Source organism: Microtus oregoni, unplaced genomic scaffold, assembly GCF_018167655.1.
Source record: "Microtus oregoni isolate MIOR12 unplaced genomic scaffold, Mior012 000005F_ref0000423, whole genome shotgun sequence".
Lineage (NCBI taxonomy): Eukaryota > Metazoa > Chordata > Mammalia > Rodentia > Cricetidae > Microtus > Microtus oregoni.
In genome coordinates, this window is record NW_024543064.1 from 37,390,791 (window position 1) to 37,531,664 (window position 140,874).

General features: G+C 39.9%; 1 protein-coding gene across 4 annotated transcripts; it reads right to left on the reverse strand.

The window, feature by feature from the left end:
- Positions 1-13,650: 13,650 nt before the first annotated feature.
- On the reverse strand, positions 13,651-98,196 carry Spata6 (spermatogenesis associated 6). 4 transcript variants are annotated; one of them, XM_041652151.1, is made up of 13 exons: positions 97,989-98,196; positions 81,561-81,698; positions 80,375-80,423; positions 66,024-66,065; positions 64,680-64,804; positions 58,808-58,888; positions 54,242-54,535; positions 50,148-50,235; positions 44,822-44,862; positions 33,528-33,712; positions 29,007-29,106; positions 19,587-19,678; positions 13,651-14,541 (listed from the first exon to the last, which is right to left on the reverse strand). In XM_041652151.1, the coding sequence occupies exons 1-13, from the start codon at positions 98,037-98,039 to the stop codon at positions 14,361-14,363; spliced, it is 1,467 nt and encodes a 488-aa protein (XP_041508085.1). In that variant the 5' UTR covers positions 98,040-98,196; the 3' UTR covers positions 13,651-14,360. The 4 variants fall into 4 exon arrangements, with proteins under 4 accessions (XP_041508085.1, XP_041508087.1, XP_041508088.1 ...); XM_041652152.1 differs by lacking the exon at positions 13,651-14,541 and adding an exon at positions 19,328-19,479; XM_041652153.1 differs by lacking the exons at positions 81,561-81,698; positions 97,989-98,196 and having other exon boundaries at positions 64,680-64,820; positions 80,375-80,401.
- Positions 98,197-140,874: the final 42,678 nt, after the last annotated feature.

Here is a 140,874-nt window from a genome sequence, read left to right on the forward strand (position 1 = left end):
TAGATCAAAATAAAGAACTGAATATCTGTGATTTCTTCATTCATTAAGGAAGTGGCAACATCCATGGTCCTGGCCTAAAGTATCCACCTAAGCATCTTCAACATACATTTCTTATGTTGTAAAGATCCATAGTGCATTTAACCTTTATAAAATCATCTATTCAAAACAAAAACAAAAAAAAATCATCTATTCCTTGAAAATTTCATACATTTACATAATACATTATGGTCATACTCAGTTCCATTCATTATCCCTCTCCCTAATGCACCAACCTCCCTACCTCTCTCCCCAAGTGTCCGTCCCACTACTTTATCTTTGTTTTTGTTTTGTGACCTGCTAAATTTAATCAGTGACTCCATTGTGGGCATGGGTGTGGAACAACCGCTGGAGCATGGACAAACTGCCTTGCTACATCACTGGTGATATGGGGAAAGTGGGGTCTTTGAGAGTGATTGAAGCTTTGTCTCTCACTCAGATGTGCTAGAGTTGGGGCAGATGAGCTGATCAGTGTAGCTGGTCCATTCACGAGCTGTCCAGTGTTTCCCGGTCATGCTTCCATTCCTTCCTTTTGAATAAGAATGTCTACTAAGTCACTGTGTATTGGAACTTATTACTTCATATTTTTTATTTGTATTTATTTTACAGGTACTCGTAGTTAAAGAATGCATTGAGCTTCAAGAGAGATTGTAAATGGTACTGAGACTATTGGAGACTTGAGGACCTTTGAAAAAGAATGAATGCATTGCACATTATTAGATGGCCATCAACCTATGAGGGACAGGAACAGAAGGCCCTGTTCTAAACGTGAAATGTCCCCCATAGGCTTGGTCTTCAGATGGGAGTAGAATTTGATGTGAGCTCAAGAAGTGGGTACCTGGGGTTGAACCATGAAATTTGCTACTCCAGCCCTACCTCCTGTCCACTCTCTGCTTCCTGATTGCAGGTGCAATGTGGCCAGCAACCTCAAGCTTCTGCCACCATGCTTCCCCCATGATGAACTGTGTCCCTTAGAAGTGTCACCCAATAAAAACTTTATCTTTCCCATTAAGTTGTGTCAGGTATTCAGTCACAATTATGAGTAATGAATGCACAGACTATATAAAATCTAAGTTGTTACATATTATAAACTTTAAGTGGAAATAGAACTTCCAAGGCTTTCAGTGTTTGGTGGGCAAGAATCCAATAGAGTCGGTTGTTCTCTTTGTTTCCATATTCCCATCATGAACATGTGAAAATACTTCCTAACTCGAAAATTGGTATCTTTCATCTTTTTTTAGCAGGAAAAAAGATTATCAACAAAACCTCTCCAAATTTTGAAGCCACCGTGCCAACATACATTCTTTATGCAGTACAACTGTAGGAATTAGTAATATGTGAGCCACTGCTAGGGCATAGAAGAGGAAATCATAGTTTCTACTTTAGGAGAAATTTTTAAATATTGTCAACATGCCCGTGTTATGTGGAGTGGCAGATTCCTTTACAAAATAACTTTCTTTTTAACAATCTAATTTACTTATGAGTGGTGGAAGGAGTTATAGAAAGTGATTGTTTTAAAAATAAGCATTTTGAATTAATCCAATAAATTTCCAGTTAGATGATGATCATTTTTTGTACAGCTTTTAGTATTGCACAGCATTGTTTATGCACTTGGTAATTAATGAGCAATCTTAAAAATTAAGATCTAGTGGTGGTGTCTTCATTTTGCAAATAAAAGTGTTAATCAAAGACATTTGTCTGAGGACTTGCAGCTGAACAATTAAGGAAGATTTGAATTCATCAATATGATTCAAGAAGCCACATGCATGACAACTGTGCTGCTTCTTTTGGCCAGTGGTAATTCATAAGTAGTAAGATATGATAGCTAAGTATAATACATGTACACTCATATACATAACACACATATGGACACACAGTAATCTTCCAAAACTGAGGACTGTCCAGTCACACTCACTGAAATAATTTAGAAACCTCAGTCTGAACCACAGTGAATGGCTCTGTCCTTCTGCTCTCTTCAGCATCCTCCACATCAGGGCTCTATGGTAAATCTTACAAAACTTAATTGTGTTGAATCCCTGTGATATTTACTCTTGGTTGTCAAGTTGACTATATCTGGAATTAACTAAAATGCAAGCTGCTGAGGACACCTGTGAGGGAGTTTTCTCATTTGAGGTGAGAAGACCCACACTAAATCTGGGCCACAGCTTCTGGTGGCAGCCTATATAAAGGACATGGAAGGAGGAAGTGCTTGCTCTTTGCCTAATTGCCTTCATTCTCACTGGCAAGTTCATTCCTTCATCTGTATTAGAAACTACTTCTTTGAGATTCCAATGTATATTGAACATTAGCTGAGACATTCAGCCTCATAAATCAAACAACTATTAGATTTTTGGACTTTTCATTGCTGGACCTAGTCAAACCACAGCCTGAAGGATTCTCTAATAAATAAATTATATGTGTGTGTGTGTGTGTGTGTGCGTGCGTGTGCGTGTGTATACATATACACACACATACATGTGCACACACATACATCTTCCCTATTATTGGAACATGCATGACTTAGGCTAAAAAACACAGCCATGACACATTCATGGGAAAACCTGAGTCTTCTCAGTCTTAAAAGCCACAGTAGTCCTATTAAGACAGATGGAATCCATTCAGACTGTAGTTTCTTTTTCCACCCATTCATACAACAAAGTATTAATCCCTAACATGTCATAAAAAAGTCTACAAATATTTCACCACTTAATTCTAACACCTGTATGAAAAATTAAGGATGGAGTTTATTCACATCCTAGTTCATAAATAGATGAAAATTGGGTTCAGAAATGCTGTAAGTGGTTGCCTTGCTATTGGTGAGAAATTAGTTTCCTTGATGTATTTGGCAGCCTCAGCAGATTCACCTGTTTTTAATTCTCTTAACCTATGTTCTAAGATACTGTCTTTCATTAAAATTTTTCTCTGAACTATATCAAAGCCAGGAAAATTAAACTTGTATGAATTCTTATATTAACAGAAACATAGCAATGCTTGATGTATTGTCACTCGGTTGATGAGTATGGCTGAGTGTCCTAGGAAGTGGCCCCTGTCCGTGCCTCTGTCCGTTATCATTGCAGCTTTCTGTGAACTCTCGGGTCAGTTAAAGTGTGTCTCTGCTCACATTCCTTACAGATATTTTTCCTTCTCTGGCTGGTGATATGATCTCTTCTGAGCATTTAAATGTTAGAAATTTGTCCAAGATTTTAACATATTTGCTTCCAAATTCTGGATCTACTGAAGAATTACTGGATCTACTTACTATTCGAAGAACAGGAAGGGGAACAAGCTGAGGCTAGAGTCTAAGGTTTGCTGTATAGTGGATGGACTGACACTGAGGAGCTGCAGGACTTGTATCCTTAATTTCTAATCTATAAGGCTGAGGTAACACATCTCCCTTAGCTCACAGACATGGACAAATGTCGTTGTGTATGCAAATACCAAGTATAGAGAGGGACCCTTATTATAAGCTTGATATTCTTGGTTTCAGAACTTTCAATAATATGCGAGGATGGACAGGGAGTAAAAGAAATATGCACACACTCACACTTCTTCCTTTCCCCGAGGCCTTCAAAGGGATCAGATGTGGATGGGGAGTAAAGAGGGATGACGAAGGGAGAAGAGGGAGAGACCGCTAAAACTCAGAGCCATTTGAGAGGTATTATGAAAACCTAATACAGTAGAAACTTCCCAAAATATACAAATATATGAAAGCAATCCAATCACCAAATAATGGAGAAAACAGGTCTCCAACAGGAAATCTCTTGTCACCAAATGAAGCATTCAGTACCGGGATTGGGTTACATATAATTGGTCAAAGGGGTCCCTCTCATGGGGACACCCAAACAACTCAGACTATTGCCAAGGTTACTGGTTGATCTTCACAAAGTGACTGCAAGGCCCTATTGCTGAAGACAATACCTACACAATTCATTGAACACAGGGAAGTTGAACTGTTGCCTATCTAGAGCCTTCACCATTATGCCCCCATCCCTAGCCCAGAAGCTATCTCCAATTGATAGCTGTTTACAAATGAAAACCTAGTTTTTTTCCCAAGGGAGTCTCACTGGGGAAGCAAACCACTCTTACGTGTAGGCCCAATGCCCAGCAGTCCATGGCCAACAGAAATCAAACTAAATGGTATCTTTGGAGCTTCTTTCTCTCATAATGTTGATCAGGTCTTCTGATATCTTCTTCATTTTTTTTTCTTTGATGTCTTAAAGTTTCGTCATACAAGTTCTTCACTTACTTGTTTAGAGTTACCCAGGATGTTTTATATTATTTGTGGCTATTGTGAATGGTGTTATTTCCCCGATTTCTTTCTCAGTTTGTTTGTCAATTGTATATGGAAGGCTACTGATTTTTGTGACTTAATTTTGTATTTAGCTATTTTGCTGAAAGTGTTTATCAGCTGTAGGAATTTCCTGATTAAATTTTAGGTCACTTCTATATAGAATTATATTATCTGAATGTATACGTTGACTTCTTTTCAATTTGTATTGCCTTGATTTCATTAAATTGTTTTATTACTCTAGCAAAGAGCTCAAGAACTAATTATATAAATAGAATTGAAAATCTTGTCTTGCTCCTAATTTTAATGAAATTGCTTTGCGTTTCTCTTCATTTGAGTTGATGTTAGCTGTGGGCTTGCTACAAACTGCCTTTGTTATGTTTAGGTTATATCCTTAATCTTTTCAGGACTTAAAACATGAAGGGGAGTTGGATTTTGTTAAAGTCCCTATCTTTGTTTTCTGTCTTTCAATTTGTTTATATAGTGAATTACATATGTTGACCAATTGCTGTATCTCTGGGATAAAGCCTACTTGATCATGGTAGATAACATTTTTGATGAGTTCTTGGATTCAGTTTGCAAGTATTTTATTGAGAATTATACATCTATATTCACAAGGGAAATTGGTCTATAATTTTCTGTTGGGTCTTTATGTGATTTGGGTATTAGCATAATTGTGACCTCATAAAATGAATTGGACAATGTTCCTTCTGTTTCTATTTTGTTCTATTTTGTGGAATAATTTGAAGAATATTGCCATTAATTCTTTGAAAGTGGTGGAAAACTGTCTGGTCTTGGGATTTTTATTATTTTTTAATTACTTTAAATTACTGCTTCTATTTCGCTAGGGATTTTAGATATGTTTAAATTGCTTATCTGATCTTGGTTTAGCTTTGATAAATGGTTTATAGCAATAAAATAATCTATTATTTTTAGATATTTTCCAATTTGGTGGAGTGCAGGTTTTTAAAGTATGTCCTTAGGATTCTCTGGAATTCCTCAGTGTCTGTTATGTCCCCTCTTTCATCTTGAATTTTGTTAAGTTGAATCTTCTCTCTCTCCGTTTTATTTGATTTGGAAAATGGTTTTTCTATTTTCATTAATTTTCTTAAAGAACCAATTATATATTTCACTGATTCTTTGTATTTTTTGTTTGTTTGAATTCTTTAATTTCAACCCTGAGTTTATTTATTACTATTTACTCCTTTTGGACACAATTTCTTCTTTTTGTTCTACAGCTTTGCTGTTTGCTGTTAAGTTGCTAATATAAGATCTCTAATTTTTTGGTTTTTTAAACACTTGTGATGAACTTTTCTTGCCCACCTACCAGTTCCCAAATAACTGACATGGAGACTTAATATAAATTATAAATGCTTGGCCAATAGCTCAAGTTTATTACTAGTTAGCTCTTACAATTTGAATTAACCCATTTCTTCTCTTCTTCTTCTTCTTTCTTCTTCTTCTTCTTCCTCTTCTCTCTCTCCTTTCTCTCTTTCATTTTTTGTTTTGTTTTGTTCTTTTGAGACAGGGTTTCTCTGTAGCTTTGGAACCTGTTCTGGAACTGGAACTAGCTCTTGTAGACTAGGATGGCCTCAGACTCACAGAGATCTGCCTGCCTCTGCCTCCCTAGTGTTGGGATTAAAGGCATGTACCACCACTGCCCAGTGAATTAACCCATTTTTCTATTAATCTACATTCTGCCAAGTGGTATCACCTATCCTTCATTTTGTACCTCTTGCTTCCTCTCCTTGTCTCTCTGGAGTTCCCATTGTCCTTAGTCTGGTTTTCCTGCCTAACCTTATGATAGCCAGCTATTAGCCAGTCATCTTCTTTATTAAGCCAATCACAGTATAATTTACAGTGTAAAGAAGGATTATTTCAAAGCATTCCACCCTTTTTAGTAAGAAAGGTTTTAACTTTAATATAGTAAAATTATAGACAGCAACACAGTTATCAAATAAGAATTACAGTTAAAATAACCAGTCCATTTGTATTTAGCAAATTTAGAGAAAATATTTTATTATTTGTCTTATCTTGGTGAGTCTAAAATTTTATACATAATTTACTTTTTTATCACAAATAAGGAAAACTTTAAGTCTAATTATTTAGTCTTCAACTTCATCAAAGACCCCAGAATATGTAATGTTATCTAATGTCAGGGACATTTGACTGCCTGGACAGTTACCCAAAGTTTTTCTTCTATGTTGGGGCATCCACTTTGGCCTATAGGCCTAGTATACCTGACAGACTTTCTTGAGAAGCAGGGAATTTTGAAGGACTGGCCTACCTTGTCTTGGCAAAATTTGACCAACACTTGTTTTTTGCATCCTGCTGATCCAGTTTAGAGCATATATAGCAATTGAAGCAAGGACAGTTTTGCCCAAATGACCATACATAGTTTCTTTGATGCCCATCATCTTCTCTGAAGTAGATTGGTTGGTGCAACCAGAAGTAGATGTGCCTCACTGTCATGAAAAGCCTTAGGCTATTAAAATATTTTAAATGCCATATTCTGTAGGTCTTTAAAGTGTTTAAAGACCATCTACCTATCTAAATATATCTGCTTAAACTTGAAAACATATCTAATATTACAAATTTAACTATTATAGATGACCATTAATCTGTATTTCTTAATTATACATTACCTTTTAAAATGAGTTGCATAAGCATAATACCCCACACAAGAGTAGAAACAGACATATAGTAAAGTAAAAATAACTTTAAATTTGTAACAATAAATTAAAATCCATAATAATATAAAATATTTTAAGATTAGTACTTGTTTTTGCATTTAAAAAGATTAATAATATACCTTTTTATCCTATAATTTTTATATCCCCCTTTTTCTTTTCAGAACAAGATTCCTAAATCTAATCTTTTTTGTTCAGCTTTTTTCCTGATCATTACTAATAGCAACTTAAAATCAACTCCCCTTGAATGATAGCAACCATCCATAATCAATATTTTGGAAATGTGGGCATCATTCTGTAGACTATTTCCTGTTGCCTGGGGGCATTGGTGTCTTTGGGGGGAACCTGAGAAAACTGGGATAATAATGACATCCTGACTGGAGTAGTCTGTGAGGTTGGACCATCTCAACCAACAACCATGACGTTGTTTTGGATGTAGAATTTTGAGAAGATGTAACAGAGGTATTCTGAGATTCTATATCACCTGAGCCAATCATTTTCATTGATGTTTAGTTCCCTTATTATGAAAATACATAAACTTTTAGAGATAATATGCATTATAAGTATGGAATTTGTGGTATACAAGCTAGTTAAAGATATTTTTTTTGTTTTATGTTTGAGCAGGTAAAATATATATTACAAGTCTTATAGTGTTTCTAGGTTTCTATTTTTTTATGTTTGTAGTTAGGATTTTAGGGAGTCTTTCCCAATCAAACCTGATCATCTTTAACCTAGAATGAATCCATAGCTTCTCTATTCCTGTGAAAATAAAAGCATAATCTCTTTCTTACAGTTACATATCTTTTGGCATCCATTTTGAATTTAAACATTTTTTAAATGTATAGGTTGGTTTACCTCTTTCTCAAAGTAACATATCTTTTGACTTCCATTTTGAAGTTAAGATATTTTTCAAATAAATAGGTTGGTTTATTTAGCAGTTTTCATAATCTAGTGTGTCTTAGCAGCTCTTGTTTCTTCACTAGCAATCAGAAAATCTAAAGACAACACAAAAACATGCAGAATCCATATTCTGTGTATTTCCCATCTTTACTATATTTTTATTATTCTATTTTTAAAAATTTTCCCAAGCCTATGTGTATTTTTACACATTTAGAGGTGTTTTTTTTTGGTCGGAATCTGTTTTTAATGCATATTTGTAATATTTTACTTACTATATGAGCCTTTAAACTGTTAACTGACATGGCTAGGACTACTGTCCCTGTTTAGGCAGCCACCTCTGCCCCACTTGGTTTCTTGAGAGCCTAGCTTCATGGTCAAAGCACCTAGTGAGTGAGTGATTCATATTAATCATTGTGCTAACTTTTCATCCTGACTGTTTTCTTTGCTATTGGAGTGTCATAGTTTGGTGCAATCCCTACTATTTATTTTTGTTCCTTTATCCCTTTTGGATTCTTGACATCTTTGCTGAAGGTTAGCCAAATCTGTATGGTTTACTTCTGAGCTCGCCATTCTGTTCTGTTTGCCCATGTGTTTGATTCTGTGCCAGTGCTGTGGTGTTATACTACAGCTTTGAAATGTAATTTGAAATCAGAAAGTGTAAGTACTTCCAGCTTTCTCCTTACTCAGTTGCTTTGGCTATTTGAAGAGTGTAATGGTTCCATATGAAAATTATATTTATACATTGCCATTGAAATTCTGAGTAAGCTTCCTTTGACTATGGAATGTTAATTCATATGTCTTTGGATTCAAGTCTTCAAATTTATCAATATTTTATAATTTTCATGTCATTTTTCATCTCTTTAGTTTCTGCATACTTTATTCTTGTTTCAAATATAAGTCGTTTTGCTTTTTAAAGTTTCCTATTTATTTAGGTTATTGTGGTGTCTAAAATGACACAGATTTTTGTATTTTGATTTTGCAACTCTGTTGAACTAATTATTAGTTCCATCTACCAGTTTCTGAATGGATCTTTATAATTCCCTATTTATGTTATCACATCATTTTAGACATAATCTACATCTCACTCTCACATTGGATACCTTTAATTTTTGACTAAGACTTACAGGAACATGCTGATCATAACAGAGCAGATATTTTACCTCATTCCAGATCTTACAGAATATGTTCTCAGTTTTATCCTCTGGTTACAACATTCTTACACTTTGTGTCTTAAGTGTCTCCAAAAGCGCTACAGTTTTAAAGGGCTGTTTCCCAGAACTGAACTCTTGGGAACAAGAACTCAGATCTAATGAGATGTGTTAGCTCCTTAGAGGGACTGTGGGATACTTGTCTCTTGCCTTGTCTTTCGAAATCCATCCTGGGCTGTCATCACAAGTTGTCCCACACAAGTGAGCTGCCTTATCACCGGGTCAAAAGCAAAAAATCAGTCTCCCGTAGCCTAGGACCTCTAAAGCACTAGGCTAAAGTGAACCTTTCTTCTTTTTTGAAGTTATTGCCTATACTTTGTTTTAGAAATAGGAGACGGCTTCTCATGGACACATGTTCCTTGTATCTCTATTTTATTATGAAAGTCTGCTGAATTTTGACAAACACCGTGCATCTATTGAGTGATCATGTACTTTTGCATTCCTTTCTGATTCTGTGGTCTATCGTGGTGGCTGATTTTTTCCCATACAGAATTAGCATTGTATCCAAGGGATGTATATTATTTGGTCCTAATGTGTGATTCTTTTAAAATCCTCATGCACAAAGTTTGCCACAAGCATAAGAATGCTAGACAATTAGGACAGTAGTGGGGCACTTTCCAGTGGCAGGCATACACTCAGTACACTGGAAAACAGGTTTGAAGTAGTTCCAGTGAGGGGGTACAGGAGCCCAGGCATCTGGAGTCCATAAAGATTAATACCCAGGACCACAAATAAGTCCATGGGGACTCAACAATTAGGGGAAATTTTGAGGGTCTCTGTGGCAAAGACTAACGGACTCCTCTTAAGACTGTACCATATGGTGTCTGTAGCTGTATGGCAGCAATTCAAACCCTAACTGTCTACAAAAATAAGTAAACCATATATCTACAAAAACATGTACATATTCAAAGTATATCAAAAGCTGGAAAACAGGTGTCAACAGAAGGGATAAACAAAAATTTGGTGGTCACTGGTAATAAAAGGAATACATACTGAAACATGTTACACACAGAGAAAGATCTTGAAAACATCATGCTACTTGAAAGAATCCAGACAAGGCAAATATATTTCAAAGGTTCTATATCAATAAAGCTATTATTAATAATTAAGTACATTATCAGATCTCAGGATTTACTCCTGATTTTTAATCTCTGAAGTCAGACTACAACTCTCCTGGGACTTCCTGATCATTCATGTTAATCCATTTAACAAGTACAGAGAGCTGAAGAGCATTTTATATTAATCCCTTTATCACCATAAATGGCCAAAAATCAAATTCAAGGGAGCCACTCTAGGTTCAAGTCTCTTGCCAACCCTAAGGTGGCTCCCTTAACTAAGAACCGTGCTTCCGTGCTCCCCCATCCAACCTTCCTTCATCCCAATCCTCCCCCTTCCCCAAGCTCCCCCCATTCTCCCCCTCTCACCCCTCTCTCCCCATCTCCCCTTACCCCCATCCCACCCCACCCCCAAGATCTCAATTTTCTCCCCGGCAATTTTGTCTACTTCCCATAGCCAAGAGGACAACTATATGCTTTTCCTTTGGTTCACCTTCTTACTTAGCTTCTTTGGGATCACCAAGTGTAGACTCCGTGACCCTTGTTTATGGCTAGAAACCAATTATGAGTGAGTACATCCCATGTTCATCTTTTTGGCTCTGGGATACCTCACTCAGGATAGTGTTTTCTATTTCCATCCATTTGCATGCAAAATTTGAGAAGTCATTGTTTTTTAACGCAGCATAGTACTCTAATGTGTAGATATTCCACACTTTCTTCATCCATTCTTCCATTGAAGGGCATCTAGGACCCAAGCCGAGGTCCCCAGTTAGTTCCTTGGGCAGCTGAGGATGGGGAACCTGAAATGACCCTATCCTAGAGCAATACTGACGAATATCTTGCATATCATCATAGAACCTTCATCTGGTGATGGATGGAGACAGAGACAGAGACCCACACTGGAGCACTGGACTGAGCTCCCAAGGTCCCAATGAGGAGCAGAAGGAGGGAGAACATGAGCAAAGAAGTCGGGACCACGAGGGGAGCACCCACCCACTGAGACAGTGGAGCTGATCTATTGGAAGCTCACCAAGGCCAGGTGAACTGTGACTGAAAAAGCATGGGATAAACCTGGACTCTCTGAGCATGGCGAACAATGAGGGCTGATGAGAACCCAAGGACAATGGCACGGGGTTTTGAACCTACGTAATGTGCTGGCTTTGTGGGATGTTTGGATGTTCACCTTCCTAGAAATGCACGGAGGGGGGAGGACCTGGGACTTACCACAGGGCAGGGAAATCTGACTGCTCTTTGGGCTGGAGAGGGAGGGGGAGAGGAGTGGGGGGAGGGGGAGAAGGGTGGGAGGAGGGGGAGGGAAATGGGAGGCTGGGAGGAGGAGGAAATTTTTTTTTCTTTTCTCAATAAAAAAAAAAAGTTAAAAAAAAATAAATAAAAAATAAAAAAAAATCAAATTCAACAAGAAAAACATGACTGGAAATTATAACAAGTTTTTCTTTCAGATTAAGTCTAATGATTAATTTAGAGAAACACAGTAAAATGAGAGGAGAATAAACCATTTTAACTTGTTTCTATAAATGATAAAGTACTCTAAGTTCTTCAGGCATTCCTCTGTAAACATGATACAGCACAAGGACCCATAGCAATGGAGCAATGGAAAACTGTCCTTCCCCCAGGGAACAAGCAACAGACAGACGGATCACCTATGCTACATATCTAGCTATTTGCTCTCATCTTTCATAGAAGCCAAATCTGACCCTCAGCAAATGCATTCCAGAATACCAGTTTCTGAAACTGTGTTTGGAACATTACCTTTGGCGGTCTTCATATCCAATGGTAGTCACAAGGACAGCAGGTTTTTCTGTGAGAAAACTTTTTAATGGAATATATATATATATATATATATATATATATATATATATATTCTGTTCATCAAACCTTTTTCTGCTGTTTCCCCCTTTTTAAGACAGTCTCACCATGTAGTCCGGATGGTCTGGCCCTTACAATATAGACCAGGCCGTCCTTAAGCTTACAGCCTCTGTCTAAACTCGGTGATTATGGGTGTGCATCACAATGTTGGCCAAGGGGCAATTTTAAAAGGATTTAATTTTAGCTTTTCTTTTTTTTAAAGTAAAATACAGCAATTTCCATTCAGAATATGGAGTGTATGTGTACATGTTTGTGTGGTTTTGTGCGTGTGTGTCAAGGTCAGAGGTCACCATTGACTAAATATGTTCTCTAGTTGCTATCTCTAGTTATTAGCTTTTGAATGTTTCACTGAACCTAGAGCTCGCTGATTCTGCTGTGTTACTGTTGCTCCTGGGCTCTTTCTTTTCCTTCAGGAAGGGAGGGAGAGCCACCTCCCCAGCACTGGGATGATAGAGGAGTGCTGCTGTACCCAGATTTCACCTGGGGAAATTGGTCTCAGTCCTGCTCACCTGACAAACACTCTACCAACTGATTTCTTCAGTTACCAGACATGGATCTAAAAAAAGAGCAATAGTCACATCAACCTTTGAAAACACATTGTGCAAACCATTATAATATAGAGCCTGCATTAGGGAACTCAGTGCTCACAAATTGCAACATTTTGTTAGCCTGTATCCAAACGCATCTCAGGAAGTCATTTGGGAGTGTGGTATAGAACAGCAGAGCTGGAGAAATAGAGTGGTGGCTACAATGACAAATGTGCTTAAGTTAGAAGACTATGGGAACATATGCCAACGGCCAGTTTACCAGGGCTGTTCCCACATCTGCAGCACTGTCTGTTCCTAGCATCAACCAATGGCTCTCCGAGCTGTGTGTGTGTGTGTGTGTGTGTGTGTGTGTGTGTGTGTGTGTGTGTGTGTTCCTACACGCATTTCATAGAATACTATTTCTCATCCACAGGACATGGTTTGGAGGATACTCCACACTCTTTCTGTGGCAGCTGAGGAAACAGAACTGAAGAGACTCAGAAAATATCAGAGATGAGATGGAATCTCAGACCTGTGCTCTTAGCCATGATGCTCATTTTGATATAGCACAGGTTGGCAACCTGAGATGCTTTGTCATGTTTAAAAGTTCAGTTATGACATAACATAAAGGTATGTCATCTAATGTCATAATTTAGTGTCAAATTTAAATGGAGTATGAGTTAAAGTTTTTTCTTTTAAGATAAGAAATGTGGAATTAGTAAATGGGGGAGCAGACGAAAAGCATTCCCCTGTAGTCAACCCCTCAAGCTGCCAGCAGCTTCACCTCTCAGTGCCACTTTACCACCCACACCCCTTCATGCTGGTAGATGGCAATCAATTTTTTTACACTTTCAAAGCATCACTGGCCGCATGGGTATGTGGGGTGGGAGGAGACACACATTTTATCAGTGCACCGCTAGGTTTATGAGTGTCTACTGAAAGACACTTGCTGAGTTATTTTAATCCCACCATAATCCCTCTCACGTGTGAATGCTAGTTGCCTGGGTGATGTGATGCCTATGACAATACCAGAGGTAAAATCACAATATAGTTCTTTTATTTTGTTTATTTGGAGGTTCTACATGCTTACCAACACAGGATGCTTTATTTATTCTGCAAATAATTCAACACTAAAATATTAACTACATTGGAACCATCCATGGTCTCTTCTAGTAAACTAATCTAGCTGTAGACATTCGGATAACTCAGCTGGTCCGCCAGTGAATGCATGTGGACGTTTTACAAAGAAAGCTAGTTTTTAGGACCTAAGAAATACAATAGCCTCTTATAAAGGGGAAAAATAGATAATATTGATTAAAACAGGTTCAAATGTATGAAATTCATTTTTGCAGAGAACATCTTTTTGCTCATTACGGATAACAGGGAGCTGATATTAATTAAATCTTACCCAGATAAGATAACCAGCCAAGTAGGTGAAAAGAAAGTTAAAAGGCAATAAAAATGGAAGAACATTCTAGAGAGAATCTACTCTTCAGTTTGTTAGCAATGACAGGAGCACAAGTGACAAGACAGCCTTGTCACAAACTGGAACTGGAACTTTGTTCCAGGGTTTTGACACTGGAAACAGCACATTCTTCTTTAATAAAGGCGAGACTGATAATTTACCATTTGAAGGAATACGCTGGGGTCAAGTCTACCTGCTACTCAGTGGACACCTGTTTTAAAGAAAGGCATACAAATCCAGATCACATTAAACGCTTTCATTGAGAGGTTGACACGGAAACTCATACAGTTTATGGTGGATGGTCTCAGAAGCTTTCCTGTGTGTGAGAAGCAGAACTACAGGCCTTTTTGTATAAGTTCCTGTACATCTTGTCCATGCTGTTCTCAAAGGCGGGTCGGTGAGATTTCCCCTTAAAAGAGGCTGCTCTGTTGGGCCAGTATTCACCATCATCCAAATGGAGAGAACCATGTGGCCGCTGATAGCAGCTATGAGAAAAGATTGTTTTTGAAAAAAGGTTAAAACAACGGTGGAAGTAAGTTCCAGGTACTATGGTGAGTTCAAATATTTACTGAGTACTTTATGGATGTGTGATACTCTTAGGACTGTGAGAACTAAAATAGCAAGCCTTTGAGTACTGACCCTCTACAGGGGAAAGCTAACCTGTTCATGACAAACTATGAAGAAGAAAAATACCTATGTTAGAGTTTAAAAGGAGCTTGGAGATGAGAGAGGGCTACAGCAAGTAAACATAGCACAAAACCCGGACATGGTGGAACATACGGTTAGTCCTAGAACCTGGGAGGCAGAGGCAGGCAGATCTCTGTGTGTCTGAGGTTCGTCTGGGTTAGCAATGTCTAACATAAGAGATCTTGTCGCAAAAACAAAATCAAAACAGCACAGATACCGTGGTATGGTCAGTGTATGAACAAGAGCCTCTAAAGTCAGAATCCTTTGTAAGCTCTTGGGTAATTAACTTTTAGTTTAATCTTCCTTAATTATATTTTCATATAATTGTGTAATTCAAGAGAATATAAATAAAGTACATGCATGGTACAGTATTTACCAGGGACAAAGAAGTGATTACAAAAATATGTATTTATATATAAGTATTATATTATTTGTATATATATATACATATATATATATGAGTTTAAAGAGAAGTGGATTGCATGAATTATTAAATGAAAATTTCAGTGCCAAGCATCTCCCCACAAGTTATTGGCTACAAAGGCTCCGGAGGTACCCAGAAGAACCTAGGCCTTTGCTCTTGGATGCCCACGTAACAAGATAGTAAGACTTAGGATATCAGCAAATCTATGTCAGCTGACTAGAGAAACCCGTTCTTTGATGGTTCATTTATTGCAGGAGATGGAGATGAATACAGACCTCCGTAACTGGTCAACACCCAGAAAATAAGAGACTGCGGCGTGCTTAGCTCTAAATAGGACATCTAACTCACACTTCTTCCTCAGGTTCAGGGATCACTGAAGAAGCAGCAGATTATAAGATCCAGAGGTAATAAGCGAAAATCTACAGTGAAACAGAATTTGCCACACACGACAAGGCCATCACATGCAGGAACTCACAGCAGTTATAACTGCCTGTGAGAGTCTTGTACCAGATCAGGACAGCCAAAATTCCAGCATGGATGAGGGTCCTCATGGAGTCCCGCCCATAGCTGAAGAGCTACTGGCAGTTTGTGAGTGCTGGAGAGGGGAGTAGGTTGTCTTCAGGGTATGCCCCTAGAGGCTAAAAATGCTGCAGTAGACGCCCCACACCCCTGAACACACAAATCAATCACTTGGTGGATTTATAAAACAGAGTATATGATGTTAAGAAGGAAAAGTGGTGATGGAGATAGGGACTGGGAGGGAAGAGAGGGAAATGAGAGTGGATTTGTTCAAAATACATTATATATATGTATGAATTTCCAAAAATTTACAACAGAGGAACAGTAAAAAGTCTGAATTGTAAAATACAGATCTGAGCACAATGAGTCCTAATATAAAGTCTATAGAGAGGTACAAATACAAACATTAGAATCCTAAACACAGTATTGTTTACTTCCAGGCATTCTGGAATCTCTAATAAATTGTGAAGAGCTGGATTATTTTTTTAATTGCTGTGTATTACTAAGTTTCAAATGTAGGTATAGCATTGAAAATTCATAAAATAAAAATGAGCTTTCTAAACCAATTTCACTTCTCATTTTAACAATATTTTCAGCACTTGTTCACAAATCATTTAATAAATTCCTGTTACATGTTACAAAATATTTTATCAGCTAGCTTTAAAGCAGGAATAATGTTGTAGTTTTAAATATAGCAATATTTCCAAAAACTTATGACTATTTACTTGGATAGAAAGCTCTTTATTGAACTGTAACATTGCTATGCAGAAAAAAGACAAAATTAGAACAGAGGTAATCTAAGAGAACCAATCAGCTTCAAATTCTATTAATGTATAAAGTATAAATTTATATACATGTTTTATTAAAGTCTATAATATACACACAAAGGAGGAATATTTTAGGTAAGTTAGAATGGATTAGGAAACAAAAAGAAATTAATGGTGATTAATTTAGAAAAAGGATGCAAACCATTTGAGGCCTGGAAGGTAGTGTGTGTGTGTGTGTGTGTGTGTGTGTGTGTGTTGGCAGTTCAAATGAAGGTCAGGCGAGTAGCTAATGACTGGGTTCTCATGAACAGCCTTCAGATAAAATAAACATAATTATATACACACATACACATATAATACATTTATATAAAATGGAGCTCTGAAGATGGATACATTAAGCAAACGATAGTAATTTTAAGGAGCATATGGTTTGAATGAGAAGTGTGCACCATACAACACTGAATACTTGGTCTCCAGCTGGTGTGCTGTTTGGGGAGATTTGGATGGTGAAGGCTGACTGGAGGAAGTATGCCAGCCAGGGTGAGCTTTGAGAGCGCTGTCTGGCTACATCCAGTCTGCCCTCTCTACAGGAAGCACGTGAATTGGAAATAAAATTAAAACAACACCCTGATCATTTGACGAGAAGCTTCCCGGGCAAAATGTTCAAAACCATCCTTTAACTAATTCTGAAGGCCTGCCCTTCATCCTGCTGGTCCAAAGATGTCCACAAATGCTGAGTACTGTAAAGGGACACCAAAAATGAGAACAGAGCTTTTTCAGTAGCTGCTCAACTCTCTTATTTAAAGCTTCCAAAGGTTAGCACAACAGTGGATTAACACAAGCAGTGTTAATCATTAACACTGATGAACAAGAAAAAGAATCACAGTGGTGAACCTCAAGTCAAGTCAAGAGCAGTGTTTGTCAAAGTGTTGTCTTCGCACTCCCTGCATTAGAACCATCCAGGGCATTTACTAATGCACATTTTGGGTTTCATCTCTATTTAGAAACCACAACCTTTGGAGTTATCAGGTGGAAATCTGTAGAAACAGAATTCAGGTGGAAATTTTGAAGAAACAACACAGGCAATGATTATTTATTTAAAAACTTCAAAGATCAGACCCTTTCTACTGTCAAACTGATCTCTTATATTGATTTATCCCCCTAAACTGTTAGGGTTTCTATTGCTGTGATAATGACCATAACTGAAACACACTGCAGAGGAAAGGATTTATTTCATTTTACACTTCCAGTAACAGTCCATCAGTGATGGAAGTCAGGGCAGAAACTCAACAGGGAAGGAACCTGGGGGCAGGAGCTGAATGAAGCAGAGGCTATGGAGGAGTGCTGCTTACTGGCTTGCTCAGACTTTTTTTTTTTTCATACACACCAGGACCATCAGCCCAGGAGCAGCACCTCTCACAAAGAGTATGCTGGGTGCTCCCCCATCGATCACTAATTAAGAAAACATTCCACAGGCTTGCCTACAGGCTAATCTTACAGAGGCATCTTCTCAATTGAGGTTCCCTCCTCTTGTGTGACTCTAGTTTGTAACAAGTTTGCAAAACGTTAGTTGGTACAGCAATCTAGGGAAGAGACTTTTTAAGAAAGAATAACAAAGAAGAGAAAAGAACTTTGCATAAAATGTGTGCTCTCTGAACCTTTTTCTTTTTTCACTGTTTCCCTTTCAAATTCATCTGTAATAGTCAACCCACTTTCATAAGAGGCCCAAGCTGCCTCCTGATTGGGAGGCAGAGACTCATACTCATGCTAGACTCTCACATGGCCATAAAGGTTCCAGCCAAGGTGACCATTTTTGTGCAAACTCTGCTAGAAAAAAAATAAATTCCACTTCATGGAGCATCTATATAAGTCTCTAAGAAATTTCTTGGTGAAAAACTAATACAGTACTCCATGGTATAGCAGAACGGCTGTAATTACCCATGATTCACAGTCTTTAATTCTACATCTCATGGCCATTAGAATAGAATTTTCAAATGAAATCTGCTAGCATAAGCTTTCAAAAATATTTTTATTAATATCCCTGAAATTTTAGAAGAACGGATTTTTTTTTCTTACATTATTTGAAAAAACTTACTTATCTAATTATGGAAAGTACTTTTAGTTTAGGATAAATGTATCATAAAACATATGGGTTTGCTGGGTAGTCAAATAAATTCTAAACAGGAGGAAACACATCATTGTGAGCTGGCTGTTTATGTGGGGGCGCGCACACACATGTGCATCACGTGCATGTGTACATAGAGGAGGAAGTCAATGTTTGCTGTCTTTCTCAGTTATTCAACACCTTATTTTTTGAGACAGGGTCCCACACAATCTGGAGTTCACCAATTCAGTCACACTCACTGGTCAACAAGCCCCAGGGATCCTCTGTCTCTGCTTCCACAGTGCTGGATAAACAAACACAACTGCACCAATGTTTCTGTTTTCCACCCCGAGCATGGGTGCTGGGATGTGGAAGCTCAGGTCCTCACGCTTGCTCTACAAGCGCTTTACTAAGCATCTCCCAGTCTTATATATGTGTGTGTGTGTGTGTGTGTGCACGCTGTTTTTTTGGTTTTTTTTTTGTTTTTTTTTTGTTTTTTTTGTTTTTTTTTTTTGAGATGGAATTTCTCTGTGTCACAGTCCTAGCTGTCCTGGGTCCTGGAACTACCTCTGGTAGACCAGGTTGGCCTTGAACTCACAAAGATCCACCAGGCTCTGCCTCTGCCTCTGCCTCCCGAGAGCTGGGGTTAAAGGCATGTGCCACCACTGCCTGGCTTATGTTTGTTTTTTTGTTTTTGTTTTATTATCAAAAAGCTTCATTAACAAAAAAACATTTAACTGGGCTGGAAAGATGACTCAGTGGTTAAGAGTGCTACTCTTCTCTCAGAGGACTCCAGTTGAATCAGTTCTCAGCACCAACAGTGGCTCACAGCCTCTGTAACTCCAGCTCCAGGGAGATCCCTTGTCTCCAAGCTCCATAGGCATCTGCACTCACATCCACATATCCATACAGACACACATACCTATAGTTAGAAGAATGAAATTAAGATTAAAATCTAGAAAAAAGATAAATGTCTCATTTTTATGCTGTCTATGAGAAAGGTCTCTGCATACAGAAGCAAGTCCATACCTATATTCAGGGTCACTGTCATAAGCAGAGTCTCTATATAAAAGGCTTCTTTTCAGTTCCAGTTCTTCTTCTTTCTCTGGGTCTCTCTCATCCTGAAAAATGAAAAGATTTCCAGTAACTAATTTTCTCATTGCTTCCAATACGGTAGTTAGGATGCTGTGGGAAAGGTGTCTTTCCGTCCTCACTGTAAGAGACTGAATCAAGAGTCGAGTGCTTAGATTCTGAGGACAGAAGCAAACTGTCGAGGATGCATTAGCTCGCAATAACATTTTAAAAACTATTTCTCCTATTTGGGAATTATATCATTTCCCTTTCCCCTCTCCCAGGTCCTCCCACATACTCCACCATGCTCTCTTTCAAATTCATGCCCTTTTTTCATTAATTATTGCTACATGCATATATGTATAGGCATAAATATTCCTAAATATAACCTGCTCAATCTGCATAATATTATTTTCATGAATATTTTCAAAAGAGCACATTATTTTTATTATAATTTGGTTAGTACTGGTTAGCAAAGACTAGACATTCAGTAAATATTTTATGAAAAAGGAATAAGTAGTAGTGGATGTGTCAAGATATTTAAACTAATAAAGGCATATATATTTTATGTGGAATTCAAAAAGATTATTCTTGCCTTCTGAGAAATAAGCACCAATGCCATCAAAAATTACACAGATGCAAGCATGCACTCATGACTTACAAAGAAAATGATTTACTGAGAATGATAAGCCAAAAAAACCCACAATAAAACCAGGAATGTGAGTCAATTGATATAAACATACATAGCCAAAGTTCCCATTCTTAACTTCTACTAGATACACACAGGGGAATTGGAAACGGGGTCATCTGAGCTAGTTTTTCAAGCTGCATTGTCTTAGTAAGTTGGCATGTGTTTTCTGTAATGTCATCCTAAGTATTGTCCATCACTGCTCACTCCTTAATCAGTACAAACACAGGTGAAAAGAGTAGGTAATAGAAACACACAGGGAATAGCATTAATAGAATACGGGCCCATCTACTTCAGGTAAGAAAACATATCAACACAGACTGTGAAGAAAATATACTTTTTTTAATTTGCTGATGGTGTGATACTGCAAAGGACACATTCATTGTCAAAGTGTCTGTGAATAATAAACGAGTTAAAACATTTTGGAAGATGTACATACAATGTTAGCTGTCAAGACTGTTAGGCCTTACCATTATGAATAATTCCATGTATTTCTTTTGGTCCTTTCTCTTCTCTTTAAGATTTTTGTTGGTTATTAAAATAGTTTTCTTTTAGTTAATACAAAATTATAAGTATTTAATCATTTATTTTTAAATTTTCCATTGGGTTTTTTCTTGATGGACATTCAACCAAGTGAGAAAGACTAACAAGTGAAGAAATAAGTGGGAGGGTTGTCTTAGGGAGTGTAACAACACATCACTGGCACCACTAACATAGAACACTGCCCATCTGGATCAAGGATGGCACAATGGGAAATTCTGACCCAAGAAACCAAACAGACCCCATTACCACACAGTTCTCATCTGGAATAATCATGCATGTATATACACACAGCCAGATGGATCTAAAGAAAGAGTGTTCAGAAAGATCATTTACAGATAGAGCGCCTATGACTGAGATGGGGAAGGGAGATGAGCATAGAAGAGTTAAGTTACTTAGAATTTAGCTGAGTATGGCCCTTTGCCAGACCTCTAATCCACAAAAATCTAAGATGGCCAATTTGAGCCAATGAAGTTATGATACTATGTGGTAGCAAGAGAAAGCAAACACAGCAACACAAACTCCCTCATAAAAACAAACAGAAATTACTTTGAGGCTGGATGGGATAATTTATTGCAAACTAGGAAAGCTGACAAAATAAATACTTTTTAGGATATTAAGAGCAAACCTAATAAAGACTACAGATGTTCAGCCATCAGAGAGGCAATTCTTTCAAAAATAGACTCCGAGTATGCCTCTATTTTTCATTGAGCAGGGAGACTGGTGCGCGGACTACAGGCTGCAAACCACAGCTAATGACTGAAGGAAGGCCAGGGCTAGGCACAGAGAAACCACAGAGGCTTTTCATGACTGTTCAAGAGTGCAAGATAAATTTAAATTCTGTAACATCTTATAAATCCACCCATTTCCCAAACCACGGCATGTATTGACTCACAAAGTTTCCTGGGACATCAGGGATTAATCTTAGCCGAAACATCTGGAATCCAGAGGGCAATTTCCCACAGTCTAAAAGTGTTTAGAGACAGGGATCATCTACCAGGTCAAGGGCACCACAGACACCAGAAACACGTCCCTGGAAGTACTGCTGACACTCAGTGTCCCCACTGAAGCTGTTTATAGACTGCAGACACTGTTTAGCTAAGATAAAAATCCAGCCCTGGCTATGGAAGCAGAGACTAATTTCTACAGATGGGGATAATAAGCAGAATGTTTTTTACATCCCACAAGCATCAAGAATTAAAATGGAAGCCTACAAAGTCCTCACACATACAATGTGAATGTATTTGCTGACGTCTGAAGCTGGGCAGGCTGGTGACAAATGGGCTAACCCTAACATGTCTGAAGAGCAAAGAGACCCTGCCCTACAATCATGGTACCTAAAAAGAAACATTCACCAGAGAGATTGATAGAAAACAGATGGTCACTGGAGTCCTGAAAAGGATGGTGATTATGTGCCCACGGACACCTGAATTCTGAGAGCAGCCAGAAGGGCCTCAGTCAGAGTAGCTTCAGAATAGAGAAGATGGAAAGTATTAAAGTAGCCATGCAAACGGTGTCACAAAAAAACAGAGACAGGGGGACTCAAATATAGTCATGTGTCACTTAGCATTATCTTGAGAAATGCATCGATATAGTGTGTATACTTAAACTAAAATAGTTATGACATCAACAGATGAAATACTCTCTGTGGCCCACCGTCACATCTGCAGGGCGACCCTGGCAGAAACAATGCCATGTAAATCGTGTCCTGATGTGGAAATGCACAGAACGAAGCCTTCTGTTCTCTGAAGTCAAGGATCCTCTGGGTATGTATTTCTCTCAAATAGTCAAAGGTCACTTCACCACGTCTGACAAACAGGAAAGAAATGCCTCCCTCATTTATTGGTAAAGGCCTGAAGGCTGTACTTGAAGTGGGGCCAATGCCGTAAGTGAGAGCTGAACTGGGGTTGATCAGGACTCCGAGGAAAGATGAACTAGGATTATTAAACTCAGGGTAGCCAGTAACAGATCTCTCCCTTTTGGATCAGAGTTATTAGCCCTGAATGTCACGTGCCTGGGAGAGGAAAACAAAACATGTTCTTTATGTAGAAAGTCAAAAGCATTTTAAACATACAGAACTTAACAATAATAAAAGTCCCTAGAGCTGGGACACATTCACCACTAAAAAAAAAATGTCAAAAAGACAAAGATGCAGCCGGGCGGTGGTGGCACACGCCTTTAATCCCAGCACTCAGGAGGCAGAGGCAGGCGGATCTCTGTGAGTTCGAGGCCAGCCTGGTCTACAAGAGCTAGTTCCAGGACAGGAACCAAAAGAGCTACGGAGAAACCCTGTCTCGAAAAATCCACACACACACACACAAAGACAAAGATGCAAATACAAACACATTCAAAATACTGAATTTTAGGAAATAAGCATTTTATATTATTGTGATTGATATGATATGATCAAGAAAATTGATGGAAAGTTGAACAACTGGACATATATTTAAACAATTTCAGAAATGAGCCCATGAAAATGAATAGAAGATTTAAAACTAACAATATAGTCACTGAAATAAGCAACTTGATAGGCAGGGCTAATAGTAGCACATTAGAATTAGAAATAAACAAAATTAAGTTTCAAAATAAATAGTCATAATAAGAACAAGCAGAATGATAAATACAGACAAAGAATCCAGGACAAAGAATCTGCTGCAGTCAGATTGATTGACAATCTTAAACGGCATCATAGAACCTACATCCATCAACTGATAGAAGCAGGTACAGAGATCCACAGTGGAGCACGGGGCTGAGCTCCCAAAGTCCAGTCCAAGAGTGGGAGGAGCAAGAATACGAAAAAAGAGGTCAAGACCATGATGGGGTCACCTGAGCTAATGGGAGTCCACCACCTCTGGCCTAACAGTGAAGGAACCAGCTTAGGACCAAACTAGGCCCTCTGAATGTAGGTGTCAGGTGTATGGCTGGGGAAAATTATGGGGCACTGGCAGTGAGACCAGGATTTATTCCTACTGCTTCTACTGGCTTTTTAGAATCCATTCTCTTAGGAGGGATACCTTTCTCAGCCTACATATAGTGGGCAGGGCCTTGGCCCTGCATCAAAGCAATGTGCTGGACTTTGCTGACTCCCCATGGGAAGCCTTACCCTGAGGAGGAAGGGATGGGATGGGGAAGGAAGCAAGAGGAGTGAAGGAGTGGGAACTGGATTTGGCATTTAAAATGAGAAGAGAAAGCTTTTTAAAAAAATAAATTAAAAAATAAAATAAAATGAATCATAAAAATAAAAGAATTCAGATGGAGAGATGCCTCAGCCGTTAAGTGCACTGACTGCTCTTCCAGAGGACCCAGGTTTAGTTCTCGACACACACACAATGGTTCAGAAATATTGGAAACTCCAGTTCCAGGGCATCAGCACACAATGGTACACAGACATTCATGCAGGCAAAACATTCATATAAAAAACATATTAATATTGAAACTTAAAAAATTTTCAAGATACTTGTAAGGCAGACTCAAAACATCTAAAAGTATAGCTCAACATTCAAACAGTAAAAAATGTAGAAATACTTCTAAGGCATACTTGAATAGACAGTGGGCTAGGACTCCTAATATGTCCTGAATGAGCATGCTGAGTTGGTTTAACACCTATCCTCATACCTTTTAAAAAATGGATAAGAAAATCTTAGGAATTCAGAATCAAAAAGCATTGTAAATTAAGTATCCCTAATCCAAATTCAATATGTTTCAATATTCAAATTATTTGAGTGTCAACAAAGACATCAAAAATGGAAAATTCCAGAGTGACCTCATAAAATGGATCAAATTAAAACAGGGGTCAAGATTTTAAAGTACTTAAATTCTTTTATATAATAACCTTTAGGTGTTAGGTATATTAAGTGTATGTGGAACAAAAATGAAGTTCATGTCAAGTGTATCTCGTCCCCAAGATCCCTCCCGTCCCCTCTCCTCTCCCGTTTTCTCATTTTTCTCTCCCTTTCTTCATATTAAATACATGTTCATTGTACCTTTATACATATGAATGTACATGGAATACTGTATCCAACACATGAATACCCGAATTTCTTGTCCCCCTCAGTCCTTAGTTACATTTCAAATTAGTGTGTGTGCACGGAAGGACACACACAACACTGTGTATGTGTACATCAGCCTCAAATTAGAGATACTGATGCGGTATCTTTTTTAAAATGTCAATTCTCACTTCTATTATTGCGGCCATAGATAACATACAATCAAGATTCCAAGAATTTGTTTGTGGAACACAATTTGCTGAATCTATCTACACAGAAAAAGTTGAAGCAGGCATGTTACACACACACACACACACACACACACACACACACACACACAATGATCCACTAAAGAAACCAGACATGAAATCATAATACTATGTAATTTTGAATGTTTAAAACCTCATCAAACTAATCTACATATCATCATATATTAAAATACTGTTGCATCTGTGGAAAGAAGGCCCATAAGGCCTTACCCAGGATAATTGTGGGTACCAATAATGTTGCAACTGACCTGGATGCTGTTTTATACATGTATACTTTGCTTGTATTCATTCTATTGCACAAAGGATTGAACTACTTAAATAATGAGATAAAAATGCAAAACTACCCAAATAGCAGTACCCAAAATCCTCAGAAAACACGTGCAATGAAATGAAGTGACAGACAGCTCGTTAGTGTGGACCTAATTAACAAAGTAGGCTGGTCTACAATCTATGGAAGAACACGCAGGGGCAAACCACAGGGCGTCCCCCTGGTAACTCCACCAGTCTCAGTAGCTCAGTGCATCCGCTTAAGGACAGTCACTAAGCAGATGCTTTCAACTTCCCCTGTGGTGAACACAAATAGTTTACAGGAAATTCCTTAGGAGCTAGAACCACCTGGGGTCTATTAACTCCAAACAACCAGTCAAAATTGCTTTTCTCCATAAACCACACAGTAAAATAACACCTGAGAACAGAATCCAAATTAAACAGAGAAATACAAGGAAAGAAAAAAAAAAGTCTATGCAAATGGGAAGAGAAAGAAAGCCAGGAGATTCTAGAGACCATTCTGTGCATATTTGAAGAAAAAAATAATTTTAAAAAAGGTATTCTCAAAAAAATATTCTTAAAAAAGATATGGTTTACAAATTACACTGAATTGTATTTTGCTTCTAAAGATATAGAGAAGTATTGGTAAAAATGTAGGTGGTAGAGTGCTTACCAAGCATTCGTGAGGTCCACAAAGTTTAGGAAAAAATAATTTCACAAAGCAAGATCATGAGTTAATTAAAGAGAAAAAGACACAAAACAAAAAGCTAGACAGCATCCTTTCAAACCTGGGTCTGCAGTGCAACTAAGGCCGCACCATCCCTACTGGCCTCCTGGCCTCTGGAAGAGACATTGATGCCAGTGTGTCAAGCTGCTCTCCGAGACCCTTCATGCCTTCCTTCAAAACCAGTAGCAGGTGGGAGACTCAAGTTCAGCTGTTGGCTTGATATGTAGCCTTGATCCCCTCGGGACCACAGGTTCTGTGCACTGACTCTGAGGAAAGATTCCTAGATGATTTGACATCAGTGATGCTAGGCTCTTTCTAAAATCACAGCTGGTTATAATCTTTTAAGCCCAGCTCACTAGCATCAATTGTCCCATTAAAACAAAGATTTTACTTCCTCAATATCTTATTCAAAATATCACACAATCAGCCCAATATATTTCCTCTGAAAGATCACAAGCCAGGCCTCATTTCTCTCAGGATAATCTTCTAAGTTACCACACCAGTTCATTAAGTTTGGACCACTCAATTGTTTTCAGAATCTAGCTCTTCAAAATCCTCTACCTCCTCCCACAAAATAGACCAAAGCAAAAGCACCACATGATCACGTCCATTACAGCAAAATCCCCTTCTCCGCTATCATTTTGTGTCCCATGTTGCTTCTCTTTTGCTGGGTAAAAACACTGACCAAAAACAACTTGGAGAGGAAAGAGTTTATTTGCTGTACAGGTTGCAGTCTGTCCTTGATGGAAGCCAAGACAGGAATTCGCAGCCCGCAGTAGGCTGGGTGCTCCCACATCAATTAGCACCCCCAAAATGCCCTTACGGACATGTTCAGGCCAATCTGATGAGAAATGCTTCAGCTGAGATTCCTCCTTCCCAGAGAAGCCTTGATTTTGTGTTAAGTCAGTGAAAGCTAAGCAGCATATGTGCAAACTAGACCCAATATACATATAACAGAAGTTCCTGGAGAAGTCAAAAGACCAGACAACAGAACTAATACTTAAGAAATAAAACATATTCACAACAATTTAAGATATACTTAAAAACCATCAAATCATTCACAGTAAGCAAAGCCACGATGTATTTGAGTATGATTAATAAACTTCAAAGAAACACACATGTGCACACACACACTGAATTTTTTCAAAAAAATACAAGGGGTAAAACTCTTCTCAGCAAATTTAATAGGATTCTCTGTGGAGATAATCATGTTTTAAAAGTAACCAAAGCATTTTACACCTAAACAAATCAGTGGCATAAAGGCTGAAGATAAAAGTATTAGAACTGACACCGACCCAGTGAATCTGTCTGTAGGCATCTCTTAAAGCACGTTAGACAACTAAAATGACTGGAAAAGACACCAAAATAAAACCAAGTTGTGAAACCTAATATTTACACTTGGCACTCAAAATGAGGATAACAAAGGAGAGTGTTTAGCATTTTCTGGAACATACCTGAAGAACACACCACACCCAGACCACATATATTTTGGTAGGATTAAACGTTCAATCTGATACTGCCAGGAATACTATAGATTCCAATTTAAAGTCTGTTTCTCACTGCTCGTAGATGAAGAACAGGATAGATATGAACCTCAAGCAGATAATTGCTACCTTATAGACAGCAATGAATTCTTGTGTTTTAGCAATGTAGAAATGTACATTTTTAGATAGTACTACATTTTAGGGTATAGCAAATTATTAGGGAATGTAGAAATAACATGTGTTATAATAAACATACAAAAAGTTAAACATTTCCCGTCGCAATACTATTAGAGAAGTCAGCAAACAAATAATTCGTCCTGTGTGCATGTTAGAGCAATAGCCAAAACACAATAGTTTTTAAAAACTGAACAACTGAAGTGGTAAAAAGGAAAAAGAAATATAAATTTTAATCTAAACAAAAACTACAACAATCCTAATTAAAATGCAAGATTTTTACTTTTGTAAAAGAAAACTGATATGACTTTTTTGAAAAATACAAACTACAACAAGTAGTAGTAGATTAATGAATGAAATCCAAAAGCCTAACACAAAAATATTATACTGTTATGACTCCAAGTTACCACAAATATAAAGACATTTGTGTACTTTATCTCGGAAAATATTGTATCCTGCTTTTCCCTAAAATGAAGCCAAACCCTGATGTGCTCTTCTCTCTTTGTATATTTATTGACGTGTAGGTCAACTCAAGAACTGATTTGAACGAGGTACTCCACACGTCCCCTTTCTCCCTTGTCTGCCTAGAGAACCAAATACACCTTCCCCAGATGGAATCTTCTCACTGGGTCACAAAACAAGACTTCCAACAATATGAGAACTTTGAAATGATTATTATGAAGTAACTCTTCTGTGACGTTTTATAAGATAATAATGGCTAAAAATGCTTATAGTTCAGAAGATCAATGTTAAATATCTAGTATAATAGTAAAACATGAAACAAAAAAAAATTCTTAAGTCCCCAAGATGACTTGGCCAGTAAAGGCACTCACTCCCAGCCCTGATGATCTCACTCTGACCTGGACAAAATCAGGACACACATGGTTCAAGGAGAGAACTGATGGATGTAATTCCACCAAAGTTGTTCTCTGACCTCACGTGTATCACAGCACATGTATGCATGTGAGCATGCACACACACATACACACACACTCACTAAATAAATAGATAAATACATGTAATAAAATACATAAAGATAATAATCAAAAGGCATTCTGCATGACTCTGGCCAAGCAGGAAGTTAGTTATGTGGCTTCTAGTAAACCCAGCAATTCCTTCAGAGAATGTATTTTCCTTCCGCATAACTAAGAATCACAACCTGTAAGCACCTTGACTGGTTTGGGGAGCCTATTTAATAAAATAAGAACTATATTATTAAAAAGAGAAAACAGTAGGAACTAACGCAGATATGCCTTGCGTGAGCCTGATGGGATTTCAGGACATCCTTGACCCGGTCGTGGATCTCATCGCAGTTTGAAGGTGAACACCAGTCAGAATGGAACCTGTGGGTACAAAGAAGAGTAGCTATTAAAGAGAGGAAAGAAACAAAACTTTTCCCAAACTTTATAACCTCCAAATAATATAGTTTCTCCCTGTGGCCAGCAATGAGGAGAAAGAGCTCATTCATGCACTCATTCCCAGCTGCCCGATCAATTTCCTGCAAGGTCTAAAAATAGTCTTAATAATTAACTTTAACCTGTATTTGGGAGACGGGACCTACATATCTGATCACTATAATGATTTTGACACATCACTCTTCAGCACTTATCTCTACATAAAGATGTAGATGTTCGCATCAGAAGAATAATTCCATGTACAATGTCTTTATAATTAGCACTTATTTTCTAATAATTGATATCCCCAAAAACTATGTAGAAGAAACAGGAAGTTACAACCCACAAATTTTATGAAATAAGCAACGTGTCTGTGTGTGTGTGTGTGTGTGTGTGTGTGTGTATGAAATGAAAAAAATCCCTAGAATCCACTCACATTTCCATTTCCACTCAGAATGGGAATTATTCTGAAATATTCCATTTCCGAATAGGAACAAAATGGTCCCATCTCAACAAAGGCATATCACCTCTCTATCCGCTATGAGAATCAAACTTGTAAAGGAATGAAGTATTTAAATATAGATGAGAAAATTATAAATTTAATTAAAGTCTGCACACTGGGATTTAAAATGTCAGAGAAGAAATAAAACATCTTTTCATTCTGCTCTTCTTTAATTCAAAATTGACATTCATATAATTAAGCTATTTTATTTTATTTTATTCAGGTCATCCTGAAAAGTTCCTGATTCCCTTATTTATAATGCATGTATTTAAAGTGTTATTTATAATTCCCCTATAAAAAATAGTGTGTTAATATATTACTTAAATCTGGTTCCCTTTTTGTTCTCAGCTTGTTCTTACTTACAAAATTTGAATATTACACTATTACACAAAGTATAGGTTATTAAATAGGTGGATGTTGAAATGATATACTTTAAATGGCATAATCAATAGACAATCAATTTAATAGATAATCCCAAACAATCTCTCACATAGACAAAAGGAAAACTAGTTTCACCTATGCCAGTGGATTGGTAGAACAATTATTTGAGTACATGAAGCCCATTGTGGAACGCTAAGATCCAACTGTGCAACTCCAGAGCCTCCCAATGGCACTATGAGCATCTAGATCCACTAGTCTGTGCTATGGCGTAAGGAATGCTTGCCTCACAATCTTTAATATGATTTACAAAAGAAAAAAAACTTAGCATGATTTAAAAGGGCACCAATTCCCTTTTAATTAGGTATGCTAATATCTAAGCCTGATTTTAGCAACATTGTAAAGTGTAAAACAAATCTGAGTCATAATATTAATATTTATACTTAGAGAAAATGTGCTCCTGAAATACAATCAAAATTGAAATCATTTTATGGTGTGGAAATTTCTGGAGGTATTTTTTAAGTGGGTGAAAAGAAAAAAGCATTTGGACTAAAACAAGGATTCAGTGGCATAAACTGATAACATTTTTAAAATCTGTTTATTATAAACCATGATCAAAGAGTTAGCATCTTATACTGTAATCTTAGAGAAAATGTAATTTTAATGAGTACTATACATATAAACTTCTGACGCTGTGCCTCTGACATACAACTTCTAGACAAGACTTTGACCTGGGATAGACAACACACATTGGTTTCAGTTTCACTTACAATGTGTCATGACTACAATGGATGGTGTAAACACCTGCAAATGCATCGCTAGTGACCTAGAAACACCAAACCTGAGAGTGCCATCCATTTAAAGAGGGCTACTGAGTCCTGGAAAGAATAAAACGATTTGCTCCTAGTAATATGAATTGAATGCTAGGGGTATGTCCTTCTTTATAGATTAAATACATGAGTTCAAACTAATTCACTATTTATTTTAAATGTGCCTTATTTTCACTGAATCAAAAGTAAAACAGTCAATTTTGAATATTAAGAGCACTCGTTTTAGTTTAGCAAAAAGCTTAACCACATTTATTTGGCATGAAAGTAAATTATCCTAACTTTCCTTAGGCAGACACAGGAGGATCAGCACAAGGTGAGGCCAGTCTGGTCTACATAGCAATTTCCAGGACAGATGAGGTTACAGAGTGAAACCAGGTTTCAATAAGACTTGAGGGAAGATGGAAGAGAAAGAATGTAAACAGTTACATTTATTATTAAGGTATTTCTTCCACTGAAATATAATTGGACAGGTAATTTTAGCTATATTCAATAAAAAAAATTTACAGTTAACATTGTATACACAAATAAAATAACTCAGGTCCCTGTGTGTGTGTGTGTGTGTGTGTGTGTGTGTGCATGTGCGTGTATGCATGCAAACACACACCATGTGAGAACTCTCCTATATCACAATACCATTCCTCTTAGACATGATTCTATTGAACTAGAAATGGCATCGATAAAAATTCATCAAAATGTAGAGAACAAGTGATAGCAAGATGGCTGGCTCCAATTGGTACATCTACAACACAAGCCCTACACTGAAGCTCAGGGAATAAGACTGAAGAGGGAGTAAGAAGAGGCAGAGCACCAGGATGCCTACTGCAAGATAGTGTCTTCTAGACATGAAGGGATGATGCACACATGAAATCTCAGAAATAAGGCTGCATAAACAAGACCTACATAATGACAGCACTGGGAAACATGAACATGAAAGTGGGACATTTCCAGAGGCTCCAACCCTAGATGAGAGTTACAGGAAATCAGTGGCTACTAAGGGAAAGGAAAATCAGATTACTCTAGGAAAGAGAGCCCTATAGATTACATAATTCCAAGACCTAAACACATGTATACATGAGCAATACTAAACGGATCCAGTACGTATGTGTACATGTGTGTGTGTGTGTGTGTATATGTGTGTGTGTGTGTATGTATGTAATAATAATGATTATAGAAGACGAGGTCATGAATTTAAGAGGGGTAGGGAAAGACATGGGAGGAGCCTAGCGGAGGGAGGAAAGGGGAATGATATAAATTTAACACTCATGCATGAAATTCTAAAAAACAAAGTAAATTAAAAAATATTCTGCATCTCACTACCAAGAGGCCAGCATCACACATATACTCACATCCTCTCCCTCCCCTTTTCCCTCTCCCAGTCCAAATGTTTACAAAGCTAATGAAGAAACAGATAAATCTATCTGTTCAGAACAGAATGTTTTAATGCAGCAGCCATAATCTTGTTCAAGATAGCTTGTTCATCCAGACTATTGATATTGTCTCTACAGTTAATTAAATAATTGTGATTATGCCTGGTGAATGAACGTAATATGTTTTAAGAACTCACTGGCTACTTTTTTATGCCATCTCTAACCATGGAACGTGAGAGGCACAGTGTTGAAAATGTATCTCCCAAGTTTCAATTTTTCTGTAAAAGTTTTTTAAATAACCTAGAATTTTTAAATGGGTAAAGAATTGTCTTATATAAAAATGGTGGGTTTTTTTCCGTGCCAACATATAACCACCCTTCTGACTTGGATGCAAGCATTCCTAGAGGGAGTGCTTTACTCTTCCCATGGTTTATATTCTACTGGATTGCTGGCAGGAGGTAAATGAGAAGCCAGATGCCACACAACAATGCATGCTTCACCACTGAGACTAATCAGAAAATTCAGCCTAGGTTATTTCTATACTTAGGGTTAATCAATAATAATAAATCACTACAGGTCTGATATGGGAGGTGATGTATGCTGTGAACATCTTTTATTGCCAATGGTTAATAAAGAAGCTGCTTTCAGGCAATGGCTTAACAGAATAAAGACAGACTGAAAAAAATATAGAGAGAGAGTAGGCAGAGTCAGAGAGAAGCCATGTAGCTGCCACAGGAGACAGATGCCTCTGCCGGAGCCTGCTGAAACTTTGCCGGTAGGCCACAACCTTGCGGTGATGCACAGATTAATGGAGATGAGTTAGTTTAGGATATAAGAGCTAGGTATAAAGATGCTTAAGCTTTGACCAAACAATATTGCAAATAATATAGTTTCTGTGTGATTATTTCGGGTCTAAGCAACCAAAAACAAACAAGCAGCTTCCGCCAAAATGGGTCTACTAAAACAACCTATCACAATTCAGATTTTCACTTTAGGAATTACATTAACTAATTAGGAATAGAGTCCAGATCTGGCTAACAAACTCACTTCAAGTGAACTGTGGTAGGGAGAAATATCAACATAATATATAATCTATTTCAAGCAAACAATTTTAGTAAGCTTCAAAATTAAAATTTAAGTTTTATAAATAATTACATTATATGAATATGCTGGTCCCTGTTTCTAATGCCAAACATTCAAAAGATGAAAAGTATATCCCAGGCTGGCCTTGAACTCATAGTCTTTCTGTTCGGAAAGAAAAGAAAAATGAAGAAAAACAGAAACTACACTTACCTTTCCCTGAGAGAGCCTCTATTTAGCACAGGGCTTTGACAATGCTTTGGTGCTGTTGAGGGTGCTGAATGGACTAGTAAGGTCCTTGCAGAATGCTGGGGCTTGGTACACGGCCTTGGGCTCAGATATTCCTCACACCTTTCGAAGGGATCCTCAAAGTCTCTCCCATGTGGTGTCCTGATAACCTGTTTTAAAAAATACATGTGTATCTATCTATATGTGCATACATACACACACACATACACGTGCACTATAAAATGAATACAATATATTTTTGATTTTTAATTATTTATTTTCTTTTTGGAAATTGTAATTATATCCTATTTCCACCATTTTCCTCCCACTAAATTTGCCTATACATCCCTCGTCTAGCTCTTTTTCAAATTTATGATCTCATTTTCATTAATTGTTGTTCCATGTGTTTCCTAAATACATGAAATCATCAGTCAATCTGTTGATCACTGGTCTGGATAATTAATTTGTGTGTTTGTCAATGGATAAGACTATTTCTCCTACTCTGAGCATTATTTAGTTGCCTGAAGTTTTTTGTGTAGAGGTTGAAGCCTCCTGGACTTTCCCCATCCACTTGAGTAGGGGTGTGATGAGTATCTAGACAGGTCTATATAAAATAAAGAACACAAATGACTAAACCACCGATTGCTTAGTTTAGCTCTTAGGGTCAAGCAGGTACAATTCAAGTTCTCCCTCTAACCTGCACTCACTGCTTCTGGAAACAGCCAGATACACCAATCAAGACAGAAAAATTAACAAATGTGTACAACTGTGGAACTTATACACAAGTAGAATTCTATTAAGGATAAATAGCTTTGAGACATAAACACAGAGCAAGATACATAAATAAAATATGAATCATTCCAAGGAGTATTACATTCCACCAGGCAAAGTAAAACAAGAAAGGAGATCAGAAATGCTGATGGGTGGAATGGGAATAGATGAACAAGAATCCTTTTAAAGAATGGTCAACAGGGACCTAACACTGAGGAAAAACAGAAATAGAGACCTGGAGACACATGGGCCATGTTAGGGAATCAGCCCGTGTCCTTAACAGATGAGAGGATGAATAAAGAAGATGTGGTGCATATACACAATAAAGTGTTATTCAGACATAAAGACACAAAATTACAAGAGTTGAAAAAAATGGATGCAATTGGCGTTTGTCATGTTTAGTTCAATAGATCTCACAATGTGCAACATATTAAGAGGGAAACATATAACTTAGTGAAATAGGAGAACCTAGAACAATTGCATCCATATGGCTTAACTACATGAAGAACTATGGCCCACCTCCATTCCACACAACCTTCTCCTGACTCTCTCAAACTTTTCGCCAGAAAAACAAGGCTGTAAACCGGTGAATAGCTTCAGAATTTACCCCAGGGCCTCCCCATAATGATCTTCCTAAAAAGCAAAAGGCTCAATCATCAATTGGGTACCCTTCTCAAAATAATACTGATTCTTCTCTTTGCCTGGACAAGCAATGCCCTTCTCAAAACAGATGAATCCTTTCCTTCACTACTCACCTATTATGACTGGTAAACCTCTACCTTGTGTTTATTAACCCTAAAATTTTATATACAAACTTTACCAATTAAATTCTCCACTGAATGCTCTCCATTAAAATGTCCATGACTCCAAACCCTGTAAGTATCAACTCTTAACTTTTTATTTCCAGAGATATTACTGTCAAGGCAGTATCCTCTCTTTCTGTATCATGACCCAAAAAACTTCCCTTGAGGTCATCAGAGCATACAGCTATTGGGGGAGACATCTAGTGACAACCCCAATGGCCACTAAAGTCAATAGATTCAAGATACAGTTAAAAGTTTGTGTGCAGAGACAGAACCTTCCTCTAAGATCCTGCAGATCCTTCAGCCCCCTTCTCTGGGGTCTTTGTAGCTGCCATGGTGAAATAAGTCTTGTTTGTTAAACTAAGTCCAAGACTAAGCACAGGCAGTTCTAGGACTGCATAACCATTTTAGTAATATTTTCATGTGTTGGTGGTGCATTGCTGATGGTTCTACAATCTATTTCCCTGGTATTTTTCTATGAGTCTATAGGAGAAGGTTACATTTATGTAAGCAAATGTAAATTACTGAACTCATCTCTGAGCCAGGCCCAGAGAATGACAATGTAGGCTGTTCTCATTGCAATAGGAGTTCTTTATGAGCAGTTGCCTCTGGTGTCTGCTATAATAATCAAAGCTGGGAACTGGAGAGATGTTCAGGGATTTATCTTACTTGTTGCTCTTACATAGGGCCCAAGTTTGGTTCCCAGCATCCACATGGTGGTTTACAACCACTATTAACTCCAGTGCCATGGGATCTGATGCTCTTCTGACTAAATTACTTCTCAGATTACTGCTGGATCTTGGCTTGTGGTTTAGATTTGGTTGTTGTTTGCCTGCTTGCTTTCTTTGCAGGCAAACTGCCTCCTGAAGAGCTCACCTCAGACCTTTTAGCATCATAAATCCAAGTCCTAAATTTAAAACAACCAATAATCTGAATCAATGTCCAGTATAATCAGTCAACACTGACAGACTTTCATGGGCTACATGTTCCTTCGAAGCCAGATTTAAACATTTCCTATATAATAAGGCTTTTATGTTGCAGGCTACTTACTGAACATTAGTAATCTTCAATTGTCTGCTCATTTTTAAATGACATAATTTCATCAGTGACACATTAAGACCACAGAGCTCAATGTTACTGAGATGCTTTTTCAGTTCTTCTTGATCATGTCAAAAACCTTTAGCTTTTAGTTGCTATAATCTGACTCTCAAAAGCTGTGCAAAAACCCATGTGATAAAAGGTTAAGCCTCAAAAAAAAAAAAAGTCAGGAGGTGGTAAAACTATTAAGGGTGGGGCCTTCTAGGAAGTCTTTAGGAGATGGCAGAATTCAGTGCACCTCTCTCATGCACCCTGCATCCTGATGGAGGTGGATTTTCCCTGCCATGTGCTTCCACCATATGCCACCTTGCCAAAGCAATGGGACCAATAAACTTTTAACTGTGAGTCATATGTTTCTTTATAAGCAGTTGCCTCTAGTGTCTGCTATAATAATCAAAGCTGGGAACTGGAGAGATGTTCAGGGATTTATCTTACTTGTTGCTCTTACAGAGGGCCCAAGTTTGGTTCCCAGCATCCACATGGTGGTTTATAACCACTATTAACTCCAGTGCCATGGGATCTGATGCTCTTCTGACTTTCATGAGCACAACACATGCAAATGGTGTACAGGAAGGCAAAACATTCATATCAGATAAAGTCCAAAAAAGTTTAAACTAATAGAAAATTGATGAGCAGAATGTCAAAACATTATGTATATTGTTCCTAATAATTATTATAGTCAAAATACACAGGAATTCTCTTAATATCCATATTACTATGAAATAGCAACAAGAGTAGAGATGATTTCTAGTTTTGTTACATGATAGTTTCAGTCACAAAATCCTTGTCAAAGGGGAGAGAAGTTCATAGCTAGAATGCCACAGGAGCCACTTAACATTTGCTACAACTCATGCTCATGTCCAGAATGCAACAGAAACCACTTGACATCTGCCACAACACGTGTTCATGTCTAGAATGCAATGGAAGCCACTAGGCATCTGCCACAACACGTGTTCATGTCTAGAATGCAATGGAAGCCACTAGGCATCTGCCACAACACGTGTTCATGTCTAGAATGCAATGGAAGCCACTAGACACTCATCCACCATAACTCGTGTTCATATCTAAAATGCAACAGAAGCCACTAGGCATCTGTCACAACTCCTTTTCATATCTTAAATGCAAAGAACGTGACTAGACATCGACTCCAACTCATCTTGCCCTCCTCCAGAGTAGGGACATTGCTAAGAAGCATCTTTGCATCAGTGGAGGAACTGTGACCAGTTGTTGTCAGCAAAACACAGACAAATGTCCATTTCAAGAAAGGTTCTCAGAAAACAGAGCCTTCTCTCTGTTTACAAAGGGGCCTGTGAGGCCCCAGAGTAAGGGAGACCCAAAATGAGTTATTGCATAAAACAAAGCAGAAGTTTAGAAGGACCTTTTATTTGTTAAGATTTAAAATTAAATCTCTACTATATTTAGCTTCTGAAGTTAGGGCCTTATTTGTACAACAAATAGCATTACTCTGAGCAACTTAGAAGTTGATATTTTAATATACTGGCCTTAACATAAAGCTAAATATTCATTTATGTATTCCTTGGGAACAGGCAGCAAGGGAACAGATATTTGCAGATAGAAAAGTTAAGATTAATGTAAAATAGCAGAAAAATTAATAAAACTCTTGCCTGTGATAAGTTGGAAAATAGACCACATAACTTCCAAGCTTATGTCTCTAAGGAAACAGCTGGCAAGAAACATGGGTTGCACTTACTTTTATCTGCATTTAGTAAAGGCTCCTAAGAATGAGCTTGTACACAATTTGTTTCCATCAACAGATGAAGATTGGGAACATATGATAAATATAATGGAATATTATGTAATCTTAAAAAGTAATGAACTCCTGATACTTGCAACAAAATGCATGATTCTAGAAGCCATTGATCTAAGGAAGCCAGATGCAGAAAGACAAAAGACTCTAACCTCACTTATCTCTAGAGCCTGAAAAAAGCAGAACTTATAAAAGGAGTGTATGGATTGGAAATTGTCAAGGGTGATGGTGGGAAAGCCTTCAATCAAAAGGATGGAGTTTCTTTTTTATTACTTGTTTTTATTTCTTTTATTATATTTAAAAAACAATCCAAATTTCAACTCCCTCCTCTCCTCCCACTGCCTCCAAACACCCTCCTGCCCCACCCCCTCCAATCCTAAGAGAAAGTAAGGTACCTTGCCCTGTGAAAGGTTGAAGGCCCTCTCCACTACATCTAGGCTGAACAAAGTATACATCCGAAGAAATTAGGATCCCAAAAAGCTAGTACATGCAGCAGAGACAAATCCCAGTGCCACTGTCAGTGGCCCCGCAGTCTACCCCAGCTATACAACTGTCAACCACATTCAGAGGGACTAGCTTGGTCCTATGCTTGTCCCTTCCCAGTCCAGTTGTAGTTGGTGAGTTCCCTGCTTCAGTGGATGAACCCCTCATGGTCTTGACCTCTTTGCTCATATTCTCATTTCTTCTACTCTTCAACTGTACTTTGGGAGCTCAGTCCAGCATTCTGATGTAGGACTCTGCCTCTGTTTCCATCTGTTGCTGGATGAAGGTTCTATGGTGATATTTAAGATACTCACCAATCTGAATACAGAGTAATGCCATTTCGGGCACCCTCCCCACTATTGCCTAGGTCTTATCTGGGGCCAAAAAGGATGCAGTTTCAAGTAGAGACGATGATGAATATACACAGGTCTGTTGCACAGCATGGTGATTATAGGTAACTGTATACTTAATATGTAAAAAGTGCTAGGATCTTAAACATTCTATCAAGAAGGTAGGTGAAGTGATAGATGTTAAGCAGATTTAATCATGTGTGTACATGTATATGCAATATGCTGTATTATAAATCAAGTTCAATACTAAAAATAAATAAATTTTATCATTCACATCTTATAAACTAAGGGGTGGTAAAGAGAAAGCAATGTCCTCAGGAAAGACCTGTTTTGAGAACAGAAATTAAAACATACAGAATCAGGAAAAAAGTAAAAAACACAAAAGATATGAGGTCAAAATGGAAAAATACTTTGGCAGTCTAAGAAACAAGACAGTAAGACCTTTCTATTAAGCAGAGGGACTAAAAGAAAGGCCAGATGAAGGGGCTGATCTACGGGGAAAAGATTTCTGAACAGAATACTGTTAGCATTGGAAGTAAGAACAATTAATAAACAGGACTTCACGAAACTGAAAGGCTTCTTTATAGCAAAGGACACTGTCATTCAGTAGAAGTGGCTACAGAACAGTAAAAGATTTTTACCAACTACACATCAGATAGAGGGCTAATATCAAAAATATATAAAGATCTTGGGGCTGGAGAGGTGGATCAGAGGTTAAGAGGCTGCTCTTCCAGAGGTCCTGAGATCAGTTTCCAGCAACTATATGATGACTCACAGTTATCTGTAATGAGATCTTGTACTCTCTTCTGGTCTGCAGGCATACATACATTCAGAACACTAGATAGATAGATAGATAGATAGATAGATAGATAGATAGATAGATAGATAGATAGATTTTTAAAAAATATATAAAGAGCTAAAAAGAACTAGACATCAAGAAAACAAACTGATTAAAAATGGGGACCAGATCTAAACAGAATTCTCAAAAGAGGAAACATGAATGGCTAAGAAATCTTTAAAATGTTCAACTTCCTTAGTCAGAAAAATGAAAATTAAAACTATTTTGAGATGTCACCTTATACTAGCCAGAATGTCCAAAATCAATAAGACAAGTAACATCTCATGCTGGAGAGGATGTGGAGTAAGAACAACACTTGTCCATTGCTGGTGGAAGTGCAAACTTGTACAACTACTGTGAAAATCAATGTGATGTTTCCTCAGGAAAATGGGAATATATCTCCTCATGATCCAGCTATACCACTATTGGACATATACCCAAAGGGCACTTCATCCTGCTACAGAGACACTTACTCAACCATGTTCATTGCTGCTTTAATAATAGCCAGAAATTGCAAACAACTTAGATGCCCATCCATGAAAAAATGGATAAAGAAAACATAGGACATTTACATAACAGAATATTATTCAACCATTAAAAAATGAAACATCATAAAATTTGGAGGTAAATGGGTGGAACTAGACAAAAGTCAATATGGTATATGGAAAGACAAAAATTCACTTGTATGTGGATATTAGTTGATAAGTCATTGATAAGAAAGTTATAATCTGAGCCGGGCAGTGGTGGCGCATGCCTTTAATCCCAGCACTCGGGAGGCAGAGGCAGGCGGATCTCTGAGTTTGAGGCCAGCCTGGTCTAGAAGAGCTAGTTCCAGGACAGGAACCAAAAAGCTACGGAGAAACCCTGTCTCAAAAATAAAAAAAAGTTATAATCTATATAACCATTAAAATATGTTTAATGTTTAAAGACAGAGGGAGGGAGGTAGTGGGAGAGGAATGAATTTTCCTAAGAAAGGATTTAGATCAGTGGTTCTTAACCTTCTTTATGCTGCAACCCTTTAATACTTATATTGTTCCTCATATTGTTGTGACCCCCAAAAATATAATTATTTCATTGCTACATCATAACTTTATTTTGCTACCATTATGAACTGTAATGTAAATATTTGAACTCTGAGGAAGAGGATGAAAAGGAGTTTAGGAGTAATAGGTGATAGAGGACACAGAGGAATCAATGTCTAGACAAAACAGAGCTGCTTTACACATGAAGTCACAGAGAGACTGAGGCAGTATGCATAGGGCCTGCCAGGGACTGCACCACATGGGGTTCTAGAATGAAAATGAGTAGACACATGCCCCCATCCCAAACCCTGAAGCTCTCTCCAATTGATAGACACTTAAATAAGGAAAGATTAGTTTTCTCTAAGGGAGTCTCATTGGGCAACAAACCACTCTTCAGGGCAGGCCCCATGCCCAGCAGCAGATGATCAACACACACACACACACACACACACACACACACACACACAAAAAAAAAAAAAAAAAAAAAAAAAAAAACTCCATGTTATCTTTGGAGGTCTTTCTCTCATACTGTTGAGTCAGGGCATTTTCTTTCTTTTATTCTAAACTGGGATGCTTCTCATTTTCAGTATGAATGCATCCTATTTATGTTATTTAAGGAGACATAAAAACTCCTTAGTTCTGAAATTCTCAAAGAATTCATTTCCCCCAAATACTTCCAGAATGATGGTAAGGAGAGGCAGCATTTTTCTGAGTCTCACGATGAAAGGAGGAAGAGATGAAGTATCAGGAAGTGCTTGTGGTATGACACACACACACACACACACACACACACACACACACAAGCACGTGCAGGCATGCTTGTGCACATGTGTGTATGTGTGTTTTGGAACTTTCCATAGTCAACAAAGACAATTTAAGTACAAGACATTTAACATACACTATAGAGAAAAACAATATATTGTACCACCACTAATTAAAAGAATAGAAATCACAGTATATTTTTTAAAGAAACAAATTATATTACACCTATTACTCCTAAACTCCTTTTCATCCTCTTCTTCAGAGTTCAGATATTTACATTACAATTCATAATGGTAGCAAAATTAAAGTTATGATGTAGCAATGAAACTATGTACTCCTATGACACAATAAACCTTAAAACAATATAAAAATCTCACTGGTTCTGTGCAAATATACAACTCTAGGTTCTGATAATTACCAATCTGCTTTTCTCATGTTTAATATCCTGTAAGGGTCCTAAATGCCATGTGTGATATGAAATAAATCTTCATAATTTCAAATCATCCTACTCTTTGTAGAACCAGTAGACACAAACCCACTTTCCCTATATAACAGTAATAATACCACTTTCCCTACATAGCAGTAATAAATACTCAAATGTCCCTCTGAAGGTGCACTTCAATGAGAACCAATGTATTAAATAAGAGCTTACAAGACACAAGAGAGGTGCTACTGCACACAGAAAGGACGAGGACACTGGTTCAGGATGGAGTAGACGGTAAGACAGAAATGGGGATAAAAGGAGAGGATTTATGAGAAAAGGTAATAACTATGTCTCCATAGAAGAGAGAATTTCATTTGTCTAGAAGAGCAGATCAAGACTGATAATCCAGAAACTGTCAGAGGAGACACAAGCTGTACTGGCGAGAATTTCTCTTTTCTCCAAGAACATTGCACTTACTCCAACACCCACCATGCTCCTTTCCCTCTGCAAACTCACTGTCTCTCTCTTCCTGTAAGCCACCAGGGGCCTCAAAGCAGCGCCCTTCCTATAAACCCTTTGCACACTCCACACGGCATAACTCTCTTCTTGTTGAAATCCTGTTTTTCTACTACCTGAGTATTTATCAGTCAATCACTATTTACCCATAAAAATAATCTTTTATTCTTTCTATATTTGATATGATAGATTCATTTCTGTGAAAATCTCCATCCTGGATACAGAAATAGTCTGTAAATTTATTCATCACTCACTGTCTCCAAGGAAAGTCCTGAGAGTAATGAATCTAGGCGAGAGCCGGAGACTACAGACGCTTTGAGGTGCAGTTCAGTTTATTATTGATTTAAATAAGATAAAGATTTTTTTCTCTGCTTCCCTCTCTTCCTCTCCCCTCCCCTTCTACCCTTTCCCATGGTACCCATGCTCCCAATTTACTCAGGAGATCTTGTCTTTTTCTAATTCCCATGTAGGTTAGACCCACATATGTCTCTCTCAGGGTCCTCATTGTTGTCTAGGTTCTCTGGGATTTATAAATTATAGGCGAATTTTTTTTTTGGCTTATGTCTAAAAGCCACTTATTGGTGTAGAAGGTCTTTCTGTCTATGTGTTGCTTTCACTGGTTGAATAAAGAAACCGCCTTGGCCTTTTGATAGGGCAGAGCTTACATAGGAGGAGTAGACAACTGAATGCTGGGAAGAAGGGCAGAGTGACAGACGCCATGAATCTCCTGCCTGAGACAGATGTAGGTTAGAATCTTGCCGGTAAGCCACAGTCACATGGTGATAAACAGATTTAATAGAACTGGGTTAATCAAGATGTGAGAGTTAGTCAATAAGAGGCTAGAGCTAATGGGCCAGGCAGTGATTTAATTAATACAATTTCTGTGTGATTATTTCAGGTGTAAGCTAGGTGGCTGGGACCAAAAGCAGGCCTGCTCGCTCCTGTTACAACTTATGAGTGAGTACATATGATATTTATCTTTCTGTGTCTGGGTTACCTCACTCAATATGATGCTTTCTAGATCCATCTATTTGCTGAATTTGAGGTGCAGTTCTTAGCACAACACATCGGGAAAAGAGCCTTCGCATCTATCTTTAAATGAACTAGCCAACTTACAGCCAGATTAGTGCCATGAAAATCTTAACCTGTTCTCTCCATATTTGATTGTTTAATCAAACTACTCATACAATTTGCATATCATATCAATATAACAGGTAATAGCAATTATTAAGAAGCAAATCAATAAAATACTTGATAGCCTGATACTTATTGATTAGTAAAAAAGAAAAAGAAGAGGAATGTAAACAAAGATGAAAACAAATTAATTATAAACTGAGGATTATTTAAAGGAAATTAACAAAGTCTGCCTTTAGAATAACTCCATGTAGGATATTGGACATGATGATATCTCACTTGTGTGTGCATGTATGGATGCAAAGATATATATGTGTATGTGTGTATACCTGTAGACAATTTATCACATATGTATTAAACACACACTCAAATCACACAGACAAATGCATGTATGTGTATGCATATATTATATATATATATGCATTAAATACACATACTTATATTACACAAATCAATGTTGTGTGCACACACACATTTGTGTGTGATGTCTCCACCCCCCCACACACAGACACACACTCACACATTCAACAATTGGTCAAAGTGGATAATGAAACCCATAGCATAACTGTAGGAAGATATTCAGAGAAGGCATATTGTACCCCTTGGTACAGCCACCAAAACCATAGCATTCCATGCTGGGTCAATTATTGCTTTTAAATTATTTTATAAAATAAATGAGCCGGGCGGTGGTGGCGCACGCCTTTAATCCCAGCACTCGGGAGGCAGAGGCAGGCGGATCTCTGTGAGTTCGAGACCAGCCTGGTCTACAGAGCTAGTTCCAGGACAGGCTCCAAAACCACAGAGAAACCCTGACTCGAAAAACCAAAAAAATAAAAAATAAAAAAAAAAATAAATGATAGTTTCCATAAGAATTTCTATAGCAGAAAAATGTAGGAGGAGGGCCTGCTTGTTCATTCCAGCTGCCCAGAAACAAAATAACCACACAGAAACTGTATTAATGAAATCACTGCTTGGTCCATTAGCTCTACCATCTTATTGAGTAACTCTTACATCTTAATTTAACCCATTTCTAGTAATTTGTGTATCACCATGTGGCAGTGGCTTACCGGGTAAAATTCACAGCTTCTGTCTCTGGCAGTTCCATGGCATTGCTCTGACTCTGCCCTTCTTCCTCCCAGCATTCAGGTCCATCTTCCCCACCTACCTAAGTTCTGTCCTATCAACAGGCCAAGGCAGTTTCTTTAATCATTAATGCTAATCACAGCATACAGAGGAGACTCCCACAGCAGAAATATCCTCATGCTGTTTGAAAACCAGAACACTTGTCATAATATATTGATTTGACACACCTTATAATCCTTGGATCTGCAGCAGCCAAAGTGATGGTGATCTGGAAAAGGTTGTACAGGATAAAGGATCAATACACAGCATCAGAAAGGCAAAAAATTGGCTTCACCTGTAATTTTCAGTATCATAAACATTTCTCAAACCCAAGCCAGACAGCAGATTTCAAAACCACTTTAAAATTCCTCCACGGTGCTAGAGCAGCAAAACGACACCAACCCAGCAGGTTAACATGTCGGTTCTTCCGTGGGTCAACGACGTTACAGACGCTCTTTCATTAGAGTGCAAGTATCTGACTTTACAGACACACAAGAATAATTAATTTTGGTAAACCAACGAGTCTTCGAGAACTGTGTGATTTCAGTGACTAAGCCAGTTTATCAAGAAATGTGCTTTCTATCTATGGTGGGGCACAGGGAACTCACAGACTCCAACACTGACTCTATGGTACTAATCATTTTCCTTAAACTGTTAGGTTAAGATTTCAAATTTGTCTGATGTCAATGTATTATAACATTGTCTAAAAGTTGCATTTTACTGCAATTACTAATGATTAAAGTAAAATTAAAAGCACAAAGATAACTAACTTCAACATCAAATTCTAATTCAAGCAAATCTAAACTCAATTTCTAATTATGTCCCTTTTGATATATTTTTCCAGCCAAATTACATACTCCAACTCTGTTCCAGTCCTCATTTCAGGGCATGAAAGCAGTACTTACCTATGTCTGAGTCAAAGGCTGGCTTACATTCTATGACTCATGAGAGGGGACAGTATAGTAGCTACATCATAGCTTTGAAGAATCCTATTCTCTCTCCAAATAACAATATCATAATGTAATGTATATTTGATGCTCTATATATTACTCAAAAGGCTTACAATTTCAAGATTCAAGTTTCAAGCATTATAAACTGTTAGATTTTTAGTAAGAAAGTCAGAATCCTAATTTGTTATTCTGTAATCATGTTCTAATTCACACACACACAATCTAGTTTTAAGAATTGAGATCATAATCTTTTACAACTAATATATACCAACAGTTTCCATATATGAACATACTGGTATATCTTCTGCTTTTCACAAACCATTTGTAAATTCAATATAATTTGACAGTTATATAATTTTCTTTCATATTTTACAGATGAAGCTTTTAACTTTGATTTTCAGTTTCCCAACGTTCACATTTAATAATTCTCACTAACAATTAGGAACCAATTAAGCTCTAAATGCAACAGAAGATAAAAGTCACAGCCTATAGTCATAAAGGACTCAGAATCTACTTTTGTTACACTGTAAATGTTGACTAACAGAAACAAAAGAACAGGCTAGATACAGGAATGGTACAAGTAATTAATATTTTAAAATGTATCCCTCAAGGTTGAAGACAATTAAAAAGCTTTGTAAACCTGGTGAAACTTGAACAAGACATAAGAAGCATGATTCTACTTCGGGAAAGTTTGAAGGAATAGGAAACAGCTGGCTCAGATACTGTGAGTGATCTCAAACAACTTCAAACCTCAGGTAAGAGCTGGTTCTCAGAATCAGAAACCACAGCTCCCTCAAGGACCTGGCCCTAGGCTATTACTCCCTCTGCCAAGCATGTTCCTGGTATTACAAATGAGCTGTGTTCCTTTCCATACATCAGGGCCTCAGGGAAAGCCTCAGATCATCCGTCCAGCCCTCAACATCTCTCCAGGGATGCACCATGCTAAAAGGGAGAGGCCAGCAGCGTTTCACATCTCTTCCTTGTCTGGGCTTTATTCACCTGATACTGCTGCTTCTGACCTTTGGCACAGGCTCCTTCGGTACCCAGCAGAGAACAGCGCCAAGACCATTACCACTGCCAAACTCCATGAATTCTTAAATTTCTTAGATTAAAGTGGCATGATATTTTCATAGAACCTATGTTCACACTCTTGAATACTTATCACAGCCTTAAGATTTTATCTAATATGAATGTAATGTAGATGCTATGTGAATGGCTCCCATACTGTTTTAGAAATAGTAACAATAAAGGAGGGTCTGTACATATTTAGCATGGTCACATTTTTTTGTGAAATATTTTAGATCTGTGATTTGTTAAACTGTGAATGCAGAGCCTGTATATACAGAAGGTCAACTATCTATTTTTATTGTTTTAATTTTTAGGACTGCAATGTACACCTGAACAGCATAGGTAAAAAGAAAACAGCATGCACTGTCAAGGAGGTGGTGAAACTGGAAATGCCATATACTAATGGTGAGACTATAAAATAGTGTAGCCACTTTGGAAAGTATTATAAATTTCAAAAATAATTAGTAGGTTCACCATATGAATCAGGAATTCCATTCCTACAGACCCAAGAGAAGTGGAAGCATTGGTCTACGTGAAAGGGTCAAAGCACATTCTCACAGTGGCCTTACTAGTAATAACCAAAATGTGTGGATACCACAGGAGCTGAAGATGAGAACTGGGTGACTACAAAAGGTGTAAGGGAGGTTTTGACACAATGAGAATGTTCTATAAATGGGTTATAGTGGCAATTTCATATGTATGAAAGTATTAAAATATCTTTGCACTAAAAAAATTTTTATGGTATATAAAATATAACCAGATAATGTGAAGATATTAAATAAAAAAGAAAGAGACCAAGTAAATACTCCTAGAAATGACTGCTCAGTTGCTATAGCTCTATGAGAAAGCAAAAGAAGAGATGGAGTTAAATTAAAGCTAAAACATTTAAAATAAAGCATTTTGCTAATAACTACCTGATGCCTGCATGCTATTTAATTTAGATGTGTTTCCATCTGTTACTGTTAAATTGACATGAAATTCTAGGATTCATAATGCCTTAAAAACAATAGATATCAAGCAAACTTGAAAATGAGTAAATGACTATATAGGATTGCAATCTCATGTGGAACTGACTCTTATAAAGGAGACTTCCAAGTTATCAATCTCACCCAGCTATGACCTCTAGGATCTATAACAATGATCTCCTGACAAGAATTGCTCCTTGGCGTAACAGTGGCATGAATGTTGTTTGAGGAAAAAATTACATTTTAAATTGAAATTAAGTCCTGATCCATGATATGGAAACCAGACCTGGCACTGTCAGCGAGACCAACAACCTGTGGACAGACATTTTTATAGGACGGACAACAGTGGCACAGCTCATCCTCAAAATAATCATGTAAAGATGGGCTTAACTAAATTTTGTTGAGAAAAATGGCAAAGGCTTCGAAAACATAAATCAAATGGCTTATAAGACATAAGACTATGTCTGCATCTGTCTACTTGGTCCACCATAACAAAGTACTAAAGGCTGAGTGGCTCAAATAATAAATTATTCCTTATAGTTCAGGAGACTGGACATGGGAGACCAAATTCTGGTACCATTGATCTTTCTGGGTTGACGATGTTGCCTTCCAGCTGAGTCCTAATATAACAGTAAGAAAATACTGATCTTTTCCTTTCTTACAGGGCATTTTTTTATATCATATGGTACTCTCACAATCTCTTCTAAACCTAACCACCAACAGCCCCACTGCTAACTGCTGTCTGTGGTGTTTGGGCACCAACATACAGCGTGTGTGTCATTTATTTGACTGATTTTTTTGTCTATTTTTATTTATTGAGGCAAGGTTCCATGTAACCCAAGATGAACTCAAATTTGCTATGCAGCAAGGCTGGCTTTGGACCCCTGATCCTCCTGCAATTGCGTCTCAAGTCCTGGGATTCCAAGCATGCACCACTCAAGATACAAATTTTTACGGGCTACAGTTAAGTCAATAGCAATGTTCTTGCTGAGACTCTTTATGTAAGGACACATTTGGGGGTGAGGAGAAGTAGAGCAGAAAGAAAAATAGGAGAGAATGAAAGCAAATATTATCTGTGGGTGCTGAGCAAGACAGGGACTCTTTGTACTGTTTCTACTCTCATGTATGAAAAGACATCAAAATAAAACCTAAAAGAAAAGAAACTCATGTTGATAGGCTCAATGTACTTCTACAGAGACAGCTGATGGCTTCAGCTGGATCATTAGAATAGCCATCTTGCTAACAAATAAGATCAAGTGTGTAGTATTACAAATGAATCTTCCCAACGCACACCAACGTGGAAGTTACTTCCCTTTGCTTCATTCACACAGCCCATTTTCTATGTCAGGTTTTTTCTAAGAGGGGGAACAGACAGTAGAACTATTTAGAGAGACCCTGTCTAAAACACAATACAAATGGAAAAAGGAAGGAAGAAAGGAAGAAAGGGAGGGAAGGCAGGAGGCAGGAAGGAGGGAAAGAGGGGGAAGGAAGGGGAAGGGAGGTAAAGAAGGAAAGAAATAAAAGAAAGAAATAAAGATTCAAGAAACTATGACTATATTCAGACAGTCTTCCATCAAATGTTCTGCTGTAAACATTCAAGTTTAACCAAAGTCCATTTTCTTTAGCAATGCTTAAACAATAAAGTATGTTTTCTAAAAAGAGCATTTTATTTTTTCATTTAAAAAGGTATATAATACAGCCAGCAATGGAAGGCATCCAAGCTCACTGCATGTTATGATTCCATTTTTATTCCTCTTATATCATTTTTCTTCTACCAAGATTCCTCAGTGTGTATGAAATTAATGTTAAAGGTTGCCAGTGAACACTTGCTGAGCTACCACCACTGTCTACTGATATTAATATTCAAATACTCTTTACTATACGATGACATCTAAGCATCTTAAAAAAACAACAAAAACACCCTCACATTGAACTTTATCTTACCAAAGAGACTAGGGCTAACAAAACATTTTCTTATAAATTAAATCTAAAGATTTTGTTATTTCAGAAATATCATTTTAGCTGATATTTGCTAAGTGTGTGTGTTTACATACTTTTCATGGTAACATTTGCCATGTTATCTCATATCCTTATTGATTAATTATTGTGGGGTTTAAAATTACTTTTCAAGAATGTTATATGTATATAAATAAGTGGATATATGTATTCCAAAACTATAAACCTGAGTTATTTCACTATGGTATTTCTCAAAATCTGTTCTATAAATTAACACATGTTAAAGTGAGAAATGTGTTTCATAGTCAAATAAGTGTAGAAAATGTTGAGTAAAACACAAGTTATTTTTACTAAAAGGAACTATAGTATTTAATATGCTAAAATTATGTAATATTCATTTTAATCTAAAAGAATAGTATGCGTTTAACAGCACAAAGATCCAATTCTTTCTAATTGCAAAAAGCTTTATCACAATATATAATAATGCAGCAAAAACTGTGCTTTCCTTAATCAGTGCCAGGGAAGGCTTGACAGGAGCTCCAGCAACAAGAGTGGGAGAAAGAACTTCCCCTTACCATTGTGCATCCTGGCCCATCCATCTCTTTCACAGTCTCTGCCAGGTGGTCCAAATAAAGTATCAGCCCTGGGACTTGGGGGATCAACCTAGAAGAAAGAGAATTTGCACTGTGAAAGAGCACTTCAACCTTCCGTTCCCATTCTCAATCTTACAGCATGGCTAAGCAACTACAGAGCATATGCCACACAGCAGGTGAATTCCACTTGGCTTCTCTGTTCCAAAGTCAGAGTTTAATCACTTGTTTATTATGCACTTGTCAACAGAGCTAAAATTAAGTGCCAGCAAAAAAGAACAAATTTGAAGCTAAGTAATACCCTGTTTCCTAGTTTGGTTTTGACTACAAAGTTACAAAAATAGATACAAAAACATCCTTGAGCAACCTACCTTGCCTTAAAGCCTACCCAGTTTAGCACATACATGGAATTCAATAAGGGTCTTTGCTTTACTGAACACTTTATAGTGGACAAATAAAAAAGGTCAATCACATTTTCCAACTAAAAATAAAAATGGCTTAAGTGATATAAGTGTATCGAAAAGATGCCCTGACTGATCAAAACTAAAACCTTTTGTGAATCAAAGAAAAACAAAAACAAAAAGTTAACTCAGGATAACAAAAATGAAGATTTGTATCTGATAAGAGATTATTAACTAGATCATATGAAGAATTCCTACAAGTCAATAATAGCAATAAAGAAAAGACTGCAAAATGAGCAAATGATTAAGTAGACATCTTCGCTTATTCGTTTCTGTTTTTGTTTTTCGAGACAGGGTTTCTCTGTAGCTTTAGAGCCTGTCCTAGAACTCACTCTATAGACCAGGCTGCCTCCAACTCACAGAGATCCACCTGCCTCTGTCTCCCAAGTGCCCCACTGCCTGGTTTAAGTAGACACTTTAAAGGATATTTAGTAACACATAAGGAGATGCTTAACATCATTAGTCACTGAAGAAATGCTAATGAAACCACGAGGAGATGCTACTCACACTAAGAAGACTACAGAGAAAATTAAGCAGGTCTGTATCCACGAGGCCCTGGCTTTAACCCTAACTACCATAGGGCAGGGATGCTTAGGTGCTTGTGAAAATGAAGGGAAATTGCAACCCTCTTGCACAGCTGACAGAGTGCAAATTGTACAGCCACTCTGAAGAACACTTTGGCAAGTTTTCCAGTTAAATATAAAGTTGTCAAATGATAAAACAGAACTACTCCTAGGTCTTTACCCAAGAGCATTGAGAACAAAGGTTTATTCAAACACTTGTACACACATTGCTCATTAGAGCATTGTTTATAGTAGCCAAGGGTGTAAGCAACATGAACATCTATCAACAGACATGATATATAAACAGAAAGGGACAGATGTCCACACGATGTAATGTTATCCAGTAATATAATTTAGGTGCAAACACATGCAACATCAGTGAGTTGTGCTAAAATAAGTTGACTCTTTATTTAATCAGGCAGAACAGGCAGCCTCAGAGAGACAAGATCAGGAGTTTCAGTGGGACAGGTAGAAAGGGGAGCACTTCATGAGTACAAATGGGGACATTCTTGAGGTACATGGGAATCTCCTTTGTATAGATGAAATGATAAAAATCTCTCTTTCCTCTCACTCCCTCCTGTCTCTCTCTCTCTCTCATTCTGTGAGTGTCTATCTGTCTGTCTGTCGCTGTGTTTGTTTTCGTAAGGTTTTTGCATATGTGTGTATTAAACTTCTTTTGCCTCCAGTTTCCCAAGTACTTCTGAAACCATGAATGGTTTTTTTGTCCCCAAATTCCCTCTAAATCCAAAGCCTCCTCAACAATATAGACAATTTTTACATGCACTTAAAAGGGTGCATTTCTGTTCACAGAAAAGTTGAGGGGTAAACTTCTTAAGTAAAAATTATAAAGTTTTTTGGGGGATTTGGTTTTATATGTTTGTTTTTGAGAATTGTATTATTGACGTCTTGGAACTTGCTATATAGACTAGGCTAGCTTTATACTCACTGAGACCCACTTGTCTCTGCCTCTCAAATACTGGGATTAAATGTGTATACCACCTCATTCCGCCCTTGATATCTCAACAGCATGGTTACATAAACAAGACCTGGGTAATCACAACACAGTTAACATGCAAACATGGATGGAGAAAAATTCACCAAGTCCTGATCATGACTTTAGATGAAGAGCCACAGACAACCTGAGGCAGCGGAGAGGGAGAATCAATCTTCTCCAGAGACAGCCCCCAAGTAGGTTATATAATCCAAGTGTCAGCCCTAATTATTTGTACATATGAGCAGCATTAATGGAATCCGTAGGTCTGTGTGTGTATAAATACACACACACACACACACACACACACACACACACACATATATATATAAAACAATGGTAATTATGGAAGAAATTATGGATTTGGGGGGCATAAAGGAGGGAAGGAAGGGGTATAAGTGATATAACTACAGTATTCATATATGAAATACTCAAAACTTTAAAAAATGTAACTTAGAAAACATTCTATTGAAAAATAAAAACACGGACGAAGTTTATACTTTTAATCACTGCCATGATTAGCACTTCAAGAGCAGTTCTTTCCACAACATTTATGTGTCTAACTCCTATGATCCTTCTGAGCTTTTATATACAAGCATTTTAATTAAGAAGCAACTGATTATTCTCTCAAATTAGAAGACAATATATCTTTTCTTTTACATTTAATTTTTAATTATGAGTAGTATTAAAGTTAAAGGCATTCTCAAATTTTCATCAGTGATACAAGCAAACTATTGTCTGAATTACGTCCAATAGGACCAAACTTGTGATCAAATAAGAGAAACAAGAAAATAATTAATAAATGTTACCATATGTATGTAGCTAATACACTATAATTTTATTAGTAAAAATTTTAGTTAGTAGTTTGTTTTTGTTTGTTTGTTTGGTTGGTTGGTTGGTTTTGGTTTTTTAAGACAGACTTTCTCTGTAGCTTTGTAACCTGTCCTGGAAATCACTCTGTAGACAAGCTGGCCTCAAGCTCATAGAAACACACCTATCTCTTCCTAGCTCATAGCAATATACCTGTCTCTTCCTACCAAGGGCTGGGATTCAAGGCGTGTGCCACCACCACCCGGCTAATTAATAGTTTTTCATTTAAAAATCACTAATTTAGTTTGAAAGAATAAAGGATTAATTTATAAGAAAAACATAAAAATGGTATGACATATTGCATAACTTAAATTGGCTTTAAAGGATATCAGAGGGAAAACTCATAACATTTGGAGTACCTGGCTATATCCAAAAAATTATTTGACTTCCGAAGGAGTGTATTTAAAATAATAGTTCTAAAATAGGTAGCTATTTTAGAATTTAGAAAAAGTAAACACTTGCTTCCACAGGCATTTAAACACAGGTTTATTATTAGTATGTATGCAAATACATAGTGTTTCTGTTAATAAGGAAGCTTTTGGCAGAGTGCCTTTTAAAGTAAAAGTGCTTTGTAAAACTTCAAGAAACTGAGACAGCCCATGATGAGTGTTCTGAATGCAGGCACTCCAGTTTAACCAAAGTCAGTCTATGAGGGACACACAGCTCTAACTCCCATCATAGCGTAAGGCTGTGCACAGAAAGATTAGAGCTATGCTACCATTAATCCAAAGGCCCGCCTATGCATGCCCACCAAACGAGGGCTGGCTTCAAAGATTCAGAATCCAAAGCTTTCCCAAAGGACTTGCTTTCAAAGGACATCTACTTCCACTATCATTTCCTGTTTCCTCTTTTAAAACCCTACTTTGGCATTTTAGCATCACTGCCAATTGCAACCACGTTCAGTTGTAGAGTTAGAGCACTGCCCGCTGTGTCAGCTAAGAGGGAGTGGGAACTTTGAAGTCTCAAGAAGGCGTCGTAATGGAGTTGATCTCTGTCAGCATTAAAGACTTTGTAAAAGGGAACAAAAAGCATGTTCTTTGGTTTTAAGTTAATTTTCTACCTTTAGCTCCTGGCTAAGAGTTCAAGAAAGAAAATTATCCATATGGGCTGCTTATTGAAATCCATTTCAGCATAATATTTTAGTGACAGAATAAATTTGACAAGTTTCCAGTGGAAATGCTTATGAGCACATACATGTCTAATCACAAACGGAGGCTTATCTGTTTCCTTTTTGAATTCATAGGGTCCCAGATTTAAATGGGCCAGCCGCTGCCTGGTGTCTTCGGAGAGCTCACACATTCGTCTCTTTGTGTAGGGAGAAGGAGAGTGTGACTTTGACGATATTGTAGGCTGTTCGTAGTTCTTGGTGTTTACGCAGTATTTATTCCTCTCGGGTGACTTGGACTTCTTCTTCTGTGATCTCGATGTTCTGCATTGTGGTCTGCTGTGGGATTTTTCAACTGGAGCTGAATGGTAATTAAATTTATCCTAAACATAAAAAGTAAACGTTCATGTGGGCAAAAGGTATTTTTTAGAAAACTCTACAGAAAGGAAAGAACTTTTAGGAGTAAATTAAGGTACACAAAGCTATCAAAGCCAACTCAATTTAACATTAGCCACACTTACCTGAGGAAAACCAAATCTATATTCTCCTAGTTAACAGTTTGTTTTATCAAACTTTCTTAAGTCTAACATTGGTTTAATGAAAAACCAAAGGCCAATGTTTAATCACTTGTAGAATTCCAAGAAATAAGCTTGTTCTCAAAATAAGTCAAAAACTTATCTTTCAATAAACTAAAAACTAATGCAAATGACATTTATTTTTTACATTTATATTTATATTCACGTAAATGCCACAAAGTTTAAAAGACCTACATTTATTTTAAAGGGTCCATGTCTAATATGTTGTGGTCACACCTGTCTGTAAACATGGGTAGGATGCTGAGGCAGTCTGAGCCTGGGCAACCAAGGATCCTTGCCTAAAAATACATTTGTCTAGATAGCTGTGAAATCATGAAAAAACCTATTAAAATAAGCCTATTTATGCTAGAATTATATATAACATATGCATAACACAAGACAATAAAGCACTTGATATACATTTTACTGAAGTGCTTGACTTGAATTATGTAAGATATATAGGAGTCCAAGTCATAATTTAACTATTCAGTGACAGATAAAAGTACCATCTTATTTCTGGCCCTACATTTTTTATAAAACTAAATATACATAAAAGATTGCAAGGAGAGAGGCTGCTTGGTCCATCCAAGCTGCTCAGCTCCGAAAAAAATCACACAGAAACTGCATTAATTAAATCACTGCTTGGCCCATTAGCTCTAGCTTCTTATTGGCTAACTCTTACATATTAATTTAACCCATTTCTATTAACCTGTATATCACCACAAGGTCGTGGCCTACCAGCAAAGTTTCATCACGTCTGTCTACGGCAGATAGATTATAAACTTAACTAGTACCTACATCTTATAAATATGGTAGTAGTCTAAAATTTTTTTAAATACAAAATAAATTTGAGCTGGGATCAGCAGCATCTAACTACATATCTAGTTATGTGGGATTCAGGGGATTCATGGGAAACTGAGGCAAGGTGGCTTCTGGAGACCCAGAATTTTCAGTCAAGGCTGGACACCATGAATGAAGCCCTGTCTAAAATAAAATACAATAAAAATGAAAACATATATGACAGCTCCAACTTTGCTGCTACTTAAATAATCCTTCATTCTACTATACTCTGCCTCATAAATGCCTTAACAGTGAGATTGGAAGTTAATAATACATTTATTCTCTAGAGTTGTATGGTTAGAGAAAAACAGCTAAAGATCTCTGTCTTCCTCATTTCAATCCCTTGGAAAACCACCCATCCAAATACCTCTCCACTTTCTCTACCCCTTTAGTACAAGGACTAGGTGCTTAAAATACAAATATGAAGCAAAATGAGAGTCATTTTATCAAGTGAATGATAGATCGGAGAAAAGAAAGATGTTTCTAATGAGAACAGTCTCACGGCAGGTCATTTTCTCTTCTGTGCCTCTTGGTATGCTCCAGGACCTTCTCCCACGCAGTTCAGAGATGCCAGTGGGTATGTCAGAGCCCTCCTCTCCCCTCACCCACCTCTATGGCATCACAGTGACTCTCAGAGAGACATTCTAGAATCACAAAGTTTCTCTGAGGATGCCTAAGCCATTAAAGATGTGCACCTGACACCTCTTTAGCATCAGAGCCCCTTCGACTCAGTTTTAATTACCTCTGTCAACCACATCTCGTGCTTTCCCTACAGATACACTGCATCTACAGAATCTCCTGTTCACAAAAATCTCCTTTCCTCAACTTATTTCTTCTACTCTGTATCTATTAGTAAGTACATTCACATCGCACCAATCCCTGGTCTTCCAGCACCTTGTCCTTTATACATTGTTGGTTTCTGGACCCAGCTAACTCCTAAAGTGATGCTTAAGTTTTTTTTATACACAGCCACCTCTGATTATACCAAATCTTAAGGTGCCACCCCACCCCCTTTCTGAGAGGTACCACCCCACCCTCTTTCCTCAGAAAGTTTTTGAATGATGCATATTTCCTAAGTTACAAACTTCACGGCATTCATTACAGATGCACAGGGGGCAAACATGCCCATTTCTTAGTGGCCCCTATTTTCTATACTGAAATATTAGCTATGTGTATTCTTGCCAAAAATGATTGCCATACTTAATTCCCTTTCCTACATCTACACAGTGTTAGTTTCTGGCCCAGGACCAAGCCAGATTGACTATGCAGCTTTATTTGATCAATAGAACACTGTCAGAAGGCCAAGTTGTTGAAAAGACTGTTGACTCTTCCTTAGAATCTTTCTACAGCGAGAAGGCACCATTATTAGCCTGCTAGAAGAGGAGCCTTATGATTCTCATCCTCTCCACATACAACTGCCAAACACCATGTTTAAGCAAAACTATCCCAGATCCTGCAGCCTTAGCCAGCCTATCCAGTCCAAAGGAATCATCCTTTAACCCCAGAACTGAGAAGCACTTGTGACTATAAACCATTCTGGGGGGAACTGTTATACAGTACAACCTAAGGGATACTGCACCTTAACAGTGTTTAACAACATACTAAAATGTCTGTCAATATGTAACAATAAATTCTCCTTGATACCGGTAAAAAGAATTAGCAGAAGAGAAAATTAGTTTTCTTTTGGAAAGTCGCATCAATACCCTTAATTTTTCAAACCATGGAATTGCTAACAAACATAAATAATTTGGAAACGGTACTTCCCTCCTCCTTTGCCTTCCTCCCTTTCATTCTTCTCTCATCCTTTCCTCCACACTTTTCTTTCCTTCTCTCTCCTCCCCTCCCCTCTCTTCACCCATCTCCTCTCAGCCTTGGCAGGGAATTGAACCAAGGACCTCATGCTTGGTAGGACAAGTGACTCATTGAGTCACAACAAGAAACATCTGTAAACCTAAAGCATAGTTTTAAGTGCTGTCTAATATAAAATCCTACTCTCTTACATCTCTGTTAGTAAAGATCAAACGACAATTCCAAACAAGTAAAAGGAAGAGTATTTTTCAGAAAATGTTAAATCTTAAGTCCATAAAGTGGAATGGCTGTAACTGAGGGCAGGGCCTTACAATTACAAGGGCTCTTGTATTGAGAAGTACACTAGAAATGTTTTCTGTGTGCATTAAGAAATAAAAATACTTTTCTATTTATTCATTAAGTTAATAAACTCCAGAGAGAACAACTAAATACTGGGCAAAGCATTTTTCACAGTTTACAAATGCTCACAGTGAGTACATCAGAAACCAGTCAGTCAGGTTCCCCACACGCAGTAAGCATGGCTGGTCAGACTTCCAACATCTGGGTCTAAATGATAAATAGATACAGCCTGACTTTGGAATCCTAAATATTTTGCTATCAAAATAAAATTTTCTCCAATTCTCTGGAAACTTTCTTAGCTTAGGTCATTTACTGTCTTCAGAAAATTAGTTCTAAAACTATAATTCTTTCCACCACTGGCCCAGTCTGGTCCCTGTTGAATCCTCCAGCCTTTATATGTTACTGGCCCTTCATCAGAATATGGCCATTATGGAACTGCACATGGTTGATACCAGCATTGATGGGGAAGGACGCTTGTACATCAGAAGGCTGATGGCCCTGTGGCCCAGTAAGAATTAAAATACAAGGAACAATAGGTGCTGAAGTTTGTTAAAGGAAATCTTCACAAATACAAGTTATTTAGGCTGGAATGCCCAAACTTGCTTTGATCTGACAGAACAAGTATGATCACTGCACTGAGTAACAGCTCTCTAGGAATCAGACAAATCCAAAAAAGTCACACTCTAAACCTCAAGTCCCCAGTCCGAAAACTCGGCCACATTCGCTTGAAGGTATCCTTGACTTCTCTGCAGTCACCTATAACTCCTGTAAGATACATGGAGGTCTCCAGCTGAGTTTCCTCTGGCAGTTCTCCATCTCACCCTCTTTCTGGCAGTTGACTACTGCTTGTATTAAAAGTTCCACAACATAAGATAAATAACCCAGCAAACATATTGTGGTACCCTCTACCATGGGGCTAAACTTCATGCTCTCCTGTTTACTAAGAAGCAATCAAACTGTTGGGTACTTCGTTACTTTAAGTCAAAGACTGAAGGGGGAGGTGAGAAGAAATGCAGACAAAATGGGGATAAGGCCTGTCACACACGCATCCACATGACCCACACGATCATTACATAGTTTAACCCTTTTAACCTGAGTGCGGCACTTCCTTGAGCTTATCAGACATTCCGTGATCACTGAAGTTGTAGAAAATTCCAGCTTTGGAGCAATTCCCTGCGAGATTAAAAAAATGGTATCATTACATATTAAAAAGATACAGTCAGTAGTGAAAATGGAATCTAAAATAACAAATGCTATTAAAGATGGAGCTCTTTATTTATTAGTCTGATATTTTTATTATCATGAAGAGCACAGTAATGATAAATGTTATTAATTAGCAGTTTCATTTTTAATGATTTGGTTTGGAACAATTATATTTCTTTTATGGAATAATTTAAAATTGTTTTCATTTACAAGTGTCTCTCTGTCAAAGTGTCTGAAGATTTTAAATTATGACATATTAGTCATAAATATCTGAACGTATTTGATTTTAATTTTCTTTACATTTACAATTTAAGACATTTAACTATATAATCAAAACATAATTATTAGTTCTATTTAGCCATTCCAGAAACATTACATACATTAAAACACCATTGTCTATTATAAATATATATAATATTTAACTATGCATTAAATTTTTATCTTATTATATTTTAACACATTTTAATTAAAATAGAATTCTATTACTTTCCTATTCCATTTCATCCCTCTAGTTCATCCCAAAATACACCCCTCCACTCTATTAATTTTTTAATAGAATAGTTTGAAAGTAGAATTCTGAAAATATCATAACTCCCAGTTGTGCCATCTTGAAACAGAAGTCTCTGAAAAATTTTTATAGCCTTTTTCTTACAATATATCTTATATTCAAGTATGGATATTAATCTGGGTTCTATTTCTACCAATGTTTCAAATATCAGCTTGAACAGTTTTGAGATAAATGGAGAAAAGGAGACAGTTCAAGGGGACAGTTACAAAGCACCCACGGAAACATCTGGAACCTTAAGCTCTACATGCACCAACTGTTACCATGTCATCCAGCCCTTGGGTAGCTTCTCCCCAAAGCAATGGAAGTCAGACACTGACGATGCCCTCTGCAAACCCTGTCTGTGACCAACTAAGTTTATAATTTAAAACATATCCATTACAAAAGGTACATCTGAATCACCTAAGAATCAATATCAATAGTATCTACTATACCCACTCGTTAGATATTTTACTCTATACATAATGTATTTCTCTAAAATATGGTAAGTGTGGTCCATATTCAACAACGCAGAACTAGGCTACTTTTTAATTAACTCTAAAATCTCCAAAAAGATCTCTAAAATAATGCAGATTTCCTTATGACTATAAATTGTATTCCTCTTACAAGCAAAATACACTCACGTTCCCAAAAGAAAAAAGGAAGCAAAGTGTCCTGACCTTTAACAACCTTATAATAAACTCAGTTTAAAAACCAGTACTAGCATGTAAGAATCCTCCTATGGGTAAGGTTCTTTGGTTATAGCTCAACATAGCTTCTAGACTACAGTTCTTCACCATCAGAGGACATAAGAACTAAGAAGACATCTATATGACAGCACCCACTGTACACCTGTGCAGCAAGCACAGGGCAGTCTATGCACACATTCTCATTCAAGTGAGGACCAAAAGCCAGAACCACTGATGCCTAACAATCCCAAAATCCAGATGGGGAGGAGTACCAAAGAATTTCTAGAAATACAGTCACGTGTAACTTGATGATGAGGATTTGGACTGAAAACTGTGCATGAGGCAATCCATCATCAGGTATACTTTCAGAAACCTATCTAGTATGGCTTGTTCCCTAACTAAATACATGTGTAGTCACCACTGTATGTGTAGTCCAACTCCAATCCAAATGTTAAGAAGTCCAAGACTGTCACTGTCACCGCCTGGCCTGTAGCTATCCACTTTAAACTTCCCTGAGGATTGCTCATTACACTGTGAGATCCCAATAGTTAAGATAGTATATTTCCAGCCTTTCGGAGCCTTCTATGTAGTAGGGCTGTTCATATGCATAGAGAGATTTGTCTTAGGGAATTAATTCACACAACTGTGGGAAACGACAATTCAGAAATTTAAAGAGCACTTTAATAAGGTGGAAATGAAGAAATAAGTTGGTACACTATTTTAGCATGAAAGCCTGTGGGGTAGGTTGAACTATTAGAAATAGGATTTCTACTGCTTCCATGAGCCAGAATTCTTCCTTCCTCCGAAAAACTCAGTGTTTTGCTGTTGCAATCTCCAACTTGATGAGATGAAGGCCAATTGCACAGCCAAGTAGTAATCTCTATTTAAAGTCAGTTGTATATAAATCTTCATCACATCATTGAATTGCTTTACAGTAACATCCAGATTGCTGCATGGGCACTAGGGCCTAGCCAAACTGTCAAAATCACACCATCTCAAACCTGAGTTTCTCCACTGAGACTATGGCAAGAAGAAATTCGTTCACTGAGTTCAGTCAAGAGGCATCTGTTAAATACTACTTCATAAGATGCTGAGTAAGACTATCATTCAAAGATGAGAATGTTGTGGAGTTCAGAGTCTGCATAGAAATACTCACCACAATGATGACCCCAGCTAAGACCCTAAGCAATAGTGGAGAGGATGCCCGAACTGGCCTTGCCCTGTAGTCAGATTGATGAGTATTTTAAATGTCACCATAGAATCTTCATCCAGCAATTGATGGAAACAGAGGCAGAGACCCACAGCAGAGCACTGGGCTGAGCTCCCAAAGTCCAGTTGAAGAGTGGGAGGACTGAGAATACAAGCAATGAAGTCGAGACTATGATGAGAACACCCACTGAAGCAGTTTACCTGAGCTAATGAGAGTTCACCAAGTCCAGCCAGATACGGAAGGAACCAGCATGGGACCAAACTAGACCCACTGAATGTGGGTGACAGCTGCATGGCTGGACAGACTGTGGGACCATTGGCAGTGACAACAGGATTTATCCTTACTGCTTGCACTGGCTTTTTGGGAACCCATTCTCTTTGGATGGATACCTTGCTCAATCTAGATACAGTTGGGAAGGCCTTGGGCCTTCCCCAAAGCAATGTGCCTTACCCTCTCTGAGGAATGGATGGTGGGGGGGTGGAGAGGGAGCTAGAACTGGGATTGATATGTAAAACAGTTTGTTTTCTTTAAAAAAAAGATTTAATAGGATTTTTCTGAATTTTTACGTGTGAGAATATGGATAAAATACAGGGCTTTGTGCATGCTAGCCACATACTGTACCTTCCCCACACCATCCAAACAGAATCTACAGTAAGACGAGCTGTCCCCTGTATAAACCACTATCAGTCCCCAGAAAATCCCTTCAGCATTTAATGCTTTCATCTCATGCCAGTTTTATATCCCTTGATTTTATGCTTGTGCTGTACATCCCATCAACCTACCTTAACTCAACCAAGATTTTTGGTTTAAATAAAGTACTCACATTATCATTTTATATATACCAGAAAAAAAGAAAGAAAGAAAATACCCACCACCACTGAGGGAGCCACAGTTCAAACACATGATCCTCTCAATGACAAATCAGCCCACCCAAGGGCCCTGGCTAGCTACAGGTCACTGTGTTTTGTCCAAGCTTACTAAGCAAGTTCATAAAAGTACCATGATTTAATTCCAGATAATGGTTTGAATCCTTATCACAGTAGTGGGACTCACAGAAGGTAGCTCAGAATCACAAGAATTCTGAAGATGAGTGAGTCATTGTTGCTCGCCAGGACTACAAACCACTGACTAGAGCGTTTATTTTTACTAACAGGTAAATACAATAATTAATATTGCTGGATTTATAACCCAATTTTGATGTTCAGTTTATATTCTGCCAATGTCTTTTCTATTATTCAGTTTCTCAAAGCAGCCACTCTGGGTTCCCTTTCCACTGTCTCAGTGATAGATAGGAGAGGAAACAAATTCATAGCTACAGCTAGTTTCCCAGGGCTTCTTTGCATCTCTCCCTGCCTCCCCTGTGATTACCTTTCAAAGAGAGACAGGAAAGAGAGACAACATCTCTCTCTCTCTCTCTCTCTCTCTCTCTCTCTCTCTCTTCTTCTTCTTGTCCCTTTGTTTCTGGACCCCCCTGTCAACCTTCTAGAAGGTGACCCCAGTCAGATTGGCAATGGGCCTTGCACAGCTATAAGGTTTCTTCATCAGCTACCAACAGGGTCCACTATGTTTAGCTGGCAGAGTCAAACTATTCATCCCACTTCTCAACCCCATGGTGCCAAAACTCTTGATCTTTGTGCCCAGTCTCAGCTGGTAAAGATACAGTTGTCACTGAGAGGCAGGGCATGGAAATCATCCCAGGCAAAGGAGCCCCAAATTCTTCCTATATTACCTAAAACTTGAGCCAATTTCCAAGCATAAAAACATGACCGGCTTGCTACACTTGTTGGTCAGTGTTCACTACCTAGTGTTGACTATGGTAACATTGCCCCGCACTTGCCTAACATACAAAGGAGATCTGTCAAACTCTTCACATGGCGTTACTGGAAGTCCTGATCTTTATATATCTTTGCCTCAGTAAGCAAACACCTTCCAAATATATGCAAAAGAAACAAGTGATGAAAGAAAATTCCACACAGTTGACTTTCTACGCTGTCTTCAAAGAGAGTTAAATTACCTTAACGAGAATATAAACTAAATATGATATTTTTTCTTTATGAGTTTCCACATTATTCTTAAAATACTCTTTGAAGATAGAGATAGTATAAAAGCTAACTAACAACATAAAAATCATTCCAGAGAAGAAAGGTTTTCATTTGTTACATAGTCAGCGTTTACACTTTCAGCAAACTGAACTTGCTATTTCTTTGGACACTTCTTATCATAAACTTAGACATAGAAAAAATCTATTTAATTCACTAAATAACTCATATACCACCCACTTTATTTATATTAGAATTCCATAAAATTAGTTTAAAAACTATTTGCCTAGATAATTTCAAGCCAAACAGCTTTTACTGCTCTGCTTTTGGGATGAAGGGGACATCCCTGAGTTCTTCTGAGTAGCAGGCTGATTTTCAGGAATCAAGGTGTTTTCAAGCAAGAGGAGTTACAGGAAAGAATGGGAGAGAGTGTGGAAGCACTATCAAGTCTAATGATGTTTATTTGTTACTCAATTACTGCTGATCAGAAAGAAAGACTCTCTTAATACAGCATTTACACTTAGGTCTACAATCTATGACCACTTTGTAATCTTTCTATCCAAGCTTTATCCACACTGGAAGATTCAACCATTTCTATTTCTTAGCACTGTTAACAGCACTATGAGAAAACATCTTAACCTGTGGTGCAGCTCAGTGGTAAATTGATGACGAACATACAGAAGGCCTGGGGTCTCATCCCTACGACCAGGGGTAAAAACAACATAAAAGGGTTCATAGGATTCCAGTGAGTATATGCTAAAGACATATACCTGGAAAATAATACACTAGAGAAAACTTGATCTTTGTTAAAGAATTTTGAGTTTTGATTGTTCCAACTTATACAGCATACAAAAGTTTTCAACTTATAAATATTTAAACTTGTTAATATTTTTCAATAAATCACTTATGTCTAAAAAGTCATATTTTAAATTTAAGTTTCCATAAATGTTGACACTGGTTATTGCTCAGATGTTTGTGAACTTTCCCTAGACAGAAACAGAAAATGTGACAGACATGGAGGTCTGAGGCTGATCAGTGCAGAGGAACTTCACAAGTTGTGAAGAATGTCAGTCAATGTGTGTTAGTTTTGAATAAATGCCTTAGTTTTTGCTAAATTCTTTTTATTACTTTCAGGACACTTAAAATAGCACAATTATACAAAATAAGCTTGAAAACAAATTTTGAGTCAGTTCTACACATTCAAGATACTGAGGCCTGCACCTAGTTTTCACCTATGACCCTACATCAAGAGCTGACTTGGAAAACCATATTCACTTACTCTTAGTCCAGAAATCCTCCTCATGGTAACCTGGCGATTTGAATCATGGTGTCCAGAAATTTGGTTTGGACCCGGGAACATGAAATCTCGTGTATTTTCATCATAGGTAGACAGTGTTTCTCCCACTATAAGAAAGATATCCTATGATTCAAATTATAACAAAACATTCTATTTAGAAACAAAATCATCAAGTATAAAAAATATATATTGCCTGATGCCTTATTGTATACCTGCTTGAAGGCAATGTTTATCTTCTTTAAAAGGAAAATTAAAATAAGGATAGATTAAATACTTTATCACTTTTTTTTTCCACTTTCGGAAGTACGGTGTATATAGTAGTAATTCTCTGCCTCACACTTTGCAGAATAGGGGTATTCGTGTACACTCAGTGAGAACCTATGAACTCTTAGAAAAAGAAAGTCTTTAGAAATAAAAAGTTGCATTAAATTTATACATCAAAAACTTATTACCATCTCCAGCATCTTCCCTATCTTCTATCTTATCTGTCTGCCCTCATGCAGTGTAAGGTTGGACATTAAAAATTGTGGAGACCCTTTGTAGATTTTGTGGCTAGTGAATTAAGTCAGTGTGCAGTGCTGAAAATTCTGAGATTACTTGTACTTAATAAAATATAGATATCTGTTGTATAAAATAAAGATTTAATTAAGATTTCTTTGACAGTCCTAGAAATCAAAAACAATACTAAAGCTAGTTTCTATATTTTAATAGGTGACCTTGCTCCTCAGAAACCCAAGTTTAACTTGTAAATAGGTAAGACTATCACCCTCTGCATTCCCAATAACAACATTCAAAGAGCAAAAAAAAGATATCCTGTTTAATTAGAAATATATGTAATTTTAATTTTTAAATCTCAAAAACTGAAAAATCACTTTGCATTACTGTCAAAAATCCCAAATTTTTAAAGATATTATTTTGCATTTTTAATTATTTTAAGATATTTAATTTCAGAACAATGCATTCAGAATCAAATGGCATTTATGTTTGTTGTTTTGACATATACATAATAAATCAATGGTTCAGAAAATAAGCACTGCTGTTATTTGGTAGGAAGAGGAGAGAAGAGATTTTTAGAAATATTTAATTGGGGCTAGAGGAATGGCTCAGTGGTTAAGAGCACTGGTGGCTCTTCCAAAGGTCCCAAAATCAATTCCCAGCAACCACTTGGTGGCTTACAACCATCTGTAATGAAATCTGGTGCCTTCTGCCTGCAAGCATACATGCATACGTAACAGTATATACTAATATAAATAAATAAATGCATAAATACATAAATAAAAATAATATTTCATTGATGAGTTGCCTTATCAATAAGTAATACAATACCTGGTGGAACTAGCTGTATCAACTCGAATACTGCTGTATCATCTGAAAGTTTGAAGGAAAAATCTCCTTAAGTCAAAGAGTCAATGATGATGAGTTAATCTACTTGTGAGAACTCAGAACAAAGACATAATTGCTTCATCCATTCTTTTAGCTTCTGCAGTTTTCCATGAATGGAAGTCTCATTTGATCTTCCATCCATGTAATCCATCTATGAAGAAATATTACTTTCTCCATTTATGCCATAACTTGTAGTTTCAATGAAAAAATAAATATGGCTCCTTTTTCTTATATCCTTCTTCTTTGTTTTCCAAAATCCATCCCAAATGATGGATCAGTGTGCATGGGCATTTGCTGCCATGTCTGAGGACCCAAGTCTGATACCTGGGACCCACATAATAGAAAAAGAAAAGCAACTATCCTAAATAAAGCTCTGACTTCCACACGTGCCATAACATAAGAACAGTGATCCACATACAATAAATAAATATAAAAGGTTAAAAGTCAAAATAATTACTGTCTAGACTACATGTTTGTTTATCTCCTAGTAGTCTGTACATGTTTTTATAAATATGTTGTATATATTTATTAATCTGAGTGATAACAAGTTATGTGCATTATAAAATACCTTCTGAAATATTTTAGATAAATTTTTAAAACTAAGAAAAGAAATAAATCATCTTTGTCCTCTGGGAATGCATTGAAAGGCTAACTGCTTCCTTCCTTTAACTTCTGCTATTTTCCATGGAGTCTCATTCTACCCTTCATACATATATTCCACCTATAAAGAAATTCTAAATTTTCCACTTAAGGCATATCTGGGAGCTATGATAAAAAATATAGATGTGGCTCTTCTCTTACACCTTTCTTTTACCGTTCACCTACTTGAGGCAGGGCTTCACTGTGTACCCTGGGTTGACCTAGAGTGTGTCATCTTTCTGTCTTAGATCCTTGAGTACTGAGACCACAGATTTTTTTCTAAGAGTCTTAAATTCCACAAAGGAGATAAATATTAGGTGAAATAAAATCATCAGTGAGTATGTAGTCATAATACACAGTACACTGAAAGCATTGAAGAGTCATGAGATACTGTAATAAAAATATCTAAGACAGTCAGGAGGGCAGGGAAAGTTCTATGTCATCTTCAGCACCCATATATAGCCAGAGTTAAGTGATATGAACTGGGAATTGAGAAGCAAGGGGCATAGAGTTTTTCAAAGCAGAAGGAACAGAATATGCAAAGGCTAAAATTACAGCAGAGCTAAAAATACAGCAGTCTGGGAGATAAATAATCCAAGAACAAGGTCCCTTCTAGAATCAACTGGAAAAGGCAGACAACTTAAATAAATAAATAAATAAATAAATACTAACACCTAAGCACTAAAACTGTGTAAAACAGAAGCTTGGTGTAAAAAGGAAATTCAGAGAGATGAGTCTGGTTTTAGGGGATATTTTTTTCTTTCTTGTATATGATAAATCTGACAGGCAGCTAAGAGGCAATAAATCTTGACGTGTGACTTTTGATAGGCTCATACATAACATGAACCTTAGAGTACATAATCAAACTGGGAAAGTAAAATACTCAACTACAGCCCCATAGAAAACCACAGCCTGAGGGAGTCCGGAAGTAGGCCTGAGGGAGTCCGGAAGTAGGTGTTAGGAAATCAAGGCAAGAACCTGAAAACTTGGCTGATGAACAGACTTGGTTCGTAGAAGATCAAACCTGTGGTGGTTTGAATGAGAATGCCACCCCAAAGCTTATATATTTGAAGATTAGGAGGTGTGGCCTTATTGGAACAGGACTGTGACTAAGGGTGAGCTTTGAGATTTCAAAATCCCATGCCATTATAGTTGGCTCTCTCTCTCCTCTCCTCTTCTCTTCTCTTCTCTTCTCTTCTCTTCTCTTCTCTCCTCTCCTCTCCTCTCCTCTCCTCTCCTCTCCTCTTCTCTCTCTCTCTCTCTCTCTCTCTCTCTCTCTCTCTCTCTGCCATGGTTCTGCTGCCATGTCTCCTTCCATGACAGACATAGACTCACTCTCTGAAACTGTAATAAGCCTCCAATTAAATCCTTTCTTTCATAAGTAGCTGTGGTCATGAAACTTCTTCACAGAAATAGAAAAGTAACTAAGACAAAACCTTTACTTTTATAAAGGATAAACTAAAATATAGTCAGTTTTGAAATAGTTCAAATTCAGCCTGAATTAAGATAACTCAAGTAATTATTTCAACATGTTTATAGCATTTGCAATTCAAAATAAATCAAAGGAGTATATAGAAAGATAGATCACTGGAATTTAAAAACTAAGGAAATAAATTAGAAGATGGAGAAACTAAGTCTTCTACATACTCATGCCACCAATGACAGGAACTTAACGTCATTTAAGACACAGCCTTAAAATTTGCTATAGGACTTACAGTCTGGTGTGTGAGGGGCTTGAAAGGATTTAGTCTAGCCTAAAAACTGGAGATAAGCAACCCTTCCAGTATACCCCGGGAAGGTGACCTCATAGGACAAGATGGATGGATACAAGGAATCACAATAGAATAGAAATACATAAGCAGAGGCCTCTGTAGGAGATTTGCAGGGAGGAGTTTTGCATTCTACCTCAGGATCCTCACTATGAATGCTGGAGAAAAGTTTTCTCTGGCTCCTAGAGAAAAGAAAACATCTGGAAGTATGCCAGAGCAGTCTATTCTTTCTAACAAGGCCTTCTCTTGGAAAAAATCGTTTTCCTTGGGTTCTATTTTTTTCTTTTAAAAGGCCTAACTGACCCAGCAAAAGGGGAGTCCCTCTCTAGCCAACTCCAGGCTTTACCAGGAGTAGGTGACCCTCTCGACTACAGCATCACCATTTTTGTCCATGAGAGAAAAGAGATGCTCAGCTATCCAGCCATCCCGTCCGAGGGAGGCATGGGGCCTAGAAGCACTGGTAGAGTTCACATGGGCTCATCAAAGAATAGCTCCACTCACAGAAGACAGAACAGTGTCTCCTCAGACCTTGTCAACCCACTAATGTGGACAGCTACAAAAGTTTTTTACTCAGTTCACCATGACTGGCTTTCAACAAAGAGCATGGCAAACTAAACATGAAGGAACAAGAGACCTTGGTCACACAAATGAGGACAGTGAAGTGACAGAATCAAAACCTTTAAAGAAAAAAAGAAGAGAAAAGAAAAGAAAAACCTCAAAGGCTATAGAGTAAAGAACTTGCCAAGCATGTACAAGACTCATGGGGGAAGTCCTTCTGTATATCTGTTGCTTTTATTGGTTAGTAAAGAAGCTGCTTTTGGTCAGTGGTTTAACAGAGTAAAGCCAAGTGGGAAATATGAACAGAGATAAGAGAGAGAGTAGACAGAATCAGTAAGACGCCATGTAGCATCCAGAGGAGAAAGATACAAGCTGCCAGTCCAAAACTTGCTGGTAGACCATGACCCTTGTGGTAAAATATAAAGTAATAGAAATGGATTAATTTAAGATGTAAAAGCTAGTGAGAAATACGTTTAAACTATTGGCCAAACAGTAATGCAAATAATATCGTCTCTGAGTGGTTATTTCAGGTCTTGGCAGCTGGGAACAAACAAGCAGCCTCCCCCAACAAATTGGCATCTCATACTACCAAAAAAGCTCCACAAATTTTAAAAGCTATAAAATTCAAAGAGATCTAGTAGAAAACGTAAGCAGTATGCAAAAATAGAAAGGTTATAAAAGCATGTTAGCGAAGATGGAAATTCTAAGAAAGGAACAAACAGAAATGCTAGAGACCAGAACACGAGAACTGGGAAGAAGAATGCCCTGTGGGCTTATTGGTAGGGGCACAGGTCTAGAAAACAATCTCATAGCTTTATGAGTATAATAATAGAAACTTTCAAATCATCAAAGAGAGAAAAACAAAACCAAGAGCACAATCTAAGAAGAGTGGGACAACTACAAAAAATGTCACACCAGAAGGCATACAAGAAACCCTGATCCATACAAGGATGGAAAAGCAGGGACAGGATGGAGTGCTGGAGTTACTGGCAGGTTACTCAGGAAATCAAAACATAAAGACCATTTGCCAAAGATAAAATATGCTAGAGGATAAGCAAAAAGAGGGCAGTGAGAAGATTACAAATTCCCAACTTTCATGAATTACATTCATATAAACACCCAAGGAGCTCAATTAACTAGAAGAAAAAGTCTTTGAAGCAGCATGAGAAAAGCAACTTAGCATTTTGAAATCAAGTTTTAAAGATCCTTGCAGTAGACAGGGTTACTAGAAAGTCAGATGCTGACATGTACAAAATGCTAAAGGAAATTTGTCTTTAATAATGATATTTCACAACAGTGAAGAATCCCCTAAGAAATAAAGACCTGATATATTTCACTATCTTTCTCAAGTTTGTTAGAATAAGTAGAAGAAGAGATGGCATTTGGTCTTATTATATAAGAGATATATTTCCCTAAAACCAGAGTCAAACACACAAGAAAATTACAGAAAAGAAATCCTTTATGCTAAAACTCTCAATACATACGAGAAGCAAAATTCAGCAACACATTAGCAGAATACACAGTGGATGCTGTTGTTTGAATGAGAAATGTCCTCCCCAGAAGCTCACATTAGCAGAATACACAGTGGATGCTGTGGTTTGAATGAGAAATGTCCTCCAGAAGCTCATATATTTGAACACTTGGTCCCCTTTGGGGAAAGGCTATGGAACCTTTTGGGGACCGGTCCTTGCTGGAGGATCTACATCACTGGGGACAGGCTTTCCCAGGACAGAAACCACTAATAATCAAGCCTGCAAGCTTGTCCTCTAAGATCAAGAACAAAGCAAGGATGCTCTGCATCTATTCAACAACAGCATAGAGCAAGGAGGCCAGAAAAAATATAACAAAGGCATTCAAATTGGAAAACAAGATGAGCTGTGCTTACATGGTGTGAAACTACCTTTAAGGCAGGTATATAGACCAGTGAGATAAAAGAGAGAACTCAGAAATAAATCCTTAAGTGGGCAATTCTGATAAGGTGCAATGCCATCGGTAAGGAAAGAATTTTTTTAATAAATAGCAATGGGAAAAGAGTGTGCATATACACAAGAGAATGAGTTTGCACCACTCCCTAGAATACCACATATAAAAATTAGCTTAAAATGACCAAGAACTAAATCTAAGCCTTAAAACTTTAAAACTCATAGAAGAAAATGTAAGACAAAAGCTTCATCATATTGGATTTGGTATGATTTTTTTAGGTAAGACACCAAAGACATAGAAGACTTTAGATTTCTCTATCTGTCACAACGTGATGCCAGCAGACCAGAATCAACACGAAGTTGACAATATTAGCAAATTCAATATTCTTAAGAAATTTAATATCCAGAATAAATAGAAACAGAAATCTCCTAAAATTTAACAATTAAAAGGAAACAGCCCAATTAAAACATGGCCAAGGGGTTAGAGAGACAGCACAACGGTTACAAGCCCTGGCTTTTCTTCCCGAGAAGTTGCTTCAATTTCCAACACCCAATAGCAGCTCAAACTTCAGTAATTCAAGTCCCACGGGCTCCAGTGTCTTCATCTGGCCTCTATAAGCACTGCACACAGGTAGATCACAGACATACACACATGCAAAACACCTGCACACACAAAAAATATAGATAAATAATTTTAAATGGTTATAAGACTTGAATAGGCATTGCGCCAGAAGGGATATATATGAATGATATGCACATAAAAAGTTTTATCACATGACTAACAACGAAGGAAATTTAAATCAGAACTAAAATGATCTCACATCCATTATGAGGCTTCTGCAGTAGTTGAGGATGTAAAATGTTATAGCTGCTATGAAATGGTATATTGATTTCTCCAAAAATGCTCAAGAAAATAGAATACAGATATTCTACATATAGAAATATACAAAACCAAACTGAAAGCACTCATATTTACACATCCATTTTCATAGCAACATTATTCACAATATTTAAACAACCAAAATACCCATCAATATAGAAAGCAGCAAATGTCTTATAAACATACAGTGGAATATTACTCAACCTTAGGAGGAAGAAACTTCTGACATTCTATGGCATAAACCTTGAAAGTACCATTGATAAACGGCATTTTTCTATTGTCAGAGGAACAAAGTAGAATGGATGGTGAAGGGGAATAAAGCTACTGCTTCACGCTGCAGTTTTGAATGATAAATTAGGGAGTTAGAGAAATGCATGGTGGTGATTGTCACACAAAATTATAAATGCATTTAATACAACTAAACTGTACACTTAGATGATTGAGGTGGTAAATTTTATGTAATGTATATTTTACTATAATTAAAAATACTTTGGGGAGAAAGATATTAAATTATTAAAGGAAAGCTTTGTATGGAACTGATCTGCTGGAAGCCAACAGTAAGTTAAAGTAAACAAATCTCCTAGACCATGCAGGACAATTAGTCTCATTTTCTAGCTGCCCTTTATTATATAACTAGAACTATGTTCCTCCTTCCTCTGTAAAAGTTGTCATTTACACATGTATTGTTAGCTGAGTTAAACATTAAATGCACTACAATACCCCAGAAATTCTAATCACACACAGTAAATAAAAAACGTGCACTAAGTACATCATGCAGAAGAGTCAGAATGCTGTTAGCCTCTGCTCCAGGACACAAACCACCATGATAATTAACTCGAAATGCCTACCTCTAGGATCTAAATTTTTAGAATGTACATTTATATTTATAGCAAACCTCCTCAAAGTTTCAGGAAAAAAAACTTTAGAAAAGGCTAGGTGGCAAAAATATAAGAGCCAGAAGATATAGAGAAGGGTTGTGATGCTGTGTATTATTGTCAGGATACAATGAATGCAATCATGGTTGAATAGGTGCTGCCACTGCCATCAATGGGCATGCACAAGACTGAACCTGTCAACAGCCAATCATGGATTGAGGAGGGGCTCATAGGTCCCTCTCACTCCCTGGTAAACTATTATCTCCTAATGAATTAAGCTGTCTCAAGTTCAAACCCACGGATAACACCACCACTCTCCTATAAGTTTCAAACTCATAGTCACATAGATGACCCTAGTTAAACTCAGTGAGCCACAGAGCAAAACAAATCAAGATGACCTGGAGAAAAGGCCTTATGGGTGGGGGAGAGGAGACAAAGGGAATTGGGTGGCTGGGAGAGTGGGGATAACAGTAACTAGAATGCACTATATATGTATTTCCCTAAAGTCCACAGTGATTTGGAGTCTCTGGAAACTCCCCAAAGGAGCAGATGGGTGTAAAATGGAAGTGGTTAGTTCTAAAGTAAAACCAATCATAATAATAGTAGAGTAACAATAAGTCACAATCAATGATAACAAAGACCATTTAAGTAATTCCTATGTCCAAGGACTACTGGAATCTCTTGATCTAAGGTCAGTATGGGATCTGCCCATTTATTTGACAGTCTGTGAAAAAGCTTGGGATCCTCTTCAGTATTTGGACAATGCTCAAATTGATTTTAGATAACATATTCTTACTAATGGATTTTAGATTGGCAAGCACACAATAGTTTTGCATTCTTACACAACTGGGAATGATAGGTGTTGCCACTCTGTTTGGCCATGTGAACATGAGAGTATGAAGCCTAAAAGTGAGGTGGACTTAAGTCTTATGCCATAGCCATTTTTATTCGGGCATCAGACAGTTTTTATTCTGAGGGCATTCTGAGGGTTAAACAGGGTCACATGAGCAAAGTTCACTCGAGTTCAAGTTGTATACAGTCACAAGGGCAAAACCACCTGAGTTTAGGCTGTATACATCATTAGGGAGAAACATCATTCTAATAATGGGTAAGGTGATGGCAATCTAAAGTAAACCCACTATTTGCTACACCTGCGAGGGACATTAAAGCATATTCCAAGGACAAATCCCTGTTACAGAACAACAGAGGTTACAAGACTCTTGCCTTGTTTACTTTGAGTTTTCTCACAAGCTCTCAGAAATCTCACACAGCTTCATCATGGCCCATGTTCTGACAAAATGTAACTCGCCATCCCAGTAGTAAAATAAGTAGGTGCAAATTCTGAAAGATCCCACATTAGTCCAGCAACGTTCCTTTTCGCAGATTTTGTCTTTGTTAGGGAGATTCGATTTTATATTTCATTGAAGTGAACACTTCTGTCACTTGTTATGATGCTGTGTTGAAGCTTAAAGCCTGGCTCCAATGGAAGCTCACTGTAGAGATAGGTGTTGGCTGCCCCCAAACTACCCATCCTTTCTACTTACTCCCTTCCATTAGAAATCTTTGTGGTTCTTAGAACTGTAAAGCATATATAGGGCAATCTAACAACAAATTACATCCCCCTTTATATTTTGATGATGTCTCACAACATGAGGTAAAACATGGAATACAAGCCATTTACTTATTCTTTAAAATGACAGCTACTTTCCTAATATAAATGAAGCCAAGATTCAGGAAGATATATGACATAACAAAGGGGAAAGCAACTACATTAGTCTCAAAATAAATATATCAGTCTAAATCTGATCATAAGAGATCAGGCTAAGTTTAATATAAAAATCCTTTTAACTCTAACAGAGTACTTAAGAAATAAGGGGGACTGCCTAAGAAAATATAAAGATAGCTTAAAAGAACATGGTGATAAGAGATGACATGCAGTCAGTAACCCTAGGGGCTCAGACAAAACACCCAAAGAAAGCCTTCCCAAGCCCTCCATCCCACTGATGGTATCTAGATACTGTGGAATGGGTACCACCTTGGCCCACCCAAGAAGTCACTCTAGGTAGCTTGAATCTGCCCTCTAAAATTTGCTAGAATTCCTCTTCTAGGGTACCAAGAAGGCAACTCACAGGGAGACTCTTCTCCAGAAGCAATTCACTGAAAAGCATATCCAGCAAGGACGGTAGGAAGTGGTAATTGGCTACCGTGTGCTGAAATTACTGAGCACTGAGAAATACAAAGGCCTGAGACTTGCTTCCAAAGAAAATGTCTAGTGAGTTCACCATACTTGGAAGGAGTATTTCCCCTGTAATATTTCTCCAGGCCCTTCTAATGAACACATCAAAAAGAAATATTTAAGGGACCCAAATCAGTTTCTACAGAATAAGGAAAAGGATTGAATTTAGTAACTGAGGGGCAATAAACTGATAATCGGCTTTTCCATGACACAAATGAAATATTTATTCATTCTACACACTTGGCATATCAAAAGTTGACAGAGACATAATAAACATAGTTAGGAAAATCAAAGAGTGTCATAAATGCAATTAGGCCTTCACATAACCATTGCTTCATCTTCAAAGAACCAAGCTTTTTTTACCACTAAAAAAAAAAAAAGTCTAAAATGAAGTCAGAATATAGAAGACCTGAACGCTAGGGGCCTACCTGAACTAAAATGTAGAAATATAGGCATGTGTCACATAAAAAATGCCTCTGTTGATAACAAACCTCATATAAGATTGTGTGATATCACTGATGTAACTGATGTAACACGGGATAATAGACAGCTGAAATACTTCTATCTATCTCAGCAATAGTTGTTGTGATTTTTTATGTTTAGAGAAGCTTAGATATAAATATTTACCAAGATTCTACAGTTGTCTGATACTTAGAATAATGAAATACTATATGAGTCTGTAGCCAATGGATCTACTGGACGGACTTTGCCCTAGAGTGTCAAAGCACACTTATGATGTTTACAAAATGATGATTTCAGAATGTCTCCTTGCTGTGAGTGATGTGTGACTTCAGATAGATACAGCTTATTCAATGCCAGCAAATACACAGTAATGGGGGAACATTTCCAAAGACAGGCTTTAACGACGAGTAAACAACTCACAATGAATTTGAAAGGACTGAAATTGTATAAATTAAATTCTCAGTATCAATATCAGAAAGAAATATAGGATGTTCCCAAATGTTTGGAAATAAAATAATATTTCAAAGAACTAAAAGATAAGAGAAATAACACCAAAAATAGACATACTTATTATTAATAATATTAGTTAATAAAAGCTACAAAAAAATCAGTGGGTATATTGAAATTCACAATTTTAAATCTTATTTAATAAGGAAAGAAGTTACTAAAGTCAGTCATTTAAGCTTCTGCCTCAAAGACCTAGAAAAGAGAAAATCATACAAAATGTAGATATGAGGGACAGTGAACATCAACATGACGATCAACGCAACAGTAAAGAAAAATGAAAGGAAATCATTAAAACCGATAACTTGATTCTTAAATGTATCCACATAATTAATAAACTGTTAGACCAGTGGTTCTCAGCTTTTCTAAGGCTGCAACCCTTTATTAGAACAATTCCTTATGTGTGCCTCTTTTTGGGTCTGGCTTACCTCACTCAGGATAGTGTTTTTCTATTTCCATCCATTTGTATGCAAAATTCAAGAAGTCCTTGTTTTTTACTGCTGAGTAGTACTCTAATATGTATACATTCCATACTTTCTTTTTTCTTGTTAAATAGTTTTAGCAAAACTTAAACATCATGGAATTTATCCCTTGTAGTTAACCAGTTTTCAGATTTTATATACTTTCAGTCCCATGTCAGATAAACTTGTTTTGTACTTCAGTTAATTTATATATTTGGTGTGGGAGGTCCTTCTGTTAATGTGTTGATTTTATTGGTTAATGAATAAAGAAAACTGGCTTGGCCTATAGTATGAGAGGAGGAAGGTGGAGTTAGGAGAAGCCATGGATCTGCCACCTGAGACAGATGCTGGGAACTTTAGCTGGTTAGCCACAGCCACATGGCAATATACAGAATAATAGAGATGGGTTAGTTTAGGATATGAGTTTAGCTAGAAAAATGCTTAAGCTATTAGCCAAACAGTATTGCAAATAACATGGTTTTCTAAGAGATTATTTTGGGTGGCTGAGCATCAACAAGCAGCCCCCTCTTACAACAAATTAGTACACCAATGTGGTAGACTAAACCCATGTAAAACCTGAGAGGGCTTGAAAAGAAATTCTAGACACTAAAAAACAAAGTTTAGTCACATTTCCCCCCCGAATGGGCTTTGCTTGAGGCGGCATGCTATGGCTCCTTTAAGAGAGGTCTTACTGATTCAGGGATAGCAGTCACGTGGCTTCAGAATGGAAGCTTCCTGGCCATGGGCCATGCTGCTAGCATGAACTCTGACTCTTTCAGGAAAAATGGGCATTTGGATAGAGTTTGTAAACAATGTACTAGTACTTACTTGGTAGCAATGTGGACCATGGTCAGCTGTGTGCCTGGAAGTAGGGTGTGTGCCTGGAAGTGGGGCACTGCGCATGACTCAGAGGCACAAGTGGCTCCACCATGCTGGACTGGGCAGGGCAAACAGGTACTTCCAATATTTCCCCTAATAATGGTGCAGCATAAGTTTTAGGCAGGGTGGGGCAAGCAGGAAGTATCGTATATACCATAGTAATGGCACAGCTTGAGTTTTAAGAAGCGCTTAACATTTTAAAAAGTGCTCCTGGACAGTAAAGACTTACAGATATGCAATAAAGACAAATCCAGAATAATATGGTTTTTCTGAGTCATTATTTCAGGTCTAAGCTAGCCAGTCAGCCAGGCACCAACAAGCAGTTCCCTCTTCCAACAGATATGATAAAGACTTGCCCTGCATTTTCTATAGGAACTGTATTTCAGAAGAGCTGAACCTCTGAGAAGAAAAAATTATAAAGAGTCCCAGGTAGATGTGTTTCTAGGAATTGAAGACATTTATGTGTTTCTTCTGCTTTTTCTTTATTTTTGCTCTTTTTTATTTTTAAATTTTTAATTTTATTTGGGGAGGTATCTATTTGTTTAAAGGCTTAGAGTTGGAGAGGTAGAGAGGATGGGAAATGTGGTCAGAATTTATTATATAAAAATTATTTTCAATTAAAACAATAAAAAGAAAATTTTCACAGTCTGGAGAGATGGTTCAGCCGGCAAAGCACTTTTCATATAAGCTAATGACCACAGTTCAGTTCCCTAGAACCCAGGCAATGCCTTTGGGGAAAATGGTACCCACCTATAATCCCAGCATGCAGAAGGCAAAGACATGGGATTTCCCAGAGTAAACTGGTTAGAAGATTAGCCTTAAGTACAAGCTCCAGGTTCAGTGACAGGAAGGACCTTTCTCAATATATAAGGTGGAGAATGGTCCAGAAGGACACCAGACATCCACTTTTGGCCTATGTGAGCACACGCACACACCACCACCACTACCACCATATACAAAAACCTCTTGTTAAAAAATGCAAAAGAATGACAGCATTATAAAAAATAAGAATTTTACAAACCCTGAGTAAAAACAAAGTTCTCAGTGAATGCTAAAGCTAGCAGATCAAAAGCTGATTAGAAAGTTATAATAAGTTTCAGGATGGTGCTACCTAGTGTCAAATGACCAGTCTCTGTATCACTAAGGACAAGATAGTCATGTCACTTGATATGGTGCAATAAGCACACAACACCGACTATCAAAGATTCTTTCCAAACAATAAAATGGAGTGAAATAAGCCTGAATCCAAACACTTCCAGGTTCATTAGCACCTTTTATAATACAAGCGATAAGCAAGCCAGACAGATCTTCGGTAAGGAAGCAATTAGCCAATATAAAATACAGGGCATTCTGATGGGCCTAGTTCATCATTCACAGCATTAAAAATAAACAGAAAAATGTGGAATACCATTATAGATAAAAAGAAACTAAAGAAATAAATAGCCACATTATGTCAGAGCTAAAGTCTGAGGAGATCCTCATTTAAGAAGCTATCTTAGACATTTGGGGGACAGATGAAGAAATGTTTGACTTGACTGAGAGACTGTTCATTTTCTTAAGTGTGACACAGCACAGTGACCATTCTTTTATAGAGCTCCCATCTGCTCCATACCTGGAGTAAATAATACAATGTATAAAATACACATGAAAACAGCTCAACTATATTGGAACAAGAGATAAGATTAATGAAACCTCAATAATTCGTGAAGCAAGGTGATAGGCACATGGCGTCACTCCACTGAATAGAGTATTGTCTCCACTCAGTGTAGTTTTTATTTTCCATATTAGAAATCATTAGGGAACAAATAAGACTGTACAAGAAGGAAGACCAAAAGAAAATAGTTAGTTAGTGAAGGTTGCTGTTGCTAAAGACAAACCACTTGCCATAAGGACAGAGCAAAGTAAAGTACAGAGATAGGAACAATGGACTCTCAACACCTGAAGACATGTGAGAGGGTGGAAAGCAAAATTCACTGCATGAGTAGGGGCTCAAAGAAAAAAACTGAGTCAGGGAAATCAAGACACATTTCAAAAACAATCATCAGTAATTAGTAATCTGATAGCCTTAAAATTTCTAACCAAATATTGGGGAAACAGTTTCTGTCAATTGGGAAAATCTCAAAATGAGAGAAATAATCACCCTCAATACTTGTAAGATATGCTTTCCCACATAATAAACAAGATGTCCAGGGAATAGTAAATACAGAGGCCTACAGGCAACAGTTGCCACCAAGCTTATTTTACCACCGTGGAAAATACAATGGCAGGTCCTAGAAGAGTAAGGAAGTAAGATACTGGCCCCTGGTGCAAAGCATTGTCTGGATAAGCCACTGGCCCAAAATCCCATGAAAGAAAGCAGGGTGCTTTGTTTGCACCATCTGTCCTAAATTTTATCTTGCTGCCTGGTTCCATGTTTCTAAGTTGTTGCATTGCCCCAGGGGTGGGGAGTGAGAGGAAGCATGAGGGGACACACATACTGATGCCCAGCATCGCTGGCCTTTTGAAATGTGAAGATCATTCTGTGATCTCAGACTCTTGCTACTTTGAAGCATAAATGCCAGCCTTTCATTTTAAAACCAGAGGCTGATGGGTTCTTCCCAAGTGTACACCTAGCACTGCTGTCTGGGTAGCTGTTTCTACCTGAGCCCTATGGGTAGTGTGTACTGTCATTTGGAGCTTTGAAAAATAACTGTTAACTACTGAACTTGAGGCACAGATATTTTCAGCCAGGCCACGTTGAGCTTCTTTGAGTCTCTTGACTTTCTCTGCCCACACATTAAACAGTATTATTTGCAAGACATTGCTCCACCTGTCAAGAAACTCTATCGAAACACTCCCCACCATCTTGACCAAAACTATGTAAGTAACTCTTAATGTGTCGTAGACCACAACAGAAAGAGGAAAAAGTCTCAGTTTATCTACAGCAAAAAGATAAGTGTTTTTCTAGCTCATGTTTATTTTAAATTTTTTTAAATTATGAAAATATCTCAGTTCAATATTTTTTTAAATCTACTAAACCTTTTAAACTTTTACTTAACCTCAAATCAAATATCATAGGATGATACTTCTAAAGAGCTTTTCAAGAAGTAATTAAAAGTTAAAGACTTACACTCGAGCTGGGCAACCACATCTCCAGGGTCTACTGCTTCGGGGAACACCTGCAGGGAGAGGACACGGGCACAGCAGGGCAAGGTGGGAGAGGAAGCCAAGAAGATGTAAGACAGACTCTTTCCCATTCCCATTCCCAAAGTGTCTTTTCTTTCCCAATCGAAGAAAAATCTTGGTTTGTTTGGGGGTTTTTGTTGTTTTGGTTTGGTTTGGGTTTGGTTTCTGAGAAGATTCATTAAGTAGCCCAGTTTGGTCTTGATTTCTCAATTCTTCTGCCAAAGCCCCTTAAATCCTGGGGTTACAGAAGTAAATCACTATGCCAGGCCTCCAAACAAATCTCCAGAAATTTCTCTCCACTTCCCATTATTTCACAAAATACATTTGTAACTGGATGTGCTTTCCTCTCCAGGATCACCCACTGGAATTCTTACCTGGGCTCGTTGGGATCATCTTATCTAAGTACCCCACCTCAGCAGGCTAACTCCTCACAAGAAACCTCTGTGTCTGTGAGCTCTCTCCTTAGAATTCTCTCCTCCTAGACCTTCAAGTAACTCAGTTTCATTCAAACTTTGTATAAATATATTGTCTTCTTTGGCATTAAAAAAATCTCCCCTAATCTTTCATCCTTCCTTTATGCATTTATTAAGCTCCAGGAAGAGATGGTCTTGCCTTGTTTATTATGTGTCATCAGTATCTACTACAGTACCTACAGTGGGCTATTTTATTCCTGAAGAAAGCAAAAAAGAGGGTGGGAGAAAAGGGAAGGAGGAGGGAGGGAAAACTGGAAGACAAGATAAGCCTGGAAGGAAGGGGCTGTGGTTGGTCATAGCTACCAGAAGCACCCCTTTTAAGGGAAATGAACTGACTCGGTATAACAGAAAAGCACAGATATTCCTAGGAAAAACTCAACATGTGCTTACCTATTTGGGCCTTAGTTTGTACAGAAGTAATTATTCAGTGGTCAAGATGCCATGCTTTGTACAAAGCCCACTAAGGTGTTGTAGAAACAGGCTGAGTCACATAAAGAACAGGCAACCGACTCAATGCATAATACAAAGAATATTTTCAAAAAGTCTAAATGTGTTACAGCTTTCGTAGTCAGTGATAATGTTTATGTTGCAGGATTTTATTCAAAACTGGAATCACTGATCTCTGTTTGTTAATACTTGACCTGATTGTTGACTCACCTTTTCAAATACCATTCTGGCATTGAAGACCAGTGGAAAAGTGGCTGGGACACATTGTGTCTTCTTGTATTGGCCAAACACGCAGACACTAAGATAGATGTCCTCCTTGTCTTTCAGCACCACTCCTGGACAAGTGACCTGGAAGCAATCAGACAAGCAGCTGTAACAGCACTGGAATGCACTGAGCTATCCCACAAATGAACGTGGTGGGGAAAAGTTGCTGTCCAGCGGGACAGGAACCTCAAATGCTCAGAGTTCAGTGAGGTACCCTTTTTATTTCCTTCCCTCTTAGAAACCTGTCACTTTCTTTTTTAAAATTGATTTTTATTGAGCTCTACATTTTTCTCTGCTCCCCTCCCTGTCTCTCTCCTCTCCCCTTCAGCCCTCCCCCAAGGTCTCCATGCTCCCAATTTACTCAGGAGATCTTGTCTTTTTCTACTTCTTATGTAAATTAGATCTATGTAAGTCTCTCTTAGTGTCCTCATTGTTGTCTAAGTTCTCTGGGATTGTGGCTTGTAAGCTGGTTTTCTTTGCTTTGTGTTAAAAAACCACCTATGAGTGAGTACATGTGATAATTATCTTTCTGTGTCTGGGTTACCTCATTCAAAATAGTGTTTTCTAGCTCTGTCCATTTTCCTGCAAAGTTCAAGATACCATTTTTTTTTTGTGCTGTGTAGTACTCCATTGTGTAAATGTGCCACATTTTCCTTATCCATTCTTCAGTCGAGGGGCATTTAGGTTACTTCCAGGTTCTGACTATGACAAACAAAGCTGCTATGAACATAGTTGAGCACATGTCCTTGTGGCACAATTGAGCATCCTTTGGATATATACCCAAAAGTGGTATTACTGGGTCTTGAGGAAGGTTGTTTCCTAATTTTCTGAGAAATCGCCACACTGACATCCAAAGGGGTTGTACCAGGTTGCATTCCCACCAGCAATGCAGGAGTGTTTCCTTTTCTCCACAATCTCTCCAGCATAAGTTGTCATCAGTGGTTTTGATCTTGGCCATTCTTATAGGTATAAGATGGAATCTCAGAGTTGTTTTGATTTGCATTTCTCTGACGACTAAGGATGTTGAACATTTCCTTAAGTGTCTTTCAGACATTTTAGATTCCTCTGTTGAGAGTTCTCTGTTTAGGTCTGTACTCCATTTTTTTATTGGATTATTTGTTCTTTTGATGACCAATTTCTTGAGTTCTTTGTATATTTTGGAGCTCAGACCTCTGTCTGATGTGGGGTTAGTGAAGATCTTTCCCCATTCTGTAGGCTGTCATTTTGTCTTGTTGACCGTGTCCTTTGCTTTACAGAAGCTTTTCAGTTTTAGGAGGCCCCATTTATTAATTGTTTCTCAGTGTCTGTGCTGCTGGAGTTATATTTAGGAAGTGATCTCCTGTCCAATGCATTCAAGTGTCCTTCCCATTTTCTCTTCTATAAGGTTCAGTGTGGCTGACTTTATGTTGAAGTCTTTGATCCATTTGGACTTGAGTTTTGTGCATGGTGATAGATATGGGTCTATTTTCATTCTTCTACATGTTGATATCCAGTTATGCCAGCACCATTTGTTAAATATGTTTTCTTTTTTTCCATTTGATTTTTTTGCTTCTTTGTCAAAAATCAGGTGCTCGAAGATGTGTGGATTAATATCTGGGTCTTCTATACAGTTCCATTGGTCCTCCTGTCTGTTCTTATGCCAATACCCACCTGTTTTCAGTACTGTAGCTCTGTAGCAGAGTTTGAAGACAGGGATTGTGATGCCTCCAGAAGTTCTTTTATTGTACAGGATTGTTTTGGCTATCCTGAATTTTTTGTTTTTCCATATGAAGTTGAGTATTGTTTTTTCTTATTATTTATTATGAATACAATATTCTGTCTGCGTGTATGCCTGCAGGCCAGAAGAGGGCACCAGACCTCATTACAGATGGTTGTGAGTCACCATGTGGTTGCTGGGAATTGAACTCAGGACCTTGGAAGAGCAGGCAGTGCTCTTAACCTCTGAGCCATCTCTCCAGCCCCTTGAGTACTGTTTTTTCACATCACTTGGGGCAGTACCAACAATTCATCTATGCAAGTCACCAATACCATTCTTACCAGAGTGAAACCCTAATGGTTTTCCATGTCAACGCTGGCTGTGATACTGAACAGAGGATTGAAACTTCATGGTCCTCGGCACACAGAAGTTGAGGATATTTGTGTGTCGGATAGTTTTACTCCATTTCTTCTCTACTACTCTGTTTTTTACTTTCACCCTAGTAATTCACAACCAAGTTTCTCAGCAAATCTCATTCTGTTGGCTTCATTTCCTAATCTGATTAAAGCAAATTTGTCACATTGTCTCACTGGAGTCCCTTCCAGTTTGTAACAAACACAAAAGTGGTGGCCACAAGAGGGCTCATGGGTAAAGAAGCCTGGGGACCTGAATATGAGCCAAAGGATAATCATGAACAAACTTTCAGTTTTAAAAAAAAGAAGGCAGCAATGGACATTCAAAAAGACAAATCTTAAAAACAAACGGAGAAAAATATATCATAAAGCCAGGAAAAAAAGTGAAATGGCTTAGCTAAAAGAAGAATACTTTCAAAAAATGATTTAATAAACAGAAAAACTATTCACAAATAAAGGGAAATAAAGAGATTGCCAGATCAAAATAAGGAAAGTAATCCATCCCCACTAGAGCTCTGGTACAGAAGAGGACCTTGCCAGGACCTCAAATCGACATGAAAAGAAATACAGCGTCATTAGCTGAACTACGTGCTTGTGGTTTGTCTGTCAATTAACAGTGGCAAGGCTGGAACAGTAGCTCAGCGGCAGAGCAATGGCTGCTGCGCATGAGGCCCTAGTTTTGACCCCCAGTACTGACAGGAAAACAAGCAAAAACAGATCATCTCAGAAAGCAACAGTTACGATACTGCTGCAAATGAGACTACATAGTGATTTAAAGAAAAAGAGGACCCCAAAGTCAGGAGAGGTGGGGAGGTGGGGTGGATCGGGGCGGAGTTAGCGGAAACTGGAAATGTAGTGGTAAATATGATCAAAACATACTCTATCCATGTGTGAAGTTCTCAAAGAAGTAATCTGTATATGTTCAAAGATGTAATTTTATGACAATAATATTGTAATGAGGGGAAGAAACAACAAAACAGAAACAAAAATTTTAGGTGTGTTGCTGAAATTAAATTTACATTAATCTACCATATACTAATATAAGTTAAGATAACAATTGTAAACCTTATATCAATTAGTAGCAAAATGAAACCATCAAAAAGTAATTGGCAAATTACAGTTGATACCAACTTGCAAAGGCAAACTTAGTTTTCCCCAATGGCATCTAAGTGCACAAACCACATGTAAGCACAGGCCCCATGCCCAGCAGTGGATGGCCAATCCAAAACAAATTTAGGGCTATTTTTGGAAACCTTTTATCCCATATTGCTTTGTCTTTTGCTTGTATATTATAGTTTCCAATTTAGTGTTTTGTGGGGTTTTTGTTTTGTTTTCTGTGTGTTTATTGTAGGGTTTTTTTCTTGGTGGAGGGTTGTTTGGTGCCTGTTTTTTAGAAGAGAGAGAAAGAAAAGGCATGGAATTGGATGGGTGGGAGGGTGGGGAGGATCTGGGAGGATCTAGGGAAGATAAAAGATTGATCAGAATCTATTGTACTACAAAGAAATTTTCAAAAACAAAATTCTGCTATACTCATAGATTGCCTATAGTTCAGTTATCATCAGAGAGGCTTCATCCAGCAACTGATGAAAACAGAGACCCACAGCCAGACACTAGGCTGAGCTTGGTGACCCTACCGAAGAGAGGGAGAAAGGACTGTAGGAACCAGAGGAGTCAAGGACATTACAAGAAAACCCACAGAATCAACTAACCTGGGTTCATAAGGGGTCACAGAAACTGAATTGACCACCAGGGAGCCTACACAGGACTGAACTTGGCCCTCTGCAGACATGCTATAATTGTGTAGCTTGGTCCTCTTGTGGAACTCTTAACAGTGGGAGCAAGGGCTGTCTGTGACTCTTGCCGGCTCTTGGGACCCTGCTCCTCATATTGGGTCCCTTGCCCAGCCTTAATATATGGGGTGGTGCTTAGTCTTACTGCAACTTGATATGCCGTGTTTTGCTGATATCTATGGGAAGCATGCCCTTTAGTGAACAAAAATGGAGGAAGGGGGTGAGGTGGACAAAGGGGGAGTTGGCAGGAGGACTGGGAGGAGAGAAGAGAGAGGAAACTACAGCTGAGATATAAAATAAGTAAATAAATAAATAGAAAAGATTTCTAAGTAAATGGACCTAAAGGAAACAGTTAAAATCATAATAAACTGGATGTAAACAAGTGGAATAAACTTAGTTAACAAATATTTAAAATGTTAATTGTGGCCCTCATATCAATCACTCACTAAAATAAAACAATAAGAAAATCAGAACAAAAAGAAGAGCCTGTGGTGGTTTGAATGAAAATGGCCCCCAAAGGCTCATAAGGATTAAAGGATGTGTGCCCTTGTTAGAGGAAGTATTTCACTGGGGGTGGGTGGACATTGAAGTTTCAAAGCTCAAGCCATGCAGAGTGACACGCTCTCTCCTCTCTCTCTCTCTCTCTCTCTCTCTCTCTCTCTCTCTCTCTCTTTCTCTCTCCTCTGCCTGCCAGAATTCTCAGCTACCTCTCCAGTACCATGTCTGTCTGCACGCTGCCATGCTTCCCTCCATGATGATAATGGACTAAACCTCTGAAACTGTAAGCAAACCAAACTAAATGCTTTCCTGAGGGTTGCCATGGTCATGGTGTCTCTTCACAGCAATAGAACAAGACACAGACTAAGACAGAGGCAATAATAGAGAGAAACAAAGTCCCACGACTCAGAGAACGAAGAGCAAAGTAACAGCGGTAAATCTATCTTTACCACAATTATAGTAAAGGAAAATTCATTAAGCACACCCATCAAGAGGCAAATGCAGAATGAATTAAAAACAATTGCCCAGCTTCATATTGCAGGAGGTAACCAGATGAAAACTGCTGGATTAAAAGATGTCTGACTCCAAAGCCCTTCCCAGCGGCGAATCCTCAGGGAAAATTAACTGTTTACTTCGAAACGTGGAGGGTGTGAGCATCCTGCTTAATAAGCACCCACAGTCAGATCCACTTAGAGAAACGGCCTCGAGAATGAACATAAACCCAACAGCACTGCAGTTTCAATTTAAGAACCACAAAGTAAAACTGAAGGAAGTAAATGCAAGCTTATTCAGAAGCTGCACAGAAAACCCTGAGGATACAACAAACCTTGAGGCAAGATACATACACCACAGACTCCTAACAGCACATACTACCCCCAGTTTCCCCACACCGTGTGAAGACCTCATCCCAACTCCAGGTGTTCCTCTTTTTAAGATCTCTAGAGAAGGGCAGGGAGAGGCTCTGTGGGGAAGAGCACACATTGCTCCTCTAGTTCAGTTGCCACCCCCCATGGCCTCCACAGCACCCACACAATGCAGTGTACACACACACATGAAAACTTTTTAAAAAAAAATCCCAGGAGAACAGATTGGGGGCCAGAAAGAAGTTATTTTCAGCTTAAGTCAAAAGCCAACTATATATGACCTCCATTCCACTTTATTAATTCAATTCTGTTTCTTCTGATTATGTGTACTAGACAAAGAGGGAAAGCCAGACACCAAAAGGCTTGCACGTTGTAATGATGTGTAAGGTTTCTATTCCAGGAATACGTTCCAGCAATAAGAAGAAGCGAGACAAATGCAGCAACGTGGGCAGATTTCCAAAGAACCATGTTGAGGGGAAGAAAGAAGACATGATCCTACAGCTTGGATCGGATAACAGTACTACAAATGTATTTTGCAGATATATTCTGTTCACATGGAGAAATTTGATGTAAAGACAATCGAAAGCCCTCTAACTTCCTTGGATCCCATGATTTTCCCTTCTTTCTATCTCTGATAGGACACAGACATTTTCAACAGATCTCTCTAGTCCATCTGAAGCTGAAACCTACCAAGGAGAAACACTAACCAGAGTCCCAAACCCTGGAACCTCAAACACTGAGCTGTTTACTCTATGACTTTGCTCTATTCTTATTGTAACTACCGTGGTTCTTCTCACTTGGCAAAGAATGTATATAACTTATTTGGTTTTGTTTTGTTTTTCCTTTTTGTTTTTTTTTAATTTTACAGAAGCCCACAGTTAGAAGAGAATACATTTTTAAATACATTTTAAAAACAGTGGTAATTTTAAAGTTGTACTGTATTCCATATTATATAATATTGATATGAAATCTTAGGCAAGAGAAAAAGGGGAAAGCTATGGTTTAAAGTGCCATACTGGCATAGCAAGTTGACAAGCAGTGGGATCTCCTAGTTAGTCTCAACTGTTAACCAGACACAGCCCTAAATTATCTGAGGCAGTCCCAGTTGGAGGACCACCTCAGTCAGATTGGCCTGTGGGCATATCTGTGGGACATTTCTCTATTACTAGTTGATATAGGAGGACTCAGTCCACTGTAGGTGGTCCTATTCCTCGCAGGTAGGCCTGGACTATATGAGGAAGCAAGCAGAGCCAGCCAAGGAGACGAGGCAGTAAAGCAGCAATCCTTGGTGGTTGCTACCTACAGGGCAGACCTTTGAAGGGGAATCACACCTCCAACTCCCATCCAGCTGCTGGTTCCTGGTCTGCTGCCAGGAACCTTGTTCCCACTGCCATGAACACTGTCAGGCCTTTCCTGTCTGTCATGATGAACTAAAGTTGTGAGCCAACATAAACATTTTCTTACTTACATTGGTCCTGTCACAACAGGACCTTGACAAAAGGAACGAATGTGAGTACCAGAAAGACTCATTTACTATCCATCTGTTCTATGGGCCAAACAGACTCTTCTCAAGGACTTGGTGTATTCTCCAAACCTAATGTTTTCCCTGAACTTTCTAGTCTCCCTCTTCCCTATGGTAAAACAGAGCATATACATTTATGAATTACACTAAGTTTTAAATACTCCCGCTCTTTTGAAACATTCCTCCTTTGTCCATTAAGAAAACTGTATGACTTTAATGAGGACTATGTGCATTTAGTCCTTCCTCACCCCTATAGTTAGCCTTTCTTGTTCTCTTTTCTTCACGCTATCTTATACCCACATGGACATTTATTTGTTTACATATATGCATAGATGTAACTGGCTAGATTCTGCATATCAGAGAGAACAGGAGAACACTCCAGAATATGGAGTGTTTCTAGATGAGAATTTACTTGGCTGATCAATTATGGTCCGCACTCTTGGTGAAGTCTGGCCCATTTCTGAAATGTCCTCAAAGCATGTTTCCCACATGTATAACTGTATTGTTTCTTTTCAGTGCCACTGAAACCAGGCCTTTCTGGTCTGTAACTATTTTAATTCTAGGTGTTTTACTGAATTATATCAAATGTGCAAATGTCTTTCCACTCTAATCCCAGCTCTTGGAAGATGAAGAAGTAGTAAAATATCTGTGAAGTTAAGGCTAACCTGGTCTACACAGTGAGTTCAGGCCAGTCAGGACAAAATGGTGAAAACCTGTCTCAAAAAATAATACAAGCATGTATGTGTTCATGTAAGCATGCATATGTGACTTGTGTATGTGATTCGTAGAAATGTGTGAATAACACACATGTAAATGCTATGCACTTGGAAATTAAACTGTAAACAGATCATAAAGTATAGGGGGAAACAAAGCAAGAATTATAAACTATTCGAAGCCAAGTGCTTTAAGAGTCATACTATCAGCAGTCTGAAATGGTGGCGGGCATCACTGGGAAGTAATCACGTCCCTCAGGCAGAGAAGACAATGTGAGGAATGCAGAGGGCTGTGCAAGGCTCAGGACGGTACTTAGCCCCAAGAAGGGAAGCAGCTATTTTCTCAGAGAGATAAATATAGGGATTCTTATCTGTGAAGTTTATTTCTTAAGCTGGGAGCAGGTGGAAGCTTTTCATTGCTATTGGTTGTAAAGTTTCATATATCTAAAATGCTTCAAACAAAGTGGGTTTTTTTGAAAATTGATATTTCATTTTATTGAGGATTTTCGGATAATACTAAATGAAAAAGACAAAAGAGAGGAACATCTCTGACATGCCTTTCCTGTCCTTTATTTCCCAGGCTTTTTTCTTTGTGTTTCTGTCTGTCTAGGATAAAGATATTCATGTAACTCGAAGACCTAAACCTCTCAAATAAAAACAAAAAAGATAACAAATTTAAAAACTGTCCAGTCCAACCCAGAAAAGCAAATGCAACCAGTATGTTCTAAAAATAATTTATCACATTATCACATATTGACAAAGAGTTCAATGTCAAAAAATACGTTTCAGGGTTGGAGAGGGGGCTCAGTGGTTGGAGCACTTATTGCTCTTGCAGAGAAACCACACTCCTGTTAGGTGGTTCATAATTCCAGTTCCAAGAGATATTACACCCTCCTCTGGCTTGTGCAGACTCCTGCACTCAAATTCACATATACACACACAGACAGATACACACACACGCATGTAACAAAAAAGATAAATGAAAAAAATAAAATCTTTTTAATGTCCAGTTTTACAGGCATTGGGACAATATATAATTTCCTTAAAGTTTAAAATCATTAAAAAATAATTTGACTATGATAATTTTAAAATTAGAAATAAAAGAATTCTAAAACAATTCAACAAATAAAAGCCTTACAATCTTATATTGGATTGCCTATACATGAAATTTAAAGTGGGAGATGGTATTAAACAAAAAGTCTATTAATAGCAATCTCAATAGATTCAATCTAATCTCATGTGTAAAATTTCAGAATCTTAACTTCAGCTCAAAACTAGATCATGTGACATTACAGAGAGGATTCTAAGCAATAACATAAATAAAGGCAAGAAAAAAAATTAGACCAAGGATCAGTTGGTAGTAAACAGGCTGCCTTTATTTGCAAATAAAATGGTTTTCCATATAAAACCCTAAGTAGTCATGCAACCGATATGGTATAGTAGCAATGCTGCTGAATCCAAAGTTAAAAACCTGAAAGCATCACAAAGAGACATATGGGACTTCACAGCCGCATTGCCTATAGGATCTCTCACTGGGAACAACGAAATGTCCATCAGCAACAGGACGAATACAGAAAAAGTGGCAGGTTCACAGAAAGGAGCCAAAATCACTCCATTTTACAAAGAAGTTAGGTGTAAAGAGTTCACAGTGCACAGACAGAGCAAGAGAACTGGATTTCCGAAGGCCCAGCTATGATGTGATGTGACAGGAGGAAGGGATGTGAGCGGAGGGGAACGGAGGGCAGCTGGGGTGGCAACCACCTCTATTACACACTTGGGTTTGTAAACTTTCTGGATGTGTGCTGCAGCCACATAAACTGATTTTAAAAACCAACAGTACATGATAAATATGTGAAACTTTTAAGTCTACAACATTTCTTTACCAGCAACAAAACAAATTACAAAAATAAAATAAAACAATATTACTAAAGGGAAACAACAAAGCTTTCCCTAGGAGACCACTGAAGAGTGTGTCACTTGCCACCAGCAAATGTCTAGTATTCAAGATATGTTTAACAAGGGAGAATAAATATAAAACCTCGGTACTCATTCCTTGGGGCAGAAGCTGTGAATAGGACCAGTCATGGAAAGGTAAACTGCTAAGGTCAGACTCCTCTTGCACAGCTACAACCCAAAGCATAGCCTAGAGCCACCATATTGGCACCACCTTTACTTTATGGTTTTGGCCTCCAGAAATGTGAGGGAAAGACCATTTCAAAGTACACTTTATAACAGACATCCTAGGAAACTAATACGTATGGTACCGTAAGACTCAAAGTTCCAGTTCGACATCTACTCCCCTGTAAGTACTTCCAGGGCCTCCATTCTAAAAGATACAAAAGCACTGAGGGCAGGGCTCTGTCACAGAGCATGTCCCTAGCATGCCCACAGTCCTCAGCTCAACAACAACAACTAATAATAATAACAATAACAATAATAATAATAATAACAATAATAATAGCCAATAAACAAAACTAAACGTTCCAAAAGTTTCTGCTTAACAGGAGCATTTTGCAATTGACCTAAATATGTAACAAATAAACCAATTATTCTAGCAAGAGAGAAAAATAATTGCATAACCAAGGAATTTATTCTACATGTAAATGCTTGGCCAAGGCTAAACTGAAAGGTATGTTTGCACCTGTTTCAGAATCTGTGGGTATTTGTTACCTTAACTCGCAGGCAGAAGGGAGAAAAATAAGATCAAAGGAAGTAGAAGGAGACCTGAATTTCATTTGTGGCATTTGATTTCTTTAAATGCATCAAAATTAATAAGAATCAATTGTTAGATGGGGGAAGCCATAGGATCTACTACTTATACTTTTCCTGCTGTTAAATGGGGGAAGTTGTCATTATCTTCTATCTATATTTTTTCCTGTTAGTCTCAAATATTTTGCAATCAAAAGTTTTTAATGGCAGCATGGCAGTGCCTGGTTGAATAAGGATCACAACTATGAAGGATCCAGATGGAGGCAGTCCCTGGAAAGACACAGCACTGTCCGCCGCATGGTGTCATTAGCTTGAGATAAGTAATGAGGTGAAGTAAATATAGAAATGAAAAACTTAGAATTTCATAAAATTAACCAAAATAAGCCTTAAAGAAAGTTCTCCACTCCCCATGCTGATCTATTTAAGCTCTACGTTGTTTTCCTCCTCCTCATAAAAGATGTGAGCATTGAAATACTCAACATAAGAAGGAATTACCAAGTCCAAACAGCAAGAGCAGTCCTTTCCTGTCAAAGAGAAGTGTCCAATACTAAATACAAAAACCTTTGCAAGGATAATTCTTTAGATGATCTTTTAAAATGTGTGACTTGGCATATCACGTCATTCCTGAAAGATTCCTTAGGAAAGTCACACTTTTCTCCCCAGCAATATATTTTCTCCCGAGTCACATGACTCTGTTGGACAACACAGAATGCTGTGTGACACGGCCCAGGCTTCGCTGCCTGCTGTGCTTCGCTTGCATCTTAACCACAGCATCACACGCCACACCTCACAGTCACTCCTAATACCATACTGCAGCAGACAGCTGCTCGAGGGAGAGGGAGAGGGAGAGAGGAAGGTGCCACACCTTCAAGCCACAAGTAGAGATTTCAGGCTTATGTAAAACCTATTATAAAGGAAAATATTAAATTTCACCACAAGAGAAGAAAATTGGGCAACAATCCATCATGGGATGTTCTCTACCTGAGTCTGGTCTCTTCAGAAGATAGCACGCAAGACAAACTTTGATAAGAATGACTCTCCATAGCACTACCCATGACAATCACAGGCAGGATACAATAAATAGCCCTCATAAGAGAACAGATGATATCAACTCGGAAAGCTTCTGTATATCAAAGGAAGCCATTAACAGAGTAAGAGAAGAGAATGGAATGGGAGAATATGTGTAAATCACACTAAACCAGATATTTAATACAGGGTTAGTATGAATATATATAAGAATTAAAAGAACTCAACAGCAAGAAGACAAAAAAAATCCCTAATGTTAAAATGGGGTAAAGAACTTGAATTGACAGTTCTCAGAAGGAGACATACAAACGGCCAACACACACTTGCAAAGGGGCATATCCACCTCTAATCACAGGGATGCAAATCAAGTAACAAAGTATCAGCTCAAATTAGGCACAGCAGAAAAAGATATTTTCTGTAGACAAAAAATGTGGATAAATGGGAGCCCTTGAATGCTGATGGCGGAAATTTAAATTAGTATTGCCACTATAAAAACAACATGAAGAATCCTCAAATAACTAAAAATATAGCTACCTTGCAACCCCACTTCCATATATATATATATATATATATATATATATATATATATATATATCCAAAGGGACATCAGCGCACCTGTGATCGTTGCAGCATTATTTCCATTCAACAAGACAGGGAATCAACCTAAGTGGCCATCATGGATAAACATTGAATGTAAGATTAACTAAACATTTGACACATAGTTAAAACAAAAAAAGAATCCTAGTATTTGCAATTTCTGCGTGAACCTGGAGGGAATTACACTAACTGTTGTAAACCAGACACAGAAAGACAAACACTGTGATCTCAGCTGTAAATAATATCTTTTAAAAAGTCAAACTCACAGAAGCATAAAACCAAAGCTGGCTACCAGGACCTTGGGAATAGTGGAGGGGAATATAGAGATGTTGGCTAACTGCCAGGAACCTGGAAGTCATGGAGGAAAATATAGAGATGCTGATTTAAAGAAACAAAACTTCAGACAGGATGAGTAACTTCTGGGGATACAGTACACGGCATGGCAATTACAGTTAATAAAAATGCAATATAAACTTGAAACATCCTAAAACAATTAAAAAATGTTCTCATTACAAAATTCTGTGGGATGATAGATGTGTTAAATTGCTTGACCTAATCACTTCATGAAATATACATACATCAAAATATCACTGTTATGGCTTAAATAAGAAATGTCCCCCACCAGCTCATGTTTCTAAATACGTGTTCCCCATTTGGGGATGCTGTTATAGCCTGGCCCTGCTTCCGGCCCTCTGTTTGCTTCTTGATCTGCCAAGTTGTGAACTGCCCTCAGGAAAGGTTTCTGTGCCATGGGCAAAGCCACCCTACTTCCATGCCTTACCCACCATGGTGGACTAATATCGTCTATACCATCAGCCAAAATAAATCTCTGGGTTGGCTTGAAAGAAAAATGTCTCTTATAACCTCATGTGTTTGAACACGTGGTATCCAATTGGTAACAATGTTTGGAAGAAGGGTGATGGAACCTCTATGAGACAGAGCCCTGCTATAAGTGCACATCACTGGGGTAGATACAGAGAGTATATAGGCACATCCCATTTCCTTGTCTCTCTCTGCTCATGTTTGCAGATGGAAATGTGATTGGCCAGTTTCCTGCTCTTACCACCATGCCATCCCCAACAGTTGCCATGCCTTCCCCACCAGGATAGACTCCACCCATCTCAATCCATAACCTAAAATGAACTCTCTGTTCCTGAGGTTGGTTTTGAGCATGGCATTTTATTACAGCAACACAAAATAAGTAATATGCCTCTCTACTCTCTTAATTGCTTCTGTCAGGTCAGGACAGAAAGAAAATACAACCACTTTGTACACAGCGAATATATATGTTTTAATCCGATTTTTAATACGTATATTGTCATATGCATATACAAGAGAATACTACTCCATGATTTACAGGAACAACCCATCAAAACATGCAACATTATTGAATATCAAAGTCACAGCACATGATATAAAATATTACACACTGTATGTCTCCAATATGACATTCCAGTGCTGCTGGACTGGGTGCCCAAAGTCCAACTGAAGAGTGGGAGAATAAGAATATGAGCAAAGAAGTCAAGACCATGATGGGGACACCCACTGAAACAGTCTACCTGAGCTAATGGGAACTCACAAACTCCAGTCGGACTGGGAAGGACAAGCATAGGACCATACTAGTCCCTCTGAATGTGGTTGACAGTTGCATGGCTGGGACAGACTGAGGAGCTACTGGCAGTGGCACCAGAATTTATCCCTATGCCTGTACTGGCTTTTGGGGAACCTATTCTCTTTGGATGGATACCTTGCTCAGCTTAGATATAGTATGGAGGGCCTTGGGCCTTCCCCAAAGCAATGTGCCTTACCCTGTCTGAGGAGTGGATGGGGGTGGAGTAGGAGGGTATGTGGATGGAATGGAAGGAGGGGAGGGAGTGGGAACTTAGATTGGTATGTATAATGAAAAAAAGATAGTTTGTTTTCTTTTAATAAATAAATAAATAAATAGAAGTTGCTCCATTGCTGGCAAACTAATCTAGAGAGACAAATCAGAAGGGCAGCTCCTTTCCATTGATGGGCATGAGGTAACTTCATAGTGATAGATATTTCTAAATATCGATCTGGGTAATGATGGCATGAATGTGTGAACTTACCAAAATCCACCGATAGAAAGCAAAATAACACAGAAATAAAGAATTCTCTATAATGAAATTGATTATAAAACCTAACAATCAAATAGCTAATTTTAATATACAAACTTTTGATCTTGGTTTCAAAGTTAATTATAAATATTATCTTTGTGACAACTGGGAAAACCTAAATGTGGACACAATATTAAGATATACTATTAATTATACCACTTATGATCATGGAATTGTGGTCATATACAGAATCCTCATATTTGAGTATGCATGTTGCATTATTTAGGAATATTATGGTATCAGCAATTAACTTTCAGATTTTCAGCAAATCAAATTAATGCAGATCATAAGCAAGAGTTATTCATTAAAATGCTCTTCCAATTATTCTGTATGATTGAAATCTGGAAGAAAACAAGATGGCACTCTTCACAGATGTAGAGTGATCTCCAGGATATATTAAATAAAGTGCAGCTTAGTTTATGTATATTCTTCCTGCTACATAAGAAAATAAATATACTATGTATAAGAGTGTGTGTGTATATTTATACACACACAATGACAGTGGTTACTAAAGGTGAAAACCTTGTTTAACATAGATTTTACAGTTTTGATTTTTATGTACAGTAAATGTACAAAAGTTTAAGATAAAATTACAATAAAAAGATATAAAAAATATTTGTGGTCCTATGATTCCTCTATTCAATTAAAGCCAAATTAATTTTATTTAACTTTTGTAGTTGCTAATCGCCATTTTTCCCCCTTCTGAACATTAGAGTCATTTAAAAGGCTCTTGCTGGTCAGAAAATACAGCATCTGTACAACAGCACACAGAATAGTTAAAGAGATGAAGGAATGTCTTAGAAAATTTGGGGAACTATAAAACACTGTAACTCAAATATTTATACATAAAAAAACAGCAATATTTGCACCAGCATACTCCGGAGATATAGCTATCCATTTTCTTCAGTAAGAAAAGCTGCATAGTGAGATAAAATGTCTCTGACTCCCAGGGCTACAATCACAACAGAGTACTTCCTCCTAGCAAAGAACTGACAACAGAGGGCAGCCAGCCTGTAGTGCAGCAGCTTTCCGGCAAGCAGCTAAGCTATTGGTTACAAAGAGAGGAAGCGGCAGCCAATAATGAAGTCTACAGAGACTCTTCTTCAGAGTTTTGCTAACTGTCCGGGATCTAGCACATTTAGAAATCATTATGCAGTATTTCGGTAAACTAATCATTCTTTGCAAAACAAACGTTGCCAGAAAGTCAACTTGTGATGCAAACACCGAAAGTTAGGGACAGCGTTTCTGAGTAAAAAACCTCGGCAACTGTAGCAGACTCTGGAGTCCCTGAAACTCGCTTGCCCTCCACCCCTGCTGCATTCTGCCCCACCCAAGCTCCTCGTTAAGGCTGAACAAAAGACCTGAAAGAACTTTGTGACTTCTGTGCTGGTTTAAATTCAGTGTCGCTGCGGCTTCAAGAAGAGAAAGGAAAGCTAGGAAAAAGGGAGAACATATAAGCGTAGGTAAGTGCAAAGAAAAGCTAGTTTGGGGGCCCATAGGAAGAAAATGCAAGAGGGCTCCTTGGGGCAGGCACAGAAAATGACAGAGAATGCGCCTACTGATGTTGGGATGCCAACTAGAAGGCTGAGTTCTGTAATGAGAACAATTCACGGATGAAGGCACGAAAAGAAATGGAATAAGGAATTGGAGGGATTAGAAAAAAAAAACCAGAGTTCTCCTCTAAGGGAGGAAAAAGGGTCTCTCAGGATGACACGGAAGGACTTCAAAACTCTCGGAAGGAAACTCTTGTAGTTATCAAGTGGAGTGGGGGCTTCTCAACACTCGGAAAGCCCTTCTCTGGGCTCAGTTGGGTTTACCGAAACAGGCTGGACAGATCCCCTTAAAAGAATGTTCAGAGTAACTGGATGGGATTGCAAGCTTGAAGTAGAGCTAACCAGGTCTTTCATGGGACCCCTGGAAGGATGCAAGGAGAACCCTCTCCAAGTCGGGAGGGTTTGGGTACTAGAGGAAAGAGCTGAAGAGGCTTCTGAGGAGTTGGGTTTGTCCCGGGAGGAGAAGGCAAGAAACTTGGTGCACTAACGCCACAAAGTAAGTTGTTTTGAAAATTAGGAACTCCACCTTGATAAAAAGGGAGTTCCTACGCTAATAGGAAGCGTGGGAAAGAATCTGAAAACCTGCAGGATTTGGCGGAAATGCCACACACACCCCCAGACGAGCAAGGGTCTAAGAGTCCCTCACCAGAACAGGAGTAAAGAGGAATTCAAAGAGAACTACTGTCCTGAGAGCACTCTGAAGCGGTGTAGAAGAAATCCGAAAGCACTCCAAAAGGAAGTTGGGGTGAGGTCCTCGCGAGGCTGAAGTGGGCGGGCACTCGACATTTCCAGGGGTGTCCAGGGTCGGGACAGGGGGACCCGGAGGCTGGGGTGGGACAGAGCCAATACTCACAGAGCGGATCTCCAGCGCCAGGGCGCATTGCAGCGCCTTCACCTTCGGCATCCGCGCAGGGTGGTGCGGCGGGGAAGGGACCCCGGCCTCCGGCCCGAGTGCAGCGGGAAGACGCGAGGCGGGACAGGGACAGGGAGGAGATGAGGTGGCGGCAGCGGTGGCAGCTGTGGCCCCCAGGCCGGGGCCCGCGGTCCAGCCTGGGTCCCGCCCGAGCAGCAGCTGAGCGCGGGGCGCGGACTCGTTGTCATGGCAGCCCGGAGGGGCGGGGCCGGAAGAACCGAGCAGGGGTGGGGCATGCCAGACTGAGAGTCAGAGGGCGGGGCTTCTGACGGGGCTGGGTGGCTCTTCTGTGATGTCAAGCTGTGAGGGCCAACCGATAGAAAAGGGAACAATTTTGACCTGAGCTCAGGTCTGAGAGTCTTGGGTTTCAAAGTGGTGAGGGCACCATGGGGAAGTGGCGTCAATCTGGGGCCTCAGTTTCCCCAACTATATTACAGTTAGTAATCTTCCTTGAGTTTGAATTTTGTGATACAGTTTACAAAACCAATATAAGAAATAGGGAATGAGCAACCAAGACATAGATTAAAAACAGGACTGGAACCCAAGATCTCTCAAGTAAAGTCAACCTCCCGGGATCACTATCATAGTCCTCTTCTTAGTCACCTGTTCTGGGAATCTCTGTCAGTGTATCCCTAAATTTCACGTCAGGATTTCCTGTCCAATTCACTGAGTGAATCTCAATGCCTGTTGCTCAGATGGAACTCTCAATAACAGATCCACAGAAAAGATTTTGGCCACAGATCATCAAAGATAAGAAGATCCTAAAAGGCTATCTCTAGTTAAAGTCCATTTTAACTGCAAAATATGTTAACTATGTGCATATGAAAAGTATGTGTATATGAAGAGTACCGGACACATTCTGACAATGGAGGGGAAGTCCCTGAGTTTTTATAACCCAGTTAAGAAACAGAGTGTTATTAAGCCTTAAAAAAATGCCCTGGATTTTGTCTTACAAACTGCCCCGGGAGTAAATCCTCCAATGATTTTGTTATAGTAAGTCTTCTACTGTCATGAATGTATCCCCAAACTTCATTACTGCACAATTTGTCTTGTTTTATGTTAAATAGAATTAATACTTATATATTTTTCTATGATTTGCTGGGACAGCTAGGCAATATTGATGTCATGTATTTGAAGTTTCTTCCATTATTAGACAAAACTCCAACACAGAAATATAGATATATATTGACTTATAAATCGATGTATACATTTATAAATCCTTTACTGTATTTACTATCAATGGTCATTTTCGTTTATCTTTTATCTCCTATTAGCAATACTGTTATGAACATTCTAGAATATTTTAGCACTCAAGAAGTGGCTCAGCAGTTACAAGCACTTGCTGTTCCAGAGGAGCCGAGTTCAGTTCCCAGCACCCACTTTGAGCAGCTCACAACAGCCTGTAACTCCAGGAGCAGGAGCTCGGATGTGCTCTTCCAGAACCTTGGTACACACACGTGTACAAAGACATAGACACACATACGTAAATAATTTTAATCCTTTAGAAGAGGTCTATTAATGCAGGTGTGGTGGAATAGGGATGGCCCTTGTGCAGTGTGCGTTTTGCACATATGGGATTTTAAAGTATACTATCATATCTTCTAAGGCTACATCAACTCCTGCTTCATCAAGAGAAGCATGGGTGCTTTGGGCCACTCTTGCCAACACTGAGTTTGTATTTTTTTTTTTATCGATTCTTTGTGGATTTCATATCATTCATCTGGACCCCACTTATCTTCCCATCCCTCTCATCCACCCTGAGTCCTTGGAACCTCCCCCCCAAAAAAAAAAACAAAACCAAATTTAAAAGAAAAACAAAAAACCAAACCAAAGCAAAAATAAAAATAAAATAAAAGGAGGAGAATCTTGTTGTGGGCGCTGTAGAGTGGCCTGCTGAGTCACACAGTTTACCTTTAGTCCACTCATCTTTATTTGCCAGTGTTCACTGGTCAGGCTTGAGGCCTCTGGCTTCTGCTAGTCCACTGGCAGTGGCTCTCACTGGGGCTCCTTTGGATAGCCTGTTGTTCCACTGTGTCATGGAGAGCCTGCCGTTTGGGATCTGTAGGTTCATCCCCTTCACGTGCTCCAACAATTCGAAGTTGGAGTGGATGTTAGGTTAAGCCAACTCATAACCCTGGTTCTGGCCAGGGTGGTAGCTGGGTTGGTCAGCCTGTCAGCTCCCCCTCATTGTCACTCCAGGGTGAGCTCTTCAGCACTGCCCAGGCTAGCTCACCAAGCACAGCCTGCAGCAAGGAGTGGGGCAAGTTCTTCTACTCTCAGATCCTCGGATCCGGGTCACCCTCACCCACTCCCGCACCACCAGAATCAGCTCTGTTTTGCCCAGGCTAGGTGCACGGCCCTTTCCTGACTGTAGAATCTAGATTATACCCGCCTGATCAAACAAGGAACCGACCATGTGCTCTTAACCACACATCTCTGAAGCAAAAATCACTTTAACTTTTTTTCCTTATATTCTCCAGATGGTGTATGTTGTCCTGGCATATGAGTATCTGTCTTTTCTAGGGTCTCCAATTTGCTGATCAGTTCACCAAGTTAGTTTTCATTTCGGTTAATGCGGCACTCAATTCAAGAATGTCCATTCGTTAGTTCCCACACATCGATTAAGATTCTCTGCCCTTTCATTCCCTAAGACCACTTTCCCCCTTAGTTTTCGCACATATTTTCTCTTTACTTCTTAAGCATGTCAGACAAGGCAATACACACTGTTAATCCAAGAACTCAGAATGCAGAGGCAGGTGGATCTCTGTGAGTTCCAGGTCAGCCTAGTGTAAGTAACAAGTTCCAGACCAATCAGGGCTACCTAGGAAAACCCTGTCTCAATTTTTTTCTCAAACTTGATTAAATTATCTGCAGCCTTAAATTCATATGTGTGCACACACGCATGTATGTGTGCACGTGTATGTGTTAGTGCTCACCTGTGCAGGTACATGTGGAGGGGACCAATTGTCTACCTTGGTTTTTTGTTTGGTTTGGTTTTTTGTTTGTTTGTTTTTGGACAGGGCCTCTCCCTGAACCTGGAGGCCTCTGTTTGGCTACACTACCTACCTAGTGGGCACCTAGGGTTCACCTGTCTCTTTCCTCCTGTCCCATCCCACTGGGCAGGAGTTAAGGATATGCAATCACACCTCACCTTTATGTGGGTGCTGGGGACCTAAACTCATATTCTCGTGTTTGCTCACCAAGCACTTTATCCACTGGGCCATCTCTAGCCCACTCCCCCATGTTTTTAATGTCGTAGTCTCACTAGGACGCCCAGGCTAGATCTTAAACTTATTACGGAGCCCAGGCTGTCTGAGAACTCACATTCCTCTTGCTTTTGCCTCCCAAGTAATGGGATTACAGGTACACACAAATACATTGAGCTGTTCTAAACTTTTATCATTAGACTTTCATGCCATGCCCAACATCTATGTTGTGTTGATGTGCACTTGCCGCAGTGTGCACATGGTGTTCAGAGCACAGCTATGTAGATGTAGAATCAGTCAGCTCTCTCCTTCTAACTTCACCTGGGTTCCAGAGAGCCAGCCTGGGTCGTCAGGCTCACACAGCATATGTGTTTACCTACTGAGTCGTCTTGCTGGCTCCTGGATATTTTGGTAACACACTGCTTAACATAAAATTCTGCTTTTTTCTTTTTTAACTGTTGATCTTATGCTAGCAAGCAGTTTAATTACTGGCTGCCTACTTTAAAGCTGAGTGGACGTGATGGTGTGTTTTGCCAGTGCAGAACCTGTGGGGTTTCTAAAGCCCCACTAATAGGTAGAATTTAACGTGGCTTCTGAACTATGTTTCCCTCTGTGTTTTGTTATGCTTACTTATAGGCTTCGCTGAAATGAGTCTACTATAGGCCATACCACGGGGCATGGTTTCCACTGCTAAAGTCAGCCTACTTGGCTTACTTACCAGCAGAATGCCAGTAGTAGTAACCGCAAGGTCTTCATAGATGGCCTTGGCTGGCTGTCTTACGTGTAATCCTCAGGCATACGAGAAAGACAATATACTGGACAAGGCGCAAGTGTTCTTCTTGTAACCCAGACCATGTCTTCCTTCCTCCTAGAACACTTGTTTTCGGACCAGTGGCTCCTAGGCTGCATAAACTCAGAGCTGAGTGCTTCGTGGGGTTCTTTAACTGTAGTGTGTAGTAGGGTGCATGTTGATGAGACTCCGCCCTCTCTGATGCAGCTTTCCTGGGTCCTGGAGGACAAACCACACAGATCATAGGCTTCTACTTCCTGCCCATTCGCAGGTAATAAGCTTGCTGTGCCTGGTGTCTTCTACAAACATTCTGTATCATTGACTGTAACTTTTTGTCTACAAACTTCGGCACATACAACGTATTAAGAGGGAATTATGTCTATTTGGGAAAGTTTGGAGTTCCTCTATGCCCACGAACAACTAACCCTAAGTATTTCTGTGCTGCCTCAATCCTGAAGCAGATGCTGCCTAGCAAGCCTCAAGAGGTCCCACTCCCTGCAAATCAAATTTATCCCTCTGCCTTGAACTTTTGAGGAAATCTTTCATAGCTTTCTGGGGTTCTCTCTGCACAGTTCACTTTTTTCTCTAATTCCTTGAACTAAATATTCCAGTAGCCCCCGCTACCAACCTGACTTGGCTGCCTTGTGTAGTGCTTGGATACCTTCTCTCTACACACGCTACTGCCGGGAAACTATTCCCATGCAGAGCCTGGACTCACCTTGTGATCAAACGTAGGCTGCCTGTCATCCAGTATTTAAAACCAATAGCTTTCTGTACTTCTACTTCTACCTTTATATAAAGCAGGGGAGCTAAAACCCAGTTATTCCAGTCTTGGGACCTATACCAGAACACAGAACCATTATCTCTTAATATTAAGGATCTTTAGTCTGGGTTTATGTTAATGGGTGACTGGTAAAAATTAAACAAGTGGAATGTTTCAGAAGGAAGTTCAAAATCAGTGTTTGAATAAGATCTGTCTTGGATAATACACGCTATCAAGCACACTAAGAATTCACAATGTTAAACATCTCTAAGTGATTGGACTTAGCCTTTTAACCCTTTCTAACTCTTTTTGTAATTCAGCACCTCGTTTTGGACATTAAAGGAATCTATAAAAGGTTTCATCTAAGTTGGGTCGCATAATAAAGGAAAGCAAATTATTTTTAAATACCATGAATGTCCCTCCTACCAAGCATGATGGTGTAGGCCTTTAATACAGCATTTGGGGGGAGAGGGTCAAGAACACTCTGAGTTCAAGGCCATCCTGGGCTATGTAGTGAGGTCCAGTCAAAGTAAAGACTTTAAGATTAAACCTCTGCTGGTCCAAGATCCCAGAATTCATGCTGTGTGTTTGTGATGGTCACTTGACACAAGCTGCAATCTCTAGGGACAAGTCTCAAGGAGTGACTGTCTGGATCAAGTTGGCTTATTGGCATGGCGTGTCTGTGGTTGATTGTCTAGATCATATGCACTGATATGGGTAGTGTTAGCTTAAAAGTGAGCAGCACCATCATAGGCTGTGGCTTCTCAGTTATGTGAAGAGCAGAGAAAGAGAGCTGAGCTGCAAGCATGCATGCATTCTCTCCCTGCACCTGGCTAAGGATATGCTTAGCTGCTTGAAGTCCCTGCCATCTTGACTTCCTGGCAATGACAGACTGTGTCTTAGTTGGACTTTCTATTGCTGTGAAGAGACACCATGACCACAGCGACTCTTATAAAGAAGAACATTTCATAGGGCCTGGCTTACAGGTTCAGGAGTTTAGCCCACTGTTATCAATGGTGAGAAACACAGTGGTGCGCAGGCAGACATGGGGTGTCAGAGCCCAGGTCAGAGGATTAGCAGGTGGCAGTTGACTTCAGGGGATTGGCCCACCAGGAAGCAAAGCTCTAGTAACTGAATCTCAGGCAAGACCCCGATAGCCTTGACCCCAAATTGTCTCTTGCTAGTGCTGTGTCTTTGCATGTTTGCCTCTGCCATTTGTCTCTGATATCTGACATGACCTGAATGGGTGGGGGGAGATCCTCACTGGCCATAATGCAATGTAATTTTTCCCATGGAAATACCCCATTCTATTGTGTAAGCTCCTCAAGCCACACGAATGGCCAGACCTCTCCAAGGACCTCTAACTGCCAGGTTCCACCCACAGAATACTCTTAACTGCCCTAACTGTTGAACCCTGCCCCCATCCTACAGAGTAAAAAGCCCAATCTATGGAGATGAAATCCCACCTTGGAAAGCTCCACCCTGAAAAGTTACACACACACACACCCCACGAAACTCTATATAAGCCCTATATCCTGTTCAGTTGACTGCTGTTTCTCGCCTGAGCAGAGGCAGTTCACCTGCTTGTTTTTCCCCTCCTAATAAATCTTGTGTATGAGGTTTGTTGTGTGGTGTGACCTTGTCATACTCCCTAGCTCCTGACTGCCAGGATACCTCTCTATCCGAGTTGCAACATTTGGTGTTGTGACTCTGATAGGCTCTCCTAGTGCCAGTATTTTCCCTCATGGTCTATCCCTCTATTCCAGTGCACCCACAACAGACATGCCTTTCAGTTCACTGATCACTCAGTACCCCATCCACCAGCAATTACAAAAGTTTATCCTTGGCTTAGTGTAAATGTTTCCCTGCGTCTGAGGAAGCGACCTCTGAGTGTCCAGGCACCACTCTGATGCTCTTGGAGGCAGAGGCACTCCCAGCCAAGATCTGTAAGGCTGCAGCTGATGCTCTTCACTTGACCTCACCCCGACCCTTGGAGCTGCATTCTTGCAGTTTCCTTGGGCCAAACCAGGCTATTTTGTCCCTTTGTGCCCTCTTCTCCCACCATCTCCCTGGAGCTGCCTGTATTCCCCCAGCTCTTTTAGGCCTTCATGGCTTTAGTGACACATTTCCTGCCTCTTTCCTGTGGAGAAGACTCCTCCTCTTAGAGTTCTGTTTTTCTTCTTGTCTTCTCACCTCTAAGAATGCACTGGTACCAAGAACTGAGTCTCTCTGCTGGCTTAGCCGGACTAATTAAACCCCTGATCTCTGTTGAGTCAACCAGGTCTGGTCTGGTCCCGTCTCGTCTTGTCTGTACCAGTCAAAACAAATCTGGTCCTGTTTGTTCTGGCAGATACTCGTCTGGTCTGGTAGAATCCGGTCAAGTGCAGTCTGCTCCAGTCTAGACCGTTCAGGTCCGTTTTTCTTTGTTTGTTTGTTTGTTTATTTTTTCTTGTCCAGTCTGGACCGATCTTGACCAGTATATTCTTGTCTGGTCCAGTCTGGTCTTGTCTCTTCCAGTTGAGACTGGTTTGCTCTGGTCTGGTCTGGTCGAGACCTAAGGACAGACAGCTATGACCTCAGGACAGACAGCTGTGACCTCAGAACAGACAGCAGTGACCTCAGGACAGACAGCAGTGACCTCAGGACAGACAGCAGTGACCTCAGAACAGACAGTAGTGACCTCAGGACAGACAGCAGTGACCTAAGGACAGACAGCAGTGACCTCAGGACAGACAGCTGTGACCTCAAAACAGACAGCAGTGACCTCAGGACAGACAGCTGTAACCTCAGAACAGACAGCTGTGACCTCAGGACAGACAGCAGTGGCCTAAGGACAGACAGCTATGACCTCAGGACAGACAGCAGTGACCTCAGGACAGACAGATGTGACCTCAAAACAGACAGCTGTGACCTCAGAACAGATAGCAGTGACCTCAGGACAGACAGCTGTGACCTCAGGACAGACAGCAGTGACCTCAGGACAGACAGCGGTGACCTCAGGACACCAGTCCGAGTTCAGGGGCAGTCATCTTTTTCCTACAGAATGATGATTCTGTATTATTTCTTGTTTTAGTATTATCAGTAAAAATTATGCCAATTAAGTGAGGCAAAATACACCAAATACTCTCGACAACCGTGGTTATTATTATATTATTATCACAAAAAAAGATGTTATAAAAATAATTGTGCGGCCAGAAAGTGGTGGTACATGCTTTTAATCCTAGCATTTGGGAGGCAGAGGCAGATGGATCTCTGTGAGTTCGAGGTCAGCCTGGTCTATAGAGTGAGTTCTAGAATAGCCAGGACCATACAGAGAAACCCTGTCTCAGGAAAAAAAAAGTTATGATCTTCCCTTGAGTTGAGTTATGTTGTTAAATGCATGAAAAAAAAGTTATGATCTTCCCTTGAGTCAAGTTACGTTGTTAAATGCATGTTCCTGTCATCTAAGTTGATCATTATGTGCACCTTATAGGAGAACCATTTCTAACCCTGTAACTCTATACTTAGTTATTACCAAGAATACTACAAAAGGCTTAACAGAAATGATACAGTTTGTGATGAGAGATGAACAGAGCCTGGGGAGATGTAAAGTGTGCTTGTCATGTAAACACGAGAACCTAAGTCATCACAAGGACCCTAGCACCCACATAAAAAGCTGAGTGTAGTAATGCACCTGAACCCCAATGCTGAGGACACCAAAACAGGAGTCCAGGGAGCTTGCTGGTCAGCCAGCCTAGCCTAATCAGTGAGCTGCAGGTTCAGTGAGAGACCCTATCTCAAAACATAAGGTGGAAAGTGACCCAAACAACAGTGCTGACCTCTGGCCTCCACACACAGTGCAGACACATGCACATGTATGCCCCGCCCCCCCCCCCCCACTAACTGGTACAGACACATAAAACGCACTCAAGCCGAAATCACTGTGATGTAAGAATTTTATTGTACAGAGCAGTGTGAATTGTACCCTTTGGAAAAATGCGTTTGGGCTTAAGATGTATTCTACAATTACAAATAACAGTAGATACCCAGAAGTATGCTTTGTTTTATTAACCTTGTCCCTTAAGTGATATGCTAGCTCAGTCAATAAGAATTAGAGTATCATTCCTCTATCTGAGTTTTACAAAGTAATAAGCCAGTGAAGGATCACATCCACACTTTAATGTAACAAGCTCGGGGGTAAATGGACATGAGTAACGGGCCAGCAGGGGGACCAGTGGGAGAGGAAGACACACGATGAAATTTCAAGTCCTGGTTACAAACCATTTTCTGGAAGTGGGGATGACTTCTGACCTTGCAGAGGTCCTCTTGAAGCCCAGTCCTACTTTATTACAAAACACAGAGCCTGTCAGCACGGTTCTCACGGAGCTGTTAAAGAGGTCTACGTTTTTTGTTTTTTTTTTTTGTTTTGTTTTGTTTTTTTTGGTTTTTTTTTTTTTTTTTTTTTTTGGTTTTTCAAGACAGGGTTTCTCTGTAGCTTTGGTGCCCGTCCCGGAACTAGCTCTTGTAGACCAGGCTGGCCTCGAACTCCCAGAGATCCACCTGCCTCTGCCTCCCGAGTGCTGGGATTACAGGCGTGCGCCACCACCGCCCAGCTGAGGTCTACGTTTTAATCCCGGGAAACAATCAGTGTGAATCCCCGTTGTCCGCATGAGGTGAGATTAGGACTTTGACATAAACCTGTGAAGACGCCACGTGAAGACAGCTGTCTGCACACTAATGGGAGAGGCTTCTGTCGCTGTGATAAAACACCAACCAAAAATGACTTGGGGAGGAGAGGGCCAATTTGGCTTATTGGTTACAGTCAACCACCAAGGGATGTCAACACAGGAGATGGAATCGGGAATTGAAGCAGAGACCACGGAAGAGTGCTGCTTACTGGCTTGCTCCCTGTATCTTGCTCAGCCTGCTTTCTCCTACAAACCAGGACCGTTTGTCCAGGGATGGCACCTCCCACAGTGGGCTGGGCACTCCCACGTCAATCATTGATCAAGAAGCCCCCACAGATTCGCATACAGGCCAATCTGGCGGAGGCATTTTCTCAACTGAGGTTCCCTCTTCCCAGATGACTCTAGCTTGCCAAACTGAAGAAAAAAAGGAAGGAAGGGAAGGAGGGAGGGAGGGAGGGAGGGAGGGAGGAAGCCCACCCTGGGCTTTCTTCAAGGGCTCTATCCTTGCCTCCAAGGGCCACGCCTGAGCTTCTCCCCATACCCTCTCCAAACCCTGGGCCTCCACTAGAGCATAGGCTGCACATTTTTCAGTAGCCTCTCCGGGCTTTTCACAGAGCCTCATCTGCTCTCCAGGACTGCTTTAATCCCGATGCCCTCAAACCACCAAAACCAGTCATCTGGGAGACTCATACACATTACAACGTTCAGCCTCCAGCCCAAGATGCAACCTTGATCTCCTCTGGACCAGCTTCTGTGTGCTGAGCCTGAGGAAATACTTCCAGAAAATTTCAGCTCAGTGCTGCTGGCTTCTTATTAATCGCAGTGGAATTCTCAACTCCAGCTAACCAGTATAGATTCTGTCAGTAAAGCAAAGGTTTCTCTTTAGTGGCGCTGGCTTCTTGTTAATTACAGCTGAATATTCAGCACCAGCTGACTAGAAACCAGACTTTTTCAGTTCGAAACATCTCGCAAACAGCCTAATACAGTCTGTCCTTCACTCTGAAGTGTCAAAAGCCAGAAATGCAGTTGTCTGCCTTTCTCTCAGGATTCTTATCTTCAAAGTTTCCACCAAACACCCACTAAGCTGTAAGCACTCAAGGGTCTTTCCAGCCCAACATTCCAAAGTCCTTCCACAATCCTCCTAAGAACAACACATGTCTGTCACCGCAGCACTCCACAAACTTGCTACAGATTTTTGTATGAATTTGCTTTCAATAGCTGTGATAAATACCACAGCCAAAGCAGCTTGGGAGTAAAAGGATTTATTTCAATTTACAGATTATACAGTCCATGGTGAAGAGAAGACACGGCAAGAATTCAGGAACCTGGAGGCAGGAATAGCTACGGAGAAACACTGTTTGCTGGCTTGCACCCCAAGGCTTGCTCAGCCTGCTTTCTTCTACATCCCAGGAACATGTGTCCGGGGGTGGCTCCCAGTGGCCTCGGGCCTCCCACATCAATAATTAGTCAAGAAAGTACCCCCACAGACTGTCACAGGCCAGTCTGATGGAGACATTTTCACAACTGAAGTTAACAAATACCAACCAGAAAAGGGTGTCAGAAGAAAACAACTTGACCTCTTTGATATAAGACTTCCATTAAACCACCAGTCTGCAGTAATTTGGGTGACAGTCCTGGAGACCTAGTAGAATATTAACCTTTTTTAAAAGTTCATTGAGTATTGCCACCCTAGACTCACTCATCCTCTGAACGCCAAACATCATGGACTACACGGTAATGGCACGGAGCCTAACAAAATACCAAAACTCAGATAAAATGTTCTTACCTGCAAAGAGAAAATTCGGTTACCTTTCGCTTACAACATAAAGATTCAATTTTCTCATAAACAAGCCTGAGGTTAGTTGGTAGCAGGCTACTGCAGAAGTTTATTATATTTGGAAGCTTGGCCCTTTTCCATCTCCCCATTTTATGAACTGTAGTACTCTTTTTTTATATTAAGTTATTCTTTGACAATTCATATACACATGTAATTCGTCCTGGTTACTCCCGCCCCCACACCCTCTTACTTTTCTTCTGCTTCCTATCAGTTCCCTCTTCCCCCTTTCGGTCCCCTCTCCAGATTTATGACTTCTGCTTTTACTTTCTACCAATTTAATTTAACCATGACTACCTGCCTGGCCACTGGATTGAGACTATCCACGGGAGCCTGATGGGCTCAACAGCAGAGACATAGCTTAAGACAAGGACTCTCCCTTTCCCTGAATCAGACAGTAGGAAACAGTTCATCAGTGAGGGTGGACCCCCTGAGTTCCTACCCAGCCAAGCCTCACTGTTGTTGGGCCCTTTCTTGTGCAGACACGGTGCAGTCGTCTGCAGCTGTTGAGTGCGGCACACGCTTTGAAGAATGGCTTGTTCATTTGGAGTTCACTTTTGGTTATTAATATTTTTTCTTTACAGAGGTCAGGGTGGCGTTACGCTGGTGACCTCTAGGCTGCTTTTCTACTTATGCACCAGGAAAAGGGAGAACGGATACCCTAAGTTTGGTGAAAAGCCACATCGAGATGCTCTGCAGACTTCTGCAGTCCACACAGCACCCTGATGTGTGTGCCATCACACACACGGGGCTAAAGGAGACTAGAGGGGTGGTGCTTCAGAAATAAGAAAAGGTTGCTATGTCTGACACAAACTGGGGGCCTCAATCCCAACAGGAATAATGGGAAACTTAAAAACATGTATAGATTAGATGCCTAGACTTCATACTCAAAATTTCTCTCAGTCTCTGTCTCTCTCTGTCTTTCTGTCTCTCTCTCTGTCTCTCTCTGTCTTTCTGTCTCTCTCTCTCTCTCTCTCTGTGTGTGTGTGTGTGTGTGTGTGTGTGTGTGTGTGTGTGTGTGACTGTTAAATCTTGAAGTGATTTCACTATGTGAACAGGTTGAGAATCAAAGAAATCAAGTCTGATCACCTGGAACAAAGCTGAGATTCAAATAGCAAGCAAGACAGGAAAAGTAATGGGTAGTTACAGGAAGTGCATGCTGCAGCAGACACGGCTGGAAGTCATTTGCTCAGGGCAGTATGACCCAGCTGCTTTGCAGCATATTTAAATACAAGGTTAAAGTGGCAAATCAATCCCTTTCTTATCTGTATCTTTCATTTTCTGTTTCCTCCTCTTCCGTCGTTCTTCTTCATCTTTCTCTTCCTACCTATCCTCCATATCCCTCCCTCACACTCCATGTTTCTACCATTTGTCTCCTTCTCCATCAGTCCAGCACATCTTCAGAATCTGATCATATACAGGACCAGAAGTGTTGTCTCAGACTGGACAGATGACTCGGTGGCTGAGTGCGGCTGCTACACAAGCATGAAGATGTTATGTTACCTTAGCTCTTCAATTACCAGTAAAGACTTAGGAGTCGGATATTGGGGGAAAACTTGATGGATCAAAGAAGTGGAGGAGCAAGCAGCTGTGACATTCACGCGGTTTCATCATGCAGGGTTGTGGTAGGTTCTGGTTTAAATTCCCCTGCCTGTGTCTGAACATTTTTTTCTTATTTTCATTAGTAGGTCTTTCTAAGGCTTGCATCTTATCAATAGTAAGTGTTTCTAAGGCTTGTATCTTATCATTCAATATTTCATATTTGACACAGTTATTAAACCACTTCTTAAGGATAAAATATGAATTATCAAACCGATAGCAATTTGGTGTAGGAGGGCCATCTGTCAATGAGTTACTTTCATTGATTAATAAAGAAACTGCCTTGGCCTTTTGATAGGTCAGCCCTTAGGTGGGTGGAGTAGACAGAACAGAATGCTGGGAAAAAGAAAGCAGAGTCAGGCAGATGCCATGCTTCTCCTACCCAAGATGGACGCTGGTTAGACTCATGCTGGTAAGCCACAGTCAAGTGGCGATACACATTAATAGAAATGGGTTAATCAAGAAGTGAGAATTAGCCAATAAGAGGCTAGAACTAATGGGCCAGGCAATGTTTAAATGAATACAGTTTCTGTGCAATTATTTTGGGTAAAACTAGCTGGTGGCCGGGAGCCGGGCGGTAGGAAGTGGCCCGCTGCTTCTTTTATAGCAATTATAATTGACTTATGTCAATTCCACCTAAGTCGATTTTTTTTTTTCCATTTTCAAGCCTTCCATTGTGGCACCATACAAAATCCTAACTCCCTTCATTGTGATACATTCCAGTCTTAAAGGGGGAAAGATTTTTCCTTAGACTCCAAATCTGCAACTATTCAGTTTGCCCACTCAACAGCAAAAACCGTGACAACAGTGGTTGGTGACACAGATGTTAGGGTAAACACCTGATAGGTCAAATAAGCAGAAAAGGAATGGCTAGCTGACCCTCTCTCCACACTTCTAGACCAAAAAGAAAGTCCCAAAAGCCCATGAGTCTCCAAGTCTCTCCTTATTCTTTCCTATGCCTCTCTATCCATATCCTGGATCCTCCATGTACTCTATGACTGGCTCTTGTCAACTAATCACTGGCTCCACCCCCTGATTAAAGGTTAACTTTTCTAACACAGTCTCAGGGTGTCGCTGTGCGATCAAATATCCTACAACATGAAGATCTGAGTTCAGATCCCAGCTCCCACCTAAAAATCTGCACGCTTGTAAATTCCGTGCTGTGAGGGACAGAGACAAGAGGATCTGTTGGAGTTTGCTGCTCAGCCAGAGTCACTGAACAAATGTTGAATTATACGTTCAATAAAAGTCCCCATCTCAAGATAATAAGGCATAGAACAGTGGAACAGGAATACAGATGGCCTCTTCTGGCCTCTGTATTCACACAGGCATGGGTACTATCACACACAAGCACATATACTACCCCATACCTACACACAGAAGTATTCTGTCGAACCAAAACATTTTGTTACCTCATTAGTTGAACATTCCCATTAACAACCTATTGCCCATTGCTTCGCTTCTGTGTAAGACAGTGCAGAGGCATTTTGTGGAGGTCACACACCTGCCTGAGATGGTAAGTGCATGAGGCCTGGGCATTAGCTATGTTTTGACTTGTTTGAGAAGGAAGTACCCTTTTGAAATTCACATGATGCTGCCGCAGAGACTTCTGGGGCCCTGGCAGTATATGGCCTCCTTTTCTGCTCTAATATTGTTGTGACTGTTACAATGTTCTCTTCCACAATGAGGCAAAGACTTGGTCCAGTGGTCATTACAATGGTTTGGAGCCATTTGGAACTCATTTGTTCCTTCCTCTTCACTTTCCACAACACCGCTTTTCCTCCATGTTTTGTGAAGCCTTGGTTTTGTCAGCTTGGTTCAACTTCTCAGCCACTTTGATCCATCCGTGATCAGTGGCCCTCTTCCGTAAGAGCACCACTATGTAGCCAAAACAGTGTAATAGAGACAGCCTTTTTAGATAGAGGTGGTTATTTTTCATGGAAAATAAAAGCCTGTGCTTCCAAAATCACCTTGCCATGAGAAAGGCATGAGTATGTAGTAAAAAGGGCGTTGGGGCTGCATCCCCAGCACCCCAGCTACCTGGCTAGCTTATGCCCGAAATAACAACACACAAACTGTATTCATTTAATCACTGCTTGGCCCATTTCTATCTAGCCTCTTCTAGGCTAATTCTCACATATTAATTTAGCCCATTTCTAATCATCTGTGTAGCGCCCGTAAGTGCGCTTACCAGGAAGATTCTAGCCTACGTCCATCCTGGGTTGGAGGTTCATTGCGTGTGTCTGCCTGGGAGCTGGGAGCATGGCGTCTCTTTGAGGCATCTGCTCCCGAGAGGAGAGCTGTGGAGTCTGAGCTCACTTCCTCTTCCTCCCAGCGTTCTGTTCTGTTTACTCCTCCCACCTATCTTCTAACCAATGAGGGCCAAGCAGTTTCTTTTTATTTAACCAATGACCTTCCTCCATCATTTCCCCTTTTTCGGTTTAAACAAAAAAAAAAAAAGGCTTTAACTTTAACATAGCAAAATTACATATAATGAAATAGTTATCAAGTAAAAGTTACAATAATCTTTATCATAACTAAGGAAAACTATAACTATAACTAACTATTCTTAACTCCATCAAAGACTCCAGAAAGATACAATACTACCTAAGCAAACAAGAAAAAAGCAACTTTTAAAACTCTAGAAATGACAGAGACATCTCGCTGCCTGGACATTCACCCAAAGTTCCTCTGTACCGTTGGGGCATCCATCTTCAGCCTTCAGGCCCATGGTATCCAGCAGACATTTCCATAAAGCAGGAAAATTCAAAGTCAGTTCAGTCACTATCTGTTGTGTCCTGCAGAATGTCTCGCAGACTCTTTCATGAATCAGGAACCCCGAAAGATCATCTCACCTTAGGCAAGTTCAGTAGTCCTCTCTCTGTGGGTTCTCTGTGTCCAGTTTATGCAATAGTCCAGGCAAGAGCAGTTTCTTGCCCAAATGGCTATCAAACTCCATAAGGATCCTCTTCGATGCCCATCTTCCTCTTGAAGTAGATTGGTGCTGCCAGGAGCAGACTGTCTCATTGTCATGAAAAGTCCTAAGTTATTAAAACATTAAATAGCATATTCCGTCGTCTTTGAAAGATATGAAAAATGTCTATCTAACTGAAATGTATCTCTACATATCTAGAAAATCTAATTAACATGACTACAAGCTTGACCATTACTGATGATTATCCATTAATCTACATTTCTTAATTATACATTACATTTTTAATGAACTACACAATCACAATATCTTAATAGCAGAAATGTGCATATACATATAACAAAATTGACCTTAAATCTCTATCAATAAGGCAAAATTTATACTAATAAAAAAGGCAAAATTTATACTAATAAAAATTATTCATATCTATATCATATCCCCCTTTAAATGTAAAAGAACATTTATAAACATTTTTGGGAATATGGGCACAGTTATTTCTCTCCAAACTGCTTCCTGCTGAATGGGGGTGTCGTTTATTAGGTCTTTCATGGTATAACCTGTGTGCTAGTTTCATCTCAGTTGGCAGTTGAGTGAAGCAATTTTCTGAAGGTGTTCACACCAACCCTTCAGGAGGGCGTGGTCCATCATACCAAATCGGGATAGAAGAAATAAACAGGGTCTCATCCTCTGTGAAAACAAAATAAGAAACTCCTTTCCAAAGCATCATGTCCTTAGATCCAAATTTCAAAGTCAAGGCATCAAAATATCTATGTTGGATTAGTTCAGCAGCATTTATAAATAAATATCTTTTAGCATCTGTTGCTCCTTCCTCAGCATTTAAATAATTTAAAGAGAGCATAATAGCATACAGCATCAAAATTCTCTGTTTATTTTCCATCTTTGTACAGCTTTGTTTTAACCTCTATTTCGTTTCTTTTTACTTCTATTTTATATTCTCTGTATATCTTTGACCTGGAATAACTCTGTGGACCAGGCTGTCCTCGAACTCTCAGAGATCCGCCTGTCTCTGCCTCTCAGGCATTGGGATTAAAGGTGTACACTACTACACCTTGAACTCACAGAGATCTGTTTGTCTCTGCCTTCTAGGCACTGGGATTAAAGGCGTGTGCTACCACACCTTGAAGTCACAGAGGTCAATCTCCCTCTGCCTCCCAAGTGTTGGGATTAAAGGTGTGTACTACCACACACAACAACTCTCTTCCTTTTTTTTTGTTTTGTTTTCTACTTTAAGAACTTCAACTTTTAGTCTGCATATATTTTTAATACACTGTAAACCATTTAAAAATTTTCTTTGTCTTTGAATCTCTCTTTACTGTATATCTCTCTTTTTCTGACCACATGAGTCTTTAATTTACCAAGCAATCTCAGTAGGACTAAAGGCGTGGCTTTGCCGGCTAGATGTAGCCCATTCCTTAGCTTTCCAGCCTCATGGCTGAGGTACTGGCTGTAGCCATGTTTACTGCCACAACTCTATGGCATTTCAAGGTCCCTGCCAGCAAGTGAGCTTCAGCAGCCTGTGCTTGCAAACCACACGAACCGCCTGTGTAAAAGAGTCAGAGTTTGCTCTGGCAAGACAGCCCAGAAAGCTGGCATTTTTAAACGGCGCAGCTTTTTTCCTGCTACGGCTGAAAACTGAAAAGCATGTGTTCAGCTTTTCATCAACACCGTTTAAGTGTTTCGTGGCAGGACCTCTTAAGAGCTGCAGGGTTTTGCAGCTGAAGCTGAGTCAGAAAGCCTCTCTTAGATGAGAGTGCTTGCTTGCCTCTAGCAAGCAGAGCAGACCCAAGAAATTGCCACAAGAAACATGCTTTACTCTATTCTTTTCCAAGCTTTCTCAGGCTTTCTGTGGACTCAGTTACCCACATATCTGGGCGCCATTTGTAGTAACAGGAGCAGCGGGGCTGCGTCCCGCCACCCGGCTAGCTTTATACCTGAAATAATTACACGAAAACTGTATTCTTTTAAACACTGCTTGGCCCATTCTCTTCTAGGCTAATTCTCACATATTAATTTAGCCCATTTCTAATCATCTGTGTAGCGCCCGTAAGTGCGCTTACCAGGAAGATTCTAGCCTACGTCCATCCTGGGTTGGAGGTTCATTGCGTGTGTCTGCCTGGGAGCTGGGAGCATGGCGTCTCTTTGAGGCATCTGCTCCCGAGAGGAGAGCTGTGGAGTCTGAGCTCACTTCCTCTTCCTCCCAGCGTTCTGTTCTGTTTACTCCTCCCACCTATCTTCTAACCAATGAGGGCCAAGCAGTTTCTTTTTATTTAACCAATGACCTTCCTCCATCATGAGTAGGCACAATAAATAGCCAGTTTGGGAAGTGGATTAATGCCCCGCACCAGTGACCTAGGCTATCATGAGTTTGATTGGAAAAACACCAAAAATGCATGATACGTTTAGAAATTGGTCACTGGTGACCTCCAGCAGCTAAATTTCAAGAAATGGATAAACATAAACAAATGCCAGTTCAGATAGCTAAGATAGCATGAGCAAGTATAGGAGAAAGGCAAGCTCCTAGATGTGTGTGAGTGTGGGTATGTGTGAGTCTGTGTGTGTGTCAGTGTGTATGAGTGTGTGTGAGAAAGTCTGGATATCAGAATGTGTTTGTGTTTGTGTGTATGTGTGTGTGAGAGAGAGATAGTATGGGTGTAAATAGGAGACACCTGAGTAGGCTTATTGCCCAAGTAAATTCATGCACTAGATAGTCTGAGGGCACGGCTCTGGAATCAAATGCCTTCTGTCACAACTAGTTCTCCTTTTAATTTGAAACAACAGAAATGTGCCCAACCTTTCTTCTAGCATGATGACCAGGGTTGAGGTTTTATTTTGTAGTTTATTTTAGCTCCACAGCTCCATTAGTCTTTTCCAACTTCTGTTGAGTTTTGCTTATTGTGACCTTTCAGGGCATTCTAACATCCGAGTGCAGAGCTAAGCTCACACAGTCTGAATTTACTGCATTACCTAAGTAAGCCATTGACTTTCCCTTGTCTTTATTGCAGCGGTTTCCCTGTCTATGGGTCACAGTGCTGGGCCAGCCAGCAGAGTGGGTGTATCTGCATTTGAGGAAGCCACTTCTACTTTCAGGAGGGCTTTCAACAGCTGAGTTTTACCTGGCAAGGGACAGGAAATCACGTGAACATAGCTCACTAAACCCAATCTTCAATACAACTTCCCCTCTGCTGGATCCCCATAGAGTTCAGGGTCACTCCATTGTCACCTTACAAGAAAGAGGCTGAAGGGAAGTTGGCTAGGCAATGTCTGCAGAGGACTACCACCCCAATAGTGTCTTTTACAGTTTTCACAAACTGTATCAGGGGACATCTTGTAGAGAAGGCTAATGAAGGTCAGGAGCCTGGGGACTCCTTGAATCTACAGTAAATCTGCTGATTTCTCCTGTAGTGGGTACTGCCACTTAGCAGGAACTCCAGCAGTGTCTGAATAGATAGGTATGAAAGCCACCGGGAAAAGGTAGGAGGAGGGGAGGGAGCTGAACAACCCTACCAGAGAGCCTGTAAAGAAGACACCAGATGCTGTCAGCAGTTGGTCAAGTACCTGTCAGCACCTGCCTGACCTCAGTCAGGCAGTGTGTTCTGCTCATAGCTGGTGCTTTGGACCCCTGGATAAGCAGCCTGTGTTCTTCCTCCTGCTCACCTCTAGCTGATCTAGGCACACAAAGGGCTATATTCTCACCATGTTGGGAAGATTGCCAATCACCCAGCCTCCCCGTGTGCCTCTTTGATTTGCTACTTTTAAAGGGCATGAAGGCAGGCATTCAGAGGCAAGCTTTTAAAGCTGACATTACCCTAGTGCGAGTCCCTACTGCAACATCTTCGCTGGCACAGCTGGGCGGGTGGCAGCGCTTGCCCTATAAAATGTTTGATACTTTGCCAGTAAACTGTAAAGAGGAGAAGAAAGCCCATGTCTACTTTGCAGTCACAGGGCAGCTTTGGAATGTGCTTGCCGAAGCAAAGCATGCCCTTGCTCTGTCGGATTACAGACCCCCAGCCTTGCTCAGAGGAGGTGTAAAGTTTCAGAACTGCAACTTCACTTTCCAGTCTGGCAACCTAGGAAATTTAGAGCCTGTCCCCCGACCCTCCCTCCCTGGTAGTTTTGATAGTTAAGTGTGTCCTTGTGACCCACTGAAACCATCTTGTCACAGGGCCAATGACATTTCCATTCACCTTGTTTGTCAAGCTACTATTTGTACATCAATCAGAACTGCACCTCCCCTCGTAGTCCTCTTTATAGGTGGCCCCACTCCACTGTCCCTAGGGCAGAGAATCTTGGCAGCCCTTCAAACCATCCCTCTAGTCACACTTCAGAGTCTGGGTTGTCTACTGAAAACTGAAAATAACTAGGACTTGAACCAAAACTGCTCCCATGCCTGCTGAGTAATCCACTTGCTTGTAACCCTAAAAGGGAGCTTGTGTTAGGAAACTTGCAAGTTCAAGGTCAGCCTGAAATAGCTACTTAGTAAAATCCAGTCTCCAAAACACAGACAACCAACAGAAAGCTTACTAAAGGTTAATGCGTTTCCAAATTCCATATCCATTTTCAATTAATAGAAAGTCAAGCGTTTATGTTCATCTGTCTCTCTCGCTTCCTCCTTCCTCCCCCTCTCTGTATCTCTCTCTACCCCAACAAACCCCAGTTGTGTGCTTAGGCACACATACCAGAGAACAGCCTTGAATGAAGTTCTTTAAGCACCGTTTACCTTTTATTTTGCAGGGAGTACATGATGCCCACATTCCTAAGAAGTGGGGTGGGTGGTTTTGGTCCCTCAATAGATTATGGATGTTTATCATTGTTTAGAGAGGTTTGTTGCAAATTGTTATTGGTCATAGTTATGGAGGAAACTAAGCAAAGGAGATTAGGTTCAGGGATATTGTTCTGAAAAGACAAAAGGGATATAGGATAAAAGGGTAAATTATTGAATCTGTTTTTAAACTTAAAAAGCAACTGCTAGTCTTACATAGAATTTTTGTATACTGATACAATTTAAGGTTATTTTTGTTATACTACATATATGTATATATATATGTGTGTGTGTGTGTTTCTACTCTTGTTTAAGGTATTCTACCTATGCAACACATTTGAAAATGTAAAGTTCTACTCTTTGAAATCTATTATTACAAACTATTTAGTATAATTAAAAATACAAGTTAGTAGTTAATCATTTAGAACAATCAAGTTTGTAACCAAGGATTTGTCATAGAGCAGGCTTCTCCATGGGCAGCTGGAACTTTACCTCTCTGAAAAGTGGTGAGAGCTAAGTGTAGGATGTGCCCCCTCAGAGTTACTTTGCCCCAGGATCAAAGAATCTAGGCCTTTACCCACCCATCTTGTCAACCACAGGTAAGGATTAGTTCAGGCCCTTCTAGCCTACCATTGTTAGATAAGGCATTAGCTCTGGGAGGAACTAACCAATGACTGGAAGAAAAGATTTAAAGAACAAAAGATGGTAATGATTTCTCTATCTAGGCCAGATCAGGGCTTTCAACAGGGTATAAAGATGTTGGTGGTCAAAGAAATAGGATAAAAACAAAACAAGAAAATGACAGATGTTGTGTTGATTGGCTAGGAAAATTCTTAAGAGCATCAGAGCACCCCTGCTAGCAGAGGTATGTACACAGAACAGTGGCCTTTCCCCTGGAGAACGTATCTACTCTAGGCATACTTTAACCTCTCTCTATATTCTTATATTTTATACATATGCAGGTAAAAGATTGAATTCTGCTTAAAATAGGCTTCCAAGAAAAGTGCACCCCTTCCTGTGAAAGTTCCCGCCCCTGGGGAGGAGCCAGGGAATAGATAACCAGAAAGCAGAACTGTAAGACACCCTTGCCTGCTAAGCTTAGGTCCTGCTGTTCTGTCCAGGCGGCTCTTTTCTTAAGGAATATATTCTATTCAGTACTTCCTTTAATTAAACTTTTGGCTGCTTGAACTATGACTGTGCCCCAGATAAACTCCTCTCTATTGGGAACATAGGAATGGAAGTTTCTGGTGGGGTAGAGACAAGAAGAAATTGTAGGTCTCCCCATAGCACCTCTGGGAAGTATGCTCCCGAAAGTACAGAAGACAGAGAATTATGGGTACTATATGTTAGAAGTCTGGCTGGTGAGCCCAGATATGGTGTCATGATACTGAGCTGGGACACTAGTCTCATGGGATACAGTAGTCCATGGGGCTACTATTCCCCACATGATCTGCTGAAGTCAGAAGTTTACACTATCTATGGAGAGAGAGGATACCCTGGATGATCCAGATATCCAGATAATCTGTCTCGACAGGACCCTCTGGGGGTATACAACAGGACCCGTCCTCCAGTGACTGTGGACACTGGTGTAAGGTGGGATGTTGGGGGCCATGACAGAAATTCTTGGAACTGGAGCTCTAAGGAAGGGAAGTAAAGACACAATTTGGTATTGCTCTGGGGAAGTGAATTCATGAGGCTGATTTGACCCTGTTGGCATTTCAGAAATGAGTGGGCCATTTGGAAATGGTGGACATGATAGCTTCTTGATGCTTGTGAAACATCCTTGCTGTCAGGGCAATCCCATGCACCCATGCAGCCAAGAATAATGCAGCACCCCCAAACTCTGTCCCTTTACTTTTAAGTGAAATACTGGCTTATAAAATACCTGAGTGGGTAGCCTACATTAAACGCAAACACATGTGTGTATGCACATACGTGCGTACACACACACACACACACACACATACACACACACACAGAGTCTTCTCTCCATGGTTAATAAAAGTGTTTTCCAGAAATACTGCTTCCTTCTAAATCAAGAGGAGACATATTTTGAGATGCCTTCTCAATATCAAAACTGAGATACTGTTTTGCTCAGAGCTCTATCAAGAGCTGCTCTACAGTTCAGAATGTTTAGCACGGAGTCAGCAGCATCTGCAGTTCTCAATCAGGAAATCAGAGGAAGAGGCAAAAGTGTGTGTGCACTACTTCCTTAAGTCTACTTAATGTTTTCCGGTGTGTTTGTGTGTGCTCACACACATGTGCACAATCATAGGATGGTTAAGAAATACTGGATCCACAAGATCTTCCCGTCTCAGCTGAGACAACAGGTTTCATTATATCTTTTTTTAATTTTTAAATAATTAATTAATTTTTTTAAAAAAACTATCTTTTCTCATTTTACATAGCAATTCCAATTCCCACTCTCTCCCCTCCTCCTGCCCCCTTCACCTTCCTCCCAATCCTACCCCCAATCCACTCCTCAGAGTCGGTAAGGTTTCCCATGAGGAGTTAACAAAGTCTAGCACATTGCTTTGAGGAAGTAAAATTGAAGCACAGGCAGAGATCCACAGCGGAGCATTGGGCTGAGTCCCCAAAGTCCAGTCGAAGAGTAGGAGGAGTGGGAATACGAGCAAAGAGGTCAAGACCATGATGGGGATACTCACTGAAATAGTTTACCTGTTTACCTGAGCTAATGGGGAGCCCACCAACTCTGGCCTGACAGAAAGGGAACCAGCATAGGAACAAACGAGACCCTCTGAATGTGTGTGACAGTTGTATGGCTGGGGCAGACTATGGGGCCATAGTGAGTTGTATGGCAGTGAGACCAGGATTTATCCCTACTGCTCATTATATCTTTTTAAGCCATCTTGTCGTGTGATTTAGATGCAGACATGCAAATTATTCTCTTGCATATTAAACTCAGTTTATTTCTCCTGTTTATTAGTTAGAATATTGTATGTCGTGAAAGTTTATTATACAAACAAGTATTTATTTTTGTGTGACTTTCATGTAGAATAGAGTGCTCAAAATCCCTTCCTATAAAAAAGGATGGGCCTGGGAGTGCTTAGTTCCTGCTCTAAGTCTACAGGAGAAAAGAGCTATCATGAGCAGAAGTTGCGAGCGCCCCCTGCTGGTAACAGGGACTCCTGCCATCCTTCTGTCTTTGGTCCTCTAGATTGTAGCGTCTGAGAGCTTCCAGACCGGAGTGGGGTTAGTGGGAAGAGGGTGGGAAACGTGAAAAGAAATCTGACTTAAATTTGACTTAGCAATATGGAATGTGGAACATGTGCTTTTCTTTCCTAAGAGCTGACATGGACTAACTGGTCTGAACTAGAGAGACAGGCCCGAACGCTTTCAAAATATTAGGAGGGGGGATGTGTTCCTTTTTAAAAGTTTTTTTCTTATTTAATTAACAAAGTCACCCTTCTCTTATTCCTCATTGAATGGTCCTGGCAGCCATTGCTTCTTTTTTGAGTCGGCACTACAATGGTTTCATTGTCTAAATAAAATCCAAAAGGACGTATTCGTTCCTCTCCTGTAGTTTCATCTTGATTCCACGAGGTGGCACTGTGCTAGTCTAGAGACGGCACAGCTGAACACTAGAGAAAAAGGGAGCGTGTATTTGTGCTGAGAACAAGCGACCAGGGTGGTTTGCCGAGACTGAGACCGAGGGAGGACAGGGGAAGCCTGCCCCGAGGCTCAGACATTTCCAGCATTTGCTCTTTTGCAGGTTTTCGGAATTCTGCTTTCCGGAAGAAACAGAGAACTCTCAAAGCATAAGCCTGATTCATTTGCCCTGTGACGCTGTCGGACCTCACACAGCCGAATCTACCCTACACTTTCTTTAGTGTACCCCGTTTGTTTGCTTATTCCTGTTGAATTCCTAAGACCGCTTCCATCTCCCCATCTCTAGAAAATATGAACTGGTCAAATTATCACTTCTATCCCTGTGTCATTCTCTGACATAGCTACCTGCTTCTCTTAGGACACTGCTATTATTACACCGCTAGAAAACACCTTTTCTACCAGGAAATGGCTATAACTGTCTTTAGGAGAGGGACAGAGTTAGTGTTATGTAAAACAAACAAACAAACAAAAGACAAAAACAAAAACAAAAAAAAACCTTAGCAGTCCGTAATGTCTGCCTCAGGAGGCAGTGAGTTCCTTGTCTTTAGGAATACTTGGAGCAGAGGGTCGGAATACCCCGCACACCAGCCTCCCAAACAGGTACGCGCTGCAAGCCACCCTTACCATCACTTCCGGGTAGCTCTTAAGGACCTGAGCTGCAATCTCTCCAGCGCAGTTTCCCCCTCTTTTGTTGAAACTAATGAGTCACGATCAGAGGAATGTTTTTCTGTGACTCCAAAACCATTTTGCTTAATGAGGTACTAAGTCTTTATAATTAGGCCCAGAAGGAAATGAGGACGTGGCCCTTAAGAGCAATAATTATTTCAGTTATTTATGGTAATAAAAAATTGAAAATAGGAATTCTTCCTCAGAATGCGACTATTTATTCTTTTACATATTGCCTAACAGGCAATTACCCTATTAAGGCAGCGTTTTGTTGCTAAAGACATTAATTGAAATGTAAATTAAATGTAAATCAGCTAATTAAATTGATATGTAATGAACTTGTCAGGCGGGCCTCTCTGATCAGATGCCCTTCACTAATAAACAAGAACCGTGGCCCGCCCAACACACAACTGGGGCAGAGGGGCCCTAGCCGAACTGCACCTGGACCGCCAAGAACAGAGGGCAGGCTCTTCAGAACTTCTGGAGCTGGGAACATTAGGTCATTGCTCTTGGGAACACTATTTTGGGGTACCTATCTGGGCTTTTCTTCAGATACAGAGCTTCACATGTAGACACTAGAAAATTCCGTGCAAACTGGGACGTCGGGTGTATCTTGGGGGTGACCATTCATGGAGGCACCACCAGTGCTTTCTGATTCCCTTAGCTGCGCGCTCCGCCTCCGCCGTCCTTGGTCCTTGGGTTGATGTCTTATGGACCACCCCTCCACGCCCCCAATTCTACACAGCCACAGCGGAGCAGAGTTAAATGAAGTTAAGTGTTGAGGCTTTTGTCACTTGACCTAGGGCATTTTTGCCGCTAGCATGAGCTGGCGCAGCTGAGCCAGTTGTTCAAATATTGAAACACTCCATTGGCAAATAGCTACTTTTCTACCTCAAGGCTATTTGTGTCTCAGATGTATGTGTCTCCTTTGTCCTGGCCTCTCAAGATCCTTTCCCAGCGCCCTCAGCATGGAAAGCGTCCATGTCTAGTATGAGAAAGGCCCCTCAAGGGCCATTCTGATTAGCTAATACCCCTGTACACCCTGGAGTGGGTTATTCCTAAACCAATCCTTGTGATGGAGAAATCCCATTCCATTGTAGCAAACTGAAAGATGCTTCCTTGGTTGCTGGGTGTGTCCACCTGTGGTCGACAGGCCACAGACGTCCCAGGACAGCTACAGATGCAGCCCAGCATACTGTAAATGATCAGCTTTCACAATGGCAAAAGTATAAACACCCAGGCCTGCTAGAGTTGGTTAACAGTGATCCTCAAGGTTGAATACATATCGGAATCACCTGAAGGGATTCTCAGAGCAGAGGGCTGAGCCCCACTCCCAGAGCTTCTGATTCGGGGATGTGTCCTGAGCCTCTGTGTCGCTGTCAGGTTGCTAGGTAACAGGGATGCTGCAGGGCTGGAGAGCACACTTAGAGCCACCCTTCAGAGCACTGAGAACATCATCACTCAGGTTGAGTTATGGTGAGCAATACGGTTGAGGAACCGGGGGAAAGAAAACTGTAGACAGAGCCACGGATTTGGATAAAAGAAATTGTTTCAGTGCTCAGCTGTGTTCGTGTATGTTACCCCTCTGGTCCCTGATTAAATACTTCCCTAAAGGAACTCAAGAGAGGAAAGGTTTGCTTTGGCTCAGAGTTTTAAGGACTTAAATCTGTTATGGCAGGAGAGAAGATCTGGTAGTGGGTGTTTCTATGACATCTGGATATGCAGCAGCTTCCTGCTTATTTTTCAGTGGACCAGAATGCAAAGACACGACAAGAAGAAGGGTCAGCTGTCAACTGTGCCACCAACCTCCAGTGATGACTTCCTCCAATGAGGCGCCACCTACTCATCGTTTCACAACCTCCCCACACAGCATCCCCAGGGGCACCAAGTATTCAAACACGAGGGCTTACGAGGGACATTTTACATTCTGAGTGTCACAACTATGTATAGCTGTCTTCCTGTTACAATTGGGTGAATGGGACAAGCACCTAATGGCTTTTGAGACCTAAAATCTTTACTGTTTTTTTAGTTGTTGTTTTAGGTGCTTGCCCCAACTCTGATGACCTGCATTTGATCCTTGGAACCCACATGATGGAGAGATAAAACCAACTCTTGCAGGTTGTACTATGGTCTCTGCTTGTATGCTACGGCATGCTCACCACCACCCCGCCCCACCTCCCACACACAAAATAATGTTAATGTAATAATTAAAAGAGATTTATGTATCTTAGTAGGATTCCCTACTGACTAGCTGACTGAATCCCCATTTGGATCTCTAAATCTGGAGAGGCTCCAAGATCCAGGGAGCCCAAGACCTTCTCTCAGCTTTCTTAACACGTTCCTCTTTGGCTAGGGAAGCACAGATGGTTTCCATATCTGAGAAGATCCATTCATTAGGAAAACTGCCGAACACCGTTCAAGAGGCTGGGGACTTAGCAGTGAACAAAGCCGCTCATTCCCCAGCCAAGGTCTCCAATGGATGAGTCTTAGTGCACCCTTCAAGCTTCTAACCAGAGTATCGGCACCCATGGATGATGGAGGAAGGTCATTGGCTAATAAAGGCACTGCCCTGGCCCATTTTATTGGTTAGAGGATAGGTGGGAGGAGTAAACAGAACAAAATGCTGGGAGGAAGAGGAAGTGAGGTCAGAGACTCCACAGCTCTCTCCGGAGCCAACGCCTCAGAGAGAGAGATGCCATGCCCCGCTCCTGGGATGAAGCTCCGACCCAGGATGGACTAGGCTAGAATCTTCCCGGTAAGACCGGTTCTCACAGATTATTAGAGATGGGTTGATCGGGATGTGAGAATTAGCCTGTAAGTGCTAGAACTAAAGGGCCAAGTAGTGCTTAAAAGAATACAGTGTCTGTGTAATTATTTTGGGGCATAAGCTAGCCATGTGGGCGGCCGGGTGTGGGGGACGCAGCCCTGCCGCCTCTTATTACTACATTTGGCGCCCAGACGTGTGGACAACTAAACCCATTTAAAAAACCTGAGAAGGCTTAAAAATAAGGGAAAGAGAGTTTAACACAGATTTTTGCTGTTTGTTGGGGGCGTGCTGTAGAGAGATTTCCTGATTCGGCAACAGTAGCAGAAAAAACGCAGTGTCATTTTAAAGTGCGACTTCCTGGGGCTGTGCCGCCATTGCGATCTCTGTCTGGCTCCTGCGGGAGACAGAGCTTTTGAATAGAGCATAAATGGAGTAAAGTGCTACGATTAGTTTGATGGCAACTAGACTCGCAGTGTTCTCGGGTCTGCTCTGCTTGTTAGAGGCAAGCATGCGCTTTCATCTAAGAGAGGCTTCCTGACTCAGCTTTAGCTGCAAAGCCTGCAGCTCTTTAAGAGGTCCTGCCACGAAATACTTAACGGTGTTGACGAAAAGCTGAACACATGCTTTTCGGTTTTCAGCCATAACAGGAAAAAAGCTGCGCCATTTAAAAATGCCGGCTTTCTGGGCCGTCCTGCCAGGGCAAACTCTGACTGTTTGAGGCAGGAGGGCCGGCTACCGAGATAGGACTTGAGTGTTGTCTGTTGTAACTCACTTGCTGGCAGGAACCTTGAAATGCCATACAGTTGTGGCAGTAAACATGACTACAGCCAGTACCTCAGCCATGAGGCTGGAAAGCTAAGGAATGGACTGGATCTAGCTGGCAAAGCCACGCCTTTATTCCTACTGAGATAGCTTGGTAAATTAAAGATTCATGTGGTCAGAAAAAGAGAGATATACAGTAAAGAGAGATTCAAAGACAGAGAAAATTTGTGAATAGTTTAAAGTGTGTTAAAAATATATGCAGACTAAAAGTTGAAGTTCTTAAAGTAAAAAACAAAAAAAGGAAGAGAGTTGTTGTGTGTGGTAGCACACGCCTTTAATCCTAGTGCCTAGAAGGCAGAGGCAAACAGATCTCTGTGAGTTCAAGGTGTAGTAGCTTACACCTTTAATCCCAATGCCTGGGAGGCAGAGACAGGCAGATCTCTGAGAGTTCAAGGAAAGCCTGGTCTACAGAGTTACTTCAGGTCAAAGATACAGAGAACCTATCTCAAAAAGCAAAAAGTTAAAAGTAAAATAAACAAAATAGAGGTTAAAATAAAACGAACAAAGATGGAAAATACACAGAGAATCTTGATACTATATGCTATTATGCTCTCTTTGAATTGTTTAAATGCTGAGGAAGGAGAAACAGATGCTAAAAGATATTTATTTATAAATACTGCTGAACTAATCCAACATAGATATTATGAATTTGGATCTAAGGATATGATACTTTGGAAAGGAGTTTCTTATTTTGTTTTCACAGAGGATGAGACGCTGTTCATTTCTTCTATTCCGATTTGGTATGATGGACCACGCCCTCCTGAATGGTTGGTGTAAACATCTTCAGAAAATTGCTTTGCTCAACTGCCAACTGAGAAGAAACTAGCACACAGGTTATACCATGAAAGACCTAATTAACGACGCCCCCATTCAGCAGGAAGCAGTTTGGAGAGAAAAAACTGCGCCCATGTTCCCAAATATGGTTTATAAACGTTCTTTTACATTTAAAGGGGGATATGATATAGATATGAATAATTTGCATTAGTATAGATTTTGCTTTATTGATAGAGATTTAAGGTCAATTTTGTTATATGTATAAGTGTTTCTGATTTTGATTAAGGTATTGTGATTGTGTAGTTCATTTAAATATGTACTGGATAATTAAGAAATATAGGTTGTTAATGGATAATCATTGATAATAGTAAAGGTTGTAGTCATGTTAGTTAGATTTTCTAGATATATAGAGATATATTTTAGATAGACATTCTTCATGTCTTTCAAAGATTACAGAATAGGACATTTAATGTTTTAATAACTGAGGACTTTTCATGACAATGCTCCTGGCAGCACCAATCTATTTCAAGAGGAAGATGGGCATCGAAGAGGCTCATTATGGAGTTTTGATAGCCATTTGGGCAAGAAACTGCTCTTGCCTGGACTATTGCATAAACTGGACACAGAGAACCCGCAGAGAGAGGACTACTGAACTTGCCTAAGGTGAGATGATCTTTCGGGGTCCCTGATTCATTTTGAAAGAGTCTGCGAGACATTCTGCAGGACACAACAGATAGTGACTGAACTGACTTTGAATTTTCCTGCTTTATGGAAATGTCTGCTGGATAGCATGGGCCTGAAGGCTGAAGATGGATGCCCCAACGGTACAAAAGAACTTTGGGTGACTGTCCAGGCAGCGAGATGTCTTTGTCATTTCTAGAGTTTGAAGTTTCTTAGTTCTTGTTTACTTAGGTAATATATCTTTCTGGAGTCTTTGATGGAGTTAAGAATTGTTAGTTATAGTTATAGTTTTCCTTAGTTATGATAAAGATTATTGTAACTTTTACTTGATAACTGTTTTGTTATATGTAATTTTGCTATGTTAAAGCCTTTTTTTTGTTTAAACCGAAAAAGGGGAAATGATGGAGGAAGGTCATTGGCTAATAAAGGCACTGCCCTGGCCCATTTTATTGGTTAGAGGATAGGTGGGAGGAGTAAACAGAACAAAATGCTGGGAGGAAGAGGAAGTGAGGTCAGAGACTCCACAGCTCTCTCCGGAGCCAACGCCTCAGAGAGAGAGATGCCATGCCCCGCTCCTGGGATGAAGCTCCGACCCAGGATGGACTAGGCTAGAATCTTCCCGGTAAGACCGGTTCTCACAGATTATTAGAGATGGGTTGATCGGGATGTGAGAATTAGCCTGTAAGTGCTAGAACTAAAGGGCCAAGTAGTGCTTAAAAGAATACAGTGTCTGTGTAATTATTTTGGGGCATAAGCTAGCCATGTGGGCGGCCGGGTGTGGGGGACGCAGCCCTGCCGCCTCTTATTACTACACATGGATTCTGAGTGTTTCCCTAGTTGATGAAACATGACATATCCTCGCAAAGAAACAGATCATGTATAGCCATGGTTCTCATCCTTCCTAAGGCATCGACCCTTTAATACAGGTCCTCATGTTGTGCTGACCCCCCATCATAAAATTACTTCATTGCTACTTCATAACTGTAACTTTGCTACTGTTGTGAATCATAATGTAAGTGTCTGATATGCAGGATATCTGCTATGCAATCTCCAAAGGGGTCACGACCCACAGGTTGAGAACCACTGATTTGCAGTCTCCTGGTACCATCCCCAGGACTCTGACAATGTGATCCTTTCATCAACATTCTCCTCTCCAAAAGAGCAACTTCGGCCTTGGCTCTTATGAAATTAGTATCATGATGCCCAAGCAGAAGGTCCTAAGCTGGGATCCTCAACACCCACATAAACATTGGGTATGACTGCACACACCTGTGATCCTAGTGCTGGGGAGATGGAGACAGGTGAATTCCCGAGCTCATCTGTCAACAGGCCTAACCAATTGGTGAACTCTGGGTTCAGAGGTCCTTCCTTTCAAAACATAAGGTGACAACAATAGAAGACACCCAGCATCAACTGTAGGTCTTCACACATGCACACATACCCACACATACATATGGATCAGCTGCTGAAATACACACACACACACACACACACACACACACACACACACACACAGTGTCTCAACTGCTTTAGCTAATACCAGCTTGCTCTCCAAAACCACACCAAGTGATATACGTAGCAAGAAAGCATCGGCATTGTGCCATAGCCTTACCCTTACTACCTTCAGACTTTTAAGTTCTAATTTTTAAATAAAATTGAATTATAGTAAAAAGAATTATCTACCCTATTAACTAATTTATAGTTCTGGGGATTAAGCCCAGCTAGGTAAGAACTCTACCCCTGCGCTATATGGCAATGCATCCTTACTGATCTTTAACTGTATGTTATTATTGATGATATGGGCGATGTTGGACAGCAAATCTCTAGAGCTTATGCATCCTGGTGGAAACCATATGCCTCTATAGTAATAGGTAACCACTCCTTCCTCCCCCTAAACCCTGGTACTAACCATTCTGCTCTCATCCTATGAACATGATCAGTTCAAATACTTTGTGTATTTAGACTTATGGAGTCTTTCTGTGTCAACCTTATTTCCCTCAGCAGGATGTCTTCAAGGTTCATCCATATTACTGTGTGTGCAGAATTTCCTGGTGGGTACTCCACGGGGCATTTAAGCTACATGTTGTGTATATAATCACTTCTTGGAGTACACTTAGGGCACTTCTACACTGTGACCCTTGTGAATGGTATAGCAATGAACACGAGAGCCACATGGCTTCTTTGTCAGAATGGAGCCTAGAGAAACTGGGAATAAATTCATTCCTAGTCCATGTTCATTGATGCGTATAGACTTTGGGGATGGTTAATTTTAGTGGGTGAACTTTTTATTTGAAAATTCTTTATAATACATTTTTAATGAAAGATAAGAAGTATTGAAAAACTTGACATAACAGTTTTGGCATTGGTTTTGCCTATACTGTCAAGGGGACAGTGTGTGTTTCCTGAGTCTAGGCAGAGCATCATGAGGTAGGAAAACATTGTGGAGGTTGTTCCTTACTTCTTGGTGGATAGAAAGCTGAGAACAGGAGACAGAGAAATTTAATAAGGTAAGAAACAGCCCCCAAGGACATGCCCCAGTGTCTTACTTTTTCCAATCCAGCCCACCTCCTGACCTTCACCATGTCCTATATTTCGTCACAGTCTCATCCATCAAAGGGCTAATCCATTCATGAGGTCAGAGCCCTCATGATCCACTGTCACAGTGAATGCCACCAGACATACCTAGAGAGTTCTACTTCACTAGGCATTGGTCGATCGGATCGAATCGGCAATCAAAACTAATCGCCAGGAAATGGTAGTGTCTCAGCATAAGCCTGTTAATTTATAGATCCAAATCTTCATGATATTAACTCATTTCATATTACCAAAGAAACTGGATAAATGTGTATGCATGCATGGACCAGAGTGGGCCTGCTGTTGAAATCTTGCTCCGGGGAGCGTCACTTGGGAATGACTCTGTACAGCCAAGTCACCCTTGCTTTCCAGCGTTCAGCATGGTGACTCATGTCTGTAACCTCAGCACTTGGGAGGGTGAGGCAGGATTGCCTCATGTATGAAGCAAGCCAGCTCGGGCTACAGCGAGAACCTGTCTCAAAAACACAAACAAAAAATATTTGTTTACCAGGGATGGATAAAATTTTAGAATATTTTCAGGGGGAGAGAACACAGAGGTGGATGACCTTGGAGAATAAGCATGGATTCTGTAGTTAGTCCACACCCCTGTTGAATACCCAGCTTGCTTTGAGCTTACCCTTTCCCGTGACCTTAAGTTGGGTGGGAGGGCTGTGGGAGAGCGGGTTCCATCTGCAGCCTCACTGGCAAGAGCAACCCACATTGACTTCTTCAGAATCTGCATATTTGATAAATGTGTCACTTGCTATCTTTGTCATTTTTACTTTCATGCAGTTCGGCAGGAGCTTAGCACTGAGGAGCCCTTGAATGGGAAGCTTATGGAGCAATTAAGCCCTTTCCTTGGGGACTCCAGACCTGACGACGGCCGGTGCATAGAGATGAGCAATTGTATGTTTGTCTCTCTCTTGCCAGAGGGGAAAAAAATGAAATACTCCAAAATTCATCAAGGACTTTTGCTGTATTTCAATGAGCCGTGTGTATCTTGTATATTGTGTAATTAATCTGAAAAACCTCATCTCATAAACTTAGGGAACAGGCCCATTTTCTATTTCATTTCTTTTAATTAGCTATTCCCAAGAAAGCACCACGTGTCTGCCAGATAATTCCCACCCACCTGATGGGAATGGTCAGTAATGCTGAACCACTGATGGCTTTTCACTTAACCCAAATGCCCAGAGACCCACTCCGTGGCCCCTCGTGACCAAGCTTCCAGTCAGACATTGTCAGAAGTGTTATCCTCATCAGATCCTGGAGCTCTGACAGAGGAGCGAGATTTGCCCAAGGTCACAGGGAGGCTTTCACTGTGCAAAGCCAGGTCGCTAAAGTCCTGGGATCTCCAGTAAAGCCCTTCTGCGTTTGAATCTCAGGCTGAAGGTGGCTAGCTGCATGACTCTCTCTGCAGGTCTCCAGGCTCACCTTGAACTCACTGCTGTTGAGAACACTGCCCCACTTCTGATGCCCTACACTGATGTGGCCACCAGGGCCCGCTCTCACCCTACACACCACATCTGTCTCTGTGCCACAGAAAGGAAATGATAGACATTAACACCCTGAAAGCTCAGACTGGGCTTGGGAAAACATACCCACGTCTGCAGCTGGCTAACACTGAGATATGAACTCTGCACTGGCCCAGCGGAATTAAGCTTTGGCTATTAACGTGCTTGACAGTGAACACTTCAGTGGTTTTCCTCCCTACCACAGGTTTACATTTTCCTGCAGAGCACGTCTTGAGGACTCTTAAATATCTTCCGCTTGGATCCTCATCCAAGTTCTGTTCCAGGGAATTCAAACTAGAGCAGTGATCTTTTAAAACATCCTCTCTGGTTCTTGGTTTCCTCGTTTGTTGAAAGAGGGTATGTGTAAGAAATTACCTCACAGATTGGTAGGGAAATGTGAAGGAAATATGCCACATAAAGGGTGTTAAACAATTCTGTCCATGTCATTCTAATTTATAATAGTGAACAAAGGAAGAATGATATACATGCCCAACAAGAAGAGAGTGGATAGATAAGTCAGGATCTATCTGTATGGAAGACTATTTCACTGTAAGTAAAAATCGGTATTTTCAAAGCATTTTCCACAATGAAAAGATGTGTTTAGAGGTTACAATAGTGCAGTCTAACCAGAGGACACCACGAAGAGAAGCATGAAAAAGTGCAAATGCAAAATTAACTGGCTTTGTGGAAAATACAAAAATACGCAAAAGCCATTTATCTCTTTAAAGTTGAGAAGTTATTTATGTTTTTATCTGATTTTAAAATTTTAAAGTTTTCTAAAATCACCTTTTAATGAGAAGGTAAATGTTATCTAGAGAAATTCATTTTAAAATTTCAACTACAATTTAAAAAAAAAAAAAGATGCTGAAACATAAACTCCGCCCCAGATCTCTAATGGTGTGTTTTTTACTTGCATTGTTTTCTGATGAGAGGCTCTGGCTAGGCGGAAGCCCAGCCTCCTGCACTGTCAGTGACATCAGCAGGGCGAGCTTTGCAGAGGCCTAAGAAGTGTCTAAATCGGAGTAATTCTGAGTGCTGGCTTCCGGCTCCTGGTCCTTCTGGGCTCTCCCCTCTCCGACTGCACTCAGGGGTGATTTTTCTCCACAGTGTCACCTCTGCTGCTCTTTTGGGTCCTATTTGTGATATTGATTCCAAGCTGGAGCACCGTATCTGCCAAGTTTTCAGCAGGCCCGGTATTGATGGTTCCTCGGGTCCAGATTAATGTCTCCCGAGAACTATCTGACTTACCTGCTCCTACCCCAAATCGATTACGCTAGGTAAAAATTCATATGCGCTCAACCTTCATGCATCACCTCCCCATTTATAGACACACTTCGTTCTTACACCATGAAGGAGAAAGTCTACTGCCCATCCACATCTGCCCATTCACCCATTCTTTCTTTTACTAAGTAAATATGTACACGGTGCTTAGTTCTGCAGGGCTGTGCCTGATTCTTGGGGTTCAATGTTGACTCCGACACTGACCCTATTAAATTTCCCAGCCATCGCATGGCAAAAGCAAGAAGCTCATGCTCCCTGACCCCCGCCCCCCCATTCCCAAGAATAGCAAATACTGCCCACACAACAGTCTACCTGTCTTCAACACAGCATTGTGGACAGTTCCATGCATTTGGTCAGTACCTAAGGGATCATCAGCTACACCAGAGATCAGATTTGCTGAAAAGTAATTTATACCAAGGAGGTAACCCTCAATTATAAAAAGCACTTTTCTATATTGTTGCTAAGAGCATCCCTAAAGGGTCTTGAGATCCCTATCCTCTAGTGGTAATTAGCTAGTAGCACATACTTTACTGGATTCCCTCTCTGTTCTTACTTCTGCCTCTCTGTTGTTTCTGTTTCCTGATGATGCTTAACAAATAATTACTTGTCCCAGTGCCTTGCCTCGCTGTCCACAGTTTGAGAAGAAGAAGAAGAAAAAAAAAACCTTACTAATTACTATGGTAGACATCACTAGTGAATGTATGAATGCAACTGAATTATAATGAAAATATACTGCAGGTAAACTTGCTGTGGAAAAAGACTCCTCATTATCCATCTGTGATAAGAAACCACAAGTGTGTCAAGGTGTTGGTTTGGCTGACTCCACCAGAAATACTAAGTATTAGAATCATGAGACATGTTGTATATGGGGGACTTTATTCACATCATCCCATTTATTCCTTGCTACCTTCCCCTGACACAGGCAGTAATTAATTAATTAATTAATTAATCCTATTATATAAATGCAGGAAGGGAGGTCCATTAAGATAGCTCAAAAGCTACAAGATGACAGGAAGAACTCTCAACTGGTCTGTCAGACACACCAGCATCTACACCCTTGTGCCTACACTTCTGTGTGAGTTCATTACAAGAGCCATTCAGGGTCCCAGTCTTTAACTTCTTGACAAGCAATCTCTAATACACATTACTAAAATCAAGAAAAACCATCTTATCATTCTAGGGCAGCCACAGCAGGTCTGTACACAAAAATATGGCATATAATAAATGTTTCTTTTACTTTCTCCTGGCACTTAAGATTAAACTACTGCTTTATTTTTCCTGACAGGTCAAGTGAGCTCCACTTATACCATGGTGATGTTAATTAGGTCCATGGCATTGTTCCTCTAAAATGCAAAGTTTTTCAGGTCACCTTCTAGTCTCCTCCAGAGATGCTTGGGTCCGCATCAAGTCAGAGGTCAGAGAATCTGTGGCTAAGTGGAAGCTGAAACTCAGTCTTTAGGAAAACAGAAGTAGAGAAGACGTTCATGCAGCTACACAAATCTAGGACCAGATTGGGAGTAGATTTCAGATATTTTTCCTTCTAGTTCAGCTATTGTTTGTGGTGCTGGGGATGAACCTAGGAAGCTCTGGTGTAGGCGTGTTCCCTAACACTGAGCTACACCCCTGCCCTTAGTTCAGTCCCTTTCTAGTAATTCATTCCTGGGCTCCTGATGCCCCTACTCGCCCTACAGCAGGGACACATGCCAATGCCTGCTTCCAGTAGGAACTCAGAGAACAACAGTTGTTTCTCTTTATACGTTCATTTCCCCTCAAAGTTCCTTAGCCTGTGATTTAGGAAAAGCGATCATCCTTAATCCATTTCTATAATGGGGAAACGGAGGCTCAAAGAGGGGAGAGAGTCGGAGCTAAACAGGTTTCAGCCCACACTCCTGGGCTAGTTCTCTTTAACTTAAAAAGAATAAATTAGCACATACAGGCTAAACAAGGCTTAAGGTTTGTAAAGTCCCTGCCCCACACATTTGCTTTTTAATGAAGTTGAAGTCTCAAGTCTCCAGGAGCTGCTTTATGGGCCAGAACAACAAAGTATTTCACAGTTGTGCACACTCCACCTTAAACCACCTGCTAGGCATCACACTTATTTAGAGCAGCCTTGTTTAGAAGCACTGGGTGAATGCTTCTAAAACCAGGCAAAACGAATGATCTGGAATTACCAGCCCCTTTGCTGGTACCCATTGTATCCCTGGTTGCTTTGCTTTGTTTGCTTGGGGTGGGGCACTGCTTTGGTTGGCTGGTTGGTTGGTTGGTTTTGCCTTTGGAATTCCTCTTCTTAATAAGCCCACACAATTTATTTCTCCCAGAATGCAACAAGTCCAATTATAAATGGTACACTAACAGCTGATGCCATTAGGATCAACAGAGACACCTGTTTGACTGAAGAATTTCATGGAACCTCCTCAGTGGAACCCTGGGAACAACACGACTTTTGCAAAAGATTGGAGAGACTATTTCTGTCTTTCTTGTTCCTGTGGCCTGTCCCTGTAGGAAGCAGCTTTGAGAAGACGGACATCTTTCTTCAGAATTGAGGAGGGGGAGGGGAGGTGGGATTAGTAGTTCTCTTGACTTGAACTACACACACACACACACACACACACACAGACAAAGGTACACACACATACAAACACACAAATACACACATATACAAACATACACTCATAAATACACAATACAAACATAGACACAAATATACAAACAAACACACACACACACATACACACATTTGCAAATGTATACAAACACACACATCTTTTTCTTAACAAAGCACATAGGAACCCAGGATCCCCATCCACACTAAGCTGAGCATCACCCTGCCCCAAACAATACAACAGATCCTTCCTCTCTTATCAACACCTTAGTAACTCTTCTTGGTAAACAAACACATCCTAAAAACATACCCTAAAATTAAGGATATGGGTAGATCCAGCCAAAACTGGGTTGGGTTATATGCACAATAAAACGAACAAAATTTTGCTTCTCTGAGCAAAATCCTGGGAGAAAACCTCCTATTTACCCTCTTACAGCTGTGCTTGATTAGGTGTGAAAATAGAATTGAAAATTCAAAGGACCTGCACAGGACTTATATAATCTCAACATATCCATTAACACCAGAAGACCATCTATCCCTGCTCCCAGCACCTGACTCCAAGGAACATGCAGGCTGTTAGCAAGGAGCTCAGGGAATCTCATGCTTTTGCAGTATCTCTAACTGGCACTTTTGCTTTCTTCTGAAAAAAACCCCTTTTCTGCATCGGCTTCTTTAATTTTTTGCACAAATTGCCAAGAACCTGGAAATATCCCTTCAAGACAGATACCAGTGGTAGCAGCAGAATCAGGAAACGGGGCCCTTGGTGAGCTCCGTACCCCAGAGGGACTAGGCTAGCCAGGCTCAGCTTTTGCTGACATTGGGAAGGAGGAGAGATGGCCCTGACATCCCGCTGGGCACAATCCCAAGGAGGCTGGGGCAGAGGAGGTGATCCATTAATATGGATGATATGTCAAGAAAGTAGACAGAATTTCAAACAGCAACTTAACCCAGGACCTCTGACTACAGGTTATGTAAAACTGTGCTTAGAATCAATAATAATCTGTCACCTCATACATGATAATGGAGTTACACAAAATCACAGCTGCATGCACTCCTGCATTTCACACAAGAACGCGGAGGAGCGGCTGATACAAATGCGCACACAAAGCAAATTCCCTGGCACGTCTGCACCCCATGCAGAACCTGCGCAGTGAGGTCACCTGTCACCCCTCCCAGTGTTCCAATGTGGCCTTGGAAGCTAGGTCTCTTTCACTTTCCCTAAATTTGAGGTTTGCTTTCACTTGAGAACTTATGGAGGGAAGAGTGTTGTGGGTCTCAGAAATACCCTGCTCTGAGTGGGCCCCTTCCTTCTCATCTCCCTCCCCTTCCCCCCTATTGCCTTACTCTTCCTCCTTATCGTGGTCTTCCTCCTTATCGCCTTCCTCTCCCTTCTTTTTGTCTTCCTCTTCCTCCTTACCTCCTTACTGCCTTCCTCTTCCTCCTTATCGCCTTCCTCTTCCTCCTTATTGTCATCCTCTTCCTTGTTTTTATCTATTTTCTTTTATTGAAAGTAGAGTTTTTTTTTTTCAGATACTATATTCTGATTATGGTTTTCCCTCCCCTCCCATCCAAATCCATACCCTTTGTATCTGTCTAGGAAACGTACAGGTATCTAAAGAAAGATAATGCAATAAGATAAAATAAAAAGCAAACAAATGGGAATAGGACAGAACAAACCAACCGAAGAGAAAGATCCAAAGCAAAAGCACAAACCCACATATAGACACAGAGACACACTTTCGCACACATAGGAACCTCATAAACCCACATATAGACACAGAGACACACTTTCGCACACATAGGAACCTCATAAACCCACATATAGACACAGAGACACACTTTCGCACACATAGGAACCTCATAAAACCAGAAGCCAGAAGCCAGAATATATATGCAAAGACCTGTAAGATAGAACAATAAAATGCACCAACAAACCTTTTTAAGACAAGGAGCTAAGGATGCCATTGAGTTTGTTTTGTGTTAGCCACCTGCTGCTGCGCATGGAGCCTGCCCTTACAGTAATCTGCATACCCATCTAGACGCCATTGGGGGAAAAAACCGATTTTTCACTTGCAAGTGCCTATTAGAGATGGCTTCTGGGTTAGAGATGGGAGCTAGTGTCCACTCCTCCCTTCAGCACTGGGACGCCATCAGGGTCACACTGGTGCAGACCCTGTGCAGGCTGCCACGGCCTCAGTGAAGGCCTGTGCTTCTGTTCTGTTGTGCTTAGAAGGCCTTGTTTCCCTAGTGTCCTCTACCCCTCTGGCTCTTACACACTGTCTGCCTTCTCTCCCACAGAGTTCCCTGAGCCCCGAGGGGAGGGATTTGATGGAGACATTCCATTTGGAACTGAGTGTCCCAAGATCTCTCAACTCTTTTGCAGTGTCTGGCGGTGGGTCTCTGTATTTGTTCCCCTCGGCTGTAGGAGGAAGCTTCTCTGCTCGTCCTCATTTTACCCTCTTCCTCCTCATCGTCCTCCTCACCATCCTCATTTGCACCCTCTTCGTCCTGTGGCTTAGCTTGCTCTCTGTTGCTGTGATAAACACCATGACCGAAAGCCTGGGGAAGAGTTTATTCCATCTTATAGATTACAGTCTATCATCAAGGGAAGTCAGGGCAGGAACCCAAGCGAGGACCTAAAGCAGACACCATGAATGAATTGCTTACTGGCTTGCTCCTCATGGACTTCTCACCCTGCTTTCTTACACAACTCAGGGTCAACTGCCCGGGGCGGCCCCTCCTGCAGTAAGGTTCTCATATCAATCATTAATCAAGAAAACGGCCCACAGAGTTGCCTACAAGCCAATGTGATAAAGCTGTTTTCTCAACTGAAGGTCTCACTTCCCAGATGTACCTCATTCGTATTAGGCTAGCAACAAAACCAACCACCACCTCTTCATCTTCCTCCTCCTCCTCCTGTCCTCATCAGCAGCAAACACTCCTAACTCGGTGAACGGCTGGCTACACACTCTCCGGCCTTGTAGTAGACCTTGAGGTACCAGGAATGTGTAAAAATGTGGACTTCGTCATTTCTGACAGTCCTATCCCTAGAATAATGCAAAGTGAAGTTGGAACTCAGATCCGATATCCAGAGAGATAATAGCCGTCGTGAAGTGCTAGATGAAGTGTTTGAACAAGGGTTGTCTAGGAACTCAGTGGAGGGGCTATCTATAAAGATCAGGGGAGACTTCCTGCCGCAAAGCCTTGTGGGAGGAGAGAGGTGGTAATCAGCGGAGCAGGGAGGAATGGGGAGTGACCCGCTAAACACCGGTGTCTCATGAATTTCGTTGAGTTTCTTAATGGCAAAAAACGCTGGGTTAAAAGTGAAGTGTGAACACAGCAGAAGCCTTTCTGAGGTCTCAGGAGAAGGGGTGGGAGTGGTGGGAAATAGTCTTCAAAATGCTACACTTTCCCTTCCGTCTTTTCATTTGATCCTCGCTGTCCTCTTGGGGAATGTGTTGATTGAGAGCCACATTCTCATATCAAAGAATAAAACTGGAATCCGCTGAAGCACTAGGGTAACTCCGCCAGACAAGAGATGTATCACGTGCCACACAGCCAGCAGCTTCAGAGCTGGGAGCAGATCCCACTTTCCTAACATTTACATCTTTAAATCTGTTTGATTTCCTAATTTGAATCAGCGGAGTTTGCTCTGGGGAGCAGCTTGGGGTAGAAGAAGCGCAAGTCTTCAGGGTAGGTAGTGGGGAAACTCGCTGTATCTTGTCTGCTATATCGAATAAGTGAAGGGGGCAGCTATAAGGAACTACGCCTCCCCACGCTCCCCGATCTTGTCTCCTGGCACCACAGGCTTTCCTCTCCTTGCTACAGCTCTAGGGTGGCACCAAGTCTCCTCTTAAGACAGTCTTTGCAGCTGCTGTTTCAAAGGAAGAGACTCGGGCATGGAGGACAGGCAGCTGCAAAGGAGAATGCCTACAGCCAGGCTCAAGGGAATAAGGGAAAATGAGGTCGTGCGCAGAAACAAAAATGAACCAGTGAGCTCCCTGAGGCTGAGGCTTTTTATAACCAGCATTAAATATTTATTGTACTGTCAGTCTCGGGCTTGTATACAAAAGGATGGAGGAGAGGATGGAAAGAGCAAGCAGGCCAGAGAGTGATGGCATCCAGGCGCCGCCACAAAGCTGTGCGGGTTTAGACAGATCACTTAGCCTTTCTACGTCTCTCTTTCCTTATCAGGGAAACAGAGAGCACAGCACCTATTTCACTGGGCTATCGCAGGGATTGTAAGAGATCGCACGGTAGCCAGATGGCGTTCAGTTAGGGCTGAGAAGAGGCGGCGGCAGCAAGGGTGGCAGCGAGGGAAGGTGCCGGGTGGCCGTGCAGAAGCAGAATAGCGACAGTAATTGCGGGTGGGATCTCAGACCTTCTTGGGCAGCAGAGGGAAGAGGGTGGTTCGGCACAAAACGACTCAGCAGCTGGTACTGGTTTGAAGTTTGGGAGTTTGACTCCAAGTGGACATATTTAAGCACAGCACAATCTAGTGAAAACCATTCTCGTGATGATTAACTCAATCCCGTGTGCACAACAAAGCATACTTGAATCTCTTTGAGGAACAAAGTAGGCTAAATACAGATCAGATGCAACTGCACCGAAACTCTTTGTAAGGTACACAGAACGCTGTGCGTAAAGACAGGTTCCATAAATTGACTGAGGGCCTGCGCCAGGGTCTCCAGTCACACAGATGGTGTGGAGGTCACTAGGCAAGAAACCACGTCTGCTGTCTGGTCTAGCCTTCTGCATAGAAAATGGATTTTGTCCCTTGAGAAGGAACAATCCTGTATGCTTAACATCTCAGGTTCCCTTTAGAGCATGTCTGTCAGCACAAAGACCTCTGTGACCCCAATACGTAGTCTTGTGGGGGTTCAGTCAGCAGTAATGGTAGTAGGAGTAGATTAGCAGGAGTGTAGATGCAATGGCATTAGCATT

Excerpts from the sequence above, each read along its gene's own strand:
- Spata6 (XM_041652151.1), bottom strand. The coding sequence starts at position 98,039 with ATGCCGAAGGTGAAGGCGCTGCAATGCGCCCTGGCGCTGGAGATCCGC. Across the intron at positions 81,699-97,988 it reads TGGCGCTGGAGATCCGCTCT|GTCACTTGTCCAGGAGTGGT; the intron begins GTGAGTATTGGC and ends GATTGCTTCCAG. Across the intron at positions 64,805-66,023 it reads GATACAGCTAGTTCCACCAG|TGGGAGAAACACTGTCTACC; the intron begins GTATTGTATTAC and ends TCTTTCTTATAG.